The sequence below is a fragment of the Mastigoproctus giganteus genome, chromosome 4, assembly GCF_048544385.1.
Source record: "Mastigoproctus giganteus isolate SK-2022 chromosome 4, ASM4854438v1, whole genome shotgun sequence".
Classification (NCBI taxonomy): Eukaryota; Metazoa; Arthropoda; class Arachnida; order Uropygi; family Thelyphonidae; genus Mastigoproctus; species Mastigoproctus giganteus.
In genome coordinates this window covers 210,720,060-210,860,664 of record NC_143578.1, presented here as the reverse complement: position 1 = coordinate 210,860,664, position 140,605 = coordinate 210,720,060, and the positions used below count along the sequence as shown (strand labels likewise).

Below are 140,605 nucleotides of genomic sequence, written 5' to 3'. Positions count from 1 at the left end.
AGTTTATTCCAACAATCACATGTATTCTCTGGTTGAAAGCAAATTTTGACACATCTACTGTGCAGCCATCCTCCTCTATTTACAAGGTGGTTCAAAAATATTTGAATCCACCCAGAAGTAGTTGTTATAGAAGAGCAAAACAAACACCATGCATTACACTTTGACGACTCGACAGCAGAAATCACCTCATCAGCAGCAGCAAAGTGTTTTCCACGAAGAAAGGACTTCAAGTCAGGAAAGAGGAAGAAATCCGAGGGTGCAAGATCGGGGAAATAAGCAGGATGCGGCAATATTTCAATGCCACATTCATAGGCGCACCTCACAGGCGCACACCTTTTGACACAGTAGCTGTAGTAGTTGTGTTCTGAGGTCGATTTTCTGTTTGCCGAACGAAGTGCTGGTGGATATTGTTGCGATCAAAGGTAGATATTGTTGCGATATCAGAGACATGGTGTCACACAGATATAGGGAATGCAGAATTGGAATTGGGGAGTACAGTGTATACAGAAAGGATAGACAAGATAGGAAGGGAGGAGGATGAGGGGTTATGCTGTTAGTTAAGAAACACATAAAATCTAAGGAAGTGCATCCAGTTGGTGAGTCAGTTTGGTATGACAAAAGCACTGGGAAAGCAAAAATGAGGTTAGGAGTCTGTTTGGGCCAAATTGACTCTGAGTACAATGAACAATTATACAGAGAAATAGAGTGGGCCAGTAAGTCATAGTGCCTTATAATGGGGGATTTTAACTTCCCAGATATTGACTGGAACTTATGGGTTGGTCACTCGCGCACTAGTAAGGCTTTTGTGGATTTATTGGATGATTATTTTCTACAGCAGCATGTTATAGAGGCAACCAGAGGGAGTAACAGTCTTGATCTGATTATCAGCAGAGATTATTCAGCATAAAGAATTTACAGATAAAGGAACCACTAGGTGGCAGTGATCACAGTGTACTGAACTGGGATTTGCTTAAAGATAAAGGGAATGATTTTTGCTTTCGTAAAGGTGACTACAGTGTTCTGAGACAGTATTTAAATTCTATACGGTGGGACCAACTGATGATGTTACCAACAGCAAATTCAAAATGGGAAGCATTCAAGGAAGTAATCTTGGAAGCTACTGGGCTTTTTGTTCCAACTAAGAAATACTGTTCTAGGTTTAGATTAAAATGGATATCAGATGAACTAATGAGACTCGTGGCAGAGAAGCAAAATGCATGGGATGCATATAAATTATCAGGCGACACAGAAGCCTATGGTATATATAAGCCAGTCAGTAATCAAGTCACAAAAGGTTAGGCAAGCAAAGGCGATTATGAGAAATCTTTGGCAATGGATGCAAAGAAAAACAACAAAGAGTTCTTTACTTAAAAGGAAAGGGATGAATCAGATTGGTCCACTTGATATCAATGGTTTGACTGTAGATAATCATTCTCAGATAGCTGCCAAACTAAGTGAGTATTTTGCATCTACATTCACACATGAGGAGTCATTCAAGGAGGAGAAGGCCAGATGTTTATCAAACTCTAACAGGGTGTTAAATGATTTTGTAATAACTGAGAGCAAAGTTGAGGAGAAATTTTTGAAGTTAAACACAAGAAAGGCGCCTGGGGTGGATGGGATCTATCCAATTATATTAAAGGAGGTGGCAAAGGAAGTGAGCAAACCCTTAGCCATAATTATGAGAGCATCCTTGGACTCAGGGGAAGTCCCACGGACTGGAGATGTGTAAATTTATCTCCATCTCACAAAGGGGGATCAAAGGGTGACACGATTAATTACAGAACCGTTAGTTTGACTTCTGTTCCAGAAAAAATAATGGAGTCACTGGTTAAAAAGCATTTCAAGATCATCTAGACAAGACAGCATTAATAATTCAGACACAGCATGGGTTTGTTAAGGGGAAGTCTTTTCTGACCAATTTGATTGGATACTACGATGTGGTAACACAGGAAGTAGATGCAAAAAATAATTTTGATATCATATACTTGGATTTCAGGAAAGCTTTTGACACTGTTGCACATGGAAGACTACTGTACAAATTGGAGCAGTATGGCATTAAGGGCAAGTTGCTACAATGGATAAAAGGATGGTTGAGTAGGAGATGACAGAGAGTGTTAATCAATGGATAATGCTCTTCGTGGACTAATGTTATTAGTGGTGTTCCCCAGGTTCGGTGTTGGGCCCATTTTGTATATTTATCAATGATATTGATGAAGGTATATCAAGCTTAATGTCAGAGTTTGCAGATGATACAAAGGTTGGGAGGATTGTTAATAACAGTAATGACAGTATGCTGCTGCAACAGAATCTGGAAAAGTTGGGCAGATGGGCTGAGGAGTTGCAATTAAAGTTTAACATTGACAAATGCAAAGTACTGCATATGGGTAGCAGTAACCCCAGAGAAATGTACCAACTGAGTGCTGTTACACTCAGGGTAGTGGAGAATGAAAGAGACTTGGGGGCAGTTGGGCAGATATGAAGTTTTCTGAGCAGTGTAGACAGGCTGCCAGAGTAGGTCATGGGGTCTTGTCAATGATATAAAGGAATTTTGCAAGCAGCATAAGGAGGTGATTATCCCCTTGTATAATGCAATGGTCAGGTCAAACTTTGAGTACTGTATACAGGTCTGGAAGCCTCATTTTAGGAAGGATGTATAGTTGCTATAACGAGTACAGAGAAGGGCAACAAGACTGGTGAGGGGAACAAAGGAATGCTCTTACGAAGAAAGGCTTAAGTTCTGCAGATTGCAGCGACTTGCGACTAGGCACCTACGAGGCGATCTGATTGAGGTGTATAAGGCCTTGAATGGGTTGAGCAGGCTCAATGCTGATGGGATTCTTCCTCTTTCTCAGATTACAAACCTGAGGGAGCATAAACTGAAATTGAGGAAAGACATTTGTGGAATAGATGTGCGGAAATTTACCTTCATCCAGCGGATAGTTGACTGCCGGAACAAACTTCCATCTGTTGTTGTGGAAGTTGATAGCTTAAATAAATTAAAGGCAGAACTAGACAAACATTTGGAACAAATGGATGGGTGAAATGGGAAGGAGTTTTTTTTTTTGGCTGATGCTGTATAAGCTTTCTTTCTTGCATCATATGCCTTTACTAGTGCTAATCTGAGTTTCAGATGAAAAATCGTGCTACCATCGCCTGAGACCTACTAACTCAGCCACGTTCTGAAAATAACCTATAAAAATTCCTCCCGTCATCGACGGTACTCGAACTCAGGTCTCTTCCACCCGGTGTGGGGAGGACAGCGATCCTGCCAACTGCTGCCCAGGCGGGCCTTTTTGACAGCGTTCCCTGTATTTTTTTTTCTTTTATAGCAGCACGTAGCCTTATGAGGAGGTTAGAATAATACTTCGCCGTCACAGTACAGCCCTTTTGAAGGTAATCCGTTAGTACTGTATAATGCTGATCACAGAAAACTGACAGCATCACCTTGATAGCACTTGGTTACACTATTGCCTGTTTGGGAGGGGGTGATTCTGCATGCTTCCATTGGTTTAATATTTGTTTGGTTTGGGGATCATAATGATGGGGACTAGCCATGAAAAAACTTCTCTTGCTTTTCCTGGAACATTGACCAGCAAACATGTGCCCTTAGCTTCTTCTGGTAAGGGGTCAGAAGTCTGGGAATCCATCTTGTAGACGCTTTACTCATATACAACTGTTGATGGATGATGTGCTCCACAGACTCTACTCTAGTTTAGAGCTCTGAAGCTAATATTCTGATTCAATTTTTGCAACGCTTTCTGCTATTACTGGCCGGCCTGGGATTTCTTTGTCATGCACTGAGGCTCTTCCACATTTGAATTGTTTATACCAATGTGCAACAACGCTGTAGCCTGGGCAGTCTAGATAAATTCTACATAAAGAGCCACCATTTCTTCGTGGATTGTTTGGGTGTTTTCCCTTGCAGAAAGAGAAACCAGATCACTGATCTGTATTTCACTTTATCCATTGGGACATTTTACTTCATTCAGCGCGGCAAAGAAAAAAAAATATATATCAGATCAAAAGGTATGAAACAAAAAAAAAAAAAAACAATTTTTTTTTTATCACAGCTACCTTTTGGTGAATACAAATCTTTTTCCAACTCCTCGTAAATTTATGCATTACTCAACCATTTAAAGGCTTGAAACTTAAACACTTCAATCAGATCTCATCGCAAGTGCGTAGCTCACAGACGCCGCAATTTTCAGAATTGAAGTCTTTCTAGGTGAGAGTATCCCCTTATTCCCCTGACTAATCTTGTGGCTCTTCTCTGCATCCGTTTCAAGAGATTCACATCCTTCTTAAAAGGAGGCTTCCAGACCTGTATACAGCACTCAGATGTGGCCTAACTATTGCCTTATACAATGGAATAATAACCTCTTTGTCCCAAATAGCAAACTTCCTAGCAACCTGTGTGCAGTACTCAAATCTCATGTAGGACTGTACAACCACCCCTAGATGTTTTTCGTTCTGCACCATTTTGAGTGTGGTACCACTCAATTGGCATCTTATTCTGGGATCAGTGCGATAGTATCATATACGCTTACTTGGAATGTATGGTGTCATATTGCAAAACAGAACATTGGCAACGGACAAATGGACATGAATTATCTCAACGTTTAAGCTGACATCGATAATTACACTGTAAACTGGAACTGCACCCGAGTAATCATTATTTCACCTTGAGTGACTCAATCACAGCTGTGACATCCTGTAGCTACGTGTATATGACGCAATAAACTGAAAAACTATACTTTTTGGCATCAACAGTCTATAGGGGAATTCTGTTTACTAGCAAATGACATACCATATTTTTCATTATGTAATCTGAGCGATAACTGAAATGGTCCGTGTAGTGGGTGTGCAAAGGGTACTTGGTATGAACTTATTCCCTAAAAATATGTTGGTAATTACAATAAAAGTAACAAGAACAGGATGCTATCTTACTTCTGTTTAATTTTATAAGGAAGAAAAGCCTATCTATGTGTTTCTTTATGTTTTATGACTCTACAAGAACCAAACTTTGCATTATCTCTTTTATTTTTTAAATCCAGAGCAACATCGAAATTTGTGTTCGAATTTTTGACCGCTGCGGTTCTCATTGCTATAGGTTAAAAAGTCTAAAGAGATAGAGATGAATTTTGCTGTACCCAAGAATGTATGATCCAAGTGGTGGGAGCGCAGATTGGACAACTTTTATATTTATACTTCTTTCGTCCATTATTAAATATTCTTCCAACATCTACCCATAAGCTGCTGCTTAAAAAAAAGATCGAAAAGTAGGATCATTATCATTATTACTAGTATGTAATTTGGGGAAACTTTTAATATCCTAACATTTAAACTTTCTTCTTGGTTCCCACTGCTAACAGAACTAGAAAATCCTTTCCATATTCCACTACTGCATTTCCCTCCTGAGTAGCACATTTGTTATAATCGCCGTCTTCCCCACATCGGGTGGAAAAGACCTGAGTTATAATCCCATCAATGACGTGAGGAATTTTTATGGACTTTTTTTTACAATGTGGCTGAGTTAGTTCGGTCTTAGGCGAGGATAGTATGGGTTTTCTCTCGGAAACTCTGGTTTGTTGTCCAGCAAACACAAATCGCCCACAGAACATACGTAATTTACAGATATTATATATGGCGCAATATGGCCGAAGTTGCTGATGCGCCTTAAAACTCTACAACCAACCAATATCCAACCGCTTAAGTATTCGGTGATCTCGTACTTGACCCTTTCTTTGGTCATTTCGAATCATAATTATAAAAATTATGTTATAACCAAAATTATTCTCCAACTCAACTTTAAATATGAGGTATCTCACTCTTTCAATGACGAGAATGTTAAAGAGTTGTTTGTTGTTATAGTAGAGTTTTTAGGAGCATCAGCAACTAAGGCCATATTGCTCCACTTATATTGTCTGTAAATTGCGTGTGTTCTGAAGCAGACATTAGTTTAGACTATAATCCAGTAATGATTAAAATCCAGGCAAGAGTGAAAAACACAGATTCAAGTAAGCAATAATAGTGCGCAAAGGATTCATAGTGATAAAAGAAACGAATAATTGAGACATGCTGATACATTTGAATGCATCTAGAGAAATCTTCAAAGACACAGCAATAGTTTTTAAAAATATGGACAGAATAAGGCCCTCATGGGTAGCACAGTTGGTAGGATCGCCGTCCTTCGCACACCGAAGACTTTGAGTTCGAGTCCAGTCAATGACAGGAGGAATTTTTATGGTCCATTTTGACAACGTGGCTGAGATAGTCGGTCTCAGGTAAGTGTAGCATGGTACTGATAGAGGGAATTATCAACCAGAAAAAAGATGAAGAATCTGAAATCCTAAAGGAAGAAGCCATAAGAACCATTATAGTGGTGGAAGATGGAAAAAGAACAGACAATCTTTGAAGCATATTCAAAAATTGTAAAAATATTGAATGATAAAACAACGAATAGCCTAACAAAGATTTTTATCGAAATATATAACATAGAAAAATTCTCAAAAGATCTGATGAATTTTATACATTTGCTTAAATCCCCAAAAAACAATATACAGTAGTGAGGACTGTAAAGACTTCAGAACCATGTGCATTGTGGGTCATGTAAATAAAATATTAGAATATAATCGCATACAGATAATGGGTTGAATCGAAGAAGAATATACAAGCAAAGTGGTTTTAGAAATGTAAAAGGAACAAAAGAAGGAATATTTGAGATATGGACTGTTTTTGTGAGTAATATAGAAATTAAAAAAGATGTCCTGATATGCTTCCCAGACTATGAAAAAGCTTTCGACAGAGTCAACCACGATAAACTGATAAAATTTCTTCATGATACAGGAATAGACGGAAAGCACCTGAAACTAATTGCTGACTATACTAGAAGAAAACAGTAGTCTCAATAACTGAAGATCAATAGAAATTAGGATAAATAAAGTTAGATTAGGATGTCTTTTTAACATATACACAAAAATGATATTTAGAGAGATTGAAAGGGGTCAGCATAGATGGAAGAAATCTACGATACGCTGATGGTAATGATTTGCTAGCTAAAAATGAGCATATATAGTGGTGGCATGAGTAGTTGTTTTAGGCGTATCAGAAGCTTAGATAAAATTGGCCTAGTAAACGGAATATGTTCTGTAGTCGATTTGCCATTTGCTGGTCGAGAAATCAGAGTTTCCGGGAGAAAAATCCAGCATGAGTAGTGTTTGTCAGTTCGAAGCCCGTGCAATGGGGAAAGGAAAAGACGTGATGGAATTTGAAGGGATAATGATTTGCTGCGCTAGGAAGGTGGGAGTCAGCATCCCAGCAACCGTGGGCATTTTCGACTGTTCGAGGGCTGCTACAGCAAAGGTGTGGTGGGAATGGTCTGAAGAGGGACACAACCATCCATCATGACTGGACGGGGAGCCCACCACTAGTTGCCTTCCGAGGCGAACGGCGGTTGGCACGTGCTATCCTGGACAATACACGGATCACTGTCCCTCAATTAACAGTAGATAACCAAGGGGGGCAGAGACTTTTCCGAGACGCTATCCAGCGGACACTCTTGAAGATAGGCCTGTGGAATAGGCGATCTGTTCATGTGCCCATGTTGACCGACCATCATCGACATTTCTGCCTCCTGGGCACGGAAGCATCATTCCTTGACGTTGGACGACTGAAAAAAATCGCTTTCATCTGATGAATCAAGGTTCCAGCTCCATCATGCCTATGGACGGATGCGTATTCGACTGCGAGCAGGTGAACTGCCCCAACCGGACTGTGGACACATGTGGACATGTGTATATGTAATGGGCGGCACCTAGAACGTCTGTTCAACTCCGCCTCGTGTCTCTGTGAAGAACAGTATCACTACAAATGGGCCAGATATGTGTGTGACGTAGGTTTGTGTGTGTGTGTGTGTGTGTTCTGGCCACTTGGCTACCTAGAAGCATCAGTCACCTGGACAGATGATTCTGGGTACTCGTCCATACCACAGGAAGGTGGGCCAGTTCCAGTAGAGCACGTAATGCCTCAAAAGAGACTCTAGCCCACCTGATGTTGCCAAAAGGTGGGCCAGATTCCTCCGGAGGGCCCATTCCAGAGGAAAAGAAAGGAGCGAGAGAAGAAAAAATAATAATAATAAAAAAAAAAAAAGAAAATAATAATAATGATAATAATAAAATAAACACAACCCGGTGCTGGTTTAAAAAAAAAAATCATTAGGGAGAAAAAAAAAAGACACTTTGGGATAAAAAAAATAATAATAATAAATAACTAAAAGAATAAAATAAAATAAAATAACAATAAACAAATATAAAAAAAAGAAAAAAAAAAGAAGATTCTGGGACTGATAAGATAAAAAAGGGGGGGGGGGGTAGTCTTCAATAAATACTCTTGTATCTAGAATAATTCACATGTGGAACTGATGACCTTTAGGGTCAGTGCAATGACAATTCATGCAAACATGAACCATAGAAGAAAATAAATCAGAGAAGCAAACTATTGTCGCGCAGCCCCAACCGGACTGCACAGTTGGATACAAATATGCTGGCGACGGTGGTATCATGGTATCATTGTTTGGTGTCTGTTTTCATGGACATCACTGAGTTCCTCCTCATGTCATTGAACACCGCCTCCCCGCTAGGTCGCAGCATTGTTTCGGACCAAGTTTTCCCCTAGAACAAGACAACGCCCTATGTCACAAGGCCCCCATGATTATGTCAAAGCATTTCGTGTGCTTTTCTAGTTGCCAAATTCCCCCGACATCAAGCCCACCGAACATTTGTGGGATTCGGTGGAAAGCAGCATTCGCCCGTCCATACCACTGCCCTCTGTTGTCGAACTCCTTCTGTCCAGCTTTCTGTCCTTCTGCAGCTCGTGGAGTCGATGACACATCGGGTTCAAGCTGTTATCACGGTGAAGGTGGCCCAACACTCTATTAGTTAGGAGGTCATAATGTTTTGGTTCATGAGTGAGTAAAAAAAAAAAAAAAAAAAGAACAACGACTTTTATGCGTGCACCTAACCGCAGCCTAGTGGTCAGGCGCGCGGGTGCATAAGTACACGTGCCTTGAGTGACCGGAGTTCAAGCCCGTGACTGCTGAATACGGTGCTGTTTCTTGTATTCTGTCTATCCTGTTAACTCCTCTGACTGTTTGGTCGTCCCGGAGTATAAACAGAAAAAATATTTCATTTTGCTCATCCTCAATATTGCCCGTTCATTCCTTCACTCAGCGCATGGCAACAAATATATCCTGTGCTTCAGATACAATATATAGTATATGTATGAAAAAAAAAAAAGAAAAGAAATAACAATTGTCAGATTTTTATTAGTTCGATTTTAATAAAATTTGTTAAGGTTCTACAAATTGTTCTAAAAGTGCCAAATATAAAATTTCATGAAAATCCATCGTCGACTGAGAGTCCAGTTATTACATGAGGACGGACGCTCAAAGAAATATTAATTGCCAGATTTCTATTGGTCGAAAATTTCACTTACATTCGGGATGGCTCGACAAATCTTTCTAAAAGAGCTAGAGTAAAATTTTAGGAAAATCCTTTAACTGAGAATCGAGGGAGTTAAGATGTAGTAAAATATATTAAAATGTAAACAAAATAAATTGTAAAATTGCGCTTATACTAATCTCTAAATCATATTAGCATTCTTCTAATATGAATCCCTAGCCTTATGCCTGTGACAGGTATAAGGCAACACGAATTATGGATATACTGTAGTTCCTTATTACAATAAAAATTATCTCTGTAACATAAAATAGCATGTATAATAGGGAGTGTAGTGAGTTAGAAAGGCATCATTAGATGTAATCGAGACATTTATAGACGTAGAACCCGTTCTATGATGGGACGGATTTCAGCATCTGCTTAGAAGAAGAATAAGCAGAAAGTGAAAGAGAACGCACAGTTTGTTGGATGCAGAGGAAATAATGCTGGTGATATCTGTTCTTACTTGCATAATATCCTGCAGCGGTTTCATAGATGCCAAAGTGTCGGACTGATCCTATTATTTACCTGCATCACTTCCTGCTTGAGCACTTCTGATGAAATGTTTCCAAGTACTCCCAACGATCTGTGAAATCATCGCTTGTTTGTATTAAGGAAACAATGGTCTGCCTGTCTCCAGACGCATTTCTGGAAAACATATCCATAGTTCCATCCAAACAACAGGAAACGCTAGTGCAAATGTAATGAAACTATTGGACTTCAACCAAGTTTCTGTTGAATACGCGCGCATGACCGGACGTGCGAACACGCGCCTAGAAATAACCACCGTTTATCGAAAAAGTAAAATTAGGGCTTCCAGATGAGCAACCCCAACATTCCCATTCTTCGCCAGTGCCATAAGCATCGCGAGTAAGGAATCTTTAGATGTTTAACCCGGATTTTTCGCGTGCAAACATATTATTTACACAGCGAACTGTTAATTAAGATCGATAAAGACATACCATTAATTCTTTCGCTTCATCTTTCCCTAGCAGTTTAATTCGCCAGCTCAGCAGAACCGTGAAGGCTGAAAGACACGAGGAAATTTTTTACGGACAACGAACAAGTGAAACAGGAGGGAAGGCGGAGTAAGATTGGCCAACCATGACGGTAAAATTCACCATCGAGTCATCCTCTTATCCTTTCTAACAGGTGAGCGCTGACTAAGACAAAAGACATTCCTCAGATAACACCAGCAGAAATGGAAGGTCAAGGTATTCGGGAATAAAGTGGAACACAAGAGGGCTACTTATAAACAGGGACAACCCCCCGGTGCGTTGTAGTCATCACTGGCGAACCAAATAAAACAAAAGAAAAAAAATTGAATCGCATGATTGAAGAAGTCTTGCTAGTATTGGCGCCGGGAAGATTGGAAAAGGGACAGTTCCTCCAGGAATCGGAGAAAACAAAAGTCAAATGTGTGTGTGTGGGTGTAAAATGTCAATGTAATTAAGGCTATGAGGTGTCAGTACATTGTCTGTATTCATCTTCCGGATGAAAAATACATTTAAGAGAGGAGGAGAAGAAAAAAAAACCGGCAACGCTTGCCTGAGACCGACTATCTGAGCCTCGTTATGAGAAAGCCCATAAAAATTCCTCACGTTATTCGAGCCAAATATAAAATACTTCTTTATAACATCGCAATAGTATTGGTAAAAATATTTCGGATTATGTTTTCAATAATTAGCTTGATGCACAACTTTTAAAGAATCTCAAAATGGAACACTTTTTAATAAAATATTTTACTTTTAGTAATTAAGTGTGTACATGGCATTAGTGATGCGCTTGACGAATCAGCGGACCGGTAAGCACGGGAATGGTGTTCCGGTAACGAATTTCCGTTGATATTTTCGATGAAGCGGATAAAATTAGGTTAGCTGTGTGTTAGGCGCCAAAGCGCTATGAGGCGCCAGTATATTGTGTCCTTAGTTGCCTGAATTCCTCGGTCTGTTTGCCTGTTTGCTGGACGGAAATTCTTAGTTTCTGGGCGGAAAAAGAACCCTGCAAATATCACCTAACTAACTTAGCCACGTTGTGAGAAGAAAAAAAAAAACCTATAAAATTTTCTTGTGTCATTCATAGTTTTAGAATACAGGCTTTTCCTGTCAATAGAATTCAAGTCCATTTTCCATCTACCGATATTGAACACGGCTGAAAAAAATACAAAATATTGTATTAATTCCCCCCCACCCCGCCTCCAAGTGTGCGCCATAATCGTAAGTGCATTATGTCTGTGGTGTGTGTGTGTACAGGCCAATTTGCATGTTTTTGGGATTTTGTTTTTTCGAGAAAAACTGGAATTTCTCACGAGGAGAAACTACACCCACCTCCTGAGATTGGCTAACTATACAGCATCGAGTGAAGAAGAAATCTTAGAAATTCGTAGTCTCATCGACGGGATTCGAACCTAGCTCTCCAAACGACTGGCAGACGGCGATGTATCGTGACGAGTTGGCTGCCAAAAAGGGCCGAACATGCTCGGATCATCTGATCTGGCATAAGAAAGCTCTTTCAACCCTTTCATTGTCTTAGTTTGTTTTAACTGTATTCACAGGCATTCACGAAGCCCTCGTGGGTAGCCAAGTTGGTAGAATCGTTATCCTCCCCACACCGGGTGGAAAGGACCTGAATTCGAACCTCTCAATAATTCGAGGAATTTTTAAGGGCTTTTTTTTTTTTTTTTTAACGATGTGGCTAAATTGTTGGCCTCAGGCGAGGGCAGCATGGTTTTTTCCTTCTGGAAACTCGAGTTTTTCGTCGGTCCGGCAAATCAACCACCGAACACACGCAGTTTACAGACATATTATATACAGTGCAATGTGGCCGAAGTTGCTGATGTGCCTAAAACCCTACAACGACCCAACCCATCCATCAACATTGTTCTAGGTCTGAGGAGTTTAGTGAAGTAAATTCAAATGTTCCAGCATAACACTCAGAAGACTGACACCGCCTAGGTTATAACAATATAAAAGGCTACAACAGTTTTATATATTCAGCTAATTATTGTCAAATGAGAATTTTTACCTTCTTTTTTAAGTATCTAAAATAAAAGCATTTGCACCCCTTCCACGACTCGTTCGTTTTCTATTCGCCACACCGTCCCTGCCCGTTGTATAGAAGGGTCAAATGCCTCACAGGAGAAATTTCTCGAATTCTGTCACGCTGCTTGCCAAGTGATTGTGATTGCCCTGTAAAGTTTATTCAGAACATATCTTATTGCTACGCACGATGACCTCTGATGTTTATTACTCGCACAGTGATTTTCAAGGGTAAATAATCCTGTCATGGATGCTTGAAACTATTGTAGCAAGTCTTTGTTTAATGCATTGCATTTCATGCCTGCTTAAGTTGCTCTCCCCCCTCCCCCTCCTCCTCCTCAGTGAGTGTCTTAGAATCTGTGTCAGTTACCATAATGGGTTTCTCGGACTCTTTCACTAATTGACTCTTCCTTATTTAAGACGATTTCTCGAACAAGTGATTCGCCAGCGTAAGAAGAAATGCTGGTTCTGCCCCAGTAATTTTTCGAGAATGTCTTTCATGATTTTCAGACTAAGCATGCTTTTATCTCGAAAATTCTATAATATCGTTGTCTTCTATATGCTGTTGCTTACGTAAGAGCGCCAGCTGCTCTATTTGCTCTCTCGGGGCACTTCATTTTAAACGCATCTGTAGCAAAAGTAAAAATTGGATGATTAATTGGTATAAAATTACAGTACAGAATGACCCGAAAGAGGTCACTGCAATATTCAATGCTGATAAATGTTTTAAGTTCTTCTGCTGTCTGGTTGCTGTGGTAACGAGGGGTAAAAAAAAGTTGATTTCTTTTGAACAAAATGTGAAAACTTTATAAAATTAATATAAAAGATGTTTACTAGTTCATTTATTTATTTTATCAATCATTTATTTCAATTATTTATTTTTCAATTATTACTTAAAAGCAACTTACTGTCCCACGTCATTTATAAATAATTAAATATGCGAATCTAATTGAAAACAAAAGCATTATACTTTAAGGTATGACTATGATTTTTCACAGATTAACCTCTCTAAAAAAAGGGGGGGGAGAAAGATATTAGTATACTGTTAGCATCACATATGCACCAGCCCATTTTGATTGGTGTAAGTTGTTAAACTATTATTGTAATGGCAAAAATGTTGGCTACCTCTAGAGCAGCGTTTCCTAAACTGTGTTCCGTAAAAAAATCGTAATTAATATATATACAGGGTGTTTCAAAAGTGATGGTCAATAATTTAAAGATGAACTGTACAATATGCAAAAAAAGCGTAGCAAACATGGGTCCTTAAGTGAATCGTTTTCGAGATATTGCACATTTCTAGTTGGGATCCACCACTGACAAGGTGAACTGTACAGAGTTGGGGTCCACCACTGACTTGTTTGTTTAGGTTAGGTTATGCTCATTCTCTCCCTTTCCCCTCTCTCAATGCTCTGAAATGTAGCAGGCATACTAGTACTTGTCAAAGGATAGTCAATATGGAAACAGGTACAGCAAAGAAGAGTATGCGGACATGCACTTCATGTATGGTAAAGCCAACGGCAGTGCACTCGAGGCTGCACGTTTGTACCAAGAAGCATTTCCCCGCCGAAGGCAGCCCAACAAGCGCACATTCATCAGAGTACATCAACGCCTTAGAGAACATGGGGGCTTCGCACATGGAGTACGAGCAGGTAGGCCCAGAAGCATACCTCCCGATGTTGAGGAAAGGGTGTTAGAAAGAATAGAACAAAATCCAGGATTTTCGACAAGGAGTGTTGCTCTGCAAGAGCGTGTACTGAGTCAAAGCAGTGTATGGCGAAATTTACATCACCAATTACTGTACCCCTACCATATCCAGCGTGTACAAGGTCTCAGCAATACAGACTACCCTCCCACAGTGCTCCCATAGTCAGTGACGGATCTTAACAGAAAATGTGCATTATCTCGAAAACGGTTCATTTGCGGCCCGATGTTCACTCGGACTTTTTTGCTTATTTTAGTTTGTACTTTTCACCTTTAAATTATTGACCATCATTTTTGAAACACCCTGTATATATATATTTTTTTTTTCCCCCAATTTAAATTTGGATATGATGTATTCACCGAACACGTTTGTACGCATGTAAATTGTTTTAGTATTAGGATTAGTAGAGGCATACGATACAAGAAAGCAAGATTATACGGCATCAGCCAAAAAAAAAAACCTTCCCATTTCACCCATCCATTCGCTCCAAAAGTTTGTCCACTTCTTCCTTGAATTTATTTAAGCTATTAACTTCCATAACGACAGATGGAAGTTTGTTCCAGCAATCAACCACCCGCTGACTAAAGGCAATTTTCCGCACATCTATTCTACAACTGTCTTTCCTCAATTTGAATGTATGCGCACCCAGGTGCGTAATCTGAGCAAGAGAAAGAATCCCATCAGCATCGAGCATGCTCAAACCATTCAACGCCTTATACTGTACACTTATTGCTTATATACTTATTATACTGTATTTATTTTGAACGTGGTTGTTAATTTTGAATGGATTTTTGTAATACATGTTTTCCTGATAGACATTGTCCATTAACGATATTTTATGTTTTTATTTTGATTCTGTTTACAAAAATAAAATATATTTGAGCATTAATTATGTATTTTTTATTTTAAAACCAAATAGCCACAAGAATATAGGTGTTCTGTAAATATATTGTAAGATAAAACGCGTTCCATCACTAAAAAAGTTTGGCAAACGCTGCTCTATAGCCCTCGTGGATAGCCCAGTTGGTATAAGCATCGTCCTTCCTACAGCGGGTGGGAAAGATGTGTTCAAATCCCGTGAATGGCACGATGAGTTTTTATGGACATTTTTTCTACAACGTGGCTGAGTTAGTCAGTCTCAGGCGAGGGTAGCGTGGTTTTCGTCCAGCAATCAGCAAGTCGGATGTAGAACACAAGCAAGTTACAGTCAAATTACATACTACGCAATATGGCCATAAGTTGCTGATGCACCTAAAACCCTACAACAACCAACCTAAGGATATAAGTTACGCTGTGGAGCCGTTAACATTTAAAATTTTTAATGATTTAATTGAGCAGTTCCTCTTAAATATATTTCTAAATGTCTTCTGCAAGATGACATTTAACAGTTATGAAGTTTTTATTTCATCGGTAACCAATTATATAATTTAGATCAATTTAAAAAGTTAATAAATAATACCCCAGAACTAGGAATTAGAACTAATAATATAGCAGATTCCTGTAGAGGCTCTCTAAGTTTAAATATCCATTTCTTTCGTAACATAGCAGACATCGATATGCTTCTCTATCTTTTAAACGTCTTTGGCCCTAGGTGGCTGTCCCAAAGTATGAACAGAAGTTTAGCAACCTTCAATTGAAATAAAAAGAAGATACATCTGATAGTAGCTATTGATATTAAAAATAGCTTCTTATTATACATATATGTGGACAAAAGTCTTGTTTTTTGTGCCAAGGTAGCTAAGGAGTCCTTATGGTGTTCGTATTCTGTGATCAGTTTGCTTGTTTTCAGAACTACAGATGTGATCCGGTGAAAGTTAAGGCGCTCTCTACCAGAACTGCTTAAACATCATTACTACTTTCCCCTTATTAATCATACTAATTCGTACAGTATATTGTAGTATGCAACTTAAATTTTCACTGACATCCAGCGATGCGCACTGAGTATCCTAATGGAGGACTTCATCGTGACCTTTAAGTCACGACGCATCGATTCTACTTTTACACGCTTGGTTGCGTGTAAAGCTTACTCTGTTTTGATTTTTTGGAATTCCAGCTAAGGACAAAAATTCGTTGCTATCAGGTGTATGAAACGTAGGTGAACGCTTAAGGCATCTTAGAACCGATCGGAAGTGACCTGCGAAGGTAAATATGCGTATTTTCCTTGATCAAAAAAAGAACATTTTTATAGGTAAATTCCACAATTTATCTTCGGTATTACGAAGCAGATGGTAAAGGATTCATTCAATAGAATTCTGTTTTGACATAGTTTGATTTTTTTAAAATATATCAAGGGTCAAGTTTGTTTGTTTGTTTGTTTTTTTAAAAACCCAACATATTTTGGGTTGTTTTCTTATTTGTGAAGTATTTCAGTACCACCGAATGTGTATTTGTGATCTGCGAAATGCTTTTTTCAGATCAAAAGTAGACATTCTAATTTGTTAAATTGCAACTAACGCCACATGTTATTAAAGCTATCCGATAGACCACCTAAATTTCGGATGTGACTCATCTCCCAAAAAAGGAAATTCATCCCACCCGTGAACTAAAGTTCTTTGCATTAGTTAAGGATCATTGGTGTACGAGCATCGTGTGGGCCGACGAGACTCGGGGTGAGGTGGAAACTTCCCTTGGCGTGAGTAGACTAACTACTCATTCCCGAAACTTAAAGATGCCGCTTTCAGATTCTGTATTGTCTCGCGTATTCTCTGTCTAACTACACAGAAATTCTACGCCCATCTCTTTAACATTATGGATATTACTTAATTGGGTCTAAAACTTGAGGACGTATGCCGTTAAATCAAGAATTTAGCAGCACTTAATCTCAAAGTAGCAGGTTCAACGTGGGAAATAATCTGCTATTAGAATTTTACTAAAATCACTGCCTACTGAATTTGCACGACAGATTTGTTCACGAGGAGCAGTCCTTTGGTTTAAATAACACTGGTTGATATGCATTTTACCTCTACTAAACCCGCTGTTTTAGTCAATTTTTATTCTTAAATTTCAAAAATAATTCTTAAAATTTTACATCACGGCTCAATTTCTACATATACAGATTTTGTCTTTACTCATTATACTTAATAGAGTATCTTACAACGATTTAGGGAAGTAGATATGACACTGACCTGTTGTATTACATCAAGTAATGTTTGCATGTGCTCATAGATGGTAGTAATATTGAGGAGGATTAACATGTTCAGCCTTGTCTGTCCGCCTCCCACTTCCGTCACTGAGTAAGGGGAAGGCAGTTATAGTGTATGGTTTATCTGCGCATCTATTGCATATTGTTTGTTTCTTTTGTGTTTTGCTTAGAACTGTGTTGTTAAAATGTTTAAGCAGAAGCAAAGGAAGTGTCTGAATCACTCTGACAATTTATGCTACCCGATAGTTTACAACAAAAACTCAGAGGAAGAAAATCTACAATCTTACTAAACTTGTATATTCTTTGTATTTGGTTGCAAGATTGGTGATGAGGACAAAACTTGGGCTCCACATATGTGCTCTATTACCTATGCCACACCTATGGTGTAACGGAAACCGCGCATCCAAATTGACGATTGCTGTTTCAGCATGACCAAAATATCAGGGATGTTCAGAAAAAGCAAGCAGAAACATGTCAGATATCCTAACGTCATCTGAAATAACACCTGTTCCATGTAATGAAGACCGCATGTAGATACCAGATCCCCAAAACCATGGGACAAAATAAGTAGTGATGAATATAGCGAGGATTCTCGTATTGCAGACTTTGCTGGACCTTTCGCTTCAACAGATTTGGATTACCAACCAGAAAATTATAATCGCTGCACTTAATTAAGAGAACAGTGTGTGATTTAGTGTAACCGTATGTGATTTAAACTTATCTAAAGAGCAGGCAGAACATTTTGGTCTCTGTAGCAGTATATTGAAAACACCATAAAGTATTTTCAAAATATTTCGTTATGGAAGACTACATGTGTTTCTGTAAAGTTGTTTGGTCTTCTGTAGGAACTAGACATTGGACCCAATTCTAACGAATGGCGTTTATCTATTAATGCATCAAAATTAAGTTTAAAAGTAGTTTTGCTGCACAATGGAAATGCATTCCCATCAGTTCGTCTACTTCACGCTGTAGACTTGAAAGAAACATATGTAGGTCCAAGACGATGAGTGCAATAAAGTACCATGACTTTACTTGAAATGTATGTGGTGATCTTAATAGGGTTACTCACTGGGAGGTTTCACAAAATACTGTTTTCTGTGTTTGTGAGACAGTCGTTTAACAGAAAAACAATATATTGTACTGCAGTAAGAAAAGAAGGAGGAATTTTTATCAGGCAGAAGTATCAAAAAAGGTTCTTCTTCCGCCATTGAATGTCTTGAATTAATGAAGAATTTTATTAGGCACTGAATAGAGAAGGAAGTGGATTCTACTACTTAAGCAAAGCGTTTCCCAGTTTAACAGATGCAAAATTGAAAGAAGGAATTTTATTGCAGGATACTGAACTAGCAGCATGGTGATCATTTAAACCATTTATGCATGGATTTCTTGGAAGAAGTAAAAAAAGATAATTATGAATCTCTGATTTCAACTTTACAGCATTGTTGTAAAAACATGGCAACAGAATGTTTTAAAAATTCATTTTCTTCATTCCCATTTCAGTTTTTTTAAACTTAAAATTTGGGATATATAAGTGATAAGCAAGGGGATCAAGATTACTGGGAGACTGCAGCGATGGGATATTATTGCTGGTTTCGTAAGAGGAAAAACAAAATGGACTATAAGAAAATCTCTCTGAGTGGCAAACAAGAAAGTAGAATGTATGTAGTAGATTATACGTTTGCTTAAAATATTTTAAAACGAAAAAGACTAATTTTTAAGACAGCATATGTATGATATCAGAAATTAGTCGTTCGTTAAGTTACTAAAATTTCAGTATATTTTTTGGAATCAGGAGATCAATTTCCTTTAGATTCTGCAACTTTTACTCCGGGGGTTCGGGAAAAAAATGGCCTGTATACTCGTAAGCAGGCGGCCTGACAATAACACATTACTGAACAAACTCCAATGTCAGAGAATTGTTAAACAGCAGTATGCAGTTGCGTGGTTATCACTTATGGAGTCTATCATTAAGCACATAGAAAGTATTCTGGAAAACAAGCAGACTGTAACCCGGGCCACCTCAGTTTTTTCCATTCATATATAGATATTGTGTTCGTTCACTACTGGTCATCTGTCTGAAACAGTTGAATTAAACTGACAGGAAGATGTAAAGGTACAAAAAAGAAGTGAAATTGCGTTCTTACAACCACTAACCAACACAAGATCTGATATAATCTCCTTTCACAAAATTTCCTAACTTTTTCTTTTATTATTTACAACCTATACTAGCATGGCGATGAATTATTAGAAAATGAAAATTTTGTTTGCATGATATTGATAATAACCATTGGAATTTAATAAATATGATTATGGGAAAATGATGTAAGGAAACAAGTTACAGTATGTAGCATATTTTTGTATGTTGCATTGTGCTGCCATCTATGTGAAAACAACTAAACACGAAGTATGAACCTCTACATCTGCAAATACAAATCTCTGGTTTAAACAAATTTTTTACTACAAAATCATTTTGTAGTAAACGTTTTTGTAATTTACCAAGAAAAAGTCATTTTACATTTATTGTTATTTGTATAAAGTTAAACTAAAGTTGACTCAAAACAAAAATGCAATTTTGTAGTTAACGTTGTCTGATACTAAACCCTCCCTCTTCTGTTTGCTGGACGAAACACCCAAGTTTTCGGGAGAAAAAACCATGCTACCCTCGCCTGCGACCGACTAACTAAGCCACGTTGTGAAAACCCATAAAACTTCATCCTGTCATCGGGATTCGAACGCAGGTCTTTTTCACCCGATGTGGAGAGGGCGACGATCCTTCTAACTGTGCTACCCACGAAGGCATATCCAGACACCCCTGTTTTCATAGTCCATTGGACGCGTGAGAATCAATGACCAGTACATAAAGAAAACAAATGAGCCACACAGACTGTGTTCTTGTCATGGCAGGTAGAGCCTTTTTTTGGATGTCACGTTATTGGCCAGTCTCGTCAGATACAGTATTCCTAAAAATCTTCAACCAGGAATTTAAGGTTGAGATTGAGATGTGTTTAAGCAGAGATTGAGATGTGTAAAAACACTATGTGCGGACCACTGGTGACGATGTGTATTAAGTTCCAAAGCATTTAAGGCTTCGGTCGGTTTGCTGGACTAAAACCGGAGTTTCCAGGAGAAACAAACCATGCAACCTTCGCCTAGGACAGACTAACTCAGCTACCGTATGAAAAATCCCCTAAAATTCTTCGCATCATTGACAGGGTTCGAACTGTGTTTTTTTTTTACATTTTGTGGGAGGGCGGTGATTTTAAAAACCATGCTTCCCCGCTAGGGTTGTACGGAGCTCCACTGCCTCGGTCTTCATGAAAAAGTGGTGGCGCATAAGCCAACTATTACCATCCGCAATCAGTGGTTTCGCCTTTCATAGTGCAAATAATACCGTTATTGGTTAATAGAGTAATGGAAATTGGTTTTATAGCGTGTTAAAACTACACTTTACTTCGATCAGAGCAAGGACATCTATATGAAACCGACGTGTCCATATGATTTTTGGAGGATAGTGTAGATTAATGCAGTTTTAAAATTAATTATCAGTTTAATCGAAATTGTATTTAGTATTTCAGATCTCAAAGCAATATTTCTTGAAAAATATTTTCTTTCAGACGATTTATTTACTTAAAGGAATATAGTGTATGCAGCTTCTAGCGAGTGCCCTGCGAACATTTGTGAACGAGCAAGCTTGTGTTCATAAATTCACCATCACTGCATCCAGTTACGTGTGTTTTTGTTTTTGTGGGCTTTCTTTAAGTTAGAAACCTTTATTACTTTATAAAACCATTTCTGCCCTGAGATTTCTCTTCTGCATAATGGCCTCTTTCAGGTATAGCAATAATGTATAAATTTATTTTCATGTTTGACGGTGTTTCGCCAAGTTCTGGTTTAAGGACACGGCAAGGCGTCGTCATGTTATTAAGAAAAAAGGAAAGGTAAGTGAAACTAAGGGCGCAATACTGTATAGTGTCCTACAATTTAGTTTCATTTTTAGTATTCCCTGTATATAAATGCAGTTCATCGTTGAAGCCATCGAATGTGTTGCGACTTGTTAAAAAATGTAACCAAGAATGTGTTAAAAACAGATTTTGGAGATGCTATATGTCGTTCGAAGACATTTTGTAGTTTAAAGAGAGCCACTTTTTCTTGATGATAATTCTCGCTTTGGACGCCCTTCAACTTAAGAAACCGATGGATTCAAGATTTGCCTTCGCTATCTCATTAGAAATAGTAGTAGTAGGGGTAGGTCATGCCAAGATAGCAAGCTTAAGTAGCATCAGCCAAAAAAAAAAAAAAAAGAGAAAAAAAATATTTCACACCTCCATTCCCTCTTTGAATTTATTTAGATTATCAACTTCCACAATTACAGATGGACATTTGTTCCAGCAATCAATTACCCACTGGCTAAAAGCACATTTCCGCACCTCTATTCTACAACTGTCTTTCCTAAATGTGGATTTATGCCCCCTCAGGTTCGTAATTTGAGCAAGCGGAAGAATCCCATCAAAATTGAACCTGCTCAACCCATTCATGGCCTTATACACCTCAATCAGATCACCTCGCAGGTGTCTAGTCTCCTGACGCTGAAATTTGCAGAACTTAAGTCTTTCTTAGTAAGAGAACCCATTCGTTCCCTTCACCAATCTTGTTGCCCTTCTCTGTACTCGCTCAAGCAACTGTACATTCTTCTTGAAATGAGGCTTCCAGACCTGTACGCAGTACTCAAGGCGAGCAGTGCCGGACCAAGATATTTCCGCGCCCCGGGCAGAAGGATTTTTCGGCGCCCTTTAAGTATCAGTTAAGCGTACAAACCGTAGCAAGAATGGGGAAAAGGAGTTATCTAACGGACTTCGAACGTGGCATGATAGTAGGTGCAAGACAAAGCATCTCTGAAACGGCAATTCTCCTGAACTTTTCACGCACCACAGTTTCAAGGGTGTATCGAGAATGGTGCAACGAACAGAAAACATCCTCTCAACGGCAATTCTTGATGAGAGAGGTCAAAGGAGGATGGCTAGAATTGTGCAAGAAAACAGACGGGCCACAATGTTGCACATCACGTCAGAATACAACCTTGGTGCGCAGAACAAAATATCGCAACGGACCACTGGTCGCACTTTGTCACGAATGGGCTACAACAGCCGACGGCCACATCGCGTACCTTTGTTATCAATGAAGAACAAGAGAGCACGCTTCCTGTGGGCACAGCAACACCAGCACTGAACTATCGAGGATTGGAAAACAGTGGCTTGGTCTGACGAGTCGAAGTTCCTGGTGCGTCATGTTGATGGTAGACTCAGAATTTGGCGAAAACACCATGAATTCATGTTCCCGTCATGTCTGACGAGTGACGACTGCTGTGCAAGGTGGTGGGGGCAGTGTTATGGCGTGGGGAATGTTTTCTTGGCACACGTTGGGTCCATTGATACCCATAGATTCACGTCTGAATGCCACATCGTATCTAAACATCGTTGATCACCAAGTGTATCCGTTCATGTTGACAGTTTATCCTCAGTCAGATGGTTACCTCCAGCAGGATAATGCGCAGGTGCACAAAGCCCAGATCACTATAGAATGGTTCCAGGAACATGACAATGACTTTTCTTTGCTGCAGTGGCCTGCGGATCTCAATCCTATTGAACATCTTTGGGATGAGCTGGAAAGGACTATTTGCTGCAGGCCTACACCTCCGTCGAATCTCAAGGAACTGCGTGGTACTCCATTCCTGCACGACGTTTTCAGCATCTTGTTCAATCCATTCCTAGACAAATCCAGTCTATTTTGAAGGCTAAAGGAGGTTCAACACGCTACTAGGTAGATGTACCTAATAAAGTGGCAGCACAGTGTATATATATATTTTTTGCCTCATTGTTCTTCTGTTTTTGTCGCCCCAGGAAAGGGCCCTGCTGGCTCGTACTTTCATCCGGTACTGAAGGCAAGGCAAGGCCTGACCATTGCCTTATACAATGATAATCACCTCATTTTCCCTGCTAGCAAAATTCCTGTATATCATTGACAAAACCCCATGACCTGCTCTGGCAGCCTGTCTGCACTGCTCAGAAAACTTCCTATCTGACTGCACAATTACTCCCAGGTCTTCTTCATTTTCTACCTCTCTAAGTGTAGTATCACACAGTTGATACGTGTCTCTGGGGTTACTTCTACCCATATGCAGTATTTTGCATTTGTCAATGTTAAACTTCAGTTGCCACTTTTCAGCCCATCTGCCAAACATTTCTAGATCCTGTTGCAGTTAGCACACTGCCAACATTTGTATCATCTAGATACTCGGACATTAAGCCTGATATAAATTCAAAAATATCATTGATAAATATACAAAACAACAGTGGTCCAGCACTGAACCCTGGGAGACTTTACTAATAACAGTAATCCACGAAGAGCAGCGTCCAACGATTACCACTTTCTGTATTCTCCCACTCAACCACCCTTTTATCCACTGTAGCAACTTGCGCTTAATGCTATTCAGCTGCAATTTATACAGTAGTTTTCTATGCGCAATAGTGTCTGAAGCTTTCCTGAAATCCAAGTATATGATATCAAAATTATTTTTTGCATCCAGTTCTTTTGTAACCATATAGTATCCAATCAAAATTGGTCAGACAAGACTTTCCCTTAACAAACCCATGCTGTGTCTGAATTATTACTGCAGACTTCTCTAGATGATCCTGCAATGCATCTTTAATCAGTGACTCCATTATTTTGCCCTAAACAGATCCTGGTGCCAACCGCAATTTTTTCTTCCATGATTATTGGTGTCGAATCCTGGGGATATGACTAGAAACTATAAAAAAAAGAAGCCTAGTCGTTTCAATGAAAGTTGTTGTTGTAAGGTTTTTAGGCGCATCTGCAATTTAGAGGCCATATTGCGCCGTATATAATGTCTGCAAAGTGCGTGTGGTCTGTGGTCGATTTGCTGGACGAAAAACCCGAGTTACCAGGGGGCGGGAAACCACCCTCGCCCGACTAATTCAGCCATGTTATAAGAAAAAAACCATAAAAATTCCTCTCTTCATTGACGGGATTCGAACACGGGTCGTTTCCACTCGCTATCAGGAGAGCAGTGATTATACCAACTCTGCCACCCACGAGAGCTTCAATGGAAGGCTTCGTCTTCTTCAAGACCAGGTTTCTTCAAGCATGACTGCTTCAAGCTGTTTAAAGAAAGCGGCCGGAAAAGTGGGCTTCAAGGAATTGGTGCTTGCATCGTGACATACCCATTCATACTTGTCCCTTTCAATTGAAGAATATTTTGTGAAGTACTCCATCATTGCATCTCCACCACCTTAGCTATTGGAGAGGTGGAGGCCCAAAGATGGTTTCTTTTTGGAACCGGATAGGATATCCTTCTTTTTGATAAGCTTTTGGAATCAGCGTATACAGTGTCGATGACACTACTTCGAAAGAAATTCGTTCGAATAGCCCATAAGCTTCGTCCTTTCACATTAGTTCAGTCCCGAACTTTTTGATCCCACCTCGTATTTTCAAACTTTCTTACCAAGTGTGAAACGGCCACCGATTTTATCATTACGGGCAAAATGGAAAATGGAGACAATCATATATAAAAAGATAAAATGATAACCCTAAGGAGATAAAACGATAACCCCAAGCAGTTTTTATATTGTTTTATTATGCATTGCTACAGAGTTAAAAGGATTTCAAAAGTAGACAAGGGATAAATACATAAAAAAACCTTATCTCTTCATAAAAATTAGATAATTTTTGGATATTGCACTTTTAGTAGCCTATTCAATCTACAGTATAATGTTTGGTAATTTCTATGACTTTCGCACTTCCTGTTTCAGATCACTTTGTTATTAACAAAGTAAACACTTGCTAGCAATGCGGATTTGTAATGAAATATATCTCTTAAAATAAATACTTTTTTTTTTTTGTTTGATGCCTGCGCACATTCCCATAATTTTTTTATACACTCAGTATTAAAAACTTTTTGCACCCTGAAACAATTAATAGATCAGTCTGGAAATGTTTGATGTCAGTGTATTCGTTCTACCTGGGATCGACGAAACTACAGCCTCTATTGAAGAAGACTAGAAATTTCTCCAGTCATCAGGGGTGTTTCAAGGATATTTGCCTCTGGATTGCCAGTAAAATTTTGTTGCCCCTTGTACCAATTGCTTTGCTATAAGAGAAGTGTGTAACTAAGTTTTGTTTTGCCCTTGCGAGTACTTGTGTATAATCACAGTCCTCTCACACCGAGTGGAAAATCGCGTCAATGACGCTAGAATTTTTGGGCGTTCTTCACAACGTGACTCAGTTAATTCGTTTTAGGAGAGGGTCGCATGGTTTTTCCACCCGGAAACTCGGGATTTTCCTTCGGCAAACTTCGACAAGAATACACGCAGTTGCAGACACAATATACTGATCCCTCATAACGATAGTTGTTTTGGTGCTTAATTAACGCACATTTAATCTGTGAGGCAGCTGTCAAGAGCAAAGAAATGGTAGCATTACTGGATGCTGTGGCGATCCCGAGTCCCAGGGACATCATGTAGCAGTAAAAAAAAAAAAAAAAAAACTATTTTTTTATCATAAAGTGCTGAACTCTACCTATATCTCTTATCTCGGAAGTTAAAATTGAGGAAGGATGCTTGTAGGATAGATGTGTGAAAATTTCTCTTCAGCGGGTAGTTAATCGTTGGAACAAATTTCCATCTGGTGTTTAAAAGTATAGGTAGTTTGAATTTAGGAGTATAGGTAGTAACACAGTCGTATCGCCACCGTCCTCCCTCCACCGGGTGAATAAAGGCCGAGTTCGAATCCCGTTGATGACGCGAGGAACTTTAGTGGGTTTTTGCACTCCGTGGCTGAGTTAGTCGGTCTCAGGCGTAGATAGCAAGTCCCCCCCCCCCAGAAACTGGTTTTTTTTTCGTCCAGCAAACATACCCAATTTATAGACAAAATAAATATATGGGTAGATGTAATCATTTACGGGGGAACTTAATATCATAATTTTTTTTTTTTTTTTTTTTAAAGAAGATGGACAGGTGATATATGATCCATCGTGGGTACCACAGTTGGTATAATCACCGTCCTTCCTACACCGAGTGGAAAAGACCTGAATTCGAGTCCTGTCAATGACGCAAGCAATTTTATGGATCTTTTTCATAACACGGCTGAGTTAGCCGGCCTAGCCTGAGGCCGACTAACTCAGCCACTTTGTGAAAAAGGCCCATAAAAATTCCTCTTGTCCTCAGTGGGACTCGAACTGAGGTCTTTTCCACCCCATGTGATTCTATCAACTGTGCTTTCCATGAGGGCTGTATAAGCTTGCGTTCTTGCATCATTTGCCAATACTACACTGGGGTGCAAAATTTAAGAACCAGTCAGGTTTTCACCTGTAACTTCTCATAGGAGTGGCCTGGATATGGGAAAAGCATACCAAAGGAACCTCGTGAGGTACAGAAATGATGAAGGAAACAACACCGAGACAACAACGGAAACAAAACGGTACAGAGGGACTTTATTCAAAAATGGCAACATAGCACTGGCTGCCATGATACAGATGCATCACTGCAAAGATGAAACAAAGGGAAGCGGTGGGCCTCAGTAGGAAATATGGCCACCCCTAATGTCGATGCAGGCTTTGCACCGCCTGTCCATACTTAGAAACATGTTGTTGATAAGTTCTTGCAGTAACATCGTCCATTCCTCTGTCAGCGCCATCTTCAGCTGGTGAACATTTTCTGGTAGGTGTGGACGTGCCGCTAGGCGTCTCCCCAGAGCGTCCCATATGTGTTCGATGGGATTTAGATCAATGGAAACGGGCAGGCCAATCCATACGAACAATGTCCTCACTTTCCATAAACATATCAAGAGCTGCAGTGCTATGGGGGGTGTGGCGTTATCATCCATAAACACGAACTCGGGGCCAGTGGCACCTCGGAACAGACGCACCTGGGGAAGGATTACCTCAGTACAGTAGCGTGCACCATTTATAGTACCGCCTTCCAGTATCTGGAGTTGTGTACGTCCATCCAAGATAATGCCTCCCCAGACGAGAACACCGCGACCGCCATATCGATCCCTTTTAGTGATGTTTGCGGGGTTATACCATGTGCCAGCCTCTCGCCAGATTAGTTGACGTCCAGAATCGCTGCTGAGACTGAATCTACTCTCATCAGTAAAGAGTACCTTAAGTAAAGATTTTGTGGTTGTAACTTTTAGAAATAGTGTTGGTCCTGAAGTTTTGCGCACCAGTGTAATACTAAATACTAATGCCTATAAACCCGCCATTGTAAGGGTGAATCCCCGAATAGTTTCATAAATATCATAGAAAATAAAATATGTCATAAAAGCATCCACGAGAAGCTAAGATCATTCCCCCCCCCCCCTCCAAAAAAAAAAAAAAAAAGAAAGAAAAACAATAGGTGCACGCCACTGACAGGCGCTTACAGGTAAAATATACTTTTTTTTTTTTTTTTTTTTTCCTCACAAGATCAAACATTTTTCTGGAGCGTCTGTTGATCAATTTTGTGAGTCTATCGAGTTTCCGCTACACCAAAATTTAAGATTTCGGATTTATTTAATAAGGATTAATGCAATTTGAACACAATTTTCACAAAAATTTATGTAAAGTAGTGGACTTTTACAACTTAATAAATAAATAAAATTCTCCTTGTTCTCCAGACTACCACAAGGTTACATAAATATTTATTAACTTATGCATGTATAGATTTTTTTATAGTTATATCACACATAAACTTTGTATTCATAGAATGTTATAAGCAGGTGAAGCAAATAACCCAACTTCGATAGGACATTGCTCTTGACCTTGAACCAAGTGAGCTGGAGGCCTCCAGCAATGTCTGAAGTCAGGGTTATCTATTTTATAGCGTAATGCAGTCCTCTGATTGGAGTGACCGTTACCAAGATTATCTTTCGTTCGCTATATTTAGTGCCACGAGGTGGCGCGCAGTCTTTTGACGTTTGTTTACTGCATGGTTGGCGTACAGCATGGCTTCTATATTAAATGTAAGGTGGGTAAACGCTTTTTTTTTTCCCCTTTTGATATATGGTGTATTTATTACTTATACAAAAGGATACCTGCTCCCAGTGTAACCTGTTTAATATTTCAGTATGAAAAAGTTAAAATATTTATAGGCGATATTTTGTTCCTGATTCGTGGCATTTCAGTTTTCTTACTGTTCAGCATTTTTATTTATTCATTTTTTTAAAACGAAAGTGCCGGTTCAATCTATTTATAAGCGAAAATAAAATATCTCTCTACTGTAAAATGGAATGGCTGATATTGCGAAGTGGTCTGCTGTGTATAGATACTGCTCCAGAATTTCTATGTTGGGGAGGAGGATATATCCAAAATGGAATAAAAATGTATACAAGTACATATGGGGTGTTCAATTAATCTGCTGAATAACCTTAGGGAATGATTTAGGAGGCAGTTTTGAGGCAAAAATTAGTGGTGTTTTTTGCTTTGAAATGTTGCAGAGATGTTGACCAGTTTTGTGATGTCACTTCCTGTTTGTTAGAGACTATTACGCCTCTGTAGCCGAGTGGTCAACCAAAAGGGTACGAAGCACACGCTTTGAGGGACCGTGGTTCTAACTGCGTGACTTCGAAATACAGTAGAATGTTGTTGTAAACATCTTCCTCCGACCTTATGTAGTCGGCCCACAATATAAACAGAAAATTTATATTTTATATAAATGGCAAAAATACGTACAGACAGTTTTGAAAATTCTGGCAATAAATTTAATGCAAAGATAATCATACAAATAAATAAATAACAGTTTTAATGGAAATAGCAGTATTAAACAAAACCAGTCTTGGTTAGTCAGCTTTGAGTATGTGGACAGTCACTTATGTATATGTAGGAGTACTGCAGGCAGGTGGTTACAACCTTTCACGATTAGTAAAAATTTAAAATGATTCAGAGAGCACTAAAAACTGGAAGTTGCATTGCGGGTAGAAATTAAATTCGCATAAAATGTTTTGTTTTTTTTTTTTCTTGTCTTAAAAATGTGCATTTTGGGCTTATCAGTTATATAGTAATTATTAACTGTATTAAGCAGTCACATGAATTCAAACACAATTAACCCAAACCATGTACTGCTGTACTCTTGTGTTGACATCTTGGAAAAGAACATTCTTATGTGTGGGTTGTGTGATGGAGAAAGTTTATGCCAAAAAAAAAAAAAAAAAATTAAACACTAGACCAATTAAACTGTTCGTAGTTCTGTAATTTGGTGAGTTATATTTACCTTAAAATGCTGCTGCTAATATACATAGCAATTTCTGTCTGCTATTGCTGGAGTCAGCATCTGTTTTATGATGTTGCCAAGCATGCATTAAGGCTCAAGGTTTGAAGATTTAGTATAAACTTTTTGAGATTATGAATAGTACCTTTCTCCATTGTTATGTTGTACAATTTTCAATATTTAATACCTATGTTTCAAAAGTAACAAACCACTGAATAAACAATTTTTTTTATTCAGAATTTTTTTACATAATCATTGTAGTGCTGTTTATACTTCAGCATCAGGGCAGAGGAGTTTACAGTTAATCATTTCAATAATGCATGCAACTGTTAACCATATTTAGCATTCATGCTGGCTTCACCACAGTCACTCTAATGTGTGTACTAGTGCATTCTCATGCTTGACCATGTGGCTCAAGTGGTCAAGCATGAGAACCATCTGAACTTTCAAATTTAAATGTGTTAACAGAATTTTCAAATATACCTGTACTTTTTTTTTTTGCCACTTATATGATTATTTCTGATAAACAAGAAGCATCAACACAAAACTTTAATTATATCATTATATTGCCCTAACCTCCCAGAAAAATTCTGACAGTTTGGATCTGACCCAGTTCCAAAATCATTTCCTCTAGTTCTGCAGTAGATCAATATGACACTGTTTTTATATACACTAAACTCCTGTCAAAGCATTTTCTTAAAGGTACAAACCACAAAGAACACTATGAACAGGATATTCTACATTACAGGATTCATCATGAGACAGAAGAAAAGTGCTAAAAATGGGAGTAAATATGTGGATTATCACTGGTCTTCCATATGTGACAATGACTGTGGCTAATCAGTTTTGGTATACCATTATTGGGATCACCACTGACATTCAATTGAATTTCAGTGATATATGATTAGCAGAGATATCAAGCAGGTGGCTCTAGTAAAAATGAGTGGAAGTGCACATGGTAAATCCAGTGGTACTTATACAAAAATTTACAGCTATATATATATATATATATATATATGGAGGGATACACTTAAATAGAAAGGATGCAAGAATATTTGCTGATGCTATAGAGGCAGTGTTAGGTGGGTCGGAAAACTGCTAGCTTGGGGGGGGGGGATACGCAGACTAATAGATTAACAGTAGCCGCCAGTAGAGGTGAAAGTGATTCTTGCACTTCTTCTATTGGAATGAGCAGCAGCCTGGAAAACAAGATGCAGGGGATTTCAGAGACTGCTGGGAGTCATTGTGATACAAGTAAACACATGGGTTGTGTTAGGGTAGCTAAGAATAGGAACAAGTGCATGTATACTTGCGTGTACACCAATGCTAGGAGTTTGGTAAATAAATTTTGAGGTATTGTTCAGAACATCAAAGGCAGATATTGTTGGGATATCAGAGACGTGGTGTCACACAGATATAAGGAATGCAGAACTGGAATTTGGGGAGTACAATGTGTACAGGAAGGATAGGCAGGATAGGAATAGAGAAGGGGTTATGCTATTAGTTAAGAAACACATAAAATCTAAGGAAGTGCAGCCAGTCGACATCGCTAGACATTGCAGTGTAGAGTCAGTTTGGTGTGTTATAGGCCTAATGACTCTGAGTATAATAAAAAACTGTACAGAGAAATAGTGGGCCAGTAAATCAGAGAGTCTTATAATGGAGGATTTCAATTTCCTGGATATTGACTGGAATTTGTGGGTCGGTCACTTACACACTAGCAAGGCTTTTGTGGATTTATTGGATGATTGTTTTCTACATCAGCATGTTTGGGAGGCAACCAGAGGGAGTAATACTCTTGATCTTATTATCAGTAGTGATTCTTCATGCATTAAGAATCTGCAGATAAAGGAATCACTAGGCGACAGTGTGCTCAAGTGGGATTTACTCAAAGAGGTAACTACCATCGGGATAAAGGGAAGGGTTTTTGCTTTCGTAAAAGCGACTACGGAGGTCTGAGACAGTATTTAAATATTATATGGTGGGACCAACTGATGATGTTACCAACAGCAAATTCAAAATGGGAAGCATTCAAAGAATTAATCTTGGCTTATTTTTTTTTTTTTATGTAAACCCCAAACACGAGAGGTGTTAGAACGTATAGTACTTAGTACCATGCTTGGGTTGGAGGTTGAGAAGATGAAAGAAGATATTTGTTGATATTGAACTTGAACTTCTGTAGACTTTAATTTTCAGGAAATATGTATGAAGGAAAGTTGTTCCAGAAAACGGCAGTTGAATGAATAAACGAGGAAGATGAAAAGTTGGTTCTGTGAGTTTGAAGTTGGACAGTAAATGGATGTTGGCTGCACGTGTTCGGACTGTTTTAAAGGAGAGAGCAGGATTATAGAAGCCAATTCAGAAGAACAGTGCCCATGAAAATATCTGTAGAAGAGGCATGCAGCAGAAACAGTACGTCTATGAGACAGCGAGTGGAGAGACTCTGTTAGAGATGAATCATTAATTAACCTAACTGCCCTCTTCTGAATGGAATCAAGAAACCGGTGAGAGGTTTTGGGGGCACCACCCCAAATGTGGGAATAATATTCCATGGTAGGGTGGATATGCAATTTATACAGAGTGAGCAGTTGTTTGGAAAAAAAGTAACGCCGAGAACGAAAGAGAAAACCAAATTTTTTAGATGCAGAGGAAGCAATATTTCTAATGTGCTTGTGCCAAGAGAGATTAGAAGTCGGGGTAATACCCAAAAGAGATATCATTTTGCCCAGAAATCGGAGTATCACCAAGATAAGCATAGGAGCAGAAGAATCCTTTTTGCGAGATAAAAGACAAGACTGAGTTTTAGATGCATTGAAATTAACTAAGTTGTCTTTGCCCCACTGGAGAATTACCTGAAGATCGGCATTTAAGGAATTGGTAGCAGATTTTCAAGAAGTTGAAGCTGATTGAGCAGGGCAAGGTTTCTCAAAATGGAAAGTGGAATGCAATGTGCTATCATCGGCAAAACTATGGATAGGATTTCCAGTCAATGGAAGAAGGTCATTAACATACAAGAGGAAAAGAGTGGGGGAAAGAACTGAACCTTGGGGGACACCGGCATTAGTGGAGAAGTTAGAAGACAGAGAGCCATCTACCATCATCCACAGTGAGCGATCAGAGAGAAAACTGGATAACCAATTACAAAAAACAGTCGGCAAACCATAAGATGGAAGTTTGTTTAGAAGACCTTTATGCCAAACACAATCGAAAGCCTTTGAGATGTCAAGAGCAACTACTTGTGTTTCACCGAACCTTTCCATTGAATTATTCCATAACTGGATAACATAAGCCAGAATATCACCAGTGGATCGACACTGACGGAATCCATACTGGCTATTGTTGATCAGATGGAAGGTTTCTAGGTAGTTTAAGAGTTGGCGGTTAATTGATTTCTCCATTACTTTAGAAAGAGTAGAAGTAATTGCAATGGGACGATAATTGGATGGGAGGGATTTGTCAATCTTTTTAGGAACTGGCTGGATATGAGCAAATTTCCAAGCAGAAGGAAAAACACCTTTGGAATAAGAAAGTGAAAAAAGGTGGCAAAGAATAGGAGTAAGATCAGGAGCACAGGTTTTGAGAATAAGAGGAGAAATACCATTGGGACTTGGAGCTTTCTTAGCATCAAGTTTCGTCAAATTCCTTCTGACATCCTTTTGACGGAAGACCACAGGAGGCATTGAATGGAGTGTTTCGGGAATTGTGGGAGGTGTTTTACCAGATCATTACTACATGAGTTGGAAGAAAAATGGGATGCTAGTAGGTCAGCTTTATCCTTGGCTGAAGTGACAACAGAACCATCTGGTTTGGATAGAGGTGGTAGCAGAGATGGGCAAAAGTTGCGGTCAGTAGCTTTGGCAAGAGACCAGAATCCTTGGCTACCATTAGGGCAAGAAGCAAGTTTTCTACTCTTAGCCTGTTAAAACGTTTTTTTTTGTTAGTTGTTGGCGCATTGGCTTCTGTGGCCATAATGCACCTCCCGAAGTTTTTGCATTTTATTCTGATCCAAGCCCGAGGCAGGATTCGAACCTGTGACATATGGGTTGCCAGGCAGGCACTTTACCCACCTGGCTAGCCCGGTCGGCCCTGTTCAAACTCTAGTTTGGACTGATTAATAACTGCTTTACAATTGTTGCGAGCTTTGGTGTAGGCAGAAAATGAAACTGAAGAATTAGAAACAAGCCAATTACGATATGCAACGTTCTTCTCTTGAACAGCCTTAGCACATTTATTGGAAAACCAAGCTTTAGATAAAGGACGAGATTTTAAAGTGGAGTGTGGAATAAAGGATTCCATTCCTGCAAGAATAATTTCACTGACACGATCTGAACAAACGTTGACATCAGAAGTTTTGAAACAGTAATCTGACCAAGGAAAAGAAGAAAAGAAATCTCGCAGGTCATCCCATTTTGCATTCTTGTAATGCCAAACAACATGAGGTTGGGAATAGCAACGAGATAAAGGCTCCACTGGAGAAGAGACAATCACCAAGTTGTGATCTGAAGTGCCTTAAGGACCTCTCACTTCAACCGTGTACTTAGAAGGGTTGTTTGTGGGAAAAAGATCAAGCGTGTTGGCTGTATGATTAGGATTGTCTGGTATTCTTGTAGGTAAATGAACAATCTGTGCAAGGTCATTAGCAATTGCAAAAGCATCAGCATCTCAACCAGCTGGGTCGGTGTGACTATAAAATGCAAGTCATCTGGAATTGTGAACATTAAAATCACCAAGGAAAATTACCTCACTGTTAGGAAAGTTGGACTAGAGAAAGTCAAGTTGCTCCAAGAAAGTCAAAGAGCTCCAAGTGATTAGTGGAGTTGGGAGAACGGTAGAGACAACAGATGAATTTTACACAATGAGGTAGAGAGATTTTAAGCCAGAGAGGATCAAAGAGAGGAGACTCCAAATTGCCAAGTCTCTGACAGGGAATATCAGAACGGACATATGCACAAGTACCACCTTTGAGGCGAAAGGAATCATACAGCAAATAATTTGGACATCTGAGATGAGCAGTAGTTGAATCAACTGATAACTGAGATTCAGTCAGAAAAAGTACATGGGGTTTGGAAGACTGCAAGTGGAAATGGACATCGTTGAGATTAGAATTGAGACCACGTATATTTGTGAAATGAATTAGGAAGTGTTTGGGAGGTTTAGATCTTTTTGCAGATAAGCTTGCTCTATTAGTTTGACAATTCATGTTGTATTCAATAGTAAGAAAAAGTGGGTGGGACATGCTGTATGAAGTAATGAAATTTTTGGATATGGCGTACACATGGTAAAGAATATACCCAGATCATTGACATAATGTGGCCTCGACAATGCCCCTGCATACACTATACTCGGACTCCCTCCAGTCACTATCTGGCAGAGCAGAGGTAGCAAGATTATACACTAGCTGATCCGGAAGCTTCCTAGAGAATTACCAATGGGTTTGGTCTGGTGTACTAACTAGCGGCTGGCCTGCGAACACTGTTTTAGAATTGTACCCTCGAAATGTAAGGAATAATGGATCTCGCAATGATGTTCATCATAACCTCCAAAGTCATCAATAATACTGCATGATGGAAGAGATGGGGAAGGGTTGACCGGAACTTAGCTCTGGAGACTAAACATGGGTTCCACCACTTCAAGCCTCCAATAAGCAAAGTTGTTGTATTGCACCGGTTGATGAGAGTCATCTACCAACTAGCACTGCCTGGTAACATGGAGGGGGCGGAATTCCTCCATGTGGTGTGGGCGCTACACCTCGACCCCTGCTTTCGTTGGGTCACACCTGGGTGGTCACCCACCATGTACTTGTGTATGGAGGTTATACCCAGGATTACTAACAGGCCCATCATTGTGAAGGTGCAAGCAGAGGATTTGACTGTCAGAGACCATCCGTACTTCGCCGAAATTGGGCCCACCTAACTTGAGTGTCACCCGAATATCAGTTCCATCAACGTTTTAGACTCCCAGGTAGTAAGTACAGCTTGTCTGGCATATATGACAGAATGTCTGTGACAACGTCAAGGACCCCAAATGGATGTCAGATGAACTAATGAGACATGTGGCAGAAAAGAAAAATGCATGGGATACATATAAATTAATGGGTGAAATGGAAGCCTACGATAGATATAAGCTGGTCTGTAACCAAGTCACAAAGGAGGTTAGGCAGGCAAAGGCAGATTATGAGAAATATTGCAAAGGATGCAAAGAGTTCTTTACCTATGTAAACTCTAGAAGGAAAGGGATGAATCAGATTGGTCCACTGGATTTTGATGGTTCCACTGTTGATGATCCTGCTCAGGTGGCTAACAAACTAAATGAGTATTTTGCATCTACATTGACACATGAGGAGTTATTCAGGGAGGGGAATGCCAGAGGTGAATTAAACTGGCAGTGAGCTAGATGATTTTGTAATAATTGAGAGGAAAGTGAAGGAGAAATTGTTGAAGATAAACAGAAGAAAGGCACCCAGGGTGGATGGGATCTATCCAGTTATATTAAAGGAGACAGCAAAGGAAGTAAGCAAACACTTAGCCATAATTATGAGAGCTTCCTTGGACTCAGGGGAGGTACCCATGGACTGGAGATGTGCAAATGTGACCCCAATTCACAAAGGAGGATCAAAGGCTGACACAAGTAATTATAGACCTGTTAGTTTAACTTCTGTTTCAGGGAAATTAATGGAGGCACTGGTGAAAAAAGCACTGCAGGATCATCTAGACAAGACTTCAGTTATAGCTTGGACACAGCATGGTTTTGTTAAGGGGAAGTCTTGTCTGATCAGTTTAATTGGATACTATGATGTGGTCACAAAGGAACTGGATGCAGGAATAACTTTGATATCATATATTTGGATCTTAGAAAGGCTTTTGATACTGTTGCACATTGAAGACTGCTGCACAAATTGGAGCAGTGTGGCATTGGAGGCAAATTGCCGCTATGGATAAAGGGATTGTTGAGTGGGAGAAAACAGAGAGTGGTAATCAGTGAACGCTGCTCTTCGTGGAATAAAGTTATTAGTGGAGTCCCTCAGTGTTCAGTGTTGGATCCATTGTTGTTTTCTGTATTTATAAATGATATTGAGGATGGTATATCGGGCTTAGTGTCCAAATTTGCAGATGATACGAAGATTGCCAGGGTTGTTAAGGACACTAATGATAGTACGCTGCTGCAAGAGGATCTAGAAAAGTTGAGCAGATGGGCTGAGAGGTAGCAAATGAAGTTTAACATTGACAAATGTAAAGTACTACATATGAGAAGCAGTAACCCTAGAGTAACGTGTCAACTCTGTGGTACTACACTGACAGTGGTAGAGAATGAAAAGGACCTGGGGGTAATTGTGCAGGCAGATATGAAGTTTTCTGAGCAGTGCAGATGGTCTGCAAGAGTAGCTCATGGTGTCTTGTCAATGATATACAGGAATTTTTCTGGCAGGGATAAGGAGGTGATTATCCCCTTGTATAAGGCAATGAGGGCCTCCGTAGCCGAGTGGTCAGGAGTGGGAGTGCAGTAGCACATGCTCTTTGAGTAGACCGGGGTTCAAGCCCCTGACTGCTGAATACGGTCGATCTGCCAACCCGCAGTGGACCAGCGTGGCAGATTATGGTCCATTTCCCTCAGCATGAATTGTTGAGGAGGCTTCCATCCTGCAGTGGGTTGATAATGGCTGCACTTTACCTTTATAAGGCAATGGTCTGGCCACACCTTGAGTACTGTTTACAAGTCTGGAGGCCTCATTTGAAAAAGTATGTAGAGCTGCTGGAACTGGTACAGAGAAGGGCAACAAGATTAGTAAATGGAACAAAGGGTTGCTCTTACGAAGAAAGGCTTAAGTTTTGCAGATTACAGTGTCGAGAGCAGTTGTTTTCAACCGGATGCTGCAACAACATTCCAGGGGTGCCACATAATTTGGGTTTAAGTTACTTAAACTTATTATTTTTTTAATTTATGTTTATTTTATTATAAAAAGGTGTACAGTATCTTTTTAATTTTGTGGTGATCTATAATTTGTTTATTTAGTACCTCTATATAAAGAATAAAATTATTATATACTGTATATATATGTAATAACTCTCTCTCACACACACACCGACACACACACACACACACACAGGATCAGATCTAACAGGCAGAAAATTGAGTAGGGGTACTGCAAAAAAAAATAAATGAGTTAGGGGTGCTGTTATTAAAAAAAGGTTGAAAACCACTGGTCTAGAGACTAGGCAACTGCGAGGTGATCTGATTGAGGTGTATAAAGCCTCGAATGGTTTGAGCATGCTCAATGCTGATGGGATTCTTTCTCTTGCTCAGAATAATCACCTGAGAGGGCATAAATTCAAATTGAGGAAAGACAGTTGTAGGATAGATGTGCGGAAGTTTGCCTTTAGTCAGTGGGTAGTCGATTGGTGGAACAGACTTCCATCTTTTGTTGTGGAAGTTGGTAGTCTAAATAAATTTAAGGCTGAGCTGGACAGGTATTTGGAACAAACGGAGGGGTGAAATTCCAGTGGTACTTATACAAAAATTTTCAGCTATATATATATATATATATGGAGGACTTATTGATCCTATTTGACATTATTTTGAATTTGTGATAGAGAAACCAAGGATAGAACTTTCTTTGAAGTTATAGGCAGGTGAATGGCGCAGTACACAAAAAATAAATTAAGGTCAAGGTGACCATTACCTTTTGATCCCCCCTCATTCTACCTGATCCACACTGTGTGAGACTCTGAGTGCCAAAGCAGTTTGAGTGATAAAGCAATTTCTCTGATTGATAACACTACTGAGAATCGTACTATTTAGTGTGCATACATAAGATCCTAAAGGAAAATCACTTTTTTGTTTTTATGAACACTAACCCTACTAATCCACTGACCAACTAGCCACTTTGTCATTCAGTGGCACTTTTCTTGGCTTCACGCAATGGGGTTAGTAGCCTGGGATAAGAAAGCCATTCTCCCCGAGCCGAAAGGGTTGAAACATGATGATAACAGCTCCTGCATTGTCAAAAGGCTATGCAGGAGCTGTTATTATCAAGTTATCATATTAGTTCAGAAATGTCTTGAAAGTGTAGCCAGCTCCCCCAAAAGTAGTCTGATGCCTTATATCTGGAAACCCCTTACCAGAAAATCTGACAAGCTGCTTAAAATCAGATCTGGTTGTGCTGTAATAGTTGTCCCTCATGCTACTTAATTCTTAAAACAAAAAAAAAAAAAAGTGACTTCCTCAATGTGTGATGGGGAAATCTAATATGAACTGCAAGAACAAGGCATCACTCCAGCAGAAAGAATAAAAATAAAACAAGATGGGATACTTACCCCAACTAGAAGTATAATCCTTACCTTTAACACTCGTAAACACCGACAACTGTTACAGCTGAATGCCTAGACTCTATTAGGCCTTATATTCTTAATTCCATGCAATGTTGTAAGTGCCAGAAATATTGGCACTCCCAATGTTCACAGACAGCTGAACACGCCCAGTGGGAGTCTTCAGCTGTCTGTACCATGTGGTTCCCGAGCTCATACCTATATGGATTGTTTTGTTTTGTTGAACACCCAAAATATCCAAACTGTCAAGATGATTCCACTGTCTAGTCCAGGGAGTGTGAGCAATGGAAAAAAGGGAAAAAATCCAATGATATAGAGCAAAATATGGTACAGTATTACATATTAGGAAGTGAAGAGATCATTGCAACTTAGCAACCTATGCTCAAGATATTTAGCAACAGAGATCAATTAGCTCTCAGGCAAATGTAACCATTTCATCAAAACAGCCAATATCAAATTAGGCTCATTCATTGCTTACTGTCACGCAGTAACAGCTGTGAAAACAAAGCCAAGAGCATGCAGTAAATATATGTATTTTAATTCTATCCAATGTACTTAACCATCCAAGGACATCACAGTTGGCCGACCGGGCTAGCTGGGTAGGCAAAGTGCCTGCCTGGCAACCCAAAGGTCGCGGGTTCGATTCCCGCATTATGGAGGTGCATTATGGCCACAGAAGTCTATGTGCCAACAACTACCAAAAAAAAAAAAAAAAAAAAAGACATCACAGTTAAAAGTACAAGTTCCAAAGAAAATCAGTTATAAGCTCTTAACCTAACCAGACCTATTAGTACAAGCTGATTCAGTCTGCTCTGTTCTACAGGAAACTTATCTTAAGCCTCATATTAGTGTCTCACTTAATTGTTGTATATACATCAAAAAGATAGTCACAGATAACTCAGTAAATGGTGCAGCAGTAATCTTTGTGAATTACTGCTGTAAAGTAATGTTTGTGTATATTTTATTCCCCTAAGAATGTGACCGCAAAGCAGTAGCAATTTGTATTGTGATTAGCTTCACTTTAATAATAACCTCTATATATTTGCTTTCAAGCCAATATATAACATGAAGAACTAGGTGACTTAGCTGAATAGCTCTCTCAACCCTGCTGTCTGATAGCAGAGTTCAGTAGATCCCTTATGGAAAACTAAATTAGACGGTATAGGAAGGCTTATCAAAAAACTAATTGATAGGTACAATTTTAAGTGAGGAATGCACACAACACCAGATGGCAGTGGATAGTTTGAATAAATTCAAAAAACTAGACAGACTGCTAGAGAAGATGGATAGGTGATATGGTTTTTTTTTTTGGCTGATGGTGTATAAGTATGTTTTCTTGAAGCATCATTTGCTACTACTAATACAAGGTGTGGCTAAAAAGAAATGAGAAATAATTTTAAAGTCATTTTTTATTTGAAAAACAACAATTTTAATGTTTAACCCCTTCAAAGTACTTTCTAATCTGATTTGTACCCACAATAACCAGATCTATAGACACCAAAGTTGTTTTAACAAAATGAACTGTAAATAATACGAAAAATTTTCTTCCCCTCTACTTAATTGGAATGAGAAAGATACTGCTGAACCAGAGATTTTCAAAATGCTTTAGATCAAACCTTTGCCAAAACTTCCAAAAAACTCCTCATACAAAAATTTGTATATACTAATATTCTAGAAATATAAAATGCAAAATGAAAAATACAGTGTGAATTTTCCATTGCAAGTAATGAACTGTCTAATCAATCTTTTCCCTATCAGAATTCCAGAGTGCTTTTGCAAAAAAAAGAAGTGCTGCTGGCCAGATGGAATATATTAGTATTACTGGTAGCAAATGATGCAAGAAAGCAAGCTGATAAAGCATCAGCCAATTGCCCTTATTCTAGTTGTTCCTTGAAGCGAGCTTGATGAGATTCACTTAATGTTACTTTCGTGGCTTACTAAAAGCAAGTAGGCTATCCTTTTAGTAAGTTAGGCAAATACTGCAAGGATACATATAATTACCAACCCATAGCTCTCACTAGCTCTTGGATAAAATTCTGGAAAAGATTATCAGTGCTTGCCTGGCATTCTTGCTACACATACTCTGCTAAGTCCACTGCTGTGTGGTTTTTGAAAAGGCATCATTAGGTTTATTGATGAGAGCAGAAGCTAACATAATTCTTTTATTAGAAAAGAACAATTGGTCATGATCTGCTTGATGTTGAAGCAATGTGTGATAGATATATCATTGTGTTATGGTATACTCCATGCTCTATACAACTTTGTAATGAGAGCACATATCCCAAAGTTCATTCAGAACTTTTTGCAGTGGTGTACTCTTCAAATTCAGATAAATACATGCTGTCCTTTTGCAACCTTCCCTTCAAGAGGAATGGGTTGGATTCTACAATATTTTGTACTTAGCACTATCCTGTTTCAATAACATTAAACTTAATAACAAATAATATACCCAGAGTTGAAGCAGCTTTTTTATATGTTAATGATTTCAGTATTTTTTGCCACTCTCAGAATGTGCATACCATGAGTGTCAGCTACAAGGTGCGATCAGTAAAGATTGCTGCATGCATGGCCCACAACAGTGGCTTCCAAATCTCTACATCCAAAACTGTTTTCCATATTTGTATAAAGTGAAACTTACATCTGCGTTAAATTTTTTAGATAGCAAACTTATTTTTCTTTACCCTCAAAAAAAACCCTTAGAACAAACTGCCTTTAAAAGCTAAATATTTTAAGGGTTATCTTCCCTACACCGGGAGTTGATCGATACACATTACTGCACTTATATTGAGCTTTGGTATGATTTTACCTTGATTATGGAGCTCCTGTCTGAAATTCTACAAGACAGAATGCCTTGAAATGTTTCGATCTTATACCCCGTACTATTTATTTATTATTAGTGAAAAGGCCTTTTGTGCATCAGGAATATCAGTTGTACCAGTTTCTGACATACACTGTAATTGAGTCACTAAAAGAATCATAAAACACAAAATTTTCCATAAAACTAAACCAGTAATTAATATAACTGTATATTTAAAAATAAAATTGCATAAAAATAGTAAAACATAAATTAAAATACAGAAAAACAATCTAAAAATAAATACATATTTTGGAGTTTTCCAAAACTAGGGCTTTCTTTGTCACTGGAATGTACATTCTGATTGCAAACACATTACATGCTTAATATCTGTATATAGTACATAGTGTGGCTGTAGTGGTAACATGTGACTGTTGTTGTAATCTCACTGTGGCACTGGAAGTCTTTCTTTGTGTGGATGGCTGCTAGCATACCTTTGCTCTGCTCTACCTTTTCAATGGCAGGTTTCATGGCACTATGCCTGTGCCATCCCTGATCACAGTTTATAACCCTTCATGTTGCTGTATGAAGACTCTTGAGCTGTTACCATGTGCACTCCTAACAATTACTACATTCTGGGGACCTAGTATCATTCTTCCCACATATATGCTGCAATTGCTGAACTGTCAAAATCAGCTTCTCTAATAGCATCACTGTGTTCCTTCATCCTTATTTATTGCCCTAGGGGGTGGAGAGAGAGAGGTTCCAAAAGTGTAGCCTCTGGGAGGGGCACGTTTTTAACAGATTATGGACAAACTTTTTTTTTTTAATCCTTTGCTTGTTTAATATAGTTCAGTTATCACATAGTACCATTGAATTCAAATTCAGAGAGCCTTAATGGTTTTAGGAACCAAGTGTGTGTACACCAATCACAAGTGGTTTGCAGGAAACTTTTTCTGCAAACCACTTTTTTCTTACAAGTTTCATATGTGAAACTTGTAAGGTATATTTTATTTCAGTCTTTGAGATTAAATGTATTGAAGTATATACTCATAGTTAAATTTTGTGAAATCTGTTTAATTTACATTTGTTCTGGAAGGGAAGGGGGTGTGAAATTTATGAAATAGTTTGTAAGGGGGGGCGGTTGCAAGGTATAAAAGTTTGGAAACCTCTTCCCTAGGAGCATTCTGTATTTATGCAGAGTCCAACAAATCTGTGTTGCATCTTCAGAGAGAGAGAGAGAGTGAGAGTGAGTCATTACTATTGAGCTATGCTGCTAAGATGAAATGCATCCCCAGTTATTTGATATGGGAAATATTGTATATGCCAAAATGGAAAACCTTGCACAGAAATTGTCCAAAAATCAGTTGACCAGCTGGTATACACCTTCAAAAACTTCTTCCTTTATGGCTTCTGGATTTTATAAAGCTAGTCCTTTCCTCTGCCACTTCAGATCTACCTTGGGGCACAACCCTTCCATCTTGTGACCAACACTTCCAAATCTGAGAGGAAAACACTCTCTCTTAGCAAAACATGTAGCTTATGCAGCCCAGTTTCCTCACTTTACCCAGATGGCCCAAAAACTGATTTCGTAGTTAGAGTAGCAGCAGGTTTTCCAGGCTCTACATTTATGCAGCTTCCAATAGGATATAGTATTTATACTTTCAAACTCTATACAATACAGATGGCAATGAACCAAATACCACTTAGTTGTATATACACAGATTCTCTTGTTGTTGTCTGTGCTCTACAATAAGAGGTTTATAGCTCTCTCTGGCAAAGTATCAAACCATATTCGAAACTTGTCAATGAAAACCAAATTGTTGAATTACTAACCATGCCAGGATCAAAGGAAAGAAGAAAATTAAAGTGCAGTGAAGGATATGGTTAATATTATTTCAGCCTTCAGAGTTTCATACAATGATTATTAAAAAAAAGCAATGGCAAGATCAAACATAACAAGCTATTTCAAATTAAACAAGTCCTTCAATCCTGAAAATCAAGTATTTAGTCAGATAGGCATGATAAAGTAATCCTTTCCTGACTGCGAATTGGATAAGCTTACTTGACACTCCTGTCTACTCAAATCAACAACTGCCAAGTATAACTCTTTCTCTCTCTTTAAGCATGCATATACTTTTGGCTTCCCACTTTTTTCAAGAGGCTACCTGACAGCCTTCCTTTTATTGTATAGACCTTGTGACACACCTACTTTACAGAGTGATAGGTGCGGTGTAGCTAATCTATTTTTTTCTATTACTGATAAACTTCTGCAATCAAATGTAACAAAATATCAAACACACACCCAGAAGAAATGCAGCACATTTTGGGCGTCTCCATAGCCAGGTGGGAAGGAGCAGCAGTGCATAGCACACGCTTCTTGATTAGACCGGGGTTCGAGCCCGTCACTACCAAATACGGAGGATGCGGAAAGGTCAGAGAATGACCACCGCATATCCCGGAGCAATATGGCCTTAGTTGCTAATGCTCCTAAAAACCAAATAACAACAACAACAGCAGCAGCACATTTTGTGCTGAGTAACAGGAATCAAAATTTAAACTTTGAGTGGCACAATATAGTGTCAGCAACTTTTGAACCAATAAACCTCTAAGTAATAATAACAACAAGATAACAGGCATCAAAAAACAAAAAAATATATTTATTACATTATAAATATTATTTATTTCAATAGAATAAACACAGTGTTGCAAAAGAGTTGCATAAAAATGTTACATACAAAAAAAAGCTGTGAGTTAATGTTGAATTTGAAAGTGTCTTCAGTTCTGTGCAGACATGATAGGAGGGAGTATGATGAGAGCCTTGTCGATCAGTTAGGCTCTGGAGAGATTGTGCAAGGCACAAGGGGTAGAATTTTTCTCAGCCTGGAATGTGCTTGTTAACAGGAGAGACTGCTTCTACGGGGATGGTATACACTTAAATAGAAATGGTGCAAGAATATTTGCTGATGCTGTCGAAGCAGTGTTAGGTGGGTCGGAAAACTGCTAGCTTGGGGGGGATACATGGACTAATAGATTAACAGTACCCGCTGACAGAGGTGAAAGTGATTCTTGCACTGCTTCTATTGGAATGAGAAGCAGCTTGGAAAACAAGGTGCAGGGAATTTCAGAGACTGCTGGCAGTCATTGCGGAACAAGTAAATACATGGCCTGTGTTAGGGTAGCAAAGAATGGCAACAGGTGCATGTATATTTGGATGTACACCAATGCTGGGAGTTTGGTAAATAAATTTGATGAATTTGAGGTGTTGGTGAAAACATCAAAGGCTGATATTGTTGGAATATCAGACTTATTGTCACACAGATATAAGGAATGCAGAAATGGAATTTGGGGAGTACAATGTGTACAGGAAGGATAGACTGGATAGGAAGGAAGGAGGGGTTATGCTATTAGTTAAGAAACACATAAAATCTAAGAAAGTGAAGCCAGTTGACGTCGCTGGACAGTGCAGTGTCGAGTCAGTTTGGTGTGATATAAGCATTGGGAGATGAAAATTGAGAGTAGGAGTGTGTTATAGGCCTAATGACTCTGATCAGTATAATAAGAAACTGTACAGGGAAATAGATTGGGCCAATAAATCTCAGTCTTGTAATGGAGGATTTCAATTTCCTGGATATTGACTGGAATTTGTGGGTTAGTCACTCACACGCTAGCAAGGCTTTTGTCGATTTATTGGATGATTGTTTTCTGCATCAGCATGTTTGGGAGGCAATTAGAGGAATTAGTACTCTTGATCTGATTATCAGTAGTGATGCTTCATGCATTAAAAATCTGCAGATAAAGGAACCACTAGGTGACAGTGATCACAGTGTGCTCAAGTGGGATTTACTCAAAGAGGTAACTACCATCGGGGTAAAGGGAAGGGTTTTTGCTTTCATAACGGCGACTACGGAGGTCTGAGACAGTATTTAAATTCTATACAGGGGGACCAAATGATGATGTTACCAACAGCAAATTCAAAATGGGAAGCATTCAAAGAATTAATCTTGGAAGCTAGATTCCCCCCCCCACACACACACACACTAGGCTTTACATACCAACTAAGAAATATTGTTCAAGTTTTAGGCCTAAATGGATGTCAGATGAACTAATGAGACATGTGGCAGAGAAGAAAAATGCATGGAATACGTACAGGTGACATGGAAGCCTATGATAGATATACGCTGCTCTATAACCAAGTCACAAAGGAGGTTAGGCAGGCAAAGGCAGATTACAAGAAATCTTTGGCAAAGGATGCAAAGAGTTCTTTACTTATGTAAAGAACTAACTTCCATCTGTTGGAACTAACTTCCGTCTGTTGTTGTAGAAGTTGATAGCTTAAATAGATTCAAGGCAGAACTAAACAAACATTTGGAAAGAGTAGATGGTTGAAATGAGAAGGTTTTTTTTTTTTTTTTTTTTTTTTTGGCTGATGCTATATAAGCTTGCTTTCTTGCATCATCTGCCTTTACTAATGCTAATATGTAGTCAATTATCAAACAAAGGGATCAAGGGGTGACAATTAATTACAGACCTGTTAGTTTAACTTCTCTTCTGGGGAAAATAATGGAGTCACTGGTTAAAGAAGCACTGCAGGATCATCTAGACAAGACAACAGTTATAGTTCAGACAGCATGGGTTTGTTAAGGGGAAGACTTGTCTGCCAATTTGATTGGATACTGTGATGTGGTCACAAAGGAACTGGATGCAAAAAACAATTTTGATATCATATACTCATGCTTGAATTTCAGGAAAGCCTTATAAGGCAATGGTCAATCCACACCTTGAGTACTGCAGACCTGTATGCAGTACTCAATCCACACTTTGAGTACTGCATACAGGTCTGGAAGCCTCGTTTTAGGAAGGATGTGGAGTTGCTAGAAGAAGTACAGGGAAGGGCAACAAGATTGGTGAGTGGAACAAAGAATTACTCTTACTAAGAAAGGCTTTAGTTCTGCAAATTGCAGCGTCTGGAGACTAGGAACCTGTAAGGTGATATGATTGAGGTGTATAAGGTTTTGAATGGTTTGAGCAAGCTCAATGCTGATGGGATTCTTCCTCTTGCTCAGATTTTGCACATGAGGGGACATAAATTCGAATTGAGGAAAGACAGTTGTAGAATAGATGTGCGGAAATTTTCCTTTAGCCAGCTGGTCATTGATTGCTGGAACAATCTCCCATCTGTCATTGTGGTAGTAGATAGCTTAAATAAAGTCAAGGCAGAACCAGACAAACTTTTAGAGTGAATGGATGGGTGAAATGGGAAGTTCCCCCCTCCCCCTTTTTTTTGGGCTGATGCTGTATAAACTTGCTTTCTTGCTTCATATACCTCTTCTGATGCTAAAAGTATATATATACATAACTACATAACTACCGAGACTTATGTCCAGTTGCTGAACCCCCAGGGACAGGATCACTGGTGGCCATAAGAAAGGAGGCAAAATTGCTGTGTTCAGTTGTAAACATAACAATTTTCCAATTAACGGATTGCTATGTTTACTGTGAATGGTGATCATTAGGATGTACCCTTTATATCCTTCCTACGGTCACTAGGTTTCCCCCCCCCCACACACACACATACAGATGCACACCATGGATTCAAACTTAAACATAGCAATGCCCACAGCATGAAGAGAGTCATTTGGAATTATGAACATTAAAGCCACTGAAGAAACTATTTTACCATTAAACATTTATTTAGATCGGAAAAATTCATTATCTGAGAAAAAAATTAACAGTAATTTGTAGAGTTAATAGATTGATGAAGAAATCAAATATTGAAAGAAATGAAGTATTGATTTTGAACCAAAATTGAAAGAGTTATGTGATGTTATTACTGTTGTTGAGATGAATGATTATTGAGTTAACTAATAGTTGAAATTCAGTTGGTAAGTGGTGTTTAGAAGAATGGAAATGGACTTCATTAAGGATAGAATTAAGGTTGAGACTACATCTATGTATGAAGTGAATTGGGAATATATAATTTTTTACCTTAAAATTGAGAGACAAGTATTTATGAATTTTTTAGATATGACCTACACATAGAGAAAATATACCCAGCAGTTTAACCTATAGCCTTGACACTTTCTTCCTCCTCTACTGCTTCTTATTTTTGACAGAATTGACAGGCTAATGGAAGTGATTATTCTTCAGCTGATGATGAAGCTTCTGTATTTCCTGAAGTATTTAAATCTAAACCAGTAGTTTATAAAATGCAGGCTATATGAGTAGTCTATAAAATTATTTATCTTAAGTGGATGAATCATTTTATAGATGGTTTATCAACATTTAAAAAAGATTATCTTTTTAACCATTATTAAAGTGTAATTTCTTTATATTGATGGATGTTGTGTACCCAATCGTATTGCAATAAAAGATATGGCAGGCCTCTGTTTATCCTAAAATGTGTTATCAAATGTAAATCTGAAATGATTATCTATTTTATGGTGATTAGGTCAGTACATTTTTTGCATATAATTTTGTGCTGTATATCAAGGGTAATATCTTCAAATAGCACATTACATTAATTCTCTTATATATGTACAGGGTTTTAAAAGTATGCAAAAAAAAAATTAAAGATATATTATAGGATCCAAAATAAGAAAAGAGCCATATAAACCTGTCTTATTCTTAACCATTATGGAGCTATGGCTGTTTGAATTTTAATAAATGGCTGTGTGAGTTTTGCATGGTTAAAAATTGCGTTAAGCAGACTGTGTCTAATAAGACACAGTCTGCATTTACGACTCTCCTATCAGAGTTACATTTATACATGTTAAATGTAAAAGTAGTCAGTTCAGCACTTCTGTGCTATGTATGCAAGCCTACATTTATTATAAAAGTTTAGTGTATATTTTTTCATAGTATAATGGTTTGAAGTAGAGACTGAAATGTCTTTTAAATCACATTAATTGACTTTAATTGACTTAAATTATAAATTGAGTTAAATCTTGTATTCGACAATGAAGTGTAATTTCAAGCAAACAAAATTTACTTTGTAACGTTGGAAATAATAAAAAAAAATACAATATTTATAGGATCAAAAAAATTGCCCAACTGAATTTTTATTTAAATAAACATTGTATTTACAAATAATTACATGTCTGATAGTTCAAAATTGACTTTGGCTGTTTATACATTTTTTTCCATTTCAAAAAAAGCTTTTTACAAGTGTTTTAAAAAGTTTTCTGTTTGATTTAGCTGTTATAATCTGTTACATTGAAAATCATCATCCCTTAAATGAGTTGTTTAGTTTGGGGAAAAAAATAAACAAAAATCACATGGTACAAGGTTAGATGAATATGAGGGCATTGAGAGATTCATCTGAAAGTCTACTTGGAATTTTTATAATAAAATTCTGATGTTAAGAATACCTGTTCACGGTGCTGGTGGAACAAAATTAAGCCTAGTAAGCAGGGCATAGGGACACCAACATCTGTGGGTACCGAAATTCAAAATTTGTATTATAATAATATTTAATAAAAGTATCTCAGTTAAAGTCAGTAAATAACGACTTTAATCTCAGTATAGAAACAAACTATTATTGTTTATGTAATTAATACGTACTGTAATGTATACATACTAGCTAGTTGACATTTGTGGGTGGAGGTTAAAATTTAAAATAGTAAAAAGATAAGCAATCAATAACAAAGAACACAGCACACACAAATTGCAAGTAACACGATATGCGCAAGTGAGAATGGAGTAACAAGTTAAGAAGCTTTAAAAATAGGAATGAAAAGAAGATTCTGAAAATTAATTTTTTTATATGATTGAAGATTCCATGGAAGTTTAAACACATTTTACCATAATAACCCACAGAATTCCAGCTGTCGGTATTATCACAAATTCAATAAGATTGAGTTTACTATCCGTTTATGATAGACTGCACTAACAGAAAAGCCCAATAAACAGGTGACTGCTAATTGTTTTTATTGTTTTATGGTTGTGACCTCCAGAAATCCTACTGAACCATGTGGTACGGTCGCAGACAACCATAGGGTAATTTCCAGTGCTGCGGTCTCCTGCCCCGATTAAACGGCATGTTGTCCCAATTAAGCGAAGTAAACCCTGGCTATTTTCTCGATTGGGTTCTGTTTTTTAAGATTTGCTCCAAATAAATGGCTGCTCCGATTAACCGGTGGCCCAAATAACTGGAATCCACTGTATATGTCACACGAGCCCAGTGATTAGAGCACTTATTCGTAAAGTATGCAGACCTCAGTTCGAATCCCACCAAAATTACTTTCATTAAAAAATCCTGTGATACATCCACTAACAAAATTTAAAGGATCATGAGAGACAAAATCTCTTCAAACTGCTGCCAAACAAGTGGTGCCTCTAGCAGTGGTTGCAATGATTAAAATCAGCTCAAATGGTCAGTACCCATACTACAATATTAAAACACATAAAGTGAGAATGTAACTGATGAAAATAAAATTAATAAAAAATGTATTTTAATTTCTATTCAAACTTGTGGTATTCATTACAATCTTCAAAGGTGCCAAATACACTTCTGCACAGGAACATAAAATCCCCTAGTACCGGCCCTGCCTGTTCACTCTCAGTAAATGATTTGATTGAAATTAATGCCTTATAAATTCATTGTGTGTGTATTCCATTTTCTTCACAGATCTAGAATTCTTGATATGGTGTTGTTAAGTTCTCAATTGACAGTGAAGTTTTATTCTGTTTTGTTCCTTGAATTTCTTCACTATCAGAATCAGCAGAACATTTTGTAGCTGAGGGAAAAAGTTATTGCATCAGTTCTTCATCAAAAGTAAACATGTGTTTTTAGTAAACCATAAAATAATCATTATCTTTGATTCACTGTAGGTTTTGAATAAGCAAATGAGATGATTGTCTCTGCACTGTTCAGTCCTTATGAAAACAGCATCATGCATTTCTCTTGTAAATTTGGTTCTCATAGCTTTATTTTTTTATTTTTCAAAATAAAATTAATAATCTCTTCAGAAGTCAACATAATTGTTTCGCTACAACTTGATGCTTCAGTTGCAGGCTTAATGGAAGTGAAAACTAAAATATTTTTATTGGTATAGACAATAAATATTTCTTTTATTCAAATCCTTTGTGCAACTTTTAAGTTTCAAAAATCACTTGATTGTAGCTGTAGGGAAAATTTCACCTTGTTTTTATCTAAGTTTGAAATTCAAATCATTTTTGAATTCCTCATTAACATATTCTGGTTAAATAGTATTCTTTGTTAGACGTAAAGATGTGGCCTGACCATCGCCTTATACTAGGGAATAATCACCTCCTTATCCCTGCTAGAAAAATTCCTGTATATCATTGATAAGACACTATGAGCTACTCTTGCAGCCCATCTACACTGCTCAGAGAACTTCATATCTGCCTGCACAATTACCCCCAGGTCCTTTTCATTCTCTACCACTGTCTCAATGTAGTACCACAAAGTTGATACGTTGCTCTGGGGTTGCTGTTTCCCATATGTAGTACTTTACATTTGTCAATGTTAAACTTCATTTGCCACCTCTCAGCCCATCTGCTCAACCCTTTCCAGATCCTGTTGCAGCAGCATAGCGTCAGTAGTGTCCTTAACAACCCTGCCAACTTTTGTATCGTCTGCAAACTTGGACATTAAGCATGATATACCATCATCCATATTATTCATAAATACAGAAAACAATAATGGACCCAACACTGAACCCTGAGGGACTCCACTAATAACATTAGTCCATGATGAGCAGTGTCCATTGATTACCACTCTCTGTCTTCTCCCCCTCAACCACCCCTTTATCCACAGCAGCAATTTGCCTCCAATGCCACACTGTTCCAATTTGTGCAGCCGTCTTCCATGTGCAACAGTATCAAAAGCCTTTCTAATATCTAAGTATATAATATTAGTTATTCCCTGCATCCAGTTTTTTTGTGACTGCATCATAGTATCCAATCAAATTGGTCAGGCAAGACTTCCCCTTAACAAAACCATGCTGTGTCCAAGCTATAACTGAAGTCTTGTCTAGATGATCCTGCAGTGCTTCTTTAACCAGTGCCTCCATTAATTTTCCTGGAACAGTAGTTAAACTCACAGGTCTATAATTACTTGTGTCAGCCTTTGATCCTCCTTTGTGAATTGGGGTCACATTTGCACATCTCCAGTCCATGGGTACCTCCCCTGAGTCCAAGGAAGCTCTCATAATTATGGCTAAGTGTTTGCTTACTTCCTTTGCTGTCTCCTTTAATATAATTGGATAGATCCCATCCACCCCAGGTGCCTTTTTTGTGTTTATCTTCAACAATTTCTCCTCCATTTTACTCTCAGTTATTACAAAATTATCTAGCTTACTGCCAGAGTTGAATACACCTCTGGCTTTCCCCTCGCTGAATAACTCCTCATGTGTGAATGTTGATGCAAAATATTCATTTACTTTGTTAGCTACCCGAGCAGGATCATCAACAGTTGAACCATCGATATCAAGTGTACCAATCTGATTCATCCCCTTCCTTCTAGAGTGTACATAAGAAAAGAACTCTTTTCTGTTTTTCTTTGCATTCTTTGCCAAAGATGTCTCGTAATCTGCCTTCGCCTGCCTAACCTCCTTTGTAACTTGGTTACAGATCAACTTATATCTATCATAGGCTTCTGTGTCACGTGTTAATTTATATGTATCCCAAGCATTTTCTTTCTTTGTCATATATCTCATTAGTTCATCTGACATCCATTTAGGCCTAAACCTTGAACAATATTTCTTAGTTGGTATGTAAAGCCTAGTAGCTTCCAAGATAAGTTCTTTGAATGCTTCCCATTTTGAATTTCCTGTTGATAACATCATCAGTTGGTCCCATTGTATAGAATTTAAATACTGTCTAAGACCATCGTAGTCGCCTTTACGAAAGCAAAACCCTTCCCTTTACCCCTGATGGTAGTTACCTCTTTGAGTAAATCCCACTTCAGCACACAGTGATCACTGCCACCCAGTGGTTCCTCTACCTGCAGATTCTTAATGCATGAAGAATCACTACTGATAATCAAATCAAGAGTATTACGCCCTCTAGTTGCCTCCTGAACATGCTTATGTAGAAAACAGTCATCCAATAAATCCACAAAAGCCTTGCTAGTGTGTGAGTGATCAACCCACAAATTCCAGTCAATATCTGGGAAATTAAAATCCCCCATTATAAGACTTTCTGATTTACTGGCCCACTCTATTTCCCTGTACAGTTTCTTATTATACTCATCAGTCATTAGGCCTATAACACACTCCTACTCTCAATTTTGATCTCCCAGTGCTTATGTCACACCAAACTGACTCGACACTGCACTGTCCAGCAATGTTGACTGGCTTCACTTCCTTGGATTTTATGTATTTCTTAACTAATAGCATAACCCCTCCTCCCTTCCTATCCTGTCTATCCTTTCTGTAAATGTTGTACTCCCCAAATTCCAGTTTTGCATCCCTTATATCTGTGTGACACCACGTCTCTGATATCTGCCTGTGATGCTTTGAGCAATACCTCAAATTCATCAAATTTATTTACCAAACTCCTAGCATTGGTGTACATGCAAGTATACATGCACCTGTTCTTTTTCTTAGCTACCCTAACACAACCCATGTGTTTACTTGTACTGCAATGACTCCCAGTAGTCTCTGAAATATCCTGCATCTTGTTTTCCAGGCTTCTGCTCATTCCAATAGAAGTAGTGCAAGAATCACTTTCACCTCTGCCAGTGGCTACTATTAATATATTAGTCCTTGTATCTCCCCAAGCTAGCAGTTTTCCGACCCACCTAACACTGCCTCGATAGCATCAGCAAATATTCTTGCACCCTTTCTATTTAAATGTATCCCATCCCTGTAGAAGCAGTCCCTTCTGTTAACAAGTACAGACCAGCCTGAAAAAAATTCTACCCCTTGAGCCTTGCACAATCTTTCCAGGGCCAAATTGGCGCCTTCATAGCCAGGTGGGAAGGAGCAGCAGTGCGTAGCACACGCTTCTTGATTACACCGGGATTCGAGCCCGTCACCACCAAATACGGAGGATGCGGAAAGGTCAGGGAATGACCACCGCATATCTCGGAGCAATATGGCTCTAGTTGCTAATGCTCCTAAAAACCAAATAACAAACAAACAAACCAGGGCCGAATTGATCGACAGGGCTCTCATCATATACTCCCTCCTATCGTGTCTGGGCAGAATTGTCTGCAATTCTGCCCATAATATCAGGCATAACATCTAAGTTTGTAGGTGATATTAAGGTTGGCGGGGGGGGGTTAAATGAGAGTAATCAGGGTAAGCCACTGCAACAAGATCTAAAAAAATTAGGCATATGGGTTGAGAAATGGCAGTTGAAGTTTAACATTAACAAATGCAAGATACTGCATATAGTTAGCAGTAACCCCAGAGTAACTTATCAACTGTGTGTTACCACATTCAGTGTAGTGGAAAATAAAAAAGACCTGGGGTAATTGTGCAGATATGAAATTCTCTGAGCAATTCAGACGTGCTATCAGGACAGCTCATGAGGTTTTTTCAATGATATACAGAAACTTTGTTGGCAGGAATAACGAGATAATTATCCCTTTGTACAAGGCCATGGTTAAGCTGCATCTTGAGTGTTATATACAGGTGTGGAGGCCTCACTTTAGGAAGGATGTAGATCTACTGGAATGGATGCAGATAAGGGCAACCAAATTGGTGAAGGGAACAAAAGGGTACTCTTACCTAGCAAGGCTTCTGTTCTGAAGATTACAGTATCTGGAGTCTAGGCACATGTGGGGTGATCAGATTGAGGTATTTAAGGCCTTGAATGGATTGAGTAAGCTGAATGTTAATGATTTTCCTCTTGCTGAGACTACACACATGAGAGGTATAAATTCAAATTGAGGAAGGATGGTTGCAGGATAGATGTGTGGAAATTTGCTTTAAGCCAAGCAGGTGGTTGATTGTTTAAACAGTCTTCCATCTGTTGTTGTGGAAGTGGATGATTTGAATAAATTCAAGGAAGAACTAGACAAATTTTTGGATGGGTGAAGTGTGTAGGGTTTTTTTTTTTTTTGCTGTTGCTATATAAGTTTTCTTTCTTGCATCATTTTCCACTGCTACTTCTACTTTTTTTTTTTCCAATGTTGTAATTATATTGCAAGTTTTAGCAGTGGCATCTTTTCTTTGATTTTTGCGTCATGATATCAGGTTTTTTTCTTTGATGTCTGCATTTATTAAGCTTTCAGCGTTATAAGCTCATCTTATTCTAATTCTTCACTTCATTCCTCTTTACATTCGTCTTCATGTTGTTTCTTTTACAGAACATCAGTGACACCCAGATATATACCACTATCCAAACTTTCCTTTTCCTTTGTTCCATCTGTTGTTGATGCCTCAATTGTCTGTTTTGAAAGACCATCACAAACTCTTTCAACATAATTTCTACAAATTTTTGTATTTCAGTATAGTTACATCTTCTTGGAATAAAGATAAGTTCTAAATTAAATATTTTCGTGCTTTTATTATGAACTATAATATAAAAGCATTTTCTATTTCTCATGCTGCTCCATTTGACAAACATAAGACTATATTGAGAACTGGATTCTGTAAGGTTTTTATTTTGACAGCTCTCTGTTTTCCTTGTAAAAGTGCAATATTGAGTTTCATTATATTTAATTGATTCTTTTTTTTGATGTTGATTTGCAAATGAAAGTAGTGTTAGTAATGTTAATAGCTAGTCAGCTTCATTGAGTTTTCTATTTTTTTAAACTTTTTTATATATTTTTTTAAAAAATGTAATATTGAAGACTGGTTGCTCTTGGTTTTTTTTTGGAGCCCTTGAAAATTTGCTTAAGTGTAAAATTTTTATCGTGCAGTTATAATATAAATCCTTTCTCACTTGTTCAATGAAATAAGTTAAGCAAATAAGAATGTGATAAGTCCAGTGCTCCATCAATAAATTTTAGGTTAGAAAAAGAGTGAAGTTATATTTTTGTTTGCTAAACTAAGTACTGTGTATATATATGACATTGGCCATATTGTACAAATTAGTAGTTTTTATTAGGTGAAAATTTATATTGCCAACTTGTTTTATTATATGTATGATAACATTTAAGAATTCTAAATGCTGTTAATTGTTAGCCATCAAATATAATGGTATTTAATTAAATCTGTTATATTTAAAGACTTTCTGTTCACCTTGAATTGGTCATTGATGATGCAGCATTTGATGCAGTAGTTCTCTTATCAACTGGTATTGAAGAAAAGCAAGGTGATGCCGCTTTCAAGTATCAGCCTATTTTATCATCACTTAAAGAGGTGAATATTATCTTGCCCATATCCACTTAAAGATATAGAATGCAGCTTTTTTTTTTTTTTTTTTTTTAATAGTAGTATTATATAGACTCTAGGTGTAAAATAATCATTTTTCATATTATTATTAGCCGTATGGTGCAAGGAAGCCTGAGGCTTATGCTGCACCAGCCAAAAAAAAAAAAAAAAAAAAAATTCTGTGTTACCCTGAGAGAGAGAGAGAGATAGAACGGAATCACCAATTAAGAGAAGAATGATGATATTGCTGGTCATTAATTTTTAAAAGCACAATTTGCAGACCTAAGTGCCTGTTTTGAAGTGCTTTATTTTTCATTTAACAATAATAAAAGCATTATGACAATTAAATGTCATATTCGTAACTATATTAGTTTCTTAATTAAGTTCAGGGCAAAAGCCTCAAGCTATGAGGCTTTTTCCCCTGAACATGTTAGGCATAGCCTATTTCTCCAAATAGCTTTGAGAAAACTGAGTTTGATACTTAATGCATTATTTCATATTGTGAAGTCACTTCACCACAAGTTTCACTTTGTATTGCGTTAGTCCAAATAAAATGCACTGTGCCAATGGAGAAGCATACAGGAACTCCCTGACTTATGTAATACTTGGCTTACAGAAATTTGACTTTACGTAAGTTTTTGCCAGCAGTGCAAACTTAAGAAAATTGTGGAAACATATTTTGCATCCCGTAGGAATAAATAAGAGTATCGTGAAAATATTGTAATGTGAACCCAATAACACTTTTTTTTTTTTTTTTTTTTTTTGTAATTCGTTCCAAGTGCTTGGAAGTTGAAAATTTCACTATATTACTAAGCTATTTATCTCTCTAAAAGGTCATATTTATAATGGAAATTGCACTACCCTTTCATCATTATCATATGTTCCCATTATAAGAATCAATTTTGAACGTCTTTGTGATATTTTTCTAAATCGCGTTTCTGGAGGTCACGACCAAAAAAACAATTTGCACTCTGGTTTATTGGGCTTTTCTGTTAGTGCATCTAATTATAAACAGATAGTAAATTTGATCTTATCGCATTTGCGATAACTTACTGACATTATGCACGTCTCCTCTCTTTTTTGTAATTTTATAATTTTGAAATTTTTTTAAATTGCATGCTTTTGTAATTTTTCCTGTGCATGAGATAAAAGAATTCAATCAAATTTGATTCAATTATTTATAAAAGCAATATTCTTAGCCACTAGGTGTGCCATTTTTTTTTTTTTTTTTTTTTTTTTATCACAAAGGCGTTCAAAATTGATTCTTATAATGGGAACATATGATAATGATGAAAGGGTAGTGCAATTTCCATTATAAATATGACCTTTTAGAGAGATAAATAGCTTAGTAATATAGTGAAATTTTCAACTTCCAAGGGTAGTGGCACACAATTGAAATAAAAACAGTATACTTCTTTATTGGAGCAGTGCTTTTTATTTAGAGTAGTGCAGTTACTGTGGCAACTCATCACAAAGTGCCTCTACTGTATAAGATTGATGCACAAGTAGCAAACTCAGTTTTCTGCAAACTATGTACAGAAGGAGGCTATGCTGACATGTACAGTGACTTCCTTATATAAATTTTTAAATGTTTCTAGCTGAAACAGTTTTTTATTTTATTTATTTGTAAAATCATCATACTTTTAATTTTTATAAAAATTCATATATCAAACTCCCACAGAAACTTTTTTTTTAAAGATTAGCAGGCTGTTGATGTAAACAGACAAATAAAATTACTTGTTTTTGTTATGTGTTTCCTTCATGAGAATTGAAGAGCAGAATATTCAAGTTTTTGTAAAAATTGGTCTCTGAGCATCACATGGAGGATACATGTAATTAAAAATGTGGGGAAAATGAAACCTTCTTAGTTACTTTTTAATTTTTTTTTAAACACAATTTTCAAGCCTAACTGGCTGTCTTGAAATTTTTTATTTTATTTATTTTTTGTCAGAAATAGTAAGAAAAAACTTTATAACAATGAAGTATCACATTTATAACTATAGTAATTTCTTTTATGAATTTTGAAATGCGTCTATCTGCAGTAGTTATTTTTTGTTTATTTATGTATTTTATTTATTTACTTTTTTGTAAAAAAAAACATTCCATTTTATATTTTATTATTATGAGTAGTAGTAATGGCATATGATGCAAGAAATCAAGTTTATAAAGCCAAAAATAAAAAATAAAATAAAATAAACTTCCACATCACCTGTCTGTCCCCTGAAATAATTTGTCTAGTTCTTTCAATTTATTCAACCTGCTGACTAACACAAAAAAGAGATGTAAGTTTGTTCCAACAATCAATCACCTGTTGACTGAAGGCAAACCTCTGCACATCTGTCCTGTAACTACCTTCCTTGATTTGAATTTACTTTGCCCCCTCATGTGTGTAGTCTGAGCAAGAGTGAAAATGTCATAAGCACTGACCTTGCGCAATTCATTCATGACCTTAAATACCTCAGTCAGATCACTGTGCACTTGGCTAGTCTCTAGATACTGCAGTTTTCAGAACTGAAACCTTTCTTGGTAAGATCACCCTTTCGTTCCCTTCAGGGCCGACCGGGCTAGCCAGGTGGGTAAAGGGCCTGCCTGGCAACCCAAAGGTTGCGGGTTCGAATCCCGCCTCGAGCTTGGATCAAAGTACTGCCAAAACCTTGGGAGGTGCATATGGCCACAGAAGCCGATGCGCCAACAACTACAAAAAAAAAAAAAAAAATCGTTCCCTTCAGCAATCTGGTTGCCCTTCTCTGCACCCCTTCCAGCAGATCTATATTTTTCCTAAAATGGTCTCCAGACCTGTATGTAGTACTCAAGATGCTGCATGATCATTGCCTTATACAATGGGATAATCACCTCTTTATCCTTGCTAGCAAATCCCTGTGTATAACAGAAAAAACCTCATGAGCTATCCTGGCAACCTATCAGCATTGCTCAGTGAAATTCATATTTGACTGCACAATTACCCTGAGTGTAGTATCACACAGTTGGTATGTTAATCTGGGATTAACATACACGACCCACCTCAGGGACCGCCAGAAGCTGCACTATCGATCGATCCCCCTGAAGTCTCCATGGTCGATGTTGAGCCTACAGTAGAAGAAGTGAAAGCAGCCATACAATCCCTAAAGAATGGCAGGGCACCAGGAGTGGACCAAGTCACCACAGAAGCGATCAAAGCTGGGGGAGATGTACTGCTTCGCCGACTACACTCACTCCTCAAAACCATCTGGTGCAGTGAACAAATTCCGCTAACGTGGAGGAAAGCCATTATCGTACCGATCCACAAGAAAAGTGATAACCGGGATTGCAAGAACTACCGTGGCATCAGCCTCCTTTCCATCATCGGAAAGGTCTTTATGAAGATCATCCAGTCAAGGCTGCAAAAACATCGCAAGCAAACCAGTCGAAAAGAACAGGCGGGATTTAGACCCGGGCAAGGATGCTGTGATCAAATCTTTGCCATCCGTCAGCTGATGGAGAAGAGGATCCGGTGTGGACAGCAAACCGTCATTGTTTTCATTGACTTTAAGTCTGCTTTCGACTGTGTCCATCGGCCTGCCTTATGGAAACTACTAGAGGTTGAACATGTACCTCGAAAAGTCATCACACTCCTCCAAACTGCATACAACGGTTTAACCAGCCAGGTGCGCATCCAGAACGATTTATCTGAGGAATTTACCATCCAAACTGGAGTCCGCCAAGGGGATGTAACCTCCCTGTTGCTTTTCAACATCGTGGTCGATGCCATTATGAGGCAAGCATTCAGAAACAGACGGGGCATACAATATGACAAGGATCACTATGTGACTGACCTGATGTTTGCCGATGATAGTGCTATCTTTGCTGGTAACGACTCTGAAGCCACGGACATCCTCTACGACATTGCCCGGCTATACGGTTTGAAGATCAATGCTGATAAGACAAAGGCCCTGACAACAGATGGGTCGCAAGCCACCATCTATCTCGAAGGCGTCCAGATCGAGCAAGTGCAGGACTTTAAATACCTTGGGTCGCTGGTCCAGGAGAAGAAAGTTGCATCCACCATGGAAATCCACAGCAGAATTGGACAGGTGGCCACTGCGTTCGCCTCGCTCAAATGGTGTCTGTGGAAGAGGACCAACATTTCCTCAAAGACTAAAATCCGACTCTTCCGGACTTTGATCCTGCCCATTCTCCTTTACGGATCAGAAACATGAATTTGTCTCAAGCTAGATTTAAACAAACTTGAGGTATTCCAAATGCGATGCCTGCGGCAGATTTTGGGCATCTCACTTCGTGACCGCATCACTAATGATACCATCCGCACCAGATGCCAACAGCAACCAACCATTGCCGACCAAATCCAGAAGCGAAGGCTTAGATGGTTTGGCCACGTATGTAGAATGGGCACGAACAGAATACCATCCACACTCCTTTGGAGACAACGACCCACCCAATGGAGCATCCAACGGACCGCGCCTAGGAAAACGTGGGCCAAGCAAGTGGAAAATGACTTGAAGAGCCAACGTCTCGACCTTAACCAGGCCAGGACTGACGCCATGGATCGTAAAGTATGGAAGAACATCACAGAGCAAGTCCGAAACCCTGCGGCACCTACAGCAGCATACTGGTTGCGTGGCCAACCGCCTCCCCCAGCTGCCAGCTAAGGACCAAGAAGAAGAAGAAGAATCTGGGATTACTGCTACCTGTATGCAGTACCTTGCATTTGTCAGTGGTAAACTTCAACTGCCATTTCTCAGCCCACTGCCTAATTTTTTTTGATCCTATTGCAGTAGCTTACCCTGATTACTGTCATTAACCACCCTGCCAACCTTAGTATCATCTGCAAACTTAGATGTTAAGTCTGATATACGTTCATCAATGTCACTAAACGATATAGAAAACAACAATGGGCCCAGCACTGAACCCTGGAAGACTCCACTTTATAACATTAGTGCACGAAAAGCAGTTCCCATTGATAACCACTCTGTCTTCTTCCACTTAACCATCCCTTTATCCATAGCAGAAACTTGCCCTCAATGCCACATTGGTACAGTTCTTTACATTGTACAACAATCTTTTACGTACAACTGTATAAAAAGCCTTCCTGAAACCCAAGTACAGTATATGATATCAAAATAATTTTTTGTATCCCGTTCCTTTGTTACTGCATCATGGTATTGAATCAGATTAGTTAGAATAGATCACATGTTAACAAATCCATGCTGTGAGTGCAGTATAATTGCATTCCTGTCTAGATAGTCTTGCATTACTTCTTTAACCAGAGACTCCATTATTTTCCCTGTAACAGAAGTTAAGCTAACAGGTCTATAAATACACATCACCTTTTGATCGTCCTTTGTGAATTTGTAGCATTATGGCTAAGGATAATTCCATAGATCCCATCCACCGCATGTTTTTTTTTTTTTATGTTAAGTTTCAGCAATTTCCCCTCCAGTTTCCTCTCAGTTATCACAAAATCATTTAGCTACTTGTTAGATTTCAATGAACTTCTGGTATTCCCCTCCCTAAAGAACTTCTCATGCCTGAATGTAGGTGCAAAATAACTTCATTTTGTCAACAACCCGAGCAGGATCATCAAAAATTAAACTATCGACATTAAATGGACCAAGGTGATTCACCCCTTCCTTCTACTATTAATATAATTAAAGAAGTCTTTGCTGCTTTTCTTGGCATTCTTTCGCAGCGACTTCTCATAATCTGCCTTAGCTTGCCTAACCTCCTTTGTGACTTGATTACAGACCAATTTATATTGATGCTGCAAGGCATCAATCTAAAAAGGGTTCTGCTAATTAATATGACTAGTGAATGTGCAAGTTGCTGAAACAAACTACATGTTATCTGCTGTCAGAGTAGTTTTTCATTTCACGTCTAAAGTCAGAATTTGCTTATGGCTGTGCAACCATTCTCACTAGTAAAAAATGTGAATTTGCAGCTGGCAGACCATGACAACTGTCCAGTGGGCATGTGATTAAGAAGCCTTTAGATTTATTTATATATGCAACTTTTATTTTATGGGTGTAGGACCACTGGAGCATGGTGCTGAGAAGAGAATTGTCCAAATTTCATCACTGATGGCATTTTTGGGTGTAATTTTAAAACAAATTTACATCACACACCTTACAATCAGGAGAATTATGACAGCAGTCCAATGACATACTCCACACAGACATGATGAAAGGATTATAGATTTATTTAAATCATCATGTTATAAGTTCTTTGCAGATCCATGACAGTCAACACGCAATCACATTTCCATTTCCTTCTAACTGTAGTCCTTCCAACTTTCATAATCTCCAGTCACTGATGAGCTCCATGCAGTGAGTGGCCTTAGAATCAATAGATTCACATCAGTTTTTCTGTAGTAACATGTTTACTGCTAATGGTATTCTCAGTACCATTTTAGTCTTACAACAACCCAAGAAATACCACAACCACCTACTTATTATTAGTAAGGCTAGGTGATGCAAGGAAGCACTTTCTCTGCATCAGTTAAAAAAATAGTAAAATAGAATATTCATACTATTCTCATTGCCATAAAGTAACTTTTCTGTTTTCTATTGCTTTTGACAACCCTGATATACACCCTTAGTAGTTAAAAGTTTTTTGTTTTTTTTTTCCCCACATGGTATTAGAATTCTGTTTAATTTTGCTTCTACGTACTTGACATGAAAAATTTTATTTTTCATTTCAAGTGTGTAGAAGCAAAATGAATGCATGAATGAAAAAAAAAAAAAAATCCCTACTTCAACTTATAGCCTTTACACACTTCAATTTTTTCCTACCCTCCTCGATACTTTCTAACTTTGTCTATCCTTTCAAGTCTTCTCTCTCCACATATCTAAAGATTCAGTATTTCTAATATCAGACTCCTTTAGTGACCATGGCTCAGTCCCATATAGCATGACATTCCATTCAAAACATTTAATTAATCTCTTCCTAAACTCAATATCTATCCTGCCCATAAATATATTCTTCATCTTCTGAACTGTTATCTTACCCATTGCAATTCTTTAGAATATCTATACATTATTCACTTGATTATGAAGCTTGATTAAAATTTTATTGTAGCAGGTATTATAAAATGGTTTACTACACTTAATAAAGCAACCTCCATATAGGTGCCTTTAATAGCATGTAGAATGTCAAGGTGATTTCAGCTGATTTCATTCCAAGTGTTTTGAAAAATCTCTTCAAAAATGGAAGTCACTGCCTGTTTAATTTAGTCTTTTAACTCTGTAACAGTGTTAACTTTTTTTGCATGCACCTTGTCCTTTGCGTAACCCCATACAAAGAAATCCATAGGTGTGATATCCATAGGTGTGATATCCACGGAACAAGAAGGCCATGGAATGGAACCATCCTGGCTGATCCATTGGTTAGGAATTTTTTTATTGAGGAAATTATGCACACACAAGCTCCAATGTGGTAATACCCCATCTGACTGATAGGATACCTGTGGCTGCATATCTTTCAGCTGAGGTACAGCATATAATTTGAGCATATTTAGGTAATTTGCAGAGTTTACTGTGTTTTCATGGGAAAAAAATGGCCCAGTCACCTGGCTGAAGGATAGTGCGTACCACACATTTACCTTGGCACTCTCATGTTCACAAAAACTGAATGGAGATTTTCAGATCCCATTATGCAACAGGTGTGTCTGTTAACTTTACCAGACAAGTGGAATGTTGCTTCATCAGTGAAAATGACATTTTCCAGAAAGTGCTCATCTTCATCTGTACAGTTGAGAATGTGAACAGCGAATTCCTTTTGTTGTGTTTGTCATGGGGCTTAATTTCTTGAATGATTTGCACTTTGTAAGCATAAAGTTTCAATCTCTTGTGAACCACCCTGTGCAATGTTGTTGACAGTATTTGCAGCTGCAGGCTTGCCCAGTAGATAGATTTTGTAGGACTTCAAATAAATGCTTCCTGAATTTTCAAAACTTTATCAGCAGATACAATTGGCTTACCTGCTATGTTTTGGTGCAGCACACTGCTAGTTTCTTGAAACTGTTTCAACCATTACCTCATTGATTATTTCAACAATCCTTGTTGAAAATGTCTCTTTACAGTCACTGGAGATTTGGTATCCCACATCCACAGTGCTTTCTCTTGAACTGTTGCCATTTTAATGCTAACTGTCGCAATGCTTGCTGGGATTAAGGCTGCCAACCCAATGAGAAGAAAATCATTGAGTTGTTTTGATAACTACAGAAAGCCATTTTAAGATATCTATTACAATAAAATTTTAATTGAGCTTCATAATCAGGTGAATAATTTATAAACATAGACACTCTGTAGTTTAATTTCCTGACTACTCTTTCCATTATTTCCATTTCACTGTCATCATTATTTACATATTTAACTTTTATTCTTATGTGTAGTGTTTCAGAAGGACCATTTAGTAGACTATTGTACAAATTGGAGCAGAATGGTATTAAGGGTAAGTTGCTACAATGGATAAAAGGATGGTTAAGTGCTAGAAGACAGAGGGTGGTAATCAATGGGTGCTGCTCTTCTTGGACTAATGTTATTAGTGGAGTCCCACAGGGTTCGGTGTTGGGTCCACTGTTGTTTTGTATATTTATCAATGATATTGATGAAGGTATATCAGGCTTAATGTCGAAGTTTGCAGATGATACAAAGGTTGGCAGGGTTGTTAATGATAGTAATGGCAGTGTGCTACTGCAACAGGATCTAGATAATTTGGGCAGATGGGCTAAGAAGTGGCAACTGAAGTTTAACCTTGACAAATGCAAAGTACTACATATGGGTAGAAGTAACCCCAGAGAAACGTACCAACTATGTGGTACTACACTTAAGGTGGTAGAAAATGAAAAAGACCTGGGAGTAATTGTGCAGGCAAATATGAAGTTTTCTGAGCAATGCAGACAGGCTGCCAGGGCAGGTCATGGGGTTTTGTCAATGATATATAGGAATTTTGCTAGCAGGGAAAAGGAGGTGATTATCCCTCTGTATAAGGCAATGGTCAGGCCACGGCTTGAGTACTGCGTACAGGTCTGGAGGCCTCATTTTAGGAAGGATGTAGATTTACTTGAGCATGTACAGAGAAGGGCAACAAGATTGGTGAGGGGAATGAAGGGATCCTCTTACCAAGAGAGGCTTAAGTTCTGCAAATTGCAGTGGCTGGAGACTAGGCACCTGTGCGGTGATCTGATTGAGGTATATAAGGCCTTGAATGGGTTGAGCACGCTGAATTCTGATGGGATCCTTCCACTTGTTCAGATTACGAACCTAAGGGGGCATAAATTCAAATTAAGAAAAGACAGATGTAGAATAGATGTGCGGAAATTTTCCTTTAGCCAGCGGGTGGTTAATTGCTGGAACAAACTTCCATCTGTCGTTGTGGAAGTTGATAGGTTGAATAAATTTAAGGAGGAACTGGACAGGCATTTGGAGGGAATGGTGTGATTTTTTTTTTTTTTTTTTTTTTTTTTGGCTGATGCTGCATAAGCTCATACATTTGCTTTCTTGCATCACATGCCACTACTACTACTACTACTACTACTATGTGTGATTTTCCTGCTGCTGAACAAAGCTTTCATTTCCCATGGAGTTTTTGGGTGAAAGCTAATTTATACTACAAACTTGACAATCAGGCAATCTGGACCTCTACATGGAGTAAACCTAGCAGAGTTAATGACTAGTCAACATATAAAATACGTTGACTGGTCATGAGCTAAGAACCTGACCTGACATTTCTCACATGTACCCTTAACTTTGCTGCTCATATGCGCCTCCATAGCCAGGTGGGAAGGAGCAGCAGTGCGTAGCACACACTTCTTGATTAGACCGGGGTTCGAGCCTGTCACCACCAAATACGGAGGATGCGGAAAGGTCAGGGAATGACCACCGCATATCCCGGAGCAATATGGCCTTAGTTGCTAATGCTCCTAAAAACCAAAATAACAACAACAACAGATGCTCATAGACTTGTGGTTTGTGGATATTTTTGGGAATATAACCCCTGTAAATGGCAAGGCGTTACTGTATTCAACCACAAATTCCATAATGAAGGGTTTTGGGATAGTATTAGTGGCAGCAAATGATGCAAGGGAGCAAGCTTATATAGCATCAAAAAAAAAAAAAAAAAAACTATATATATATACAGGGTGTCTCAAAAATATTGGTACAAACTTTTAGGGGAGGTAGGTAACATCTAAAGGAATGTGAATCACATAGGAACTCATAACCGGAAACGTCACAGGAAAGTAGTAGCAGAGGCACAAGAAGCAGAAATGACACAAGACAGTAATTAGTGGCAAACATTTATTTGACATAATATTAACAACGGAGTACGAGATGGATGCATTTCATGATGTTACGACAGATGCTCGAAGATTCCACCATCCACCATGATACGCGATGCATGTGACACCGACGCAGCATGGATTGGCCGACACGGTCGAACATACCTGGAGTTTCTTTGACAGTAGCAGCAGCAGCAGTGCAGACGAGTCTCGCCACGAGATACATTTCGGTCTCCACAGGCGATTCATACACAACAGATTTGAGGGCCCCCCACAGAAAGAAATCAAGGCTCGATAAATCAGGTGAGCATGGGGACCAGGCAACGGGTCCACCACGGCCAATCCATCGACGCCCAAAACACCTGTTCAAATGGTCACGAACACACCTTCCATAATGGGCAGGCGCCTTGTCATGTTGAAACCAAATGTTGCATCTCACATTTGCTGGAACGTTGTCAAGTAACCCTGGTAGAACTTGTTCAAGAAAGATCCAATATTTAGCGAAGTTCATGCAGGATGGTAACAGGTATGGGCCGACTAAGCAGTCACCGACCATACTTGCCCACACATTTATTGCAAAGCGATGTTATGCCGCATGGAGGCGCACACTGTGTGGGTTGTCATAAGCCCACACATGAGCATCGTGCTGATTGGATAAGCCTTCCCGAGTGAAATAAGCCTCATCCGTGACCAAAACATAGGCTGGAAAATTCAAGTCTTGAACAGTTTCTTGGAGAAACCACTGCGCAGAAGCCACACATGCAGGATGATCTTGGGGGAGCAGTAACTGAACCCTTTGGAGATGAAAGGGGTGTAAAGAATCATCGTGCCAGACACACTGTACACTGCAATGAGACACTCCTGAGGCAATGGCACATGTGCTGGTAGTAGGATTATTCAGGACGGCATTCAACGCACTTTATTCCACGGCGGGAGTTTGCATCGAACGGGGTCTGCCTGCACTACTCCTGTTACCTCTAAATGACCCATAATCGCACAAATTTTGATGCACACGCGCAAACAAACGGTGGTCCGGTACACATCTGTCTGGGAAGCGTTCTCCATAAATTCGTTGAGCGGCTCATCCATTGCCCTCTGCTGATCCATACACTAGGTGCATGTATGCCAGCTCACAGTTTGTATATCAACGCATGCTCTTCGTGCGGCGACTACTGCTTGAATGAGTAAACCAGAAATTTTCCCTCTCATGAACTGACGAACGGCGCCGTGTACCGACTTACGGTAACGTTTCCGGTTATGGGTTCCTATGTGATTCATATTCCTTTAGATGTTACCTACCTCCCCTAAACGTTTACCAATATTTTTGAGACACCCTGTATATATACACACACACACACACACACATATATATATACAATAGAGCTTCGAAAAAAATCCAAATGAGCCAGAATTTATTATTTAAAAAAAAATTTTTTTATGCTGGTGTCATAAAATAATTACCGTAAGTGCCAGTTACTGTGATCACGTTTGCGAATTGATTTTGATTCTATTAAATGGCAATTCTAATAAGTGAAAATCGGAGAAATATTATCCACAGGCTATAAAAATGAAGATATAAAGCACTGATTTACATTTTTATTATCTTACCAATTAATGAAATTAAATGATACGTGCGTGACAAACACAAATCGACAAACAGACAATGATGAATCGGCAAACGATCAACAAACTGAATGCTGTCCAACCTGACTACTCTTACTGAAAACAGTGAGAGATCTGGCAGTAAAGAAACAAAGTTCGAAAATGGTTTAGCAAAAAAATAAGTAACTAAACTCACTAAACCTTTTTTTTTTTTTTTTATCTCCATAGCAGTATTTTTGATAAGTTCAAAAATTCAAACAAATCAGAAGTCCGAACTAACCTCGGTCCCAATTAGTTTGGATTATCAACACTTTACTATATATATATATATTTATTTTATGTAAATGCTATGTAATACAGTTAAAAGTCATTGTCTGGCTGTTTAGTTAATGGGAGGCGAAGTTAGGAGGATAATTAGGATATAAATAGACACTCCTGCCCTCGTATTACACTAATAGCTCAAAGTGTGAAAGAATTCAAAGCTACCCAATTTCACAACATCAAATGGAAGTTTGTCCTAACAATCGGTTACTCTTTGGCTAAAAGCATATTTCCACCTATCTACATTGCGACCATCCCTTTTTTTTTTTTTTTTCTCTCAATTTAAATTTATGTCCACTTATCTGTGTCATCCAAGAAAGAGAAAGATGCCATCAGCATTTAGTTTATTCAGTCCGTTTAGCCTTAAACAATTCAGTCAAGTTTCCTTACCATTGCTTAGTTTCCAAACACTGAAATTTACAAAACTCAATTCTTTCTTGGTAACTGTACTCTTCTCTGCATGTTTCTAAAATTAGGCATCCGGACCTGTATGCAGTACCTAATGTGCACCCTTATACAATAGGATAAATACCTCCGTTTTTTATGCTGGCCAAATTGTATATCACTGACAGAACCTCATGAGCGGCATTGCTCAGAGAACCTCATGTCAGACTGTATAATTGTCCTGATATCTTTTTCATCCTCCACTACCTTGAGTATAGCATCACAACATTGGTACGTTATTATGAGATTACTGCTGTTCATATACAGTATCTTGAATTTATTTATTTGTTAAACTCCAATTTCCACTTCTCAGCCCATCTGTCTAATTTTGTTAGGTTTTGTTACAGTAGCATATAATGATTCCTGTCATTAACTATATTGCCAATCTGTGTATCATCAGCAAACTTAAACAATAAACTTGATATGCTTTCATCTGTATTATTAATAAATATTGAAAACAGTAAGGGGGCCCAAGTACTGAACCCTAAGAGAGTCCACTAATAACATTAGGCCAAAAAGAGCAGTGCCCATTAATAACTACAGTAAGACATACCAAAATTAATTACAGTAATAATAAAGTACAGCAAATTCTCGATTTACTGGGATTGGCTTAACCTGGACACTTCAAGACTCCAAATTAAAAAAAAAAAAAAACCAAAAACAACCAGAAATATAAGATTCAAGTAATAACTAGAATAGGTATAAACAGATATTTTGCAAGTCGTAAATAAGCAACAAGAACCGGCGTTATAAATTGGCATTGGTAGATTAGTGTACCTATTATCTTGCAACCCCCCACTCGTCACACCTACCACTCAAAACCAAGAGTAAAAAAAGAGAGAGAACATTTAGTTTGATTTAGTATTAGTAACGGCCACATGGTGCAAGAAAGCCTATGGCTTATGCTGCACCAGCCAAAAAAAAAAAAAAAAAAAAATCCGAACAAAACAATGATAAAAACAAAAAAATAAATAAAATAAATAACTAAATAATAATAATTAATAAAAAAAAAAAAAAAAAAGAAAATTAAACCTATCATCTTATGCGCTTCCCTTACCCGAAAGTACTGTCCAGATGACCTTTGAATTTCCCAAAACTGTCGGCCTCTACCACCCATGAAGGCAACTTATTCCAGTAATTTATAACTCGCCGGCTAAAATAAAACTTCCTGCAGTCCAATCTAAACATTTCCCCCCGTAACTTCAATTTATGTCCCCTAGTTCTAGCATCATTTATAATCTTGAATATTTTGTCCTCATTCATTTTACTGATGCCTCTCAGAGCCTTAAACACCTCAATCAAATCTCCTCTAAGGTTTTTTTGTGCGTTTTTTAAGGTTAATTTAAAACATCACGTCGCATTGATTGTTGTGTTCTGTCGCACTGCAAAAGGACAAATTTTGTTTCGTTATTTATGTCAGGAATGTCATAAATAATAATAATAATAAAAAAAAATTAAAAATTTTTTTTGTAGTAATTATTTTATTTTTTATTATTATTATTTATTATTATTTTTTTGTTGTTTAGAAATCGTGGAAATGATGGGCAAACGCAAGAGTTGCACTTTCAAATTAAACAAAAACTTGAAATAATTCAAAAGTTTGAAAACTGTGTATCCGTTAAATCTCTAAAGAACCATTATAATGTTGGTGACCAAACCATACGCGACATTGTAAAAAATAAAGGGAAGCTATCAGATTTAAAATTGACATCGCAAAAAATAAAGGGAAGCATCGTATTGGACATGCAAGTAGTGCGTGTTAAGTTTTTTTTCCTGTGGTTAACCACTGTAACTGAATCAGCAGATATGGGGGCACAACTGTATTCTCTTGTCGTCTACCACTCACCAATCCCTTTATTCACAACGGTAACTTGTCACTAATTCTAAACTTCACCAATTTATACGGCAATAATATATATAATGTTAAAGTTATTTTTTGCATCCATCTTCTTTGTTACTTTGTCATAATAGCTAATCAGATTGGTCATACAAGCAGTAGCTTAGGAATGCCTTGGCATTGAGGCATGTGCCAAGTATTGCTGGTATCAGAAGGGTGCCACTGACAGGCCATGTGTCAAGCTATTTGGACAACCAAGGCTAGTTGACGAAATGGTGCCCCTAGATGTCGCACCAGGATCAGAGCAGTGGATGGGGTGAAAAATATATTTTTTGCCAAATGGCGTGTTCTCAGAAAGCACTTCAAGCCTGCATCCATCCTTAAATCTGATTACATACTGCATACCAGCATGGATCTATTTGCCATACAGAACACAACTTTGAAGGGACCGATCAGGTAACTGCTTCATCAGCAAATGCTCGAATGCACAACAGTTCGCAATTCAAGCACTGTGTATGTTTTGCAATACTGAATGAGTTAGAAATTATAAATAATGTGTGTATAGTGTTTTTGTGCTTGCTATATAAACAGGTAATTGTGAATATTGTGATTTATAATTTAAATATAACAATCAAAGCCCAATTAATTTTAGACATGCCATCAAAGAAAAGAAGTGGACATCGGTACTGCATAGAAAGACTGATTAAAGAAGAAATTGAAAAAAAAAAAAAACATTCCTCTTGTTTACAAAACTATCTTAAATTTGAATTTTATTATTATTATTTTTAAAACTGTTTCCAAAATATCTGAGACACTGAAATATTCAATTACTATGACCATATAAACAGAAATAGGGGAAATTTATGGCAAAGTGTGGATGATTCACTTCAACTAAACAACAGATGACCCCTTGTTGGCTTGAAGGTAAAGTGACCAGATTCTTAGCATTCCAATGCTGGGCATCTGGGGGGGGGGGGGATTTTCAACCGCTTTAGAAACAATATACACATTTTTTTAAATTTTTTATATATAAAAAATATTCACATACAAAATATAAATTAAATACATCATTTCATTAAACTTTGTTAAAAAAAAATATATAGTTTGTGTGTGTGTACAGTGCTTTTTTTGTAAACAGATAGGTGCTGGTACTCATTCTTTGCTATCAGGAAAAATTGAAAATTAAGAGGATATGAGAAGTAGTACTCAAATTTCTTTCCCCCTGATATTGTTACTTTAGTAGTAATGTTTTTAGAATAAGAACAAGAAATTAAGTATATTAACACAGTTTATTAAGCATAAATTTATTATTCATGTATATAAAAAAATAAGTAAAATGTGAGTAAAATAAGTAAAAATAATTTCATAATAAAGTTTTTGTAGAATATTCTAAATTTTTATTAAGTTCTCATCGAACACTCTATGCTGACTTCTTTTCCTCCTCTTTGTGTGTCGGTTGCTGAATGACGTTTCTGAAGCAGCCACGAATCGACATATTTTGCTGGATCGCAGCGAGTCAGCGGTGGGCCTACAGTTTTAAGCAACAGTAGTGATGAAACTGTTTTTGCCATCAACGAAGTGCTGGTTGGGCTGGCGATCAGATTCATTTGTGAAAATCCTCATTCACATTCACCTGATGACATTTGGTATCGTACTTAGAGCGTTCATCAAATGCTTCAATTCTTTGGAAACCTTATCAGTTAGGTATCCACAAATCGCATTTAACTCTAATTGACAATTTTCTAACTTCATTTTCACCAAATGCCAGCAATTCATGTTTAGAAGGATTAATACCTTCTTTGTCCTCGTTTTCCTTCTCTCGTCATTGGTATTGTCACTTAAATTGGTATTGTTCTTAAATTTTAATGTTTTATTTTATTTTATTTTTATTTTTTTGAAATTGTCCAAAATGTCAGTGTCATTCAGATATTCAGGTACTGTGACCATGTAAACAGAGATAGGGAAAATTTTCGGAAAAATGTGGAAAACGCACTTCCGCGAAACAACAGATGATTATTTGTCGCGGTAAAAGAAAATCGCTTTTCTAATTCTCAAACGGGGCACTTACAGTTGATTCACAGCAGTGTCCAACCTACGGCCTGCGAGGAAAGTGAACTAAAACATTATTTTAAATTTTGTTAATTATCAAAAACATTTTCTAATTAAATGTTTTTTTCAGTAAATATAATTGTGTATTGTACTTAATAAAATTTTTGAATATTTTCAATTTTACTTTTATATGCAACAAGATATGGAAAATGTAACACACTAAAGAAATCTAACTTTGAATTTTTTTTTTAATATGGCCGATGTACAGGAAAAGATTTGGACTCCACTGCAGTAGAAGGTGGGCCAGAGCCCATTGGGAATACACCTTGAACTGCTCATTCTTGACCAGCGGCGCCTCTGTAGCCAGGTTGGCAGGAGCAGCAGTGCGTAGCACCTGCTTCTTGATTAGACTGGGGTTCGAGCCCATGATCACCAAATACGGAGGATGCAGAAAGGTCAAGGTATGACCACCACATATCCTGGAGCAATATGGCCTTAGTTGCTAATGCTCCTAAAAACCAAAAATAACATAGCATAGCATCTTCACCAGCCCAACTTCTCTGTATGTGGGACAGGTGGTCGGATAAGTTTTACCAGGTACCATTTAAGTTGTAGAATGGTAATCCCTTTAGCTCTCTTAATTTGCTCAACAGCACTAATTGCCTGAAGGCCAGAAATGCGAACAGTGCGTACCGAGTTAATTCTCTCCTAATCCGTTCGTTATATGAAAATTTTATTCGCTCAACTTTAAATGCAACTTTCCAAGGGGAATTCAAAATAATTAAACAGAGGTCCGACTATGTAATTTAGAATTATAAAAATGGTTATACAGTTTTATATAGAAAATATCTTAACAATAGACAGTGAAAAATGCAAATTTAGTTAAATCATTTTAAGCTTATTTGAATAGTAGGTAAACATGTGAAAAAATTTACGGAATATTATAAATTTCGAAGTACATTGCATCCAAATGTCACACGTCACTATTAATAAAGGTGCCAGTATGCCGTACCGTTGTGTACCGTCCCAAAAAAAGCACTGTGTATATATATATATATATATACACACACACATAAATTTGAATAATGTTTGAAATAGTTGAAAACTGAATCTTTCATAATAAAAAATAAAAAGGTAAAGCAAACATCAGATGCAGCAAAAAGCATATTCCTGTACATGATGCTTGAAATATAAAAGTAAATTAGAATGACAATTAAAAAAATAATAATAAATAATGCCAGTAGCATGGCAAGACAGAAGAGCAAAATAGTCAAAATTAAACTTTAGTCAAAATTTTGGTCCTCTATTGAGATGGGGCGTAATGGTTAGTCTATTTTTGTTTTATTTTATTGTAGTTGGTTTACATCTCTGCTGGTGATATTTCACATAAATTTGGACTTGGTGCCCGTCAGAGGGGGTGCCGTTAAATTTCTAATTAATTGGTATTCAAACTTTAATTGATTATTATCTTTGCATTTAGATTTTCAAAATTGTCTTGGAGAGTTTCTGCTGCAATATTTTTACTCTTTTTACCCTTCTCTTCCCTGTTGGTTTGATTGTTATGTTTAATTTTGACTATTTTTGCTCTTCTGTCTTGCCATGCTACTGGCATTATTTATTATTATTTTTAAAAATTATCATTCTAATTTACTTTTATATATATATATATATATATATATTTTTTTTCTTTTTTGTGAAGGCTGAAGTTCAGTATACAATACCCCTCATATTACGCTACGTAACGAACAGAAAGTTGTGAGAACTGAGAAAAATAATTGTAATTAGAAGGGGAAAAAATGCTTATTAGAGGGGATACGTTTTTAATTGATTTTCATTTTTGTTTAGTGAAAAAAGGTTAGGTTTTTTTTCTGTGAAATAATAATAATAATAATACATACATCTTTTAACAATAAAAACAGAAATTAAATATATTTTTCTGCTGAGTGAATTTTTCTTAATAATTCTCCCTTATTTTCTATTTATTCATAAAATTCTTCACAAAAATTAGTTAGCAAAATTGCACTTAACTTGTAGTATTGCTTTTGGCATTTCAACGATCAGTTTTTTTTTTTTTTTGACGTCCACACCTTATTTACTACTGAAAAAAATCTTTCTGTTGTACCATTGGTTCCCAGCAAACATAATGCAGATGATTTGCATTATGTTTGCCGTTAAGTATGGAGACTACATGTCCAATCCGGGACAGTTTGCAATGCGGGGCAAACGACTGGAATCCGGGACGTCTGGTCACTTTATTCGAAGGAAAACCACTCTTTCCTAAATCTCTAACAGGGTGCTTATAGTACAAGGTTGACCAGATCCTATTGTACGAATGTGGAATACCCTTGATCTGCTCACTGGCTATATAGAAAGTAGTTTGACTTCTCAGTATGTTGTAGTAGTAGTAGAGGCATGTCATGCAAAAAAGCAAGCTTAGTAGCATCAGCAAAAAAAAAACATTTCACACATCTATTCCCTCTAAAAGTTTATCCTGTTCTTCCTTGAATTTATTTAAGCTACCAACTTCCACAACGACAGATGGAAGTTTGTTCCAGCAATCAACAACCTGCTGACTAAAGGCAAATTTCCGCACATCTGTTCTACAACTGTCTTTCCTCAATTTGAATTTATGCCCCCTCAGGTTCGTAATCTCAGCAAGCGGAAGAATCCCATCAGAATTGAGCCTGCTCAACCTATTCAAGGCCTTATACACCTCAATCAGATCACCTTGCAGATGCCTAGTCTCTGGACGCTGCAATTTGCAGAACTTAAGCCTTTATTCTAAACAGCACCCCTTTTTTCTTCTCCCCAATCTGGTTGCCCTTCTCTGTACTCGCTCAAGCAACTCTACATCTTTTCTAAAATGAAATGAGGGCTCCACGTCTTGAGTACTGTACACAGTACTCAAGACGTGGCCTGACCATTGCTTATACAAAGGGATAATTACATCCTTTTCCCTGCTAGCAAAATTCCTGTATATCATTGACTATACCCCATGACCTGTGCTGGCAGCATGTCTGCACTGCTCAGAAAATTTCATATCTGATTGCACAATTACCCCTAGATCTTTTTCATTCTCTACCACCCTGAGTGTAGTACTTCAAGTTGGTACATTTCTATGGTGTTACTGCTACCCATATGCAGTACTTTGCATTTGTTAATGTTAAACTTCAGTTGCCACTTCTCAGCCCATCTGCCCAACTTTTCTAGATCCTGTTGCAGTAGCACACTGCCATTACTGTTATTAACAACCCTGGCAACCTTTGTATTATCTGTATACTTGGACATGAAGCCTGATATACCTCCATCAATATCATTGATAAATACAGAAAACAACAACGGGCCCCAATACCGAACCCTGGCGGACTCCACTGATAACATTAGTCCACGTAGAGCAGTGTCCATTTATTACCACTCTGTCTTCTCCCACTCAACTATCATTTTATCAATTGTAGTAACTTGCCCCAAATACCATACTGCTCCAATTTGTACAGTAGTCTGCCATTTGCAACAGTATTGAAAGCTTTCCTGAAATCCAAGTATATGAAATCAAAATTATATTGTATCCAGTTCCTTTGTAAACACGTCATAGTATCCAATCAAATGTGGGACAGGTAGTTGGATAGGTTTTATGGGTACTAGTAAGTTTCAGATGGCAGTCTCTTAAGATAAAAAGATTACCATTATGTTTAGTAACAGCACTATTGCCTAAATTTCTTGTAGGCTAGAGGTGTGAACAATGCGTACCCAGTGAAGCCCCTCGTAATCTCACATAGAAAATTTTCTTCGTTCTGTGGACAGATTAAATGTAATTGAGATCTGTGCTGTGATTGCCATGCAACTGCATTCCCATCAAGATGATCCTGCATTACTTTCTTAATCATTGACTCCAGTATTCTACCCAGGACCTATTGAATAGGCACACTGCCCGGTGAATTTAACTGACCACCCAACTAAAATTTAAGCGATTCTCGCAGTACCGTACAATACTCCCGGAGCAATATGGCCTTAGTTGCTAATGCTCCTAAAAACCAAATAACAAACAAACAAACAAACAACCGTATAATACTGCTAGTATTAATTTGAACCTACTATGCAATCGTGGTCAATGCGACAGGAGTATATGATGTTAAATTATGAAATTAATTTTTGCTCTGAATGGTTTAAGTCACATTTATAAATAACAGAAAATTTTATAGTATTGCAAAGTATTACACTTCCCCGCCCGGCAACTGCATAATTCCACCCAGCTGGCAAAATTTTCTGGGGAGAACAGTGGACTCCATTATTTTTTCTGGAACAGAAATCTTGTAGGTGAGTAATTACTCACTTCATGTTTGATCCCTTTTTGTGATTAGGGGATACATTTGCTCCCCACTTCTTTTAATTATGGTTGCTCTCATAATGCAACTGAATGTTTACTTAATATAATTGGATAGATTTTGTCAGACACAGATGCCTTGTTTACTTTAATAATTTTCTTCTACTCCCAGTTATAACTTGGTATACTTCTGGTATCGCATCCCTAATATCTTCTTCACGTGTGTCATATAGGTGCATAATATTTATTCAGTTTTTCATTAACCTGACGATCATTAATGGTTATGCTATTCATATCTTGTGGGCCAATTTGGTTTCTCCCTTTCCTACTAGTGTTACCATAAGCAAAGGATTTTTTGCTACTTTTCTTTGTATGAGTCTTAGCCAAAGACTTCTTCCTCAGTTTGTTTAGCACCTTCAGTGACCTGATTGCAGACAAGTTTATACTTATTGTAGGTTCTTATCTGTCTTCAGAAAAATTATAATTATCCCATGAATTTTTCTCTGCCACCAGTGTTATCAGTTCATGACATCCATTTAGGTCTAAATCACAAACAAGCTAATGCTTGAGTAATCAAATGTGTAATGTTCATTACATTTAGATACATAAAAAGTTTTTATTTTTTCAGTTAAAGATACTAAATTTTGTTATGCAACACTATAGTTTCTTAAAATGTTATTGTATGCTAATTTTGTAGGTGTGTTTTTTTTGAAGGATTTTATCAAAGCTGTGAAAGTGCTTGTGATTTCATTTGCCAAAATTGTGAATTGCAATATTGATTACAGGAATGGAATTTAAAAAAATCCTTTATTACTTCTAGGTTGATAAAGCTTTTGAAAAGGAAGTATCTTTTGTTGCTCTTCCTGAAGCAGATACTCTAAGAAGACTTGTAAGTATACTTAATTGGAAGATATCAGGTTTTAATCTAAATTTTTTTATATTTAATTATATGACCAATTTTAATAGCCAAAATATGAAATGTTCTGAATAATGATCATTTTGGACAGTTCTTTATTAAAAACAATTTTTTATTACTTTGCATTGTGTGAAATTCATGAAAATCATAATTATGATTTTCACACATGAAATTTAAGTCAAAAGAGAACTCTGGGGATTATTTGAGGATTTTATGGATAACAAGAATTTATTTAATTTTATTTGTCTTGTAAATCATGAGTTTTTGAGAATTTTTTATTATTGTTATAATAATAACCAATAATAAAAGTGGAATCATCTAATTCTTATTTTAAACGTTGTTTTTTAGTATATATTTTCAATTATGAGGTGGACATGTATTATGAAATGCCATGCTGATTACATGTTTCTGAAATGGCATATGTGCATACTGTTCCTAGTGATTTTAAAGAAAATTCAGCTGCAGCTTGACAGCTGAAAAATATGCAGAAACATATTTTTATAATTTATAACAATTAAATATATCGTGTGCTTGTGTGTAAAGTGAGCCCTTATTAGGATACCTCAACAGATATTTTAATAATGTTTTTATTTTGATATACCATACCATTTTTAAACAAGATAGTGACCATGTAAGTTATGGGTTCCACTCATTTAGAGCATGTTTGCAGTCCAGTCTCTACCAGATTTATAGTATGTGGAAAGGTATTCTACAGTACTTTTACTGAAAGTGTGTGCAATGTGGTGGCACCCCTGAGGTATATTGTTTTGGTGATTACTGTCATAGTGTATATGGCACCCTGGACAAGAAGCTTCCTTAAATGCTGGCAGTCATCTCTAAATGACATCCTGACAATGTTGTCTCCCATCATTGCAGCTTGTGAACAATCACTTGTGACTCACTTAATTTACAAACATGAAAGATGCCAAAAGGTGTTGAAGCAGATTGGGATAATCTGTTTTTCAACTTTTTTTTAGTAATGTAACACTTAGGGATGGGTAAGAAATTGGCAAAACACCAAATCTGTGTTGTCTGCCTTGTCCTTTCATGTGTTTTAGCAGCAGAACTTTGCCTTCAGAATGAGTTATTGGTATTGATGGACCCGTAAGTCCTGAAACAGGCTGTCGTAGGATTTCATCTTTTAAGCAAATGGTAGATTAACCTCTTAGTGATGTTATCTGTTTGAAAGTAGTGCTATACCATGGCAACTCATTATGAAGGCAAAGTGTATTCTGTTGTGAGTGATAGACTGCTGCATTAACTAGGAAGTTTAATAGAGCATGATTATTACTGCTATAGATACAACATTCAACTCAGAAGTGCATAGATTGTTGCAACCATATTTTAAGCCTTCTAATAAGTCATCATCAAGTTGCCATCTAGATAATGTTGTGTGCTTTCTCAAGGAATAAAAAGCATTATGTGAGATAAATATAGAATAAAATGGGAAATGCTTCATGATATGAGCTTTATGGTTATAATGTTAATATAAAAAAACAAATTAAAAACCAAATAAATATGGAATTATTAAAATTATAAAATTAATTGTGTTATAAAATATATTACAAATTATTATAAAATCATATATTATAAATAAAATTATTAAATATAAAATTAATCTAAATATAAAAAATATAGTTAATATAAAGAAGTTAGAAGTTAATATGAAGGCATGTGTGTGCGCGTGCATGCATGTGCACAAAACATGATTTACAGGCTTTCTTTAACAATAAATTGATTCTGAAAACTTTACAACTGCTTTCATTTTAAGTATTCATTTAAAAGAATAACCTACACAACATGGCATTAAAATATTATGTTAGTTTCTGAAACTCCCGCCGACCGGGCTAGCCGAGTGGGTAAAGTACCTGCCCGGCAACCCAAAGGTCGCGGGTTCGATTCCCGCCTCGGGCTTGGATCAAAGTACTGTAAAAACCTTGGGAGGTGCAATATGGCCACAGAAGCCGATGCGCCAACAACTACCAAATCAAAAAAAAAAAAAAAAAATCTGAAACTCCCTAGTTGCTCTCCAGGTATCTCTATTTTCTTTTAATTCTAATTAAAATGTTTTTGTTTATTATTTATCATATTCAAAAATTGTAGACATTGAAAACAATTGGCTGATTTGCACTTTTCAAGGAACAGTAGGAAAATGTGTCATAAGCCAGCCTACATATTTTATGTTGTTGACATCTTTATTTCATACTTCAGATTGTTTGGTTAACTCTTGTTTAGTGTGAGTCACTACCAAATGGCACATAGTTTTGGAACCAGTATCAAATTATGCTGGAAATAGTATATGTTAATTAGTACGTGGCTCGAAGGATTACAACTTTTATAAGATCTCAATTACTTTAAGAACTTTGTGCTTCAGACTGCAGAATCCAGAAACCTAATATCTATCTTCCTAGTGGTTTACTTTAAATTCCACAGAATATTGTAGTATTTAAAGTACATTTTTTAATGAATAAAATGTACTTTTTTCTTGTATTTTTATTATATAAGATCCAAAAATATCATCTTAGAACCATATATGTTTATAGTTTTTGTCATTCTTTTAGTTTTTTTTTTTTTTTTTTTGGTAGTTGTTAGCGCATAGGCTTCTGTGGCCATAATGCACCTCCCAAGGTTTTTGTAGTACTTTGATCCAAGCCCGAGGTGGGAATCGAACCCGCGACCTTTGGGTTGCCAGGCAGGCACTTTACCCACCCGGCTAGCCCGGTCGGCATTCTTTTAGTGAAATTATTCATATCATTTCCAGTGAGGAGAACATTAATCATTGTGAAGTAACTAGCAGTTTTTATTGGTTGCTGATTTGAGCGTTGAATTTTTTTTTTTTTTTTTTTTTTACCTTTTATATTTCCTGTTTTGTTGTTGTATGCTCCCCAAGTTGCATTTGTTTAATGGAATAAAATTAATAACTACTTGGAATATAATTAATTTATTTAATTTTATTTTTTTCACTTTGCTTTAACTTAGATTGTCAGTCCGACTGGACCGTTAAATAGAGATTATGATGATGTTAGGAGATTTTCTGATGCAGCATATAGAGGAATCAAAAGGTTAGTACATAGGGAGCGTGGATAGTGGTTTGTTATTTTACTTATCACATTATAGCCATAAATAAAGTGTAAATAAGCTTATCCAATATCAGTTGAAAATGTTATTCAGTATCAATTAAAAGAATGTTCTTACTGAGTTAAAGAATGTATCAAAAAAGGTAGTGGTTATTTTAAATCCAGAAATGTGCACTATAATCATGTTAAAACTTCATAAAATTTGCTTTTATATGTCATTTATAGATTATTTCCATATGTACATCCAAATTTAAGATTTAAAGTACATTAGTACTTTTTAAAGCATCTTTAATTTTTATAGGTAATGCTTATAAGCACCATACCGACAGAATGTGTAAAATATAATTAATGTAGTAAATAAAATATAAATTCTTAGTATATAAGAGTATTATGTATTTTTGTGTACCTCAGAATCTGAATTGAATTCTTTTAGAATGAATTTTTCAGTAGAAATTAATGAGTAATACTTGTACAAAATTTCAAATTAAGAAATATATCCCAATTTTATTAATTTATTTCAGAGCTGTTAAGGCTGGAGCTAAGAAATTAGCCTTACTTCTACCTTCAGGGGATGGTGGCTTCAAATACAGTGCACTTGTTGGTATATTAGGTGCTTTACATGCATTATATGTGGTAAGCCTTTTATCACACTTTAATGAATTTCACCTGTAAAATAGAACTGTTTTATTTTAGAATTATGGACTTATTTCATGAAAACAGAAAAATTTATATCTGTACATAGTCAAATATTCTATTTATTTGAATCCAAGGTGGCCTTTTTATTTATTAATTATTTTGTTTGTGGTAAAATTTCAGGATACATCTAGGAATTGACTTTGCGCATTATGGCCTTAGCTGCTAATGCCGCATTAAAAACCAAATCTATCTATCAATCAATCATCTTAGAATGATAACCAGCTGCTTATTCAACTGTGAAGAATTTTTTCTTTTCTTTTTCCTTTATTTTTTCTTAGTATTGGGATCATTGTTCTTTTAAATAATTACAAATATTATAAAAGAAAGAAAGAAAGAAATTACTAAGCCAATTTCAAGACAAGGCTGCTTATACATCAGTTTTCAATTTATGAAATGGAGGTGCTTGAAGTTTACGTGTTCTTATTCAAGACAATTGATTTAGTACTTTGATTTATTTTGGCAGAGTTCTAAATCCATTGCTTTGGTACTCTGCCAAAATAGTGCTCTGTAATGTACATGTATATTGTGTGTGTTCAGAGACCAGTAATTTTTATGTTATTTATACTGAAGTACCTTGGGTAATTTAAGGAGAACCTCTTCTCCCTCTGGCCGAGATCAGCTAACTTCAGCTTGGCTATAATAGAGGTCTTTAGAAAGTCCTCCTTTTAACAATGGAACTTGAAGCCATTCCTCTCCAAATGAGTGACAGTTGGCAGGACTGCTACATATATTAACAGAAGCCTTTTATTGATATAGTATTTGATAATGTGTTGGCTCACCTTTGCCTTAATTACATATTTCTCAGTAGACTGAACTAATTTTTGATAATAAGAAAGCAGTATTTAGGTTGATTCCTCCTTCAACAAAACAGACAGTTAGCATTAGTTGAGGCATATGATACAAGAAAGCAAGCTTATACAGCAACAGCTAAAAAAAAACAAAAAAACAACCCTCCCCATTTCACCTATCCAGTCACTCCAAATGTAGATCTAATTCAGCCTTAAATTTATTTAAGCTATCAACTACCCACTAGCTAAAGACAAACTTCCACTCATCTATTCTAGAACTGTCTTTCCATTTGAATTTGTGTCCCCCTCACGTTCTTAATCTGAGCAAGTGGAAGAATCCCATCAGCATTGAGCTTACTCACACTGTTCAAGGCCTTATACACCTCAATCAGATCACCTCGCATGTGCCTAGTCTCCAGGAGCTGCAATTTGCAGATCTTAAGCCTTTCTTCATAAGAGCACCCCTTTGTTCCCCCTCACCAATCTTGTTGCCCTTCTCTGTACTCATTCTAGCAACTTTACATCCTTTCTAAAATGAGGCCTCCTGGCCAGTATGCAGTACTCAAGGTGTGGCCCAACCATTACTTTAAACAAGGGGATAATCACCCCCTAATCGCTGCTAGTAAAATTCCTATATATCATTGACAAGACCTGCTGTGGCAGCCTATCTGCACTGTTCAGAGAACTTCATATCTAACTGCACAGTTATCTACCCCCAGGTCTTTTTTATTCTCCACTTCTCTGAATGTAGTACCACACAGTTGGTACATTTCTCTTGGATTACTGCTACCCACATGCAGTACTTTGCATTTGTCAATGTTAAACTTCAGTTGCTACTTCTCAGCCCATCTGCCTAACTTTTCTAGATCCTGTTGCAGTAGCATACTATCTTTACGGTCATTAACAACCCTGCCAACCTTTGTATCATCTGCAAACTTGAACATTAAGCCTGATATACCTTCATCGATATCATTGATAAAAACACACAACAATGGGCCCAGCACCGAAACCTGGGTGACTCCACTAATAACATAAGTCCACGAAGAGCAGTTCATTGATTACCACTCTGTCTTCTCCCACTCAACCATCTCTTTATCCATAGCAGCAACTTGCCCTTAATGTCACATTGCTCCAATTTGTACAGCAGTCTTCCATGTGCAACAGTATCAAAAGCCTTTGTAATATCCAAGTATATGATATCAAAATTAAATATGACATCATCCAGTTCCTTTGTGACCACATCGTAATATCCAATCAAATTGGTCAGACAAGACCTCCCCTTAACAAACCCATGTTGTGTCTGAACTATTACTGCAGTCTTGTCTATATGACCCTGCAATGCTTCTTTAACCAGTGACTCCATTATTTTCCCTGGAATAGAAGTTTAACTAACAGGCCTATAATTATTTGTGTCACATTCTGAATCCCCTTTGTGAATTGGGGATACACTTGGACATCTCCAGTCCATGGGGTCATCCCCTGAATTTCTCCTCCACTTTGCTCTCCGTTATTACAAAATCATTTAGTTCCCTGTTAGAGTTTAGTAAACTTCTGTCCTCCCCTTCCTTACGGAATTCCTCATGTGTGAATCTAGATGCAAAATACTCATTCAGTTTGTCAGCTATCTGAGCATGATCATTAAGTTGAACCATCAATATCAAGTGGACCTATTTGATTTATCCCTTTCCTTCTAGAGTTTACATAAGTAAAGAAGTTTTTGCTGTTTTTCTTTGCATCCTTTGCCAAGGATTTCTCGTAATCAGCCTTCGCTTGATAACCTGCTTTGTGACTTGATTACAGAGTAGCTTATATCTTCCAGTCTTCTGTGTCACCTGATAATTTATGTGCATTCCATGCATTTTTCTTCTCTGCCACGAGTCTTTATTAGTTCATCTGACATCCATTCAGGTCCAAATCTTGAACAGTATTTCTTAGTATGAAAAGCCTAATAGCTTCCAAGATTAATTCCTTGAAGGCTTCCATTTAGCATTCGCTGTTTTTAACATCATCAGTTGATCCCACTGTATAGAATTTAAAAACTGTCTGAGACCACTGTAGTCACCTTTACTAAAGCAAAAACCCTTCCCTTTACCCTTGATGGTAGTTAAATCTTTGAGTAAATCCCACATCAGTACACTGTGATCACTGTCACCTAGTGGTTCCTTTATCTGCAAATTCTTATTTCAGATCAAGAGCATTACTCCCTCTGGTTGCCCCTCGAACATGTGGCTGTAGAAAACAATCCTCCTGTAAATCCACAAAAGTCCTGCCAGTGTGTGATTGACCAACCCACAAGTTCCAGTCAATATCTGGAAAGTTAAAATTCCCCATTACAAGAAATTATGAGTTACTGGCCCACTCTATTTCTCTGTATAATTGTTCATTGTACTCATCAGAGTCATTAGGCCTATAACACACTCCTACTCTCATTTTCCCTTTCCCAGTGTTTATGTCACAGGAAACTGACTCAACATTGCACTGACCATCTATGTGAACTGGATGCATTTCCTTAGATTTTGTGTTTCTTAATTAACAGCATAACCTCTTCTTCCTACCCTGTCTATTCTTTCTATACACATGGACTCCCCAAATTCCAATTCTGCACTATTTATATCTGTGTGACACCATGTTTCTGATATCTTTATGATATCTGCCTTTGATGTCTTGATCAGCACTTCAGATTCATCAAATTTATTTACTATACTTCTAGCATTGGTGTACATGCACCTGTTCTTACTCTTATTTACCCTAACACAGCCCATGTATTTAATTGTTCTATGCTGATTCCTAGCAATTCTTGAAAACCCCAGCAACTTGCTCTCTAGGCTGCTGCTTATTCCAATAGAAGCAGTGAAAGGATCATTTTCGCCTCTGCCTGCGGCTACTGTTGACCTTTTAGTCTGTGAATTCCCTCAAGCTGCCTCGATAGCATCAGCAAATATTCTTGCACCCTTTCTATTTAAGTGTATTCCATCCCTGCAAAAGCAGTCTCTCCTATTAACATGCACAGACCGTGCTGAAAAAAGTTCTACCCCATGAGCCTTGCACAATCTCTCCAGGGCTGAATTTATTGACAAGGCTCTCATCATATACTTCCTCCTATCGTGCCAAATTTAACCCTAACTCGCTACTTTTTTTTTCACCATTGACCTGTTCTTGTTAAGTAAATCTGCATCTCGCTTAGTTAAGGTCATTTGTACCAGCGTATACAACAATATCACCTTTTATGCCCTTAAAAGATGATATCTGCTCTACAAAGTCATCAACTTTTGTTCCTGGCAGACATATCCTGGTCCTGTTTCACCTATACTTTTTTTGCATAATATATTCCCTGTCTCCCTGACAATCGAGTCACCGACAGTAACTGGCTCCTGTGGGATCAACACATTCTGCCTTGGAGATGTCTGCTGTGTTGCCTGATGCACAGGAATGAGCTCTGGTGTTGATTTGGGCAGCTGAGAGCTTGACGGGCCTCTCATATATCTTCGAGGGTATTATAGACGCCCATCAGAACACCGATTTGACACCTAATTTCTTCACACTCTCTGCACCTAGCACTCAGAAAGTCATCCTGCTTGGCTAGATCATGTCCTGTTCTAGATAGGTCTGCAAACATTTCACATTTCGCACATTTTTTAGACTGTGATGCATCGGTGAATCGCCCCCTTCGGTTCCCCCCAAGCCGCAGTACTCTCGCTACTTTGTGCCTGTTGCTTTGCTGCTCTGGGTCATGATTCTTAATCAAATTCAGCTACTGATTGTGAATGTGTTGACTTTGGCTGAAGCCAATGTTCCAGTTTATCTCACAGGAGTTCAATTAGGTTAAGGTCAATGCTTTGATCATGCACAAAGCTCTTATATTTTGTTGTTCTCATACAGAGTCATTACAGAGTGTGTAGTATGACATGATGCATTCTCATGCCAAATCAAAAAGGAGCTCCTCCACTTGCTATTGCCGCAGAGTAGGAAGAACAGACTGTTAGTTCATCACATGGCATTTCATTGATCCGGGAATGACGACTGGTGTTCCAGGCCCAAACAAGAAATAGCTTCAGATGGTGACAGCACTTCTGACCAACTTCAGAGTTGGGACAACATGGATTCACTGGGCATCAGACTCAAACATGGCTCAATTTTCAATTTCATGACTGGAAGTTTTCTGGTGCTGGGTATCAGTTGCTGTGTGGAGGAGGTTATCCAGGAGTAGTGTTCAGGAGTTGCAGGTGATGCCAGCGATGACAAAAGACCTCGTTGGCATAAGTGGTTAGTGCGTGGAAAGCATCGTTAGATTCCAATAACTTGGTTTCTGGCCGAAGTGCTGTAGTGTGGAGGTCTAGGAGCAGTTGGATTCTTAGATCTAAGTGTACGTTGCATGAGTGCATCACGTGATGATCCCAGTCTTCAGGTTCTCAGCATGTAATAGAGGGCATCCTCGACTAGGCCCAACTGTAGAAGGACCTGTGACCAGTTAATAGGAAGGAAGCATAGACGTTTGGGAAGAACCAAGTGAAACGTTGTTTGTTGATGTAGGTTACCTCGGGGAGGAAAATTTTAGTAGTTGCACCAGTTGTGGAGTTATTCCAGCGGGTTTGCCATAGGTTTATCGATTCTAGCCACACACGTTTATGTTCCTGTTTGATATCGGTATTGGTATGGGTTTGAATAGTGAGGAATTCAGCTTCCTTATTCTTCTTGATGGCATGAGAGAGTCCGATAAAAGCGACGTGGAGGTCCAAGGGGAGGCAGCCTGTTAGTACCTGTAGGGCGGCAGTTGATGTCGTTCTACATGCACGGGTCATTTGTAGTAGCATAAGTCGTTGAATTTGCTGAATTTTACGTTGAGCATGCACTAAAATCATTCGGTGGTACCATACTGCAGCTCCATATGTGACAATTGGTATAAATACTGCTGAGTATAGAAGGCGTTGAGTTGGTCCTTTAAGACCCCAGTCCTTGCGGGTAAAGTGTGCTAACATAGTGATGTAATTTTTTATCTTTTCTTTGATAGCTTGGATATGGGGGATGAAAGTTCTCCTGTCGTCCAAAGTTACTCCTAGGTACTTCTCCGATCGGTAGTTTTTCAGTGGGCGACTATTAAAACGTATGGTAGGAGGTCTGGAGAAGTCCAGTTTGCCTTTTAATAGGAGGGTTTTGCTCTTCTCAGTGGAGACTGAGAGTTTATTTTCCGTGACCCATACGGACAGAGCAGAGAGAACAACCATAGCCTGGTTTCTATGGTGGCGCGGGTGGGGGCCCTTGCTGATGATGACGATGCCGATCATGTCGTCGGCGTAAGAAAGCTGAGTAGTGTGTGGGTAGTCCCTCAGGAGCCAGTCGTCGAGTATCATATTCCAGACAGCTGGCCCCAGGATATGAAGAAAAGGTGAATACAAGAGACAAATTGCTCACACACATTTTGGATACTGCTGCCCTCATAAAGGAATGCAAAGACGACCTTAGAACAACACGCCATATTACCACAAGAGTTGCAAAGTGCATTGAGGTTGGTAGTGGGATTTTCAAACATTTATTGTGAACTCGAAAAAAATTGTCAATTATTTGTGTTTTGTATCATTCAAAAAGTCGATAAATACAAATGATAAGTCATTTATTGCTCTTTAATACCTCTCATAATGGCTTTGTGCCTGTGCCAGTTTCAGACAGCTGTATCTCCATATCCATTGAGAATTGGACACATGTTTATATGAACTTTTTTACTTAGAATATTTGATACTATAATGTCCAAAAATATTTACTGTTCCTCCTGAATCACCATGTATATGTTTATATAATATATTTATTATATATTTCCCATGTAAATTATATAAGAAATGACATATGTGCAATATGCCAGTCTTGAAACAAATGAAGTGTAAAGAACAAATATCTAGATGTTGCTGCATTCTCTCTTGATTATTATTGTCTCATTCCCATTGGTCCCTCCGGCTTTCATGCCATACAGGGAGGGGCTCACATCTGGTGAATATGGGCTTGGCACACCCAGGGTCCTGAGCTGGATATCATCATTCTTCTCTCTTGGTGATTCCCTTTTACTTCTCTCTCTCACTCTCTCTATTAATAATATCTATTACTAAGATCATTAAACAATATTTGTGTGTGTGTTATAAAACTTAAATATATATATTTATATAATATATCGCACCATTCTCTCTTGATTATTATTATCTCATTCCCATTGGTCCTCTGGCTTTCATGCCATACAGGGCTGGTTTATATATCTATTACTAAGATCATTTAAAAGTATTTTTTTTTATATACGCACACGTACACACACACACGTACACACCCACACGTGTGTGTTATATATAAAACTTAAATATAATTTAATTCTTTAATTTACTTTGCTGTTATGAATTGTATTATACTATGCATTTTAAGAACTTGACTCAATAGATTAAAAATATGTTATGGTACTAGTATCTGTGCATATTTATTTATTTAATTATTGTTTTCTTTAATTTAAGCCTCTAGAAATCAGAGAAGCTATACCTGAAAGGATTTCCAAAGCTGAAATACTGGGCATCTGTAACATAAAAGATACTGATAAAGATCATGTATTGAATTTAGCCATGGCACTTGAAAGTGGAAGGTCAGTAATAGTTTGTTGTGCTAATATTCTATATATATATAGTTGTTTGGTAACCATATTTTTCTTTTTGTTGTATATATGTACAAAATGATCATAAAATGAGTTTGTCTCTTTAAAATAAATTGTAAATAGAAAATTAGTAACAACAGCTGTAGAGAATAACTCCCAGGCATAGAGTACAAAATCTACACTTGGTTATCACAGTTATGAATAATAAAAAATTGTAACACATTTTTTTGGTTCACCAAAAGCACAGCTATGTTTATATAGTATTCCAAAAACCATACATTGAAGTATATAGAAACAGGATAAGCTTTATCAATGTATACATTTCACAGAAACTTAAGTATTTAGTCAAATCAAAGAATATATACAACTAGGCTAAATATTAAATAAAGATGCACTTAGGCACATTCATGTATTCTAACTTAAGTAGGAAGTCAAAAAAATCAATGTGCAAATACCTTCATGATTGGGAGAACATAAATAAAAATAAAATAAATTTTCTGTTTATACTCCAGGATGACCACACAGTCAGAGGAGTTCATAAGATAGAGAGAATTTAAGAAACAGCACCATATTTAGCAGCCACTCAAGGCACACGCCTTGAGTAACCCCGGTCATTCAAGGCATGTGTACTTATGTACCCTCACCAAATACGGAGGATGCAGAAAGGTCAGGGAATGACCACCGCATATCCCTGGAGCAATATGGCCTTAGTTGCTAATGCTCCTAAAAACCAAATAATAAATAACATAATTTATGTACCCTCGCACCTCACTACCCGGCTATCACTTCCTGAACTTGATGTGCTTGAGATGAAAATTATGTACTTTCCAACATGTTAAGAAAGGAAAAAATATTATAACATCAAAGTCAAGCAGAGGCAGACTGGCCATAAGACTTACTGGGGAAACCCTGGTGGGCCAGAGGTCAATGGAGGCTGGTGTGATTTTAAATTTTACACTCTGACTTCTGATACATTCTATTTGTTGACTAATAAATGAAAACTAAATGCACAAAAATCATAAGAAAAATATGGATCTTCCTTAACCACAGTAATATTGAGGGTTTAGTGTCAAACAACATTAACTACAAAATCATTTTGTAGTTGATGTTTTTATAATTAACCAAAAAAAAAGTCATTTGACATTTTTTTGGTTTACCGGAAATGTACTTACAGCCTAAGCTAACTTGTAAAGTACTAGAGAAAGATACAGTTCTATGGCATGATATGTATAATGTAAAACTAAAGTTATCGCAAAAATAAAATGCAATTTTGTAGTTAACATTGATACAAAACCCTCAATATATGAGTCAAATCGTTTGGAAAAATTTTTTTGTTTGCCTGGATAGTAGTCTCATCAACGCTGTTAGAGTTTGTTTGATAAAAGCAGCACCACCAGGTTGCCATTGCAGCTGGCGGCTACTATACATATTCATACATGGTAGCATGACTGTGGCCACTATGGTGTGGTTATGACGAGCACAACAGTATATAGTATGGAAGAGACAGTTATATAGGTTTTAGCTCTTAATTTGTGTTAATTGGACCACCCATGGATTCAAGAATCTATATAAGCTTATACCCAAAAACTGTAAAAATTTGTTTAATTTAGCAGTTGATGTGTAAAGTTAGTGTGATATGTAAGAGTGCACACATTGAAATAAATGTAAGTACATATCTTTATATATTTAAATTTATATTTAAAATTCATTAAAAATTAATGATCGATAATTATTCTAGTTATTTGTAAACCCCCCCCCCCTTCTCTCATGTACACTTCCTTGCAGTATTGCCATAAACATTAGTATGAGGCCACAAGTTTTTCCCGGTAAGAATTTTGACCCAGTCCTCCTCTGGGATCAAGGGTACAGATAATTGCTATGAGTGTTTAATAAGCCACAGACAGCCCTCAGATGGACAGAGTGCATAATTTTACAGATGGTGTATGATCAGTATCCCTCTCCAAAAGGGGGGAGGATACAGGAATTTTTTTTATAGTTATATTGGAAAACTTCTTTATGCTGAGACATCCCTGCATGTATGCAGAGAAGTAATGAGTTTCATGAATGAAAGGATAACTTTGAGAGGGAATTGATATCAAGATCCAGTTTCATAGCTACAACTTTGTGTTTACGTCCAACCTCTGCCTACAAATCTTGATTACCTTAAAATTTGCTCATAACACCATAGCATCTGCCAACTTTGAAAATTTGAACAAAGAAATGTATATATTGTATAGAAGAACTATAGATAAATACAAAAATTAGAGAACTGGAAACAGGTGCATTTTGGGTTAAGGGAATTTATTTAGAATTTGGGAAAAAAATTAATACATAGTTATATTGTATGGAACTTCAGTCTGTTCTTCAGTAGCTTTATCAGTTCAGTTCATCAGTTGACGTTGAACAAGGACAGCAACTACAAAACAAACACATTGGTTTTTCCAAGCCATCTATAATAACACTTGCGAATCCTAATGATAAATAGGATAAATCGTATTTTCTTTTCTTGGGAGTTCTACCTCCTTGTTCCCTGTTGCTTGTATTCCCACTACCTTTACTTGTATCAATGGATTTTATTTTGTAACCAGTCAAAATTTTATCCATTTGTCTAAAAATATTAGAATTAACTTTATATTCTTAAAAAATACAACTTCTAAATTACTAACGATTATTATCAGTAAGTAAGTAATCACGCCAAAAACAATAAAAAACACAATCGCACACCACTGAAACCGTATTTTCAACCATGCAACTAATGCTATACTATGCAATCTACCTATATATGTCATACATAGTACACACTAAATTCATCATATCAATCATAATTCATCAATCCATTTCAGCAAAATATATTTTTTCCAAATAAATGTTTATCTCATGTTTATATCGAAGTTAGAGTGAGATAGGTGGCGGTAAATGCTTTAAAAAATAGGTTATAAAATTTAATGTTATGTTATGAAAGTTTATTTATATGTATATATTTTTTTATTTATATATGTTATGTTATGAAAATTACATTTCTGTTAAACTTTTCGTGCCTCCCAGTTTGGAAATCGCTGATATAAGGTCAATATTAAGTTTTGATAATTTATAATAGATTATTATAAGCAAGAATAGAGTTATTATTATTGAAAAATTTAAGAGGGAGGTGCCAATGGTACCAACAATGGAATATGAAGCAGGGAAGTCAAGTTTTATCTGAACAAAATGATTTTCCCAGACTGGTCATTTCCCACTTACTTGTAGCTTGACTAATTGACAACTTCCATTATAAATATATTAATTGCAATTTGGATTTCCAGATTAAAAAAAAAAAAAAAACACTGGATGTGTCATCGATATTTATTATTTTAGGCTAGTACTGTCGTGACATAGGAGGTTCAGATCCAGAAAGGATGGCAGCTCCAGCAGTCGCTGATTATGTACAGGATGTATTTAAGGGAACTTGTATACAAGTAAAAGTGGTAGAAGATGAACTCGAGATCAAAGCCCAATATCCTTTGCTTCATGCAGTCAACAGAGCTGCTCGTGGGTAAGGAGTTGGATTTTTGTTACTGATTTGTATAGTAAGATCTCTTTTATCTTTTTTCTTCTGCGTAGAACCTAAGGATCTATCAGTAAACAATATTTCCATTCTTTAGATATTGGATTAGGTTTTGAAGCGTACATTTCCTTCAGTACAATCCACTCTCATCTAGATAATTTGAATAGCATAATGGTTACAGAATACAATATCTAAGTATTTAACAATAGAATTCATTTATAAATACAAACACCTTGTTAATTAGCAGCTTGGAAAATTGATTTAATTTGAATACAATTGTAAATTGTATTCAAATTAAATTGAATATGAATACAATTTAACAATTGTATTCATTTCTGAATTCAGATTCTGTCTTAAGGATACTTTGATCCCTTTCGTGACACATCATCACAGACTTTTGACCTTCAAGGCTTGGACATATGTTCACATTAAAGATGACTTTGTTATCCATATGCTAACCTAAATCACCAATATTGTTTTACAAGTTTCATAAATAACACTGATGAGAATATGATCAGGTGAAGTTTCAATTATTCTTGAAACCATTGGTGATAATAAATATTGTTAATGTAGTACAATGCATATTGCTTATGGATAATATTATTGCTTTATGAAGTCCTGATCAGATGTATATGAATACATAGGAAAAAAAAAAACATTGTTTATTGGAATCAGGCAAATTGCCTTGTGCAAAAAGTAAAGAAGTGATTACATAATATTTTTATTTGTTCTTAAACTGTGACACATGTTAGTTCATTTGTTAGTTTGTGTACTGAAGTCAGAATTCAATATGCTTTTATTTTTTGCAGACATGTAAAAGATATAAATTTATATGGAATAGTGAACTATTTCTGTTCCATTCCATTTTAAGCCTGAGAAAATGGTGAAAGTCTTATGAAGGTTTCTTTTCTCATATGTAGCCTACTTTCAATCACAGGTGTTTCATCTTACTAAAATACTTTCAAATAAACAGTATATCCCAAAAAAAGAGGGGCTTATCAATAGTTACAATCTCTGTTCCTTGATGTTGTGTGGAAAATGCCTAGCTTCAGATGCTATTGAGATAGACAAAACTTTTATGGAATTTTTTTCACTGTGGGCAAGGGTTTTCTGTTTTTTTTTTTTTTTTTTTTTTTTAATTTCCCAGAAACTCGGGATTTTCATCCTGCGAAATGTGTGTTCTGTGGAACTCCTTATGTTGATACCTCGTGGCCTTAGTTGTCTCAGCAAAAAAACTAGACAAAAGGAGTACAATTAATAGACCTGTGGCATTGTATGGGCTATATGACATCCAGAGCCCACCTGGGAAGACTTAATCTACCCTAGCATAGGAAGCTGTTCAACTTTTTATACTGCAGGCTGCGTAGCCCGCAGTGTAAAGTTATGACCACCACATCCATAATGGATGGGGTGGTCATAATTAAGTGGTCACTGAATGTATATTTATATTTCTTGAACTATAAACAAAATTTGTATCTGTTGCTAGGGTCCCCTTATTCTCCCTCAAGCTCCGACTTCTCTAGAAAATTATTGTGTTCACTCTGGAGCAACTCTTATAATTTTTTCCCATGATAAATATACCTAGTGGATATTTTGACCATGTCCTCAGTTGCTGAACTTAAATGCTACTAATTTGTTCCATAGAATTCCCTCCTTGAAAGATACTGAAAAATGCTGCAGGATTGGGGAGATTTTTTATGCAAATTTTTTATTTTTCTGTTGCAGATTTTCAATCCTACACTGAAGGCAAGTAAGGGAAAGGGATCTTTCTTTAAAAGAGGTGTGTGTGTGTGTGTGTGTGTGTGGAAAATCATGATAAAAATCTGATTTAAGACTTGAATCCTTTATTTATAATTCACCAGATGGGCATTATAAAATAACCACAAAAATGCACAACGAAGAAAGAAAAGTGTAAGTTGTTTGTTTATAGCAGTGTTGTAATTCTTGGTTGGTGTTGCATTCGTTACTTGGCATTTTTTTGTATAATGGAGAAGGATCGTATATTACAAACCTCATTTGGGACGAATACTTCTGTGGATGATGTTGCATGCAAACTGGACAAAGACATTGACTAGTTTGCATGCACATACACAGTGGGGGAGCTGCAGTTAGGCAGCAGACTGTGTGGAGGATTAGCTAATGTGGCTCCTTAGCATTCATTTATTTAAAATTATTTTGCAGAACTTTATCTTAGCTCTTATCTGCATGCAGTAGGATATGAATAACATATTACTGTATTATTGTTTTTCATGTAGGCATTGAACGTCATAGAGCAAGAGTAATTTTCCTATGTTATGAGCCAGAAGAGCCTATTGATACAACTTTGGTTCTCATAGGGAAGGTTAGTATAATTTAGTTTTTGCAGGGAAGGTTAGTTATAATTAATTAGAGTTGACAAAATAATAAATAAATAAAATGACAAAATGAATTTGATAGTATGAACCCTTTAGAATAATAAATCTCTTTAGACAGGCGATACAATTTGGGATTAGAACTATGATACACTATTTAATAACCTTAAGGACTGTAGACTTGGCGGTAATGATAATTTATTCTCACTAGATGTTACCTCATTATATATGAATGTAACCATTGAATACACATTAGATATATTTTGGGATATATTAAATAATAACTCTATACCGATTAACTATACAAAGCTTCCTATTAAGGAAATTTTTCACTTAATTAAACTCTTAGTTAAAGCCAACTATATCACCTTTCGAGACAAAATATAAAAACACATTTTTGGTTTACCAATGGGATTAAACCTGAGTGGCCTAATATCGGAGATCTATCTCTGAACGATTGAACTTATACATTTGATGCCTTTTCTACCATGTATCACATACTATGGGAGGTATTTAGATGTTCTAGTCATTACCGATAGTAGCACTATCCAAGGCATTTTACATTCGTTTAATAATATTCATTCTAGACTCAAATGTAAATTTGAGTCTAGAATGAGAGGGAGAATACGGATACTAAGTCATTAAATTTTCTAAATTTCATGCTTAATTGGGACGCATATAAAATACAATTTAACATCTATCGTAAACGTACAAACACCAGTATTCTTCTGCATTATAACAGCTATCACCAGTTCACCTATAATAGATCGACTATCTTTAATCAATTTCTCAATGCTTTTAAATATTCAACAATGGAATCTGATTTGGGCTCAGAAATACAAATATTAACGAGCAGATTCTTAAACAGGGTTTACCCACTTGCTACAATATTAGGGTACAAGCTAAGGATAGAATACAAAAATATACACCAATCAACAATAGTAATATCAAAAAATACTTTATTTCTGTCCCATATGTTGAATAGTGGCACAAACAACTTAACAGATTCTTTAAAGAATACTGAATTTAAAATTGTAGCCAGGCCAATAGAGAAATTACACACTATACTGAACAATCGCTCAGTCCTTTCCTCGTTCGCAACACAAATAAATGACCTAGTATACAACATTCCCTGAGGTGATTGTGACTCGTCTTATAGGGGTTCTACATGGTTTCCTCTGAATTTGTGTTAATCAACACACGGCCTCAGTTCGTGCTTCTCGTTCAGCAACGTCAGAATTAGCCTTTCCTGCCGTTAATGAAAAACATACATTTTTATTTAGCGAGGCCAAAATCCTTAATGTACCGTCGAAATTAAATTACATGAGAATTCTGTTAATCTTCGCCGGCCATATCTAATTTCAGACTCGTGCTCCTTTACGGACATGCACGAAGACAAATAATCCCTATTTGAGTTCCATGCTCAACCCTATTCAGTAATTTTCATTCCTGTGATCACAACATACAGTCGAAAAGCATTGTCAGCTTCAGGAAGGAAAATCATTTTCGTTAAATTAATTTTTACTTAATTTTCAATTGCGTTAAATTGATTTTCAATTGTGTTCAATTATTTCTTACTGTAATGTAAGATTTTCCATTTTTTTTCTTCCTTTCTTTTTTTTTTAAATTGTTTTCGTTTTAATTTCTGGAGAGTATCATATGGAAGTGTTCTACGCATCGTATTGAGGTAAACTTCTCTTACTCTTTTACAAATAAAATGATAAAATAAGGGAGGGAAATCTTATGTGGCATTAGTAACACAAAAAAAACACCATTTTGTATATTGTATAATTGTAAGCTGTATATCTCCTCGATTGTTTTTATTATATTTACATATTTGTCTAGTCTTTAAGTAAATTTAGAGAAGAACTAGACATATTTACTTCTAGAAATTTACTGCTTTCCACAGAATTATGTGCAAGTAAATTATTTTTTCATTAAAAGCTGTTTCTTGCATTGTGTGCAGTGTTTGTTACTTCTGCTGCCTTGTCTCATTCTGTATATTTGAAGCAGATCCTATCCTATTTTCCTGTCTGTAATGTCATGTAGTTCCTGTAATTAACTAGTTCAATATAATATTAAATTACTTTAACACAGTAAAGTATCTGTTTGTTGGGCGATTTTTTATTATTATTATTTTTTTGACACATCTATTTGTCCTGTGTGAATTATGTTCCTGTGTTTGGTATTTTTCTGTACCTTTCAATACTGCATCTACAACAGTTCAGCAGAAGAACCCTATGGCCTAAACAAGCGATCAAGGTTTAAATTTTCAGTTAAGTTTTAAAAAAAAAAAGCAGTGTTCTTTGCACTTAACTGAACAAGAACACAATAGAAATATATTTTAATTTTTTAAAAGAGATAGATTAAAATATATTACACAGAGGACTTATACAAAATACAGTTTAAGCAAGTAAGATCTCTTAATCCTTTCTAGCGTTACAGCTCTCTTGTATGTTCCTATAACTATAAATATAACAGTCATGTGGTTCAAATGTTTTCCAAATTATTTTGTTTCTTTATCATTGCTCAGATTCATATACTTAGTTACTTGTAACATGTCTGTTTTAAATTTTTTTTTTTAAATATAGCCTGTGCAGGTAATAAGAAACTCAACAATAATTATTTTTTTCATACATTGTGTGTTTAAACAATAGCACTTGTAAAATACAAATAATTGCTTTTTAATATAACTATTATTCGGAAGCTTGTCTTTAAGTTTACAGCTTGCACTGATGTGTTTCTTTTATAAGCTGCTACAATAATCACTGACCTTAAGAACATTAACCGTATCATTTACTAAGTAAATGTTCTTATTTTAATAGATTAACAGCCTTTTACACTAAATATAGCTGTCTCTCCTTTACTGCCGACCGGGCTAGCCGAGTGGGTAAAGTACCTGCCCGGCAACCCAAAGGTCGCGGGTTCGATTCCCGCCTCGGGCTTGGATCAAAGTACTGCAAAAACCTTGGGAGGTGCAATATGGCCACAGAAGCCGATGCGCCAACAACTACCAAATCAAAAAAAAAAAAAAAATCTCTCCTTTACTGACTGGTGTTTTTTTTTTTTTTTTTTATATTTATCATTATGCACAAGTTAGCTGACAATGTGCTCAGTTGTTGCCATGTACTGTCTATCACAAAACGTGTAGAGAGAGTGTGAATTAATGCCTTGCAACATTAATTATATTTTTCTCTAAAAAAAAAAGCAAAGTATAAATTATAACTGCTACTTTTCTTTTAAGTCTGTTTCAGTCAGAAGTGGAGTTCAAAATTTATAGTTGTAGGAATAGAATCACAACAGGATGTAATAAAGAATGAGATAGTTTTACTCACCTGTATCTAGCTGTCATGGAAAAATTAGAAGACTAAATAACACTACAACCCATACTGTGTACCATAGTGTGCATTACTAATTAAACCAAAATGATATCTCTAGTGTTTAGTTTCTTATCAGATTTTTGCCATTTGGAAGCATATCATGTTTGCAGATTTGTATGAGATTTAACAGTTAAGTTCTAGAACCAAGTCATTTTAAAGAAAACCATATTTTAGAATGAAAAAAAGCTTTTAATATTTTTCAAAGTCAATCTTGGGCCTATGATACCACAGAACAGAAAGCAAATGAGGTTAGCTCCACAATTCCACACTTTGCTAAAAAAAAAAAAAAAAAAACTTGATAATCACTGCAGAATGTAGCCTAGTGTAGTTGTGGGACAGGAAACAGCTTTTTTTTTAAATCATTTGTCTCTGGAGTTTGAAATACTTTTAGATGTACACAACACCTATCTTGCAGTTCCTCATGGCCATCCTTAAAATCTTGCAAATTAGCAAAAAGCATGCAAGTGAAATAGAACATTTTTATATACGCTTGCTTTACTAATTCATAAGCACTTTTTCCTAACTTGAAACAAGCATGAAATAGATTCAATCCTGAAACTTGATGTGAAATCTTGTATATAGACTTGGGAGTGAAGGTTGATTACTTATAGAAATGAAGCATCAATTAATAAAAAAAAAATAATAAAGATTATTAAAAGACGTGATTGATGCTGTTTGTCCTTAACTCTGCAGCAAGAGTATTGCATTAAAAGGTGAATACAAGAATTGAAGAGGAAAATTCCATATCCGAAATAATATTAAGCATCTTTTCATGAATTCTTAATTAAAGTTAACTGCAACTGAAAGCAGTGATTGTTATAATTTATTGCTCCTCACTTCAGTTTGTTAATGGAATCTGTGTAGTTTGATTGAACTGCATATCTATGATGATATATTCATATTTGGGGGGGGGGGGGTAATTGTTTTCAAATTATTACTAATGCCAGTGTTTTTTTAATTTTTTTTCCTTCAGAAAATATATAATCAGATTTTTGCTAAATTTGTTTCTTATTAAATATTACCATATTTAGGGTGTTACATATGACACAGGTGGTGCTGATATCAAAGCTGGTGGTGTGATGGCTGGCATGCATAGAGATAAATGTGGGGCTGCAGCAGTAGCAGGTTTTTTCCAGGTATGTTTATGAAATGCGTTTGAAACTGATTTGGAAATATTTCACTAAAGTAATGATGAAAAAAAATGAAATGTACAGAAAAGAACGCAGACTAAACACTTTTTACTTTCTTAAATAGGTGCTAGCTGCAACAAAGCCTAAAGGAATTAGAGTTTTAGGTGGAATGTCAATGGTCAGGAATAGTGTTGGGCCAGGTAATTTTCTGATAGATTCATAGAGTAATTGCATTATATTAAGAACTCATTGTGCATGAATAATTTGATATTTGTTTAGATCTTCTAAAAAATTGCACTCTAATGGAAAGTATAAACATTGTGTTATAGAGATATGAGCTATAGGTATAGTGGCTAACTTAGGTATTAGTGATCGAAAACCTTAAATTAAAATAGCAGATTATGTATTAATAGCTAGATATTGAAGTCTAGAAAAATATAATAGTAATTAGGATTAATTTCCATCCTTCCAGAGTATTCCATTTTTGTTATCTATTGAAAATACATTTGCTAATATGTTTTTTCTAGTTGCAGATTAGCTGCAGTTTTAATCAGTATAACTTAACTTTCTTCATTAATAGTGATTGTTTTTTCTTTCTTCTTTTAAGGCTGGTTATTAATAATAAGCAGGTGGTTCAAATGAAAACAGCAGTTAGTGCAAATCATTATTTTCAACTAAGAAATTAATGTATTTGACAGAGTACTAAATGCAGATATATATTATTTTGCATCATTTAGCACCCCTTAATTAATAAATAAACATTTTGGATCCATTCTGGGAATTCTTCCTTGGGCAAAAAAAGAGGAGATGGAGACTTTAAATCAATCATTTAGTCAATATCCATTTATTCAGCAAATTCAAGTAAGCAATCATGCTGCAAATAGCAAGATCAGAATATTCACATTTTACAAAACTTTACGATTGTGATTGCAATGATGGAAGAGATCTTGTACTCTTATTACATCAGCATAAACAAACACTAAACCATCAATGGAGGCTTACAGAAAAAAAGTAGATAAACAGGATTAGACATCAACAAAATATTAAGGCAGTGTAAAGAAGAAAAAATCATTCATCGTCATGAACTTGGTCTGGCTTAGGTCTTTTAAGACCTGTTCCGTTGTAGCGCTTGGAGGTGGTCTTGATCTCGCCATCGCTGTCTTGGTCGACCCACATCTCTCTTGCCTGTAGGTTTGTAGTTAAAGGCTAATTTTAGGATCCAGTCTGGGTTCATTTTTTCTGATACCGTTTTATGTCTTATTGTTCGTTCGTTATTTGGTTTTTAGGAGCATTAGCAACTAAGGCCATATTGCTCCGGGATATGCGGTGGTCATTCCTTGACCTTTCCGCATACTCCGTATTTGGTGGTGACGGGCTCGAACCCCGGTCTAATCAAGAAGCATGTGCTACGCACTGCTGCTCCTTCCCACCTGGCTACGGAGGCGCCCTTATGTCTTATCTACTTTTAATTTCTCACGGATATCTAAATTTCTTTGGTGGTCTAGTCTTGTAAAGCCTAATGATGGTCTTAAAAATCTCATTTGTGCTGCTTTTAGTTTGTGTGCATCTTTCTTATTTATTACCCAAGTCTCACAGCTGTAGAAGAGGGCTGATTTTGAAGTGTGTTGTGCAGTCGTAATTTTGTGAATTAATGAATTTTGTGAAAAAAGAAGAAAAAAAAACTAATATTAAAGATAAAAGCATCAGAAGCAATTGTATGATGACTTGATAAGTGAATACCCAATGATTAGCTAGATGTTATAAAGTAATTACTATATATAAGAATTACTATTAAATTATAAGAATGCATGACACTAAGTTAGCGATAGAGTTACCAGAGAAACTGGTAACTCTGTTCAAATGGATTAAGACTTGTTGCTAAAAAATATATTTGGGATATAAATTTAAAAGAGAGGCATTATTTGAAGCTTGCAAGTGTTAAGATATAGCTTTTTTTTAATATACTCTTCAGCCAGCTTGGAAATTTGTTACTATACCTCTGCCAAAAGACTAGAGCCTTTAGCATTTACTCTTTGGTGGAAGTGGTGTATGTAGAAACAAATTTTTGTTGTGGCTTAAATCATACATTAAAAGTTTCAAGGCCCCTTTTTAGTCCAAATATTGATTTGCAGTCAGAGTGGATCCGAATTGTAACCTCTTCTAAGTTTAGTAATTAATCAAGAGACTGGTAAGAGGAATTTGTGCCTTCACATGTGCTTTTATTCACCATGTTAGCTTCAGTATCTCCTTATTTAAAAGCTTCTTTAATAATGTCTGATGGTAATTGCAAATTTTTCATATAATTTCAGATGGTTATGTTTCTGATGAGCTAATAACATCTAGAGCCGGAGTAAGAGTGCGAGTTGGAAACACAGATGCTGAAGGGCGAATGGCCATGGCTGATGTGCTTTGTCATCTTAAGGAAAAGGTATTCATTATGAAACAAATATCACTGCAGTGTCTTATTTCAATAAGTGTGCATAATTTTCATGGTTATCGTTTTATGTTTTTGGATAGTTATGTGGACAGAGGAGTTAATGCAAACATTTTTTTAAGGAAAAAATTTGTCATATAAGCCAAAGCTATATATTTATTGTGAAGATTTAGATATGTGACAAATGAAATATTCTGCTTGTAGGAATACTCCATTTCGTCCATTCTTCAGATTTATAGTGCCTGCTTTCAATTGTGGTTATTTGTTGATTTATGTGTTCTTGATTTAATGTGGCTGAATGATATATATCACTTTTCAATATAAGCACATTAGATGTATTTATTGTTTCTGAAAGTTTCATTAAAAAATAGCTAAAGATTATTTAGGTTAGCATGAAGATAAAGATGCCAAGCTGTTCTTAGATATCTGTATGCTGTATATAGCTTTCTAACTTTATATTTTCCTGTATACTGTAACAATAAATAATACATTATTGGCATGATGACAACAACACACTGTTGAGGCACTGACAAGATCAATTTCTGAAGATAATCAATTGATAGTTCGTGGTTCCAAACACGAATTATAGCTTCCTGAACTTCACAAAGAGTCTTTGGTTTCTTTCTGGCAACTGCAAATTCCACATGATGCCAATAGTTCTCTATAAGATTCAGATCTTGGGCTGTTTTCTGGCCAGCTAAGAATTGTAATGGGCCATTCTTCCAACCATTTTTTCACCTGTAACACATTTAAACACATTACTGTTGAACCTCTAATGCAGAAATGAAACTAAAGTAATTACAGAAGTGCCTACTTACACTTCTTGCCCGATGACAAGGAGCAGAGTCGTCCCAAAAGATGTGGTTACTTGGCAGGTTGAAACAGTCTCTAATGGTTGGCAGCAATTTGCCTTCTAATATAGCCATGTATCCATTGGCATTTATGGAACTTTTTATAAACTGCAGGTGACCTACTCCACACTATGAATGCACCTCCATATCATTTTGCTGGTAGGGAATTTCGCTGTAGACACCATACAGTCTGGATGGTATTCTTCACCACGTCTACTGTGAATTGTTTGTCTCCCATCAGAGCCATGCAGGTTGAATTTCTTCTCATCCAAGAAAATAACTGACTTCCACTGCTCCGGGGTCTATTTCATATGCCTCGAGCCTTTTTCGTTTTTTGTGTGAGGAGGGGCTTCTCCTGACTGTTACTGCACTTGCTACCACTCCTGTATGTTCTTCCCATTCTCTTTTCAGCTTAGATGAAGAAGCTTTAAGGTTTTTAAGGCATAAGTGCTTCAAAACGCGGTCCTGTTTTGGTGTAGACTCGTTTGTGTCTGGTTCCTTTTTTCCTATCAGCATAATGAATATTCTTGAGTTTAGAAAGAAATCTACTCACTGCCGACTGATTACAAAACACTCTATAAGCAGTATGACAGGAAGAACATCCTTCCTCACGTAAAGCAACAATAGCACTCTTTCTTCGTGGCGTCAACTGCACATAACTCGCCATCCTGACACAAGTAAGCAATGACTGCAACTCTTGCAGAGTGTGCTTATATAGCTGAAAGTAACAGCTGATGCAATATTACATCATCACCTACGTGTGTCAATCTTATCTGATGCAATCTGTAAGAAATATTGCCATGTAGTTCGGTTATTCAGATGACAATTACAATTTTAAGGGGTGATGAACTTTCTTTTAACACCAGTGTAAAATCCAAGAATAAGTGATAAAGTAAGACTTGATAGATGCCAACATTTAGAAGTTCTATACTGTAACTTTTTCTATGGAATTGCAAAAAATATTTGATTTATATTCACTGTTGAAATGATTGATTGTAAGTTCCTCTGACTTAGTGGTTGTGCTGAAACAGACCATTTTAGAGGCCTGATGTAGCGAAGTGTGAGAGTGCAGTAGCATGCATGTTTATGGGAACTGTGGTTCAAGCCTGCATGACTGCTGTTTGCAGTTAATGATTTTATTCACTATTGGAATGATTAATTATAAACTCTTGATGATGGTTTTTTTTTTTTTTTTTAACTATTTGATAATTTTACATGATGCAAAATTCTGTAACTTGAGTTTGACCCATTTGGCCTTAATACACGCCTTGTTTCAGGATACATTACCACGTAAATCAAAGAATGACTGGACTATACAGAATATAAATATATTTCTAGATTTCCAAAAGAAAGTAGTAACAATATTGGATCACAATGATTTTATACTCATGCCTGTTCTTTACTTCACTCTCCCATGATTGTACTGAATATTAGTTTTTTAAAAATTAATCGTATTGCAGTAAATAATAATGCTTAATAATTTTTTGATAATATACTTTTCATTTCAGTATTTTTAGTTTTAAATATATTACTTAGAAAATTTCGTTTATTTTTTATTTTACTAACAAGTTTTGTGTTTTTTCCTCTTTAAGGCTTCAAAATATCCAAATCCACATTTCTTCACAATAGCAACATTAACAGGACATGCTGTTTTGGCTGCTGGAGAGGGCTATTCTGTGAGTATATATATTGCATTCTTCCTAATCTATCACTGATTCTCATATTTGTTGCCATCTGTCTCACACAGTCATTTTGAAACACCCTGTACATACAGTATGTATGCACAGCATGTTTCAAAGTATATGCAGAAAATGCTGGTACATATTCTAAGATCCATAATAAGAAGAGAGGGAAAAAATCATAAACACGTGTGGAATTCTGAACAGGTGCAGAGCTATGGCTGTAGAGCCATAGCTCTGCACCTGTATGGTAAAACATAATAAAAAAAAATACTAATCAACAGCATAACTAGTAAGTTTTTTTCCTCTGTAACGAACTCGCAAATACAAAAGTTATTAGAACTTGTTGATGATTGAATTTCCATAGGTTGTAATCTTTGGGAAATACACACGAAGGAAGATTGTTCCAAAAACAGAAGCAGAAGGGATAAATGGGGAAGATAAAAAGTTAGTTTTGTGAATTTGGATTTGGACAACAAATGGTTGCAACACATGTTCAAACTGGGTTAGAAAAGTGTGGGAATTACAGATTCTGATTTAGAGTAGCAATGTCCCCGGGAAAAAAAATCTATAAAAAAGGCATTCAGCAGCAACAGAACATTATGGCAACAGAGGAAAGAGTTGGGTCTTTAATTAAACTGACTACCCTCTTTTGCGTGGAGTCTAGAAGCTCAAGAGAGGTTTTGGGGTGTCACCCCCAGATGTTGGAACAGTATTCATTGTATGGTAGGGCAGATTTGAGATTTGTACAGAGTGAGTAGTTATTTAGAAGAAAGGTAGCACCAAGAACAAGCAAAAATTAACACTTTTTTTTTAATGCACAGTAAGCCGTATTTGTGATGTGCTTATACCAAAGAGATTAGAAGTCATGGTGATCCTTAATAAAGATATGCATTCTTATCTATAAAGCTGCTTGTCAGAGTTTTAGAAGGATTGAAGTTAACTAAGTTTTCTTTCCCTCATTGGAGACTTATCTGGAAATTTGGTATTCAAGGAATTGTTAGTGGATATTCCAAGAAGTTAAGGGTAGTAGTAGTAGTAGTGGCATGTGATGCAAGAAAGCAAATGTATGAGCTTATGCAGCATCAGCCAAAAAAAAAAAAAAAAAAAAAAAAAAAAAAACACACCATTCCCTCCAAATGCCTGTCCAGTTCCTCCTTAAATTTATTCAACCTATCAACTTCCACAACAACAGTTGATAGGTGTTTGTGCAGGGCAAGGTTTTCAAGTTGGAAGGGGGAAAGTAGTATACTGTCATCAGCAAAACAATGGGTGGGATGTTCAGTCAGTAGAAGAAGGTTATTATTATTAGTAGCAGCATATGATGCAAGAAAGCAAGCTTATAAAGCATCAACCAAAAAAAAAAACAAAAAAAACCCTGCCCACTTTCACAACCTCAGCTGGAAGTTTGTTCCAACAATCAACCACCCACTGATGGAAGGCAAAACTCCACACATCTGTCCTGCAACAGTCCTCAGTTTCAATTTATGTCCCATCGTGTGTAGTCTGTGCAAGAGGAAGAATGATACATGAGAGGAAAAGAGTGGGAGAAAGAACTGAACCTTGGGGAACAGCAGCATTAGTGGAGATGACAGCTTCTCCACTAATGGAGAAACTGAAAGAATCAAAGAGAAAACTGGTAGTAGTGAATGTCCAACTGCTAAAAGGCAGTCAAATTCTTAATGCAAAACACAATCAAAATCATAGAAATGTCAAGTGCAACTACTTGAGTTTCACCAAACTTTTCCATTGAATCCAAAAGACAGTATACCAGTAACGGATCAACATGAGTGGAATTCATATTGGTGATCATTAAATAGATTTGCAGATAGTTTGGCAGCTGATAAATTTCTTTACTTTGGAAAGAGTGTAATTAAGTGCAGTATGCTGCACGCCATACTCACCTGACCAAAGGTTAAAATTCAAAGAGTTACAGCTTCATACTTGTGTAATTTTTTCCTTTTATTTGGACCCGAGAATGTATCCCAGAATTTTTTGGACATACTTTTGAAATACTCTGTATAATGAAATGGTGCTGTCAATTTTTTCTATAATGGTAAATGAAACATACTGTTAATACATTAAAATAAAGGCGCCTTCCTAGCCAGGTAGGAAGGAACAGCAGTGCACAGCACACGCTTCTTGATTAGACCGGGGTTCGAACCCGTCACCACCAAATATGGAGGATGCGGAAAGGTCAGGGAATTACCACTGCATATCCCGGAGCAATATGGCCTTAGTTTCTAATGCTCCTAAATGACAAACAAACAAACTTTAACATAACATATTAAAAATGAACTTTAAAAATTGTAAATACTAATAGAAAAACTCATGCTTGCAAATAGGACAGCATTTTCAGAATAGTACTACAAGCAGACAGTGAGAAAGGATTCAGTTACACAAGGCAAACCTCATGTGTGGGCATGTAACAGAGCCCATGATGTGATGTTCTTACATGCTCTAGTTATGTTTACTCTTTGCATATGTCACTTACGCTCAGTAGTGCAGTGTGTTACACAAGCAAATCAGTTCAGGGCTGATTTTGTCTTATTAGTATTAGTAACGGCCGTATGGTGCAAGAAAGCCTATGGCTTATGCTGCACCAGCCAAAAAAAAAAAAAAAAAAAAAATCCGAACAAAACAATGATAAAAACAAAAATTAAATAAATAAATAATAATAATTAATAAATAAATAAAAATAATAAAATGAAATAAAAATAAATAAAAAGGAAATTAATCCTATCATCCTATGCGCTTCCCTTACCCGAAAGTACTATCCAGATGACCTTTGAATTTCCCCAAACCGTCGGCCTCTACCACCCATGAAGGCAACTTATTCCAGTAATTTATAACTCGCTGGCTAAAATAAAACTTCCTGCAGTCCAATCTAAACATTTCCCCCCGTAACTTGAATTTATGTCCCCTAGTTCTAGCATCATTTATAATCTTGAAAATTTTATCCTCATTCATTTTACTGATGCCTCTCAGAGCCTTAAACACCTCAATCAAATCTCCTCTAAGGTGTCTAGTTTCCAAACTCTGCAACCCACATATTCGAAGTCTTTCTTCATAAGGACGCCCTTTTGCCGATCTCACCAGGCGAGTTACCCTTCTTTGCACCCTTTCAAGAAGCTCGATGTCTTTCTTTAGGTGCGGTCTCCATACTTGAACACAGTATTCCAAGTGTGGTCTAACATAAGCCTTATATAATGGGATTATCACGTCCCTATCTCTACTTGCAAAATTTCGATAGATCATCGATAGGACACCATGGGCCTTCCCTGCCTTATTTCTATACTTCCTGCAGTCCAATCTAAACATTTCCCCCCGTAACTTGAATTTATGTCCCCTAGTTCTAGCATCATTTATAATCTTGAAAATTTTATCCTCATTCATTTTACTGATGCCTCTCAGAGCCTTAAACACCTCAATCAAATCTCCTCTAAGGTGTCTAGTTTCCAAACTCTGCAACCCACATATTCGAAGTCTTTCTTCATAAGGACGCCCTTTTGCCGATCTCACCAGGCGAGTTACCCTTCTTTGCACCCTTTCAAGAAGCTCGATGTCTTTCTTTAGGTGCGGTCTCCATACTTGAACACAGTATTCCAAGTGTGGTCTAACATAAGCCTTATATAATGGGATTATCACTTGCAAAATTTCGATAGATCATCGATAGGACACCATGGGCCTTCCCTGCCTTATTTCTATACTTCCTGCAGTCCAATCTAAACATTTCCCCCCGTAACTTGAATTTATGTCCCCTAGTTCTAGCATCATTTATAATCTTGAAAATTTTATCCTCATTCATTTTACTGATGCCTCTCAGAGCCTTAAACACCTCAATCAAATCTCCTCTAAGGTGTCTAGTTTCCAAACTCTGCAACCCACATATTCGAAGTCTTTCTTCATAAGGACGCCCTTTTGCCGATCTCACCAGGCGAGTTACCCTTCTTTGCACCCTTTCAAGAAGCTCGATGTCTTTCTTTAGGTGCGGTCTCCATACTTGAACACAGTATTCCAAGTGTGGTCTAACATAAGCCTTATATAATGGGATTATCACGTCCCTATCTCTACTTGCAAAATTTCGATAGATCATCGATAGGACACCATGGGCCTTCCCTGCCTTATTTCTATACTTCCTGCAGTCCAATCTAAACATTTCCCCCCGTAACTTGAATTTATGTCCCCTAGTTCTAGCATCATTTATAATCTTGAAAATTTTATCCTCATTCATTTTACTGATGCCTCTCAGAGCCTTAAACACCTCAATCAAATCTCCTCTAAGGTGTCTAGTTTCCAAACTCTGCAACCCACATATTCGAAGTCTTTCTTCATAAGGACGCCCTTTTGCCGATCTCACCAGGCGAGTTACCCTTCTTTGCACCCTTTCAAGAAGCTCGATGTCTTTCTTTAGGTGCGGTCTCCATACTTGAACACAGTATTCCAAGTGTGGTCTAACATAAGCCTTATATAATGGGATTATCACGTCCCTATCTCTACTTGCAAAATTTCGATAGATCATCGATAGGACACCATGGGCCTTCCCTGCCTTATTTCTATACTTCCTGCAGTCCAATCTAAACATTTCCCCCCGTAACTTGAATTTATGTCCCCTAGTTCTAGCATCATTTATAATCTTGAAAATTTTATCCTCATTCATTTTACTGATGCCTCTCAGAGCCTTAAACACCTCAATCAAATCTCCTCTAAGGTGTCTAGTTTCCAAACTCTGCAACCCACATATTCGAAGTCTTTCTTCATAAGGACGCCCTTTTGCCGATCTCACCAGGCGAGTTACCCTTCTTTGCACCCTTTCAAGAAGCTCGATGTCTTTCTTTAGGTGCGGTCTCCATACTTGAACACAGTATTCCAAGTGTGGTCTAACATAAGCCTTATATAATGGGATTATCACGTCCCTATCTCTACTTGCAAAATTTCGATAGATCATCGATAGGACACCATGGGCCTTCCCTGCCTTATTTCTATACTTTTGCAATAATTTCTGTGTCCATGTCTGCAAATTCAAATGAAAAAGCTACAAGGCTAAGAGTAGTCACCAGTTCGAAAACTGAAAGTTATTGCTGATTTTGAAACTGGAAAATGAGCAGGATATTGGATTTGAACATGGATTAGTGCACACAATGGTAAGAACAATTGTGGTTGATAAACATAAAGATGTTGCAGAATTAGCAGTGCCTGTTAAAATTAAGTGCTTGAGAACCAGAATGTAAATATTGTTCTGAAAAATGGAGACATTATTACTAATTTCAGTTTATCATCAGTAAGCTAAGGGAGGAAAAGTGCCATGTTGAATTTTCCACAAATTAGGGGTGGAAACCATTTGTTTGTGAAGCATGGTGAATTGGCAAGTGCTGATATAAAAGAGACAGGGGACTGGAAGAAGCTGCCCAAAAGAGCTTGCCAAGTTATACATAAGTATCTAGGTATTGTCTGACTCTACTGGGAGGCAGTTCCTGGGAATTTCAAATAGAAAGTGACACTCATTTACTGCTCTGAGTGGGCACAAAAGCCTTGTGAAAGTTGAATTTCATGTGGTCTGGAAGTCAATCAAGAAAAATTAGGTTACCAGAGCTTTATTCCAAGAGTGGTTCTGCCATCATTTCTGCTGAGGAGAAATGAAACTTGGAACAACTTGGCAGAGAACACATCTCCTTACCTAATAATACAATATCAACTTTATAACTAATGGGCCAAGGTGTAATTGCTAATTTCACGCATTACTATACTATGATCACATTTGCTAAATGTTTGGAGACTACTGATGGAAAAAAACAAGCCCACTTTATGGAAATTTTGGTTGTTTCAATGTCAAAAATGAAATTGACAATATTATCTATGATGAATGTTCCATGAAGTAAGTTTTGGCCTGAATATGTTACCATTTTCTCTTAGCACCCAAGGTCAATTTCATATGAATGAGTGAATTAAAAGGCCTTGCCAGAGTGTGGATGAAAGAAGAGAGGGGAGAAGCTAATAAGTATGACACTGACTGGACTGATTTTTTTTTAAGCATTAGGAGGCAAGGAAGGATCTTTTAGATGAGGACTTGGATTTAGAGAGATCTTCTAAGATCATTCCAAGAGGAAGTGGGCTAATGTACAGTGAACTCTAGATTCATTTTGCAAGAAATGAGGCCTTCAGATTTTAGATTTAAGCTCCTGATTCATCCAAGGTGTAAATTGATATGTACATCCTATGTTTAAATTGTTTAAATCATTAAAAGGTATTGTTAATCTCATCTTTATTAATGTTTATTTACTTATATTATAAGTTGTTAAAAAAAAGTAAGAGATTACCTGTCTTTTTCGTGGAATGCTTCCAGTCAATTCTCTCACAAATGTGACGAATAAATTAAGATGAAAAACGCGAATTAATGAATTCCCTCACTCATAGAGACACGACCAAATTGAATGCACAACGGAATCGAAAGCCAAGAGCCCCAACCCAGCCCTGAAACACATCAAACCACTGCAGCAAGACCATGAGTGCGAGAAGGCAATGTGTCAGAATAAATAGTTAAAACTGCTTCCGATAATAAATAATTAAAATCACAATTAAAAATACGATTAAAACTTAAAAGGATTAAAAGTTACTTGGATGAATACTCAAATTAAACGAAATGCACAGCTGTTTCCCTTCCTTAAGCAGACCACGCCTTTCGGTTGATTGCCCTGTTCACAGGACGGGAATACCACAAAGTGTTTGCGGAGACCATATTCAAAGTCTATCACAAATTGTTTCTTGGGGAGTTTATGAGGGTAAATTAAAGTTCAGACCCTTCGAAAGTAGAGAATTCTGATCCTCAGATAACACATATGAAGTCATTAGTAACTTGTTTATATGTTGCCTTATTGTGGGGAAGACCGTATGTAAGCTAGATCTGTGTTATGTCTAAAAATAGTGGACATACTTCTGTGTGTTTGAACGTCTGCTTGCATAAACATGTCCGGGTTATTAGTGGGTATATTGCATCTGTATAAAGGGGTTCGATCCCGACATGAAACTGTTAATAAAGCATTTAACTAAGATGCATTTAGGGCTAAAGCTTCAAGCTTCAAGCAAATTTAGACTATGTATATATTAAGTGCAATAGCATCATTAATACACAGCCATTTCTGAATAAACAGAATTAGCATTAGCATTAGTAGAGGCATTTGATGCAAGAAAGCAAGCTTATGCAGCATCAGCCAAAAAAAAAAAAAAAAAAAACCTCCTACATCTGTCTTTCCTCAATTTGAATTTATGCCCTCTCAGGTGGTTATTCTGAGCTAGAGGAAGAATCCCATCAGCATTGAGCATGCTCAAACCATTCAAGGCTTTATACACCTCTATCAGATCACCTCGCTGGTGCCTAGTCTCCAGACACTGTAATTTGCAAACCTTAAGCCTTTCTTCGTAAGAGCACCCATTTGTTCCATTCACTAATCTTGTTGCCCTTCTCTGTACTCGTTCCAGCAGCTCTACATCCTTCTTGAAATGAGGCCTCCAGACCTGTATACAGTACTCCAGGTGTGGCCTGACCATTGCCTTATACAAGGGAATAATCACCTCCTTATCCCTGCTGGAAAAATTCCTGTATATCATTGACAATACTCCATGAGCTACTCTTGCAGCCCGTCTGCACTGCTCAGAGAACTTCATATCTGCCTGCACAACCACCCCCAAGTCCCTTTCATTCTCTACCACTGTCAGTGTAGTACCACAGAGTTGATACGTTGCTCTGGGGTTGCTGTTTCCCATGTGTAGTACTTTACATTTGTCAATGTTAAACTTCATTTGCCACCTCTCGGCCCATCTGCTCAACCTTTCCAGATCCTGTTGCAGCAGCATAGTGTCAGTACTGTCCTTGACAACCCTGCCAACCTTTGTATCGTCTACAAACTTGGACATTAAGCTTGATATACCATCATCAATATCATTTATAAATACAGAAAACAATAATGGACCCAACACTGAGCCCTGAGGGACTCCACTAATAACATTAGTCCACGATGAGCAGTGTCCATTGATTACCACTCTCTGTCTTCTCCCCCTCAACCACCCCTTTATCCATAGCAGCAATTTGCCTCCAATATCACACTGCTCCAATTTGTGTAGCAGTCTTCCATGTGCAACAGTATCAAAAGCCTTTCTAAGATCCAAGTATATAATATCAAAGCTATTCCCTGCATCCAGTTCTTTTGTGACTGCATCATAGTATCCAATCAAATTGGTCAGGCAAGACTTCCCCTTAACAAAGCCATGCTGTGTCCGAGCTATAACTGAAGTCTTGTCTAAATGATCCTGCAGTGCTTCTTTAACCAGTGCCTCCATTAATTTTCCTGGAACAGAAGTTAAGCTCACAGGTCTATAATTACTTGTGTCAGCCTTTGATCCTCCTTTGTGAATTGGGGTCACATTTGCACATCTCCAGTCTATGGGTACCCCCCCTGAGTCCAAGGAAGCTCTCATAATTATGGCTAAGGGTTTGCTTACTTCCTTTGCTGCCTCCTTTAATATAACTGGATAGATCCCATCCACCCTGGGTGCCTTTCTTGTGTTTATCTTCAACAGTTTCTCCTCCACTTTACTCCCAGTTATTTCAAGATTCTGTAGCTTACTGCTAGAGTTGAATACACCTCTGGCATTCCCCTTGCTGAATAACTCCTCATGTGTGAATGTCGATGCAAAATATTCATTTAGTTTGTTAGCTACCTGAGCAGGATCATCAACAGTTGACCCATCAATATCAAGTGGACCAATCTGATTCATCCCCTTCCTTCTAGAGTTTACATAAGTAAAGAACTCTTTGCTGTTTTTCTTTGCATCCCTTGCCAAGGATTTCTCGTAATCTGCCTTCGCCTGCCTAACCTCCTTTCTAACTTGGTTGCATATCAACTTGTATCTATCATAGGCTTCTGTGTCATGTGTTAATTTGTAAGTATCCCATGCATTTTTCTTCTCTGCCATATGCCTCATTAGTTCATCTGACATCCATTTTGGCCTAAACCTTGAACAATATTTCTTAGTTGGTATGTAAAGCCTAGTAGCTTCCAAGATAAGTTCTTTGAATGCTTCCCATTTTGAATTTGCTGTTGGTAACATCATCAGTTGGTCCCACTGTATAGAATTTAAATACTGTCTCAGTCCATCGTAGTCGCCTTTACGGAAGCAATAACCCTTCCGTTTACCCCTAATGGTAGTTACCTCTTTGAGTAAATCCCACTTCAGCACACTGTGATCACTGCCACCTAGTGGTTCATTTATCTGCAGATTCTTAATGCATGAAGAATCACTGCTGATAATCAAATCAAGAGTATTACTCCCTCTAGTTGCCTCCCGAACATGCTGATGTAGAAAACAATCATCCAATAAATCCACAAAAGCCCTGCTAGTGTGTGAGTGACCAGCCCCCAAATTCCAGTCAATATCTGGGAAATTAAAATCTCCCATTATAAGACTCTCTGATTTACTGGCCCACTCTATTTCCCTGTACAGTTTCTTATTATACTCATCAGAGTCATTAGGCCTATAGCACACTCCTACTCTCAATTTTGATCTCCCAGTGCTTATGTCACACCAAACTGACTCAACACTGCACTGTCCAGCGATGTCGACTGGCTTCACTTCCTTGGTTTTTATGTGTTTCGTAACTAATAGCATAATAGAATATTTATAAGGCAGCATCGTTTTAAGTTATATCTCATATTGGGCACCTCCGTAGCCAGGTGGGAAGGAGCAGCAGTGCGTAGCACACGCTTCTTGATTAGACCAGGGTTCGAGCCCGTCACCACCAAATACGGACCCACCTAAAAACCAAATAACAAACAAACAATATCTCATATTGTGAATACTTTCCCAACGAGTTGCCATGATATTGCACTACTTTGAATAAGTAACGCTTCACCTAAGGAGAAGACTAATGTTACTTATTCTCAGATAGGTACCACCACCCAGACGGCACTCTTTCAGGGCTGTTTATGTATGTATGTGAATATCTACTCGAATATCCACTTGTCCCTATTAGACTTAGAAAAGCAAAAAGTAGAGGGAAAGTTATAGTAGGAGTGGAAGAGGAAAAGAAACGGTGTAGAAGAATGAAAGGGACAATAACTCCTTCAACTCACACCACTCAAAAACTCAAAACTCCTCAAATAGGCAACACTTCCCCAGTGGAGAAGGCTGTTGTTACCTATTCTTGGAAACTCCGGACATCATCAGGCTCCCCCTGGCGGTACCGTTTCAGGGCTATTTGGCCCTTCTTCGGTGGGTGGATAGGTACCCAAGTGATGCAATGATGGCAAAACAGTTATGAAGTATAACTCCACAATATGAGAGATGCCTGATGATGTATTTAGACTAAGATGCATTTAGGGCTAAAGCCTCAAGCTGCGAGCAAATTTAGCTGTGTATATATATTAAGTGCAATAGCATACACAGCCATTGTTTTAAGTTATATGAGATATAACTTAAAACGATGCCGCCTTATAAATATTCTGTTTATTCAGAAATGCCTGTGTATTAATGATGCTATTGTACTTAATATATATATATAGTCTAAATTTGCTCGCAGCTTTAGTCTAATTGTCGGGGCACCCAGCAGCACGCCTTTCAAAAGCCAATGACATTGTGAACAGTCGACTTACTCATGTTCACTATTTGTGCAATTTCATCAGTTTCACTTGCCGGTTTTCAAGAACGATGCCCTTAATGCATGTAATGTTGTCTTCTGTCTTGCTCGATGAAGGCCTGCCTGCCCGCCCGATGGTGACCTTCAATGTCAACACAGCCCGCTTTAAGGTCATTGCACCAAAAACACACCTGTTTCTTTATCATCACCTTTTCGCCATACACAGCAACCAGTTCACAGTGAATGTCACTTGGTGAAGACCCTTTTGCTTGCAAAAAGCGAATAACTTTGCGAACACCTGTTTTTCACCACACTTGCATGGTAACTGCAATTTTACAACTGGAATCTGCTGTGAGGCAACAGTACTGGAACACTGCACTGGCACTCTTTTTGAACGTTATTAATGGGTCTATCTGTCCCCTGCATTTCATCTCATTCCCTTTTACCATTATTAAGAAAAAAAATGTGTTACCTTACTTTTCAGAAACCCCCACCCCATACATGCTATTTTTACCCCTCATTTTGCAGTCATCTGTAAATTAAGTGGTGGTGTAAGGCTGTTTGCCTAACATTCAGAAATCTGGAAACTCAAGCAACCAGGACATTTCCTGTCTTCCAGTTATTAACCAACATCGATTTACTGTGCACAGGATTCAGATTGATTTCGCATCAGCTGGAGATAATTTGTTCTTTGATTTCTCAGAATTTCTTGTTTACTTACTTATAGTTGCTGCTTTTAGGAGTTCTAATGGTTTCGATATCCATTGTCACTGTAGATGTTTTGAAATAAAAATTAGGCTTACAGAGACAGATACAAGAAAGCACTAAATGAGAGAAAGTTTTACATATTGAAAGAAGAAAAAAACAGATGAGATTGAATCCTTTTACATAATGGATGCAGGATAGTTACTGATAACATAGGTCAGTGGTTCCCAAACTGCTGAGATCTACAGACCCTGTCAAAAATCAAAAGTTCACGGACCCCTTCAAATATCAAAAAAAGTTTGCAAACCCCTACACATAATATATGCATATGTTGTGTGTGTGTGTGTGTGTGTGTGTGTGTGTGTGTGTGTGTGTGTGTGTGTGTGTGTGTGTGTGTGTAGTCAACCTCTGTTTCGTGGACCCCCTGGAACTGGTTTACGGATCCCAGTTTGGGAAACGCTGACATAGGTGATAGAACTGATGAAATGAATCAATCTTTACAGATAAGTCACTTTGTACCAAAGAGAAACTGTTCTAATGAACCTGAGCACTGTAAAATCAGTGATATGGAAATTACAGAGAATTGTTTATCAGAACCAAAATGAAATAAGGGCCCTAGGGTAGATTGCACATATCCAATTATTTTGAGGGAAGTAGCAATGGAATGCATCAACCCAATGTTAGTGCATTCCCTTGCCCCTTAAGGTTAATCACAAAGGACTTCATTAGAGTCTCCTGTGTAAGAGATTGGTGTGGTATATAATATATAACTTATAAGGATCGTGGGCAATTAGGTGGATGACTGGACTGTTACACAAGAAGAAGAAAAAGGTTGTTATTAATGGTCAATGCTTCAGAAAATAAGTAACTAATACTAAACTGCACTCTTTCAGGACGATGATATTTCTTTACTTATATGCAGCAGAAATAAAAATAGCCATGCATACCTGCTCACTGTAGAGTAACTGTGAGGGTAAAAGTCTCTAAAGATATATTTGCACTTGCACCTTTTCAGAACAAATTTGAGTAATGCAAATGGGAGAGAAGATGCAGCTATGATGGATGACTGCATCTGATCTTATTACAAAAAGAAAAAAAAAAAAAGATGTGCAAATGTTTATTCTTCACTTGAGTGCCTTAGTTTGTATTTCTTTGTAGTAATTGTATTCAAATTATTTGTTGTTCTGAGATGATGTATTGGTTTGTTTTAGTAAAAGGGGTTGTGTTCCACACATATTTAAACTGTTCATTTAGACTATAAAGCATTTATGGCGTAAGCCTCAAGCTATGGAAAAGTCTAGACTATGTATAAGTATAGTGCGAAAGCATCAATAATACATAGCACTATACTTATACATAGTCTAGACTTTTCCATAGCTTGAGGCTTACGCCCTAAATGCTTTATAGTCTAAATACATCATACACCATCAGGCATCTCTCATATTGTGGAGTTATACTTCATAACTGTTTTGCCATCATTGCATCACTCGGGTACCTACCCACCCACCGAAGAAGGGCCAAATAGCCCTGAAACGGTGCTGTCTGGGTGGTGGTATCCATCTGAGAATAAGTAACATTAGTCTTCTCAGGTGAAGTGTTACTTATTCAAAGTAGTGCAATATCATGGCAACTCGTTGTGAAGGTATTCACAATATGAGATATAACTTAAAACGATGCCACTTTGCTAATATTCTGTTCATTCAGATTTGGCTATGTATTATTGATGCTTTCGCACTATACTTATACATAGTTTAAACTGTTCATTTGAATGACCCTGGTATACATTAAACAACATTCACATTAAAAGTTCGTTACGATAAAACAGACTTTTGCATATTCAGAATGCATATTAAATATATACTGACCTTATTTAAAAGAACATTAAGTTACACAATTTTTATATTAATGTAGTAATATGAAAAAAGGTTTCACGTTTCAATGAACATTGTAGGTATGTGAATATCACCGAAGTTTTAGTCTGATACTAATCTTGTTCAAATTTATGAAAGACTTTTTTGGTTTATAGGAAGTTTATTTACTTGATTCTAAATATTAAAGGAACCTTATTTTTAATAATGAAGTATGCATGTGAGAAATTCTAGTGCACTCCAGTCCATTGTGAGCCCTGAATCTAGTAGGAGGACACAAATCCATCGAGGCATTGCTTAAATGCAAGACTGTTGGGAGATAAAAAAAAAAAAAAAAAAAGTATTAAAATATAACTTATATATTTTCTTTACTGATATTAAAATAAATTATAATATCTATCTATACATTAAAAAAGTTTTCCTCCTAGTGATTTTGATACACAGATTTTGAATATCTTATGAAGTTCCATACATTTATTCCTTATCAGTTGGAAAGCATAATGTCAAACATCATAGAGGTCACAGAATTTACAATTCTGTGACCTCTAATACAAGTGACTACCTAATTTCCCGATTTTATAAACTAAGAGTGTAAAAGTTTCTTTGGATATGACAAACTATTTACAGTCTTTATGGATCAGCAAACTACAGCTTTGAGTTCAGCTCACTTATTAAATACACTGAGTGCTGTATTCTTTATAATCACTGTAGAAACAGTTCACTGTATTTTTTTTTAATGCTCTATCATTATGACCAGATCTTTCCTAGCTAAGTCATCTTAACATAGTATGTATTAAGATTGCTCTCTGATCCCTTTATTATTGTACTTAACTTTTATACTCTCTCCTAAAAGTATAATTTGTAGATTTAAAATGTTTAAAATGGAGAAAAGCTTTTTGCATTGAAATGAACAAAAACAAATTTTACCATATCATAATAATACTAATACTAACTGAAGTGATACTGAATCAATTTTAACATATACAGGGTTAGTGAAAACATTGTCAACAACTTTAACAGTTTATTTGAAAGTAACCACAGTTTTCTGTAGAAAACAAAGCTATCAAAGGTTTTAACAATCCTTCAATATGGGCCCCCACAGGTGATCCTGCACACATTAATGTGCTAATCAAATTCATGCCACACTTTCTGCAGCATGTTGTTGTTGATCTTAACAATAGTTGCAGTGATCTCAGTGGCCAATGAAGTAAAGGTTTGTCATGACAGGGATAATTTTCATTCAGAAACTATAGAAATGTGGCGGAGCCCCCATCCTGTTGTAAAATGTTTGTCTTGTGGCAGCAACCACTCAACCAGCATGCCAAGGTAGAAAATGCCATTCACAGTCTCTTCAGCAAAAAAAGATTCCATAAATCTTTTTCATGGACACTACAGAAAACGTTTACGTTTGGACTGTCCCATTTATGTGTTCCACAGTTGTGGATTCTCACTCTCCTCAGATATGAATGTTGTGTTGATTCACTTTACCACTGAGATGGATTGATTCACTTTACCAATGTGACTTCATCAGTGAAATTTCGTACCTAGAACCTTTGTCACGTGATTTTAGGGCTTGTAACAAATAAATCTTGTAAGGGGAATTGCCTTCTGAGAATATGTCGAACACTTTAGCATTAGCATTAGTAGAGGCATATGATGCAAGAGAGCAAGCTTATTCAGCATCAGCCAAAAAAAAAAAAAAAAAAAAAAAGCACAACCACTACTCCCGTTTCACCCCTCCGTTCGTTCAAAATACCTGTCCAGCTGAGCCTTAAATTTGTTTAGGCTATCAACATCAACAACAAGTGATGGAAGCCTATTCCACAAACCAACTGCCCGCTTGCTAAAGGCAAATTTCCACACATCTATCCGACATCCGTCTTTCCTCAATTTGAATTAATGCCCTCTCAGGTGATTATTCTGAGCAAGAGGAAGAATCCCATCGGCATTGAGCATGCTCAAGCCATTCAAAGCCTTATACACCTCTATCAGATCACCTCGCAAATGCCTAGTCTCCAGACTCTGTAATTTGCAAAACTTAAGCCTTTCTTCGTAAGAGCAACCCTTTGTTCCATTCACTAATCTTGTTGCCCTTCTCTGTACTCGTTCCAGCAGCTCTACATCCTTCTTGAAATGAGATCTCCAGACCTGTATACAGTACTCAAGGTGTGGCCTGACCAATGCCTTATACAAGGGAATAATCACATCCCTATCCCTACTAGAAAAATCCCTGTATATCATTGACAAGACACCATGAGCTACTCTTGCAGCTCGTCTGCACTGCTCAGAGAACTTCATATCTACCTGCACAATTTCCCCCAGGTCCTTTTCATTCTCTACCACTGTCAGCGTAGTACCACAGAGTTGATACGTTGATCTGGGGTTACTGTTTCCCATATGTAGTACTTTACATTTGTCAATGTTAAACTTCATTTGCCACCTCTCAGCCCATCTGCTCAACCTTTCCAGATCCTGTTGCAGCAGCATAGCATCATTAGTGTCCTTAACAACCCTGCCAACCTTTGTATTGTCTGCAAACTTGGACATTAAGCTTGATATACCTTCATTAATAAATACAGAAAACAACAATGGACCCAACACTGAACCCTGAGGAACTCCACTAATAACATTAGTCCACGTTGAGCAGTGTGCATTGATTACCACTCTGTCTTCTGCCACTCAACCATCCCTTTATCCATAGAAGCAATTTGCCTCCAATGCCACACTGCTCCAATTTGTGCAGCAGTCTTCCATGCGCAACAGTATCAAAAGCCTTTCTAAGATCCAAAGAAGCTCTCATAATTATGGCTAGGGGTTTGCTTACTTCCTTTGCTGCCTCCTTTAATATAACTGGATTGATCCAATCCACCCCGGGTGCCTTTTTTATGTTTATCCTCAACAATTTCTCCTCCACTTTCCTCTCAGTTATTAGAAAATCATCTAGCTCACTGCCAATGTTTACTTCACCTACGACATTCCCCTTCCTGAATAACTCCTCATGTGTGAATTTAGATGCAAAATACTCGTTTAGATTGTTAGCCACCTGAGCAGGATCCTCAACTGTTGAACCATCAACATCCAGTGGACCAATCTGATTCATCCCTTTCCTTCTTGAGTTTAAATAGGTAAAGAACTCTTTTCTGTTTTTCTTTGCATCCTTTGCCAAGAATTTCTCATAATCTGCCTTTGCCTGCCTAATCTCCTTTGTGACTTGGTTACAGACCAACTTATATCTATCATAGGCTTCCATGTCACCCATTAATTTGTATGTATCCCATGCAATTTTCTTCTCTGCCATATGTCTCATTAGTTCATCTGACAACCATTTAGGCCTGAACCTTGAACAATATTTCTTGGTTGGTATGTAAAGCCTGGTAGCTTCCAAGATTAGTTCCTTGAATGCTTCCCATTTTGAATTTGCTGTTGGTAACATCATCAGTTGATCCCACTGTATAGAATTTAAATACTGTCTCAGCCCATCATAGTCGCCTTTACGAAAGCAAAAACCCTTCCCTTTACCTCTGATTGTAGTTACCTCCTTGAGTAAATCCCACTTCAGCACACTGTGATCACTGCCACCCAGTGGTTCCTTTATCTGCAGATTCTTAATGCATGAAGAATCACTACTGATAATCAGATCAAGAGTATTACTCCCTCTAGTTGCCTACCGAACATGCTGGTGTAGAAAACAATCATCCAATAAATCCACAAAAGCCTTGCTAGTGTGTGAGTGACCAACCCACAAATTCCAGTCAATATCTGGGAAATTAAAATCCCCCATTATAAGACTCTCTGCTTTACTGGCCCATTCTATTTCCCCGTACAGTATCTTATTATACTCATCAGAGTCATTAGGCCTATAACACACTCCTACTCTCAATTTTGATTTACCCATGCTTATGTCACACCAAACTGACTCGACACTGCCCTGTCCATTGATGTCGACTGGCTTCACTTCCTTCGATTTTATGTGTTTTTTAACTAATAGCATAACCCCTCCTCCCTTTCTATCCTTTCTGTAGACGTTGTACTCCCCAAATTCCAGTTCTGCATTCCTTATATCTGTGTGACACCATGTCTCTGATATCCCAACAATATCTGCCTTTGATGTTTTGAGCAAAACCTCAAATTTATTTACTAAACTCCTAGCATTGGTGTACACGCAAGTATACATGCACCCACCTGTTTCTCTTCTTAGCTACCCTAACACAACCCATGTGTTTACTTGTACCGCAATGACTTCCAGCAGTCTCTGAAATATCCTGCATATTGTTTTTCAGGCTTCTGCTCATTCCAATAGAAGCAGTGCAAGAATCTCTTTCACCTCTGCAAGTGGCTACTGTTAATCTATTTGTCTTTGTCTCCCCCCCAAGCTAGCAGTTTTCTGACCCACCTAACACTGCCTCGATAGCATCAGCAAATATTCTTGCACCCTTTTTATTTAAGTGTATCCCATCCCTGTGGAAGCAATCTCTCCTGTTAACAAGTACAGTCCAGGCTGAAAAAAATTCTACCTCTTGAGCCTTGCACAATCTTTCCAGGGCCGAATTGATCGACAAGGCTCTCATAAACTTTTCTGTGGAATCCTAAGTTCTCTACTGACCTTGTTAGTCAGTTAGTGGGGACTCCTGAGCTACGCCTGCCACACATTTTACAGTCATGTCATCTGTGCTGGGACAACCTGTGCTTTTGCCCTTGCAGATGCATCCATGCCCCACAAACTGGCTATAACACTTAATGACGGACTCTTCAGTTGGCAGATTTCTATAAAATTTAGTTTGGAATGATCACTGCACTGAAACACTTGATTCTGTTTCATGATATCAGACAATAGAAAATGATAATGCTATTTTGAATGCAGCACTATCTGGTGCAGGCATCTGCATGGTCTGTGCCATCTCTGTTGCAGCAAACACAATTTTGATATTTAGGTTTTCATTTGATAGCATTTTTGTCATGGAAATGTATGTAGTATATTTGACATAAACTGTCAAAATTTTTGATTTTGACTAATTCTACACACAGCGGACACTGCTTATTGTAATCACTTCGAGACATAGCTCCATTGATTGATAAGAATGCAGCTGAAGCATCGTTTACTGATGCAAAGCTGAAATGTGCACATAAAAAGGTGAAAATAGTCAGAAAGAAAACATTAAAATCAAGCAATATAAAATACTTCAGTTTGCATTTGGTATTTCTTTGAGAAAATGGTTAATGCACTGCTGTAAAACAATCAGATCGGTAGGAGTACAACGTAGTACTTCCTTTCACAGAGTAACAATGGCAACAACCACATGAAACATGTTTGTGTTCAAAAATAAATAAGGATATTAAGTAATCACTTCCACTGCACGTGTGAATCGCAAAAAGGCAATAACATAAACTGAAGTGCTGATTACAATAAATGCACTTTTTTTTTGGACGTCGACTTAGTTCATTAAGAATGTTGCAGTAGCCCTTATACACACGTACCTGTCAATGAAATACAAGAGACTACCTAATAATGTTTTGGGCCTCCCTGTGTCCAGATAATTGTAATTGTTAGAATGTCTCATATTGTTGATCTCTTCATTGATTAGGTTGAGTAATAGCATAGCTAAAAGCACTCACTTTTTGAAACTTGTAATAATACAGTGGTTATTTTTATTTTTTGATTTTTCTGAATTTATTTGCTGTAGGAAAACAAACGGGGGGGGGGGGAATTAGGATATTAATTTGTTCACCACAATATTTACATACTTTTCCAGCATGGTATTAAGCCTTGATTCTTGGTCAGGCCACATCTTGAGTACTGTATGCAGATCTGGAGGCCTTGTATTAGGAAAGATGTGGAGCTGCTGGACTAGTACAGAGAAGGGCAACAAGATTGGTGAGCAAAACAAAGGGGGTGCTCTTACTGAGAAAGGCTTGTAAACTGCAGCATCTGAAGACTAGATACCTGCAAAGTGATCTGATTGAGGTGTTTCTAAGGCTTTGAATGGATTGAGCAAACTCATTGTTGGTGGGATTCTTCCTCATGCTCAGACCACACACGAGGGGGTGCAAATTCTAATTGAGGAAGGATGGTTGCAAAACAGATGTACGCCTTTAGCCAGTGGGGTGATTGATTGCTGGAACAGACTTCCATCTATTGTTGTGGAAGTTGATAGTTGAAATAAGTTCAAGGAAGAACCAGACAGACTATTTGAGGGAATGAATGAATAAGTGAAATGAGAGGTGGTGATGTGTTTTTTTTTTGGCTGATGCTGTATATAAACTTGCTTTCTTGCATCATTTGCCACTGCTAATATAGTCTGTAGCATTTACAGTTATTGTCCAGTGGCATTTGAAGTGCCAAGTGTAAAATTTATAGAATTTTTAGATTTCTGTATTTAAATATAAGAAATAGCCACAAGAGCTCATATTACGTTGAATAATAGTTGTTAAAATTAGGAATTTTAATTCTGGTCAAAGGAAGTAAATACATACGGGAGCCAATTAATGTAGCTGCACTCTCCTGTTATTATTGCCATTAAAATTATTATCAAATAGTAGTAAGAGATCAGATCTTTTACAAGTGTATAATAAAGTATGCATCATATAATTACCTCACCATAAGAATGTATTTATATCTGTAAAAACATTTTACTTGTCTGTGTGCCCATTTAAATATCTTTTTATTAAAATCATAATAGCAATACAACACAAATTTTAGGCTATATCTTTAAGCTGGTGTTATTTAATGCAAGCTGTTGGTTATTGACATGGCTATAATAATAATTTATTTTCCTTTTTGCACAGATTGTGATAGATAATGGACCTGCTAGGGATGCAGGGGTAGGAAGAAGTCTACAGAAAGCTGGTGAACTTGTTGGAGACATGTTTGAAACCTCCACTCTTCGTAGGGAGGCAAGTTATTTAAATGATTACAGTTAAGCCATTTGAAGTAGATACATTTATATACAGTGGATTCTGGTTGTTTGGGCCACCAGTTAATCAGGGCAGCCATTTGCTTGGGACAAATCATAAAGAATAGAACTTAGCCAGGGTTTTCTTTGCTTAATTGGCGCAAGAGACCGCAGCACTCGAGATTACTCTACAATTGTTTCCGACCATATCACGTGGCCCAGTCAGATTTCTGGAGGTCAAAACCATAAAACAATTAGCAGTTTCCGGTTTATTGGACTTTTCTGTTAGTGCAATCTATTATAAATAGATAGTGAATTTGCAATAATACTGACAGCTGGAATTCTATGGGTTTTTATGGTGAAATGTGTTTCCCCTTTCATGAAATCTTCAATCATATAAAAAACAAATTTTCAGAATCTTCTTTTTAAGCTTTGTAACTTATGCTATTCTCACTTGCGCATATTGTGTTAGTTGCAATTTGGGCGTGCCGCGTTCTTTGTTATTTATTACTTATCTTTTTTACTGTTTTAAATTTTAATCCCCCCCCCCCCAAATGTCAGTGAACAGTTAGTATGTACATATTACATATTCCGATTTTCATGTCTCATTTAAATTTTTAATTGGTAAGATAATAAAGTATAAATCTATGCTTTATACCTTTACTTTTTATAGCCTGTGGATAATATTCCTTCTATTTTCACTTATTAGAATCGCTGTTTAATAGAATTAAAATTAAATTCATAAATGTAATCACAACCAGCACTTACTACATATTGTATAGCGAACAGTACTTTACTATGGTGAGACCATCATAACGTGATTTGATCGTACAGAGAATCAGTCGTAAAGCTGGGGTCCACTATATTTTAAACTGTTTACATGAAACTGCATAATTGGGGTAGCTGCTTAATCGGGCCAAAATGCACTAGCCCCAATGTGTCCCAAATAACTGGAATCCACTGTATTAAAGTCTTGTCATTTACCCATGATCACTTGGTGAAAAAGTTTTTAAACCTCTATTGTATGCGATTATGGAAACTCTGTTTGCATAGACCATATCATGCATGGTAATTGGTGCAGAATCCATACATATGCATGCTTTATTTATTGCACAAATTATTTTTTCTGTATATTGTGATCTGCATTGTTTTGTTTTGTACAATGCTTTATTTTTAAATGTGTTAATTTTTATTCAAATTTTGACACATCTCACAAAACATTACCTTCTTGATAATTTTATCCATGTGCTAATTATTAAATTAAAATTTATTATTATATTTAGACAGTTGTGTAATTAGTATAAATCTGAAAAACAGCAATATAAAATAAATAATCATTGTACAGATGATTACTTGTATTTATAGTAGGAATTTTACAAATAACTTACAGATACCAAAACAAACTCTGCTGAAATATAACCTCTGTATTTCTACTTCAGTACCTGGCAAATATTAGTATTAGCAATGGCCTCGTGGTGCAAGGAAGCCTATGGCTTATGCTGCACCAGCATATTTTTTAATGGCTGATCAAATCAGAAAAATCTCCTTGCAAGCCAGGAACCTAATCTCTTTTCCCATGGGCCTTTAACTTGTTAGTTGAGGACATTTTCTCTAACATAACTTCCACAGTCACTACAAGTGCCGTCATAGTATGGTAGGGCAAATGCCTAGGGCACAAAATTATCTCACGAAGGCACTGGTCACTCCACATGTGCTTATCCTGTGGTGATAAAAATGTTGAAGGATGAGAATAATCAGAACAGAGAAATGTTTACTGTAGAAAACTTGCAGATTGTCATCCAAGACAATTTGCAAGTTTGTACTTTGAAATTTTAATCAAAACCCATGATTGCAAATCAAAGCAGATGACGATTATGATTCTGTGCACATGTATGTGTACAGAATGCTTCATCATAAGTGGGCCACACTTTCACAATCAATTCAAGACCTGAAAATAATGATAATCATATTTATATAAAAATTCACTTAATATATCCAATTCCAAGCAGTTGTAGAGCTATGGCAGTTTGAATTTTAAAAAATGGCTATGGAGTTTTCAAAATAAATAAGATTAAGCAAACATGTGCTTAGTATGGATAAATGTTTTACTAGCTGTCATTTTTTTTTTTTTTTTTTAAACCATTAAAATGTCCAGAGCCATTTTTAATTCATACACATTTATATAAATGTCGTTCATTGTTTTCATGTCCTGAAAGTATAATTCACATATTAGAAAACGCCCTGTATACATACAGGGATTTCTTGATTTACATCCATGGGAGATAATGGAAAGTGGTGGGGGGGTTGTGTGTATCGAACTCTCACATGACAGATTATGGATGTTTATTCATCTAAAATAAGCAGCAGTTATTTTTGTGCAGAGAATGAAGTTACAGTACAAAACTGCTACACAGTACTGGCCACAAGTTGGTCATGCTTTTGTCCTTTCTCACTAAGACTTCTTTTGGTTTGTTAAATCCAAGGCTGTGTACACAATTGAGCATTCTGCTCTACTAAATGGTACACTCATGTTATATTACATATGTTATATCAATGTTAAACTTCATTTGCCACCTCTCAGCCCATCTGCTCAACCTTTCCAGATCCCATTGCAGCAGCATAGTGTCAGGAATGAAGTGTATCAACACCATGAGCATTCAAAGAAACAGAATTGTGTTCCCTCAGTTCAATAGTCAGTATGTGGCATCTTACAGTTTTTATACAGCTCAATAAACTGAAAAGTTATTTCATTACTCCACTCCATTTCATTTATTTAACTACAGATTAGAAAAAAGAAATATTTTTGGTTTTAAACCAGCATCAGCCAAAAAAAAAAAAAAAAAAACCACTTCCACTTCACCCCTCTGTTCGTTCAAAATACCTGTCCAGCTGAGCCTTAAACTTTTTTAGGCTATCAACTTCCACGACAAGGGATGGAAGTCTGTTCCACCAACCAACCACTCGCTGGCTAAAGGCAAAAAAATTTCCGCACGTCTATCCTCCATCTGTCTTTCCTCAATTTGAATTTATGCCCTCTCAGGTGATTATTCTGAGCGAGAGGAAGAATCCCATCAGCATTGAGCATGCTCAAACCATTCAATGCTTTATACACCTCTATCAGATCACCTCGCTGGTGCCTAGTCACCAGACACTGTAATTTGTAAAACTTAAGCCTTTCTTCGTAAGAGCACCCCTTTGTTCTATTCACTAATCTTGTTGCCCTTCTCTGTACTCGTACCAGCAGCTCTACATCCTTCTTGAAATGAGGCCTCCAGACCTGTATACAGTACTCTAGGTGTGGCCTGACCATTGCCTTATACAAGGGAATAATCACCTGCTTATCCCTGCTAGAAAAATTCCTATATATCATTGACAATACACCATGAGCTACTCTTGCAGCCCATCTGCACTGCTCAGAGAACTTCATATCTTCCTGCACAACCACCCCCAGGTCCCTTTCATTCTCTACCACTGTCAGTGTAGTACCACAGAGTTGATACGTTGCTCTGGGGTTGCTGTTTCCCATGTGTAGTACTTTACATTTGTCAATGTTAAACTTCATTTGCCACTTCTCAGCCCATCTGCTCAACCTTTCCAGATCCTATTGCAGCAGCATAGTGTCAGTAGTGTCCTTGACAACCCTGCCTACCTTTGTATCGTCTGCAGACTTCGACATTAAGCTTGATATACCATCATCAATATCATTTATGAATACAGAAAACAATAATGGACCCAACACTGAGCCCTGAGGGACTCCACTAATAACATTAGTCCACGACGAGCAGAGTCCATTGATTACCACTCTCTGTCTTCTCCCCCTCAGCCACCCCTTTATCCACAGCAGCAATTTGCCTCCAATGTCTACAGCAAGACACATGGTGTTGTATACCATCCTTCAATGTTTTCGTTTAAAAAAAACATTGTTTATTGCAAATGATGTGGCAACATCATCCACACTTGAGCATTCATAGTACATTTCAGAATGCTGAAGTGAGGTCAGGGCTTAAGGCAAGCTTAGTCCGTAAAGCAGTTTTATGTACTATATTTATTGCAACAATATAGAAAAATATAAACATGCAGTTTGCCAAAAAAAAATATTGTGAGACAAATCCTGCACTTACCTATCATGTGCTTTTGTTGCTAACAGCTTTGAAGCACGAAATGGCTTTTTCATTTGCGTAAATCGAGAAATTACTGTGTGTGAGACTTTGGTTGCTGCAGGCAACAAAACTCTGAATTCCAAGATAAATTTGGAATAAACAGTTTCTAGATCATGTGGAAATGGGGAGGCAAGATTATAAAAATGTTATCAGTCATAACATGTTCCAAGGCCACATGTCATCCACTTAAGTCCTATAGAGAAATCATAGAGCTCAGTTGGTGTATTAATTACTTGGAGTTAAATGGTACACCACATGGACCTTATAAGTAAACCACTGCACGGGGGATCAAAGCACTTTGCAGGTTGTTTTCATGGCATATCTACTTGTCACAACATTGCTCTCATACTAGTGGATGAGTGTGCATTTCTTGTAGTAAAATTGTCTACAGCAATTTTGCTCAATTCATTGATAAAAAAAAAAAAAATGGAAAAGGAATCCTTAAGCTTTTTAAACAGTTGTACTCCTAAGGCACAGCCAAGTAGTTACCATTGTTGTGGTAAAAGCCTTACCAGAAAAATGCAACCTTTTATTTGCAGTAACAAATGAAACTTACTACTGTAGTCACATCTGTTTTTATCATATCCAAAACATATTGAGTACCAGTTGTGCCATAAGACTTACTTTTCACATAAAATAAAATTAACAATTAAAGATTCAATGTACAACAGTCATTGCAAAATATTTCTGTATCATAGCAATGTAAACTGATTTATAGGTTCTGACAGTCTCAAGCTCATCCTTCTGGCCACCTCTTTATAAATGCAATTGCTGTCCTTTAGTATATTTGAATCTACATGGATACATATATCCACTATGTTATCAAAAGTATTATGATAACAAGAGAAACTCATTATGATATAAAATCATTGAGTGTATATATATATATATATATATATATATATATTATTCTTTTGTAATATGATAGTTCATGCCGTATTTTATTTATAATTATAGTAGTTTTATTTAATTTAATTTCTTACTAGCTTTTTCTGTTGTCCCAGTAGCTGTTTTAGCAATGCATGGGTACAAACAGAGTACATATTATTATTCTTTTGTCTTATCTTTGTGGTTTGTTATTCTTTTGTATTAATTTTGTTAATTACAGGTGTTTTTTACACATAGGTATTTTAGTAAATACATAACTGTTCTTTACTTTAAAAAACTCATTATAACGCTGGATAGAAACAAAATTCCCAAAAAATACAGTAGATATCACGTAAGAACTGCCATATACGCAAATGTTAGAAAACACCATCCCAATGTAGACCCATATACTTTTATCAAAAGCCAACTAAAAATATAATAGTAATTACTCAGAAGAGTAACCCCTTATTTACTAGGTTTATTGCACCCAGGCGAGGCTCGTCGCCTGACTGCACTACGACCTATTGCCAAAATTACCCCCCCCCTCCCATAGTAAGAGGCTGTATATATGTATATAGTTTTACCTCAGGACAAACAAGTGCTTTTACGCCTTGGAAAAGCGGGTACCGGCACTGTCCGAGGTAAGGCATAAAATAAATGTAAAAATAATGTAAATACACAATTAAGTTAAGTAAAGTAAATTCATTGAACCAACCACCAAAACACAATAATAGACCTTGGCCTTAATATCGGGGACTTCGGCCAACACACCATCTGCACATATGTGAAGCGTTAACGCGACAGGGCCATAAAAACAGCGCCATAGGGATGGCCATCCATAAAACCAGTTAAAAGTGGGAAATTTTTCCTTATTTCGACTCTATGACCTCCACAGAAACACATCAAGTAGGATGGGAAACTTTCCTTTTTCGACACTACGACCTCCACTTAAACACATCAAGTGAGTAAAGTTATTGCAATATTTTTATTAAAAAACTTACCCGTTGGGCTTTGTGTATTCTATCACAGTTGCTGGGTAGATGATGGGAAATTAATTTGGTTAATTATTAAAAAAAAAGAATTTAACTAATAACAATTAGGAATAATATAAACAAGGGTTCAAAAATTAGAATTTAGTACTGAAAAAATAGCAAAGATGTGATAGATACAAACAGAAACGGGTAAGTAAGAAATGCATTACATCGAATGGACTGTCAATCCTCTCAAAGCCCCCGATGAAGTAGGGGATTGACGTACATGTGATGTAATACTGAAATGTATAAGAATGTTTAATATAATATTATAAAGTAGTATTGATAATTTGCTTATTGCTATAGTTTTTCATTAATAATTGTATGACAATTTCTTTAGCAATACGTAACAAGTTGAAAAATCCTAAATGTATAGGCCATGGTAAATTAAGATAACCGAGATTAGGCTATCGTAAAGAACAGTTATGTATTTACAAAAACACCTGTAATTAACAAAATTAATACAAAAGAATAACAAACCACAAAGATAAGACAAAAGAATAATATATATATATATATATATCTTATGTGACATAAAATCAACAATATTTGGTATTGTTGTTCTTGTTGGGTTTATGTCACATCAGAATTTTAGTTAACTATTGTACCAGTATATCATGTTTGACTAAAATTTTAATATGGAATAGGCTTGCATTTGGCTTTCAATACAGTGGATAGCCTATGCAGCAAATTTGAGTGTAACAATATAAACATTCCTTCTTTGCACAATAAATCCCTTAATTCAGCTTGTTTGGTTAGCCTTGATGGTTGATTTTGCACATGCCTTGCCAGTTTATCTCACAAATATCTGTTGAATAGAAGGCTCAGAAATCTGAGCCTTCTTTTCAGCTTGTAGCATATGTTGTGCTCTTCAAGCCATATCACTGAGTATTGCCCTGCCAAAATCTGTAGGGCCATTTAATGTCAAAATCCATTAGCATCAGAAATGTAGAACAGGAGTTTTACACAATTGTACTGGTGCCAGACGTGGCATCCTAGACTCCAAAGGCACTATGCCCTTAAGTACAGAATAACCCATCTGTAAGACACATGATTTTTTTATTCTCTTTTTTTTTTTTTTTTTTTTTTTTGAAATTGTGTTTTTGACCAGAAACACTGAATTTGAATACTGTGCACTCATATGCCTTGTCAAGATGAGAAACTGCGGGGATTATACAGCGGCCCACATCATGTTACCAAAAAAACTGCTTCACTATTTCCATTAACAAGTAAATCAAAATTAAAGTTATTTATTGACTTGCTTACTTTTTTTGCAGTGACTTTGAAAATGATGACCTGTTTAGTAAATTTTCTATTCTAAAATAGGATTCTGTTCAGCAGTTAGATATTACACTTCATACCTTGTGTAACTAAATACATAAGGTCAAGTATTCTGCAAGATGAGTTGTCAGTGTTTTGTGTAGCAAATGTGGCTTGCTCATAGCTACATACAAAATTAAGGCCATTGCTCTGATTGTATACCCTTATATATGAAGTTTCTATCCTAAATTTATTTGCATTTTTAAGCTTCTACCATAAAGAATGTCCTGACATGGGCGCCGCTGTAGCCAGGAGCAGCAGTGCATAGCACATGCTTCTTGATTAGACCGGGGTTCGAGCCCGTGACCACCAAATAGGGAGGATGCGGAAAGGTCAGGAAATGACCACCGCATATCCCCGGAGCAATATGGCCTTAGTTGCTAATGCTCCTAAAAACCAAATAATAACAACAGTCCTGACATGTCATTCATTAAGTGCCTAATTACCCACTGCTGCAGTGCCAATAAGTACCAAAAGTACAGTAAGGGTAAATGACAATAAATAACAATATGGTTCTTCCTTTGAAGCAGTGCTCTTTATTTTAGGTGGAAGTACCAAGGCAACTTGTGCCTCCACTAAACTAAATTTAGTACATGCAATCTCTACATGAGATTGCATTTTGTACTAAATCTAGTTTTCTCATAACTAGGTAGGCAAACAGGCTATGGTCCTAATCATTATAATAAAGTGGTTGTGTAATTTCACTTAGTTCCAGATGAGACTGTGCCAGTATGATGCTTTTTGATTTAGATGCAGTTAAGTGTTTTGCTAAATATTCTTCTGATAATCATATTTATCTTTTATATCTAAATGATACCTGGTACTCTTACAAATAGTTATTTATTGTCAAACTCCACTATGAAATATCAGGAATCAGTTGTCATAAAAAAAAAAAAAAAAAAAAAAAAAAGTTGGCTAACATGAATAATAATTTGAAATTGGGAAGCACTTTAGGTCTGAATAAAAGTGCACTATAAACTCAAATAGAACAATGATTGAATTAATTTTTAATGAAATTATGTAGGATATCCAAAACATTTTGCTTAATTAGTATGCTAATCAAAACTAATTGAGGAATTTCATTTTTTTCACATAGGATTTTGAATTCCATGCAGGAAAATCAGAATATGAAGATGTACTTCAGTGCAATAATTTACCTTCTTCACGCACACCACGAGGACACCAAAGTCCATTTGCTTTCCTCCTCATGGCATCTGGAATGGATCTGGTTAGTTATTTAGTACCATAACCATATTCATTTTATTCTTAACTAAGTATAAAATTATGATAATCACTATAGTTGATGACAATAAAAAAAAATCACATGTGTACCCTGTATGCACAAAAGATGTTTTATGTGTAAACATCTTTGACAAAAAATCAGAATTGATTTTGAAATCGTGAACGATGAAATGTTTTATATTCTGCCCGCTACTTACTCTACTGAATCAATGTTAGTGACGTACCTCACTCCAAAATATTTAGTACGAACGATGTAATGTTTTATACACATGCCCACTGCTTACTCTACCAAATCAACATTTGTAAGAGGTTAGGCCAATAACCTAATTACCCATTTGATTGCAGCCATTTGTTGAATAGTATGATTGCAACAATACAAGTTTTTGTATTGTTATAATCTGCATTTTCATTACATTCCATTGTTAGGTGCCTAGATCACATCAGTAATTTTGTGAGTAGTGAAAGGGACTGAATGCCACACTGTATAACCTTCAGCAGCTTAACCTGCTATAATGCTGACTTTGGCATTGTGTTCAACAATGCCGCAGTCAAGTACAGAGTGTTGTCAAGAGTATTGAGCAAGCCAGCCTTAAAAAATAAAGGTGGGGGTAGCAATGAGTGTGCGAGAACGACAAAGGCTATTGAGATTGTGTAAAAGACAAACAGAAAATCAGGTGTTGGATTTAGCAGTGCCTTCAATCAGCAATACCCCTGAAGTGAGTATTAATTAGGTACAACAGAGCAGATGAGTTTAAATGATCAAGCTCCTTTTCTTTACACAGACTACTATTTATACAAGAATGCCCATTTGAGAGTTTGAAAGGATATTTATGAGAAATCATTTCTGTTATGTATGCTACATTTGTGATCATCTATGGTTTGAAAATGATACAAAGAAACCAACTGCTAAAGGTTTACCATTGATACGCACTGCATTTTCTGATTTTGATGGCATTCTTGTGTGTAATAGTTGCAGAGGATCACTTAAGAACAACACTATTCCAAGCACTATGTACGTTGAATGGCTTTGTCTACCCAGAACTTCTGTTGGATTTAGTAACAGAGAGGCTTATTTCTCCTCGGTTACCATTCATGTTTTATATACATGTTTATACAATGATCATCGTCAATCTCCCTTGGCAAGCGATGGACCATCGTGTTGACTGAAACAAGCACATTGATCATTGAGATACACATACCGACAATGTGGCATTCTGGGCCAAGTGATCAATGTGCTTGTTTCAGTCAACACGATGGTCCATCGCTTGCCAAGGGAGATTGACGATGATCATTGTATAAACATGTATATAAAACACAAGAAAATACACAAGTCCAGCTATTTGATCAGGTTAGTAAAAAAGCAAGTGGTTAAAGCATGCTTCAATATTTAGCACGCCTCTCTATCGATTGTATCAAATCACGATAGGTCAGTCATTCTTCGATGACAGTCACATGGAAATTAATTTGGCTAAAGACCAACATAAGCGAAGTGGTTCTGATCAAGGAAAGTCTCATTGCCCAGCAGCAAACATTGTGGAGCAATGATAAATATCTTAGAATTGCCCCAGGAGAAACTGATGTGCCGCAGAGCTTACTATTTTATGAGCACACAGAGGAACTGTCCTTTCCCAGGATTTATCTTGGACAGTTCAGAACAACATTCATAGAGAATTTATGCGTGACCCCATTCATGATGGCAACGAGTGAGCTCAGACAATCTGACTGAAGAGGTCTTACTCCTTATCATAACAATGCAGATAATGAGATTGAGAACAAGAGCCTTTTTGACGGTGGCTTTCAAATATATATTTTTAAAGATACAAAACTGACCCGCAAGCAAGTTCAATCCAAAGAATACATTAACAGATGTATTCTTTGGATTGAATACCTACCTGCTATGAAAGTGATTACAGTTGGTTACTCACTGGGGAACAGAAGGAAGCTTGAAATATAATAAATTATTCCAAGTCATACTTGCAATTTTAACAATTCCTTATTGAATTGCTGAGTGTGAGGGGATATTCAGCCAGGTGAGAAAAACAAAAACCGAGTTCAGGTCCCCTCTTTCTGGTAAAGGTTTGGAAATGGTCATAATCATCAATTGTTGGCAGCAGGCCTATTGTTATGAACAAAACTGACTCAACAGTTCTGAAGAGGGCAAAGTTTTCAACAGTGTCTTTCTTGAAGCAACCATAATCAATGAAATCAATAGACAGAAAAATTATGGGTAAGAAAATGTTTATTTCTGGACTAGTAGGTAAACAATATAGGAAAGAATACTGGACTAGTAAATACTTCTATGGGTGTATTTTAATATAAAATGTTTACTCAGTCAGTGAAATTTAATTTCTAGTGCAGTGTAAGCTTTAAGAAACCTGCTTTGTTCTTGCTCTGTGAAATTAAAAACTCAATATGAGTATTTAGAAACTGTTTGCTCTTGCTCTCACATAAATGTTGCTTCATGTTGCATTTAATTTTTATGTAACAGAATTATTTTTAAATTTCAGCATGGCGGCGATTCAGAAAATCCTCTTAAGTATTGTCATATTGACATTGCTGCTTCCGCAGGGCCTTTTCCTGGAATTCCTACTGGTGCCCCAATCCTAGCACTTTCATCTCAGTTTATAATGGATCGCATTGGAGGCTAGGCCATTAGGACACAATACTGCAGTTGACATAATATTTTGATATTGGGGAATTGTTTTCAGCTTCTGTGATAATTTCAGAACACTGTTTTAAATTTTTGGAAATAAAAATATGTTGCAAAAAAAAAAAAATTAGGCATTTATTCTTTGATCACCAACAAACTGACTTCTAGTTTCTGTTAAAACTTAAATAGAAAAACATGTGTTCATGAATTTTCCATTCTTTTTATTTGAGTAAATACTTCTAGAACACTTAGTATGTTCAAAAAGTTCTTGGAATTGAACGCTGCTATTTAAATGGTTTGTGCTATGACCATAAGGTTTTGAGGGGCATTAACACTGACCTTGGTACACATGCATGCCACATGGGAATTGGCTTGACCACTTCACTTGTGTCACAGCTGATTGACTGCTGCATGTCGCAGTCTGAATAGTGTGCTAACGTGGGAAACGTGATAGAAATGTTGCAAGCATTACAGAAAGTTAATGGAGATGATGCTTTGAAGAAAACATTAAAAGATGAACCTTGCAGTGGACACCCTTCAAGTCATGAAAGTGAAGGAACGTGTGTGAAATAATGGGCAAATGATTGTTGTTGAGACTGTTCATGAAATTTGACTGTCTGTAGGCTCAGTATATACAATCCTGATGCAAGATTTAGGGATACATGTGTACAAAGTTTCTTCCATCCTTGCTGTCAGATAATCAAATGGACTGCAGAAGAGCCATTGCAGGCGATTTGTTTGAAAAATCTATGCGGGATCCAAGCTTCCTGAGAAAAGTGGTCATTGGGGTTGAGAGTTGGGCTATGACCCCGAGACCAAGGTGGAATCATCCGAATGTCACGCAAAAATATCCCCATGGCCAAAGAAGTCTTATGCAACAAAATCCATCAAAATCATGCAGATCGTTTTTTGACAATGCAGGCATAGATAGCATACCATGAATTTGTGACTAGGGGAAGAAGTATTACTGCTGCTTACTATGTCAAGGTTTGGACACATTTATGTGAGAATGTGAGGCAAAGATGGCTGAATCCTGAACCATGACAATGCGAACTGCCATCATGTGGTGATAGCAGTTCTTGGCAGAAAAAGTCAAAAAAAGTCATTCAGCATTAATGCTTTTCTCCTTAGCCACAAATTCATACTCCTTACTCTCCCCCCCCCCCAACTTTTCACTGCTTGGGAAGACTGATGGAGCATGCGTGTGCACGTGCAGAATGAAGGTAATTAAGGTTAATAAATCACCAACTGTTCATTCAATCAACTTTTTATTAAATTCTGAGAACTTTTTGAAATGTACCTTATATATGTATGAGATTCAACAGGGATTACCTTTATTTTTTTACTATAGGATGGCTTCTTTCAACCAACTCTCCTAATCCAACGTGTTAACGATTAATTTATAATGATATAATTATAAGATTAATTAAACGTCTTCCCCACTGTCAGAACAGTAGCGGGACAACCCCTTGGTATCAATATTGGACATACAATTCAACCAGGGTTCCAACCTCCCCCCCCTTGCCAGTAAGGAAAACATCAGGTCCAACATCATTAAAACTAAAATTAATATTGATATTAAAAAGCTTAACTGCATATAGAGCAATATTCTCTTCATTCCTTAAGTTTTAATAAGGCTTTTTGAAACTACGCGTTCACAGGAAGAAGAGCAAACCCAAAAAATTTAACCAGAAAAATTGTCTTATGTAGTACTTTTATTCTTCACGCATGCGCATATATGACCAATCATCAGATAATAGGAATAATCTACAAATATTAACTGAATTTTTACATAACTTCATCTCAAAGTAATTTATAGTAATTGTGTTGGATATTTATTATTTTTGCTTCATTAAAACCTGAATATCTAGAAGCCTACAAAATAAAAGTGCTTTTGCAGAGACCTTATTTTGCAAATCAGGTTAAAGTAATTCTGATCATGTGTAAGAAACACAGAAAGTGGATATAACAGATCCCGAGAAAAAGTCACACAAGTTTAGGATTAAATTTGAAAGTGTGTGCAATTCTGCCCAGACACAATAGGAGGGAGTATATGATTAGAATATTTTCAATTTAGCTCTGGGGGGACTGTGAAAGGCTCATAGGGTAGAATTTTTTGTAGTGTGGTCTGTTCTTGTTAACAGGAAAGGATATTTTTACAAGGATAGGATACACTTAAATGAAAGGGGGTGCAAGAATATTTACTCACACTACTGAGACAGTGTTAAGTGAGTAGGAAAACTGCTAGCTTGGGGGATATACAGACTAAATAGTTTATACCAGCCATAGATGGAGATGAAATTGATTCTTGCATTGCTTCTACTGAGACATACAGCAACTAGGAAAACGATGTTCGGGATTACAAGGCCTGCTTGGGGAACCCTCACGGGACAAGCAAATATATCAGCTGTGTTAGGGTTACCAAGAGCAAATGCAGAAGTATGTATACTTGCTTTGATCGTTCACCAATGCTAGGAGTATAGTAAACAAACTTAATGAATTTGAAGTATTGGTTAAATTATCAAATGCGAACAACATATAAATAATGAAAACATGGTGCCACTCACAACATAAGGGATGCAGAATTTGAATGTGGTGAGTACAATATGTATAGAAAGACATTTGTAATATGGTTACAGTTCCTTGAGTCTCCTCCATATCTAGCACTCTCCTGTGATACAGCAGCATGCCAAGCAGTCTTGCAAGTGGTGATTAGTCCATGTATATATAGTGATGTGTTCTGTTGCAGTGTTGTCGCTGGCAGCTCAGCTACCAGGAGGCAATGATCACTAGATGGTTGCCTCCTAGTTCCTGTCTTTACCACAGGGAAGCAGGTCATATCTGAAAAACTCATACTCATAGACTCTTGTTCCGAACAAGTGCAAAGTCCTTTTAAAAAAAATAAATAAAATAAAAAAGAGAGAGAGAGTGGACAGGGTCACCAGATGTTGTCAAAAAGAGAAAGCATCCCTATAGAAAATAAAAAGACAAGAATTTACAATATATTTATGGATGCAAAGAGTTATATTTCAAAATTCCACCCTGGCCAGAAGTCCAGGTTCAGAGTTAATCCTGCTTGCATTCTGCAAGAAGTTACTCCAGAGGAGGTAAGTACAGAAAAGACAGATGGGGGGGGGTTACGCCCTTGGTTAGAAGGCACATGGACTCTAAGGCAATGCACTCAGTTGATATTGGTGGCCAGTAATGATAAGTTGGTTTGATGTGACATAAGCACTGGGAAAACAAAAATGAGCAGGGGTGCATTACAGGCCTGTAATGAGTACAAAGAACAATTACACAGACAAATAGAATGGGCCAGTAAAACAAAATGCTCTATAATGAGAGTATTTTAACTTCTACACAGCATGTTAGAGAGACGATGAGAAAAAGCAATATTCTTCTGCGATCTGATTAGATTGTTGGAGGGAAACAAAGGTTTGGAGTTAAAGCTGAACATCACTGGGAAAAAATCAGCTAGCATGAAAGAAATAGCAACCTTTACTGCTAAATTAGCAAAAATGATTCAAGAAAAAAAAAAAATTTGAATTTGGATCAAATTTACAATTGTGACGAAACGGGCTTGATTATAAAATGCTCCCATCCAAAATACTTGCAGCTAGAAAAGAAAAATCAGCTCCTGGTTATAAACGAAGCAATACTACTACTGACGTGTTCAAATTTGTCAGAGGGGCATAACCTTAAACTAACTCTTATTGGAAAGTCAAAGACCTCCGAGCTTTAAAAACTATGCAAATAAAATAAAAAAAATGCATGGATGGATTCAAGTTTGTTTAAAACATTTGTCATGAAGAATTAGTCCGTAGCAAAAAAAAAAAAAAAAAAAAAAAAAATTTTCAACGAAAAGAAACTTCCTCAAAATGCACTTAATTTTAGACAATGCCCCATCCCATCGAGACGAAAGTGAACTAGTTTTTGGTAACATCAGAGTTCTGTTTTTGCCACCTAATGTGACATCCCTTCTTCAACCTCTAGATCAAGGTGTTTTGGAGACTTTGAAACAACTATAGATGACGTCTCTTAAAACATCTGCCTTGAAATCTTGAAACAGGGACTAGTGTTGTTGGGAATCTTCAAAAATAATAAACATCAAAAGGCGTTATTTACTGGTTGGCAGAAGCATGGAACGATCTACTCTCATTAAATCCTGGAAAAATATTTTATGCTCCCAAAATGGAGCCAACGAGAACGAGATGATGGCAAATTAAGGTGAAAGAGGTGAGGAAACCCTTTTAGAACTAACCAATAACCATCCTGTTTAGGGGACACTTATTATAGAGGATATTAAAGAGTGGATGAATTCTGATGAACAGCTGGAAATGATGACACGATAGTAATGCTTGCTGATGAACAAAAAGACGAAGATGATGATGAAGAGTGCACAGAAACCACAAAAAAAAAAAAAAAAAAATGACACACACGGAAGGTCTAAATGCTATTGAGTCAGTTTACGTTATATTGTACAGCAGAGGATGCCATGGCCACCGATGTTTTGTTAATTAGGCGCCTACAAATATAGCTGCTAAAAAGCGAGGAGCTTCTATGAAACAGAAACCCATTAAGGAATTTTTATATAATATTAAGGCGTAGTGCTAACGACTGTAAGTGTACATTTTTCTTGTCTGACTTGTAATTTTTATACATGTACTTTTTTTTTGTAATGAAACAGTTGTAAATAAAATTAAGTATTTTATTGTATAATTTAAAAGTCATTATGTTGAATAAGTAGGTATAATCTGAAAATAGGGCATACATCATCACGTTAACTTACTCAAATCAGTTTATTTAATAATAATTTACCAAACCTTTCGCCGACCGGGCTAGCCTGGCAACCCAAAGGTTGCGGATTCGAATCCAGCCTCGGG

General features: G+C 37.0%; 1 protein-coding gene across 1 annotated transcript; it reads left to right on the top strand.

Moving 5' to 3' along the window:
• Positions 1-28,334: 28,334 nt before the first annotated feature.
• Positions 28,335-135,791, top strand: Dip-B (Dipeptidase B). Its single transcript, XM_090372031.1, has 15 exons — positions 28,335-28,400; positions 55,903-56,035; positions 77,715-77,783; positions 80,790-80,872; positions 81,409-81,520; positions 88,857-88,985; positions 92,350-92,518; positions 94,790-94,875; positions 99,297-99,401; positions 99,520-99,595; positions 101,705-101,823; positions 104,273-104,356; positions 124,346-124,453; positions 132,927-133,058; positions 135,580-135,791. Exons 1-15 carry the CDS (start codon positions 28,378-28,380, stop codon positions 135,718-135,720), a joined length of 1,569 nt encoding a protein of 522 aa, XP_090228157.1. The 5' UTR covers positions 28,335-28,377; the 3' UTR covers positions 135,721-135,791.
• The last annotated feature ends 4,814 nt before the right edge of the window (positions 135,792-140,605 follow it).

Excerpts from the sequence above, each read along its gene's own strand:
- Dip-B (XM_090372031.1), top strand. The coding sequence starts at position 28,378 with ATGGCTTCTATATTAAATGTAAG. Across the intron at positions 77,784-80,789 it reads CAGATACTCTAAGAAGACTT|ATTGTCAGTCCGACTGGACC; the intron begins GTAAGTATACTT and ends GCTTTAACTTAG. Across the intron at positions 99,596-101,704 it reads CAGGAATAGTGTTGGGCCAG|ATGGTTATGTTTCTGATGAG; the intron begins GTAATTTTCTGA and ends ATATAATTTCAG.